Genomic DNA, 144179 nt, shown 5'->3' with positions numbered 1-144179 from the left:
GCCCGTTGTCCGTAGTTTTGGATTCGCGATCCGATCGAGCCCGTCGTTTGCGCCGAAGGTTGTCAAATACCACCGCCGCGTTCGCCTTGCCCATTGGATGGTGAGTTGACCTCTAACTCCTGGTTAGGACGCTAATTACATTCGGAGTTAGTTTAATTAGATTATTACGGTGTTTAGGTAGATTAATTAGGGCCAAGTTAGGTTAGAGACTTGGTTTAGGTTAAATGACCCTAGTTAGTTAGGTTAGTTCGACTATGGCTAGTTGGGGCTAGATCGATCGATTGATTGATTGGAGGATTCTGTTCAATCGTGAGCGAGCAATAGGTTAGGAACGAGCGTACGATCGAGTGGAAATGTGGATTTAATTATGTGCAATTGAATTGATTATTTGTCGCCGGGTTATTATTTGTGCTTGGTTTATGGTTTATATAGATTATTTGATTAATTACCTTGATGGATGACTGATTAAATTGATTGATTGGTTGACCACCCTAGTTATAGGTGCAGAGTCCGGTGGATAATATGCATGTTTGGGTGACTACATGTGGGCATGTGTCGCATGGATTGCATAAAAGAGGTTGTGGCTCGATCTTGAGTACGTTTGTATGACATTTGGCTAAACGCAAGATAAAATGAATTGATTGTTGATTGTGCTTGAATGGTTACACAAAAGAATTTTCTTGACAATGTCACGTTGTGTCTATCGAAATTCCACGACTTGTCAGATGCACGTCTTTCCGTGTCGTCGGATTGAGCAGATGCCGGTTGTAGCTTGTCATAGACCGAAGCCCTTACTGGGATTCCCGGTAGATCCGTGCTATGTCGATTGGAACTATACAGACTATCAGATGTTGTCGCCGGAAGTAAGGGACGAAGTCTAGTTCGCCCGATAAACACCGTCGGTTATAGTGTAAAGTCACACCAAGAGTGTGCAATTGGGCCAGAAGGCCGTTAATAATTGGACCATGTATAGTGTTACGTATATGTGATTGATGCGATGGCCATTGATTGTTATGTTTGGTATATTGAGTCGAGTATTGCATACCGTGCGATTTCAACAGGTGAGCTGCATGTGATTGGAATATTTATATTTTAATATATGATTGATTGATAGGATCCTCTGGACGAATCAACGCCCTAGTTGGGCTTAGGCGTTGACTCACGAAGATTTTTATCTCACCCCATGTTAACCATTTCGGGTCCACAGTGATGTAGCTACCCGTCAAGTTTGGGGTCCCGATCGACTAGTGCTACAATATCATGTATCGTCTGGAACCGGGTACGAATAGGACTTGGGAACTTCACATCACCACGGTGCGGGTGGACGAAGGCTTACCACATCGAGTGGCACATGTCTTCAAAGCCTGGTTCTTGGATGATGAGGTGCAAACTTGGGGCCCACTCCGTGGACTCGAGGGGCAACCCGATCTTGTTCCACCTATTCCGTCATGGGTTCCGATGGAACTCGATATGCCGGATGATAAAACCCCGAGCATGACTCCGACCCCGACCACGACCCGATTGAGGAAAATATCGTTGAGCCATCATCAGAGCATTCGTTGGCTTCCGACTATGACCCTTCACCATGACTTCGAGGGTTCATAGTTTTTTTTATAGATACCGACATGGATCTTTTTGGAGTAGATGGGAACTTAACCCTACCCGACCTTTTCACCCTTTTGTTGGTCTTAGAGAGCCGCCCCGAAGAATGGGACCGTATTTGAAGGTAGCCCTATAGGATTAATAATCATATGCTTTTGATACTGTATTGACAGTTGTTCTTGTATATGAATAACGTTGTTGATCTTATTTCTACCCCTACTATTTTCCTTGATTTGGGAAAATCTGCGTTTCCGCATGCGCACTATAGTATCATTGGTCGATAGCATACTTGGGACGTTACCTTTTATGACCCGAGGCATTTTGGTAGGGATGCCGCGTACTCAAGAGTCGGGGCATGACAATGGTTGAGGAACAATTGAGCGACAATTAACTATGTACTATTCGGATTCATAGTGAACTTCTTGACGATTGGCTCTTCCCACAAAGTAAGTAATGACATTTAGACCGAACTACTTTAATTTTTTGGTAGTTTTTATCATTCCTCATTGATTTCTCTAGTGATTTCATTCGCATTAGACTTAAATTGCAAGATCCATTGTCTTCCTTTTCATTTTCATAATAATTTGCATCAAAGTCAATGGTTGATTGGTGATGCACTCCTAAGGTGTATCGGTATTTGCTCTTTATCATTCCTCACTAATTTCTCTAGTAATTTCATTCGCATTAGATTTAAATTGCAAGATCCGTTAACTTCCGTGTCATTTTATTAATACTTTGGATCAAAGTCGATTCTTGATTGGTGATGCACTCCTAACTCCTATGGTGTATCGGTGTTTGGTGAATATTTCAAAAGAGGAATCTTACACTGACATGGTTTCGGGCATGCTTCATGGTTTGATCTGGTGAAAGAGCCCTAGGGTGAAGGTGAACATTATGGTGTAACAATGAGGTCATGATGGTTGCCTTCACGATTCGGTCTCAAAAGGAGACCGGGGATGCGGGTGGAGCCATTGGTCTTGTCCTCACATGCAATAAAATGGATATTCAAGTTGAGACATATTGATATATAAGGGTACTTGAATGAAGGGGGAGCAGCTCTACTATTGAGCTCACATATTAGAGAAAGATTGTTGAAATGCACTGTTCTTTGTGCTTGAAAGTATTAAATATGATAATTGGTGTAGCGTGGAGTAGTAATATATTATAGTTAGCTCATAATTCATTAGCTTGAAATCTTGGGTGAAAATGGGTAGGGCAAATGCGGGTAGATTACAAAGGCACCGCGAATGGAAGCTCTTTGCTGAGAGAAATGGGCGTGCCATAGAAAATGAAACATTCGTTATCGTGAAATTGCTGAAAGTGTCGGGATGAAATCAATGCCTTCATTTACACTTTATATAAATGAAAGTGGTCCTACTTTGCTCGTAATTACTTTCTTCTTCCTGAAAATTTACTAGATTGTTAATCAACAAAGACCTAAATCAATAATTCTATTTCATCTCTCATGTAATTCTATTTGAGTTTTTTCTATCTTACAAGTTATTCTACTAAAATAATTTTCAAATCTTGAAATAATTGTATCTTTAGTGTTTCATTTTCATACTATGTCAATAATTTTTTTTGTTTATTCTAGTATTTTTCTTTTTGGGTTAATACCCAAACTGGTACCATTTTGACAAATTTACCCAAATCTAATTTTTTACTATAAAAAATCTCAAATTGGTACACTTGTGATAAATCTACTCCCCGTTGATTTCCGTTGAATTTTATCATCAAATTGCCGAGTTACATAACAGGTGGGAGTTGACAGGTATACTAGTTTGTGATTTTTACACTTCGTTTGTCGTAAGTGTACTAGTTTGTGGTATTAACCCAATTTAATAGAAATATACAGATAGTAAATTTTTTGCAAGTGTATTAATTTGAGATTATTAACCCCATTCTGGCTGGCGAAATCGCGCCTTTCTAATTGTCGGCCATCGAAAAAAATTGGTGGCGACAAATGGGTCGGGTTAGGTCCGTCGATCCCATATTTGTCTGGACCAGATTGATCCATTTTCCTTTTTTTTTGTCCTCATTGGCTCATACTCAGCCTACCCCACCAAACCATATTCAAATCTACTGAAATGAGCTTTAGATCTGAACGGTATTTATTCTTATATGCGTAGCCGAAGCAGACAAGGCCCACTTAGTTGGGTTTAATCTATTTGGAGGTTTGGGGGGAATAGTTTAACTGCACATTTATTCAAGTCATACTAGGAATTGGTATCCAACACATTATTCCTGATGGCCCAATTTCATGTATGACCTAAGAAGTTGTAAACCCATTTAGATTGTTTCGTAATGTATACCAATATGTCATGGGTGAAACAAAGTGCAAAATATTAAAGATAAGATCAACTTTTCTGGGAAATGAGTGAAATTATTAGAAAAAAAATTGTGCAATTTCAAGCAAAACTGTGAGAAACTCGCAATATATTGATTATACATGGGGGATAAGAATATCACAAGTGCCATAACTTTCGTATGACGTTCTTTTTGAGTGCCATAATTTTTTTTCTTCGACCACTTGTGTGCCATAATTTTTTTCTTCAATCACTTGAATGTCATAATCTTTCTTTTCCGTTATATAGCATTTCAATCAATCACTTGAGTGATATGACGTTTTAAGAATGTTCACCACAAGTATTATGCTACGTTTTATTTTCGGCACATGAGTGAACATTTTTAACAAAATTTGCCACTTAAGTGATTGACTAAAAATTATGACACTCGAGATAACGTTCTTTAGAAGTTATGAAACTCGTGAATGGCTGGTCAAGCACCCATGGAGGTCTAGGTAGCAATGGGCAATGAAACAAGAGCGCTGGAGATTTTTAGCCAAGTGATTGAAGATGATGAATGCAATGAATAGTTCTTCATGAAGTACTGAAGAAGACAATAAACAGTGGAATTGTTTTCTTTGTCAATATGGCATTTGCCTGGCGCCACATTAGAGCCAATTATCGTCCAAAGTGCCACGTTGGATGCATGTTAGTTTTTTCAACAGTGATTGTGGATGAAATTGTAACGAAAGATAAATGTATTACAATGAATATAGTTTGGAGTTTTTAGTGTTAACAAAAGAAAAATTACAGTAAATGTGAGCATAATTAACGTTTTTTAATTGTTTTTTTTCCCTTTACTGACCACCGAGTTCATAATACTTGGGAGCTTCGTTCCAAGTCTTTATTTCATTTAGCCGGCCACGGGTCGCGTCACAGCATGAACAAGTCAAAGTCAAGCAATGCAACCCAAAAGACACGCTTGACTCGGGAAGCTTCCCTCTTATTTCGTTTGCTTTCTAGGGGTCCACCTCGTCGTCCTTCACGCATTTTGGGTGGGCTTTCTCCTCGACAAGTGATGTGAAGCTACAAAACAGACACAGACAGAGACATGTGATCCATGAAGCACGGACACTCCTTCGAAGAGATTTTTATGCGTGTTGGACACGTCACCGTGTCCAACACGCTCCGGACACGACCGGACACACGGTCAACGCATGTCCGAGCGTGGACACCTGATCAACGTAACCAACACGTGAGGGACGGGGATAAGATAGGATAGATTTTAGTGACATATCAAAGAAAAATCCAAATCTGACCTAATTTTCTCGAATTGTTGCTTGTATTTTATCTTACTACAAGCATTTTTTAAGCCCCCCAAAGCAGTGAGGGTAGGAATTCCCATATGTTTCCGTTATGCGCTCTGCATCTTATGATCCAACATATATTAAGAACTCAATGTTGAACATATTTTTTCAAGTTCTTTTTGAAATTTTGAAGTTTAGCAATTGTGGATTGCTGGAGCAGCGTGATTTTGCTAGGAACAAAATTTGGACAGTAGATGACAATCCTCCACCCCTGTGATGCTTTCTTCTTCTTCTTCTTCTTCTTCTTCTTCTTCTTCTTCTTCTAGTTTCTGACTAACATTTTTCATCAACATTTTTCTGGAATATGTTGTGATCTTATGAGTTTGAAGCTACTATCCGGGATCACCGAGTAGTTTTATAGCAAAGCAACTGACTGTCAAATATGAAATAGCTATGACATTTAGACATATTGTGATGTTTTTTTTTTTTTTTTAACCAAGGTTTCCCACGTGCAATAGACTATTCCTCGGGGTGATGGAAGTATGCCAATGCCACCGGGTAAGTCCCTAAAACGTGGTCGCTGGGAGTTGAACATGAAACCTCATCGGTTTAACGTATTGTGAGGTTTTGGAGTTGATAAAAATGATAATTTATTATGTATATATAAAAATATACATTTAATATATAATGTGTCCCACGTGTCGGAATTCTCTATTTTTTTAGAAATAACGTGTCGGCGTATCGTATCGTGTCCCATGTCACGCGTCGTGTCGGTGCTACATAGCATGTGATTCGACTAGATCGACCGAATCACGACTAGGAAATGATAAAAGATGAACCGCAAATTCCACACACAAAGTACAAACATCACGTGATGGATAAAGAATCCAAGGAAGACAAATGAAAAATATATATAATTTAAAATTTATTATAGTAGTGTTAATTCAATCCTTAATTATTACATTCACGCTAACTCGGTTCTTTCGATCAACTTTGATCGGCCAGCGCCGACATGGATAATTTTTAATAAATGAATGCGGCATCAACCAACGATGAGCAAGCATTTCAGATACTTATTACATCAACTAACCTCGGTTGCGCCATCCTCTCTCTCTCTCTCTCTCTCTCTCTCTATATATATATATATATATATATATATATATATATATATCGGGCTATGGTCCTTAATTTGGCCATTGACATTGTGAGACACGGAATGAAACATAAAGTTGTGGAAATTATAGGAATTGGTTTACAGAGGTAATAATTGGGCTTTTTTCAAAAATGGGTCAAAATTTTTTTTACCAAATTAGATCAATTTTTTTTTATTTACCGATTTAGGTCCCAGGGCGGCGTTTGGCTTCCGCACGAGGCCCTTGCGGCAACCCAAGTGCTGCACGGGCCCGAGCCTAAACCCGTGCGGCAGTATTTTTTTTTTTAAATTTCATTTTTTTAATTAATTAATTCAATTAATTCATAAATAATTTAGTATTTAATGGCGGAATGAATATAATGATTCCGCGTCCTCTGTATCGCTACTATAATCAAATGGAAATGGAAGATTTCGCGTAATCAATTGGCAAGCTCGCTGCAAATGGAAGATTTCGCTACTGTAATCAACCGAAAGGTTTCATTTTTTTAATTTCATTTTTTTTAATTTCCTTCACTGGAAAGTTCGCTGCAAATGGAAGATTACGTTTTTTTTTAATTTATTAATAAAAATTTCAATTAATTATTGATAATTATGTTATCAATACAAATGTTATAAATACAAAATACGAAATTAAAAATTGTGAAATAAAAACAAAATAATGCCACATGGGCTCCCGGGCCTGTACGGCGGTGTGACTACCGCATGGAGCCCGTCCGACGCAAAAACCGCCTGCTGAGGCACAAATAAGTAAGTAAAAAAAATTGACATAATTTGATAAAAAAATTTTTGCCTATTTTTGAAAAAAAGCCCGTAATAATTTGACCAAAAATGAAGGGATCAACATTTGTTTTTATCCAACAAACACACTCTAGTATCCAGAAGATGCCATCGTTGGTCTTTTCCTTCTTCTTTTTTTGGCTATTTTATGAATATTAGGCACTACGGATATTCGGGAAAAGTTTTAGAAAAATCTTAAATCACTTGCATTGGTGTCAATTTATTCCTAAATTTTTAACTGTGCTAACTTAGTCTTGTGAGTTGCTACTCTAATAGTCTGATAGTATTGTCAATTATTTCTGATAGCATATGATTTTTCAATGAACGAGAGCTTTATGCAAAATATGCGGTGATGATATGTGGATCTACGGTTGATGATACTGTTAGAGAAGTATTTTCTTTTAATCCTAAACCTATCGAGAAGATGCTGTGGTCGGTCTTTACATTTTTCGCAATGTGTTGAATATTAGGGCGCCACAGATACTTGGTATTCGCATCGCAACAACGAGGCTCGTCCCAACAAAATCACCACCATTCCAGCTGTACCGAAATTTCCGGGAAAAATCCTATTTTTACCCGCGAAAAAGAGAAACAGGAAAAGGGACAAAAAGTAAGTAAAGCAAAAGGGAAGTGAGACGGCATCCACCAGATGGCCCACGTGATTCCAGAAAGTCTTAATTCCAAGAGCAAATAAATACGTACAAAAACTAGATGATTCGATTGCTCTCATCCACACCTTTAAAAGATTCGATTGTTGAATGATAACGCTGTTAAGAACCGAGTCAACATTTACTCCCTGTTCGTGATTCGATCGATCTAATCGAATCAAGTGTTTGTGCCTATGTAGTTTCGCATCACTTGTCGATGAGAGAGCCGACCTCAAAACGCGTGAAGGATGAGGTTGATCCATGGGAGTAAATGAACAAAGAGGGAAAGATTCTCGAGTCATGCGTGTCATTTGCATTGCGTTGCTCGACCCCAAAACCCATGGTCATTTGAATGAAAAAAGATTTCGAACATAACTCCCAAATATCATTAACTCATTGGAGATTTTAGTGTAAAATAATAATAATAAGGGTAAATATGTGGACATAGCTCCTAAATATCATTATCATTAATAATAACCTTTTATGGTTTTTTTTCCTTTACTGTATCATCAATGAGTTAATGATATTTGGGAGCTAATGTTCGGTGTCTTTAATTTATTTAAATGAACAAGTCAAAGTCAAGCACGGCAACGCAAATGGCATGCATTGCAACGCAAATGGCACGCATTGGCTCAGGAAGCTCCCCTCTATGTTCACTTACTTCCGGGGATCCACCAAATCCTTCACGCGTTTTGAGGTCGGTTCTTGACAGTGTTAATCATTGAAAAATCGAGCTCTTAAAGTATGGATGAGATCAATCGAATCGTTTAGTATTTTGACATTAGATGAGTTAAAACCTTCATCGTCTTTTGCTTTCGCGAGCTATCTGCTGCTCCGCAATTGTCGGTAGACCCCACATAAAAGTGGGAGAGGGCCCCAAATGATGGAAGAACGGACCCACGTATGTTCATTAGGTTTTGGAATCAGTTGGAGTCCGCCGTACGAAATGATAAAAAGGTGAATCACAAATTCCACAAACGAGTACAGACATCACGTGGTTGGTGAAGAATTTTAAGACAGTATATGATGCGAAAATTATATATATATAAAAGAAGTCATAAGCTTATCATAATTATGCTAATTTAATCTTAAATATTTTTTTTCTTCCATATTCAATCTTAAACATTTTTCGTTTGTGTCAATTTAGTCTTTTTCGTCTGGCCGACCCGTGCTAACGTGGACAATTTCTAATAAAATTTTGACCAACCAATTCCTATTTTTTCGAAGGAAGGAGGAGAAGAAACAAAAAGAGAAAAAAAGAAAGAAATAAAAATAATTCGAAAATATATTAGAATATCATTAAGAATTGGCTAGAGTTGATCGGAAGGACCGAATTGATACAATTGCAAAAGATTTATGACTGAATTGGAAAACAAAAGTTTAAGATTGAATGGACACAATTTTAGTTTTAGGACTGTTTTTTTAAATTTTCTCGATAAATGAATGCAGCGTCAAATAGCGATGAGCAAGTATTTCCGAATCTATTACATAAACTAATCTCAATTGGCCGTCGGATCTTATTAGCCGGATCCACATTGAACCCATTAGTTTTTAGTACCCAAATTCAATTTAGCAGCAGTAATCCACGATCCAAAGGATGCTAGAAAAACTACATATAATTTTATCATGATATTCGATCCAAGTATGTTCATAACATGCATATCTATGTAGTGTCGATTGTTGGCCATTATAAATCATATGGAATCTTCTTCCCATGCAAAGGGGGTTGCGCTGCTGTGGTCCTTATTTGTCCACTAACATTATGAGACATGGGATGAAATATGAAGTTGCTCAAGTTACAGGAATTGATTTACTTAGGTATTAATTTTACCAATAACAAAGGAATCAACACTTGTTTTTATCCAACAAATACCGGAAAATATTATTGTTTTCTTGGAAAATGACTTTCCGAAAAACATTTTCCGTAAACGTCATATTTTTTCGTAAAACAAATGGAGCCTGCCTCTCCACTTTTCTCACGATTGGATAAAAGGTAAGCCCATAGTTCCTCCATTTTCTTAGATTGGTTGGAGAGGAAGTAGGATTAGGGCGAAGATCTTGCTGGAAAATGACTTGCTGCTGTCGAAATTGCACCTTTCCAATCTAACCCGATCGAACTATCATTATCTCGATAGACTAAAAATTGCAAAATATTCGATCCCCGTACAACTCTATCATTATCTTGATAAGTCCTATGGGGCTATTATATCGTCCACCGACAGTGAACTTCAAACTCAAACAATTTCAAATAAGGGTTTTAAAGTGTAAGGGCTTAAAGTTAATTTTATTTCAATTAAAGGATGAAGTGCCGCCACTTTCTCAAAATGAGGGCTTAAAGCAAATAATGTTTCAATGACCATACTGCACATTGGATTAAAGTTATATTGATTAAATTAAAAGTTCATGGACTACATTACATATTGAGTCAAAATTTAGGCATCATTTGTGTCATTTTGCCATTTTCTATCTACTTCCTTTCCTCTCGTGCATATGGGTTGGAGAGAGAGAGAGAGCAAGTTTGAGTAAGGACGACCAAAACGAAGAACCAAAAAGCTCACTTATAGGTGGGAAAATATTCAATGCGTATTGATACTTGTGGTTGAAATAATTAATTCATCAAGGGAGATGGGTGGATGAATTTATCCGGTTGACCTAATGTGAAGAAAGGGAAGGTTTCAGCTTGTTTTTTATTTTGGTCGAAAAGGTTCCAGCTTGTTAAAAGCGGATTTTCGTGTTAATTGCATCCACTTGCATTTGCGTCCTTGCCGATTGAGACTTGCCCATACGTGAAGGAGGGGGAGTGAGCAGGCGTTCCCACATGTGATGTTCTGGCACACTTGAGTAACGAAAAATTAGATTTAACTTTTTAAGAATGTTAACTACAAGTGCTATATCACGTCTGATTTTCAGCACGTGAGTCAATGTTTTTTAAAAAATTTGGCACTTAAATAATCGATTGAAAGTTATGACACTCAAGTGAACAGTTTTTAGAAGTTTTGAAACTCGTGAATGGTTGGGCAAGTACCGACGGAGGTCAGGTAGTAGTGGGTAATAAAGCAAGAGCATTAGAGAAGTTTAGCCAAGCGATTGAAGACGATGAATGCGACGAACAGTTCTTCAAGAAGTACTAGAGAAGACAATAAACAATGTAACTGTTTTCTTTTTTCATTTTCTTTTGCAATGTGGCGCTCGCGTGGTGCCACATTAGAGCCACTTGTGGTCAAAAGTACCACGTTGGATCCAAGTCAACATTTTTATGGCGATTTTCGATGGAATTGTAACGGAGCGTAAATATGTCATAATAGGTATAATTTGATGTCTTAGTGTTGCAAAAAAAAAGTTTGAAGCGAACGTACCGTAGCGGGCATAATTAACCTCTTTCATTTAACTGGCCATGGGTGCATGAACAAGTCAAAGTCCCCTCTCCGTTCATTTGCTTCTAGGGGTCCACCTTGTCCTTCACGAGTTTAAGGGTCGGCTCTTTCCACGACGAGTGATGCGAAGCTACTACGCAATTTACAAAAGTGGAAGAGGTGCACAAATAATGGAGGAATGGGAAAAGTTGGGAGTCCGCTGGGTATGAAATGACAAAAGATGGAGCGCAAATTCCACAGAGGCGTACAAACATCACGTGATCGATAAAGAATCCAAGGACGATAAATGAAAGAAAAATTATCTGAAAAAAAAATCTTAAATTTATTGAAATTATTATGCTAATTCAATTTTGAAATTATTGGATTTGTATTAATTCAGTCCTTTCGATCAACTTTGATCGTCCAACATTGACATGGATAATTTTTAATAGATGAATGTAACATTTGACCAATGGCGAGCAGTAATCCATGAGTGAGTGGATGCTAGAAATACTCCATATAATTTTAGTGTTGATTATTAGCCATTTGAAATCATATGGAATGTTCTTCTTGTGTGAGGGGGGTCGGGCTGCTGGGGTCCTTCATTTGGCCGTTGACATTGCGAGACACGGAATGAAATATGAAGTTGCGGAAATTATAGGAATTGGTTTACTGAGGTAATAATTTTACCAATAACGAAAGGATCAACACTTGTTTTTATCCAACACACACACACACACACTATAGTATCCATAAGATGCTAACGTTGGTCTTTTTCTTTTTTGCAATTTTATAATTATTAGGCGCTATAGATATTCATAAAGCGTTAGAAAAGTCATAAAGAGTATTGGTATCATTTTAGTTCTAAACTTTTTAATTACGTCAATTTAGTCCTGTGAGCTACTACCCTAACCGTTTAACAATACCGTCATTTATTTTTAACCACACGATTTTTCAATCAATGAGTGCTTTATTCCAAACATGCAATTAAGATGTGTGGATTTACAGTTGAGATTGTGCAGTCTCTAATGGTACTGTTAGAGAAATATTTTCTTTTAGTGCTAAACCTACCGAGAAGATGATATCGTCGGTCTTTACCCTTTTTTGCAATGTTTTGAATATTATGGCGCCACAGATACTTGGTATTCGCTTCGCAACAAAACTCATCCCAACGAAATCACCACCATTCCATCTATACCGAAATTTCCAGGAAAAATCCGATTTCACCCGCGAAAGAGAGAAACAGCAAAAGGGCCAAAAAGTAATTAAAGCAAAAGGGACGTGAGCTGGCATCCACCAAATGGCCCACGTGATTCCAGAAAGTCTTTAAGTCCAAGAACAAATAAATACGTACATGAGAGCTAGAGTTGGGAACCCCGATCAGATAGTAAACATTCTGTGGAAGCACATCAACCGTTAGCTCTTTTGATGGCTTCTTCTTCTTCTCCTTCTTCAAATCTGAAAAAGTATTACCATGTGTTCCTGAGCTTCAGAGGCCCCGATGTCCGTGACAGCTTTCTCAGTCATTTCTATGCCGGTCTCGATCAAAGAGGAATACACACTTTTGTGGACAGTGAGGAGCTCAGGAAAGGAGAACAAATATCCCCGGCACTTATGAAAGTGATCGAGGAATCGCGCATTGCGGTCATCGTTTTCACCAAGAACTACGCTTCCTCGCCATGGTGCTTGGAAGAGTTAGCCAAAATTATGGAGTGCAAGGAGCAAAGAGATCTTAAGGTCTTTCCCCTGTTTTATAAAGTGGAACCCAGAGAAGTGAGAACACCAAGAAAGAGTTATAGAAAAGCCATGGCTACGCATGAGTCCAAGTCTGGCAAGGATTCGGGGAAAGTGAAGAGATGGAAGAAGGCTCTCCTCGATGCAGGTAGCTTGTCTGGGTGGGAATTCCATAAGGGGTAAGCCTGTTTTTTTTCCTTTTGATGAACTCAATATATTCCTTTTAACTGGTCTCATTCTCATGCCTTCTTTTTATTTCATTTTTTTTTTTGTCGTCTCCGGCCTTATCTGGCTGGGTACGAGGCCAGTAGCCATTACGGGCAGTGGTTGGCAATCTGGCCTGGTCTAGAGACCAGGCACCTCTAATCCCGCCCCGAATGCCTTGAAATGTCCAACTGATCCTCCGGGTTCCAAACTTTTCACAAACCTATTTGCACATAAATGTTGATTTTAGAAACTAATTACAGATGCTATAATTAACTTAATTGCCCGAGAATAGAAAAGACACGGATATTGCCAAACCGGTCTCTTGATTGAAGACACGAAGCGGAGACACACTTCACAGTAGACACAAAAATCGAATAACCAAAACTTCAAGCCAGCAGATTCTTCGAATTCGATTCTTGTTGTCGCAGATAATGAGAAATTTTGTCTTAGACAAGGAAGTGTGGTTCATGGTACTAGAGTTATCATTGTCTTGAGGCGTGGGTTCTTCGTAATTTTCCTTGAACAGATCTTGGCGCAGGTTCACCCAAATGTGGCATTTCTTTTCATCTCATTATTAGCTTATCCTCTTGTAATATTTTCCTTATGACGTTAGAGGTCGATTCCTGCCATTGCTTTGACATGCTAAAACATATTTCTCTTTCTTTTGAGTGCTTATCAGAAATGAAGCGGAGCTCATACAACGCATCGTAAAGGAACTATCAATTCATCTACAGCGTGCACCCTTACATGTCGCTAAGTATCCGGTCGGAATAGATTCCCGAGTTCGGGAAGTGATATCATTGTCAGAAAAAGAGACGGGTGATGATGATGTTCGCATGGTAGGTCTATGGGGACCTGGAGGCATAGGGAAGACCACAATTGCTAAAGCCCTATATAATTATATTGAGAAAGATTTTCAGGGTACCTGTTTTTTGGAGCAAGTAAGAGAAACTTCGAACAAAAGCAATGGTCTAGTTTCTTTGCAACAAACACTTCATCACGAGATATTTCCTCATGGAAACTTAACGGTATATAGTGTGGACGGAGGAATTCCTTTGATACGGGAAAGACTTTGTTGCAAGAAGGTTCTTCTGGTTCTTGATGATGTAGACCGGTTGGATCAACTGAGTGCGTTAGCTGGAGAAGGCCATTGGTTTGGCCAAGGAAGTAGAATTGTTGTTACATCAAGAGACAAACATTTGCTGACTTCTCATGGCATAAATTGTGTTTATGAAGTTAAAACTTTATATGATGATGAAGAACAGGACCTTTTTGGTCGGTTTGCCTTCAAAAATAGCAAGAAAGTTGAGATAAGAAGGGATCTCATAGATAGAGCAGTGCATTACGCGAAAGGCCTTCCGTTAGCCCTCGAAGTGTTCGGCTCATTCTTATGTGGAAGACAGGAACCTGCATGGGAAAGTGCACTGCGCGAGTTCGCCAAAAGTCCCCACCAGGACATCAATGGAGTTCTCAAGATAAGTGTCGATGGATTGGACGACAATGCAAAGGAGATTTTCCTCGATATTGCTTGCTTCTTTAAGGGGAAAAGAATAGAATACATCAAGGAAGTCCTTGACAGCTGCGGTTTTGAATCAACTATACGAATAGAAATTCTCATCGAGCGCTCCTTGATAAAAAATGAGAATGGGTACCTGCAAATGCATGATTTAATTCGGTTGATGGGTAAGGATATTGTTATTCAGGAATGCCGCAGTGATCCTAGGAAGCGCAGTAGATTATGGCTTTTCGAAGATGTTTCGGACATTCTAAGAGATGAAACGGTAAATTTTACTTATGCCACTGTTTCTACGAGTCAGTTTTTTGTTTTACTCTAATTTGAACGGTTATGGAAGTTTTTTGTGACCGCTCAATTTGCTTTCTTATGGATAGGAAACAAATGAAGTAAAGGCCATAGTATTGGACTCGCCCGATCCGGAAGAGATAATTATTAGCCCTCTTGCTTTTACGAACATGAAAAGGTTGAGAATGCTCATTTTGCTTGAAGTTCCTATCTCTTCACATGACCCTATACATCTCCCTTACGAGCTAAGATGCCTTGAATGGCACAATGCCCCGGATCTGGATTTTGGCTCTTGTCCAAAACTTGTTAGACTTGATTTGCGGAAAAATCGTTTCAAACAAGTTGGATGCAAAATTATGGTAAGCGCTTGTGATGATTGGCTTTCCCTTTTATATCTATAACTACATGCAGAACTTAATGACTACACTGGTATGTTTGTGCAGAAGTTTAAAAAGTTGACGTCCATAAATTTCGGGGGATGTAAGTCCCTGGCTAGTGTTCCGGACCTATCATCGGTTCCAAATCTGCAGAGCTTGAATCTTGATGGGTGCAAAAGCTTGGTGGAGGTTCACCAATCTGTCGGGTATCTTCACAAGTTAAAATTTTTGTCGCTAAAGAGTTGCTCTAATCTTAGAATCCTTCCAAACAAACTCGAGACAAAATCTCTTCAAACCTTTAGTCTCAAGGATTGCTCTAAACTTGAGGAGTTCCCCGATTTTCTTGGAAAGATGGAACATCTAGAAGGACTTTATCCGCAATCGACGGCTATTAGAGAACTCCCGACATCAATTGAAAATCTTGTCTCTATGAAGTGCATGCTTTTATGCGAATGTAAAAACCTTGAGAGGCTTCCGTCGAGTATTTATAAGTTGCACAAGCTCGAGCGTCTAAGTCTTATGTGCTGCTCGAATTTCGTCATGTTCCCAAAGAACTTGGAGGATTCAACCGACCCCGATGGCCATTTAGGATTTCCAAATCTAGAGACGCTAGACCTCGGTGGCTGCAATCTATCAGAGGTAGACTTCCTTGAGAGCTCTTCCAGTTTTCCCAAATTGCGGTCCCTATGTCTTTCACAAAACAAGCAACTACAAGAGATTCCTCGGCTTCCATCAAATATGCGTATCCTAAGAGCAAATGGTTGCAAATCCCAACAAAAGCTCCCGGATATGTCGAGACTCTCGTCCGACTACCTTGATTTCGACCCGTCGAGACTCTCGTCCGACTACCTTGATTTCGACCTGTCTTCATGTGGTGAATTATTCCGCAAGGGGCTCAAGATGGCTGATGTATCATTACTCGAGGTCAGACTCTCTCTCTCTCTCTCTCTCTCTCTCTCTCTCTCTCTCTCTCTCTCTCTCTCTCTCTCTCTCTCTCTCTCTCTCTCTCTCACTTTAAATGCTTGACATGATAGGGCCTCCCGAAGAAGAGTAGTGTCAAAATGTTCCTAACTGGAGGAGAGATTCCAGAATATAGTTCAAGCGAAACAGATGCAGAGGAAAGCATATCAACTTTGACAAAGAAGAGAAGATTGTCTCAACTATGGCGAGAGTATGGGATCCACTCGCACCGACCTATTATGTGTGTTGGCTTGCCAAACATTCCTTTCGAATCGGTCACAACTTGCTGAGGAAGTGATTCTAGAAGAAGCGAACGTGGTGATTTCGATTTCAATGCCGTTTGCTTTTCCCCATTTTCCATCTCTACCAGAAATTTTCAAATGTCTGCACCTTCAATTGAAATTCAGAAGTACTTTCGAAAACAGGTTTCTCATCATGTTACTGACATGGTTGAGTAACTTTTCCTTCTCCTCTCCTTCCTTTTGATTTGTGATGCAGAGTGCGTTAATCCAAAATGATGTGGATTCTTGTTGAACGGCCATGGTCTTCCAAGTTGCTCTGTGAAATTTAATGATGCCACTGCTTCCTACCCTAAAATTTTTAGAAAGTAAGTTCTGCTGCATCTAATATAATCTATATCCTTAGGGTAGTATTAATCTAATTGTCTCAAAGATCAAAGGTCTATGCGGGGAAGATGACTTAATGTCTCTGCTGTTGCCATTCAGATTGCATCGGGTGGGTACAAAGTCTCGTGTCATAACTGGTGGCTTCTTTAATCGTAATGTTTTGAGCTTGCAGCAGGTTGCTCACCCGTTTTTGTGCCATTAACAGAATTTATAGGGGATGTCGACAACTAAATTTTTTGCCCCAAAGGACTCATTCGAGGGCTGGATTTAGATGGATAAACCGTACGGTACATGGAAATAGCGATTGTATTTAATGTTGCGCGAAACGGGGATCTGTCCTCAAGCTCAACAACGAGGCATTATATTAATATTGTCCAATATGGATAAGGTTTTTGCACATTTGCTTCAACTATGTACAGAACAAGAAAAATAAATCGAACAGCAGATGTACGTAGTTCGGTCATAGAGACCTACGTCCACGGCGAGAGCAGCAACGAATTCCATTGCGGATCAAGCGATACTTTGATATTATAAACCACACTCGAGTCACTCAAACACACAAGAATTTAATCAGCTTCGACACTTGAACCTTTGATGTAATATCATGAACAAAATCCACAGAGATAACCCTCCCAAGCACTCAAAGACGAGACGGCGCTTCAAGATCTCTTCATGCAGTTGAGTGAAACTCCAAAACTCACGAATGAGTTTATTCTGTATATCAACTTCGCATCTGCGCAAATCAACAACCCATGAGAATATATATACAAGTCCATGTGAAGCCCCTTTCCGAATCTAAGTGAAGATTTGATATCTTTCAGTTTCCTTTTCGATATCTCTTGGACCGACTAACAAGAATTTATTTCCTTTTATCGTTTCTGACCCAAAGTCAGACTTGAAGGAAAGATCCCAAGTTCAACATGGCATATTCAAATATGCTAGAAAATATGAGTCAGATATCGATGTTGGACTTTCGTTCTTTTCTTTAATAGCTTGGACATTCCTGCAATATATATCTCGAGTCGGGTTTCGTTCAAGACATAGTTTAACAGTTTGCACACACTTATTCCTGGCCATATTTGCATGTTTAGTAATAAATATCGGAAAAGATTGCATGAACTTAGTGTTTACTAAAAGAAAAAAGGTACTAATTTATGGGCGTTAGTTTAATGAAATGTAACCAACTCCATGTATCCAATACTCTGGATAGCTGAGGTAAAGTGAGCTCTAATGCTTACTTAGGCTCCTAACTGGCCTAGTAAAAGATTAGTGCAATTCTAGTATCATTCATTCAAATTATAAATGAAAATTCTAAGTTGTTGTCCATAGGGCTGGGAAGAGTTCTCGCAAAATGTGAGTGCCACCTCCCGAGTGCACTATTTGCACCCGCCTAACAATCCGCTAGCTCTCTCTAGTTTCACGCCGAGAGGGTAGCCACAAGGGAAAGAGAAAAAATGAAGCAGCATTATAACAAAGCCCCATTCCCTCCCAGTTAACATCAATCGGACACGTTAAATAGCTATTGCAGTGAAGCGTCGGATCATGTCCGCATTAATTCTCAAGTTTTAGAAACTGTTTTAAGTTGCTCCCTGCTGAGGAGTACTCCATACTTTCATGGCTTCATATCGCTTGAACGACAAGTTACCAGGATTAAAATTTCTATTCCCGATTCAGACCAGGAGGAGGGGGAGAGGTTGACTACCTATCTAGATCCTACTGCATGTCAATGGCAAGAAGGAGAGAGGTAGGGCTTTATCACTGCATACTTCCAGTGATAGTGGTGAGGGGTGCCAATGGGTAGGGTAGGGGTTTTTGTTGCCCGCCCCAACACTGACCCGAGCCGAAAAAGAACTAAACAAAACAAAACGGGTAGGGTCAGGTTGGTTCGGTTCGGGTCGGGTCCATTTTTTTTTTTTTTTAAAGGTCAGGCAATAAATTTGATAAATAATAAGAGAACTTTTCAAAGAAAAGTTAGTAATTTAAAAGAACAAACTTTGGTGGCTAATTCAAATAAGAGTTAGCAATGCGAAATTAGTTGGTGACTTATTGTACATAAATAGTGGGGAATTTAGGTTAGATAATACGAGCTTGATTACACCGGATGCATCAATCACTCCCTGTTTTCAAGCACAATCAAACAGATAATGCACTTTAAATTAATACCAGACAAAGGAGACATTTGGCACCGCGGAATATATATCATAAACACTCTTAAATGAATTCAGCGAAGGCTCAATTCACAATTTGCAATGACTCTTAATACAATAACTAAACGAGATAGCTCTACTCCAATCACACATGAGAATAAGGTGCTCCACAGATTCAGATTTGTCACACAATGCACATCAAGTGGATGAACGGATCCTTCTTCGGTATACATTTACAGAACAGAGTTGTCAAAGGAAATGTTACATTGTTGGGGGACAATCAATCTCCCACTAACATGAAAATTCTCATCTACGAAAATTCCAGCAGCCACAATTGAATCCGCCATGCTGTTCAACTTGGACTTGCTCAATGACTGATTTACCATCAACCATCTCAAATTCAATATACCTTTTGACTTGCAATCTCTTAGTCCCAAATTCTTCATAAAGATAAACTAGCCTCAGCCGTTCCCCTAGATCTTTTGCACTGTGACTTTTCTGTGGGTACTTGCAGAAGAAATCATTTGACAAAGAACTCAATATGTTGCGATTGCAAATGTATTCCGTCATTCATCCATCTCTGTTCAGCATTTTTTACACGAGCATCTTTTTTTAATAGCTTCCTCTATTGTAGGGAGACCACACCTCAAAGCTGACCACTGGTCTTTTGTTAAGCTAATTCCTAGAATGCATTAGAACAGGCATAAATATTTGCATAAACACGCTTGATGGCAAGAAAAGGAAAACTACAGATCCAGCAAAAGCATGGACAAAAAAGCTTATAAAATTCAGGGAAAAAAAAAATTCTAGTGTGACAAAAAAAAAGTGAGCCGTCAATGTCAGCAATAACATTTATGACTAGGCAGTAGAACAAAGAAGCAAAAACCGTTCTTGCACCTAAAGATAAGCTACAGTAATCTTCTCGGATGTGTCATCCTTCCATATAGGCTTGAAACAGAGGAAATGGACATTGGAGGAGCAGAGAGAGAGAGACCCATCCGTGTAACAGTGCTCTAATGCTTGCAGGATTTGCACTAATTGGAATATAAAAAGACTACACTGTCGAGCGAAGTGTGTATGGCAGCACCACATTCTTCCATGAAGAAACTAAAACAGTAAGAAAGCAATTATCGTATTCAGAGCACCCAAGAAGGACAGATCAAAGCACCAGACCGCATTGCGCCAAGGAATAGATAAAACAAACACCAAAGACATCATGTTAGACAGCAATTTGGAGTAACACGAATTGGATTGTTAGTACCTAAGATCACACCATCAACAAAGTCATATGGACTCGGTTTCCTTTAAAAGACAGGCACATGCAAAGCCAAGGTCAAACCATTCCCTAATTTCAGGCAGGAAGGACAAGCATCAGGACGCGAAAGCAGATAGCATCACTACTAGGCATACAATTTGGCCAGTCAGCCTGCAAAGATTCAAGGCCCATGTCAGATTCATAAGACTTTAATTGAAGCACTGCATCAGATCACAAGCTTCAACTTAAACAGCTACTAGATTATCTCAACTTCAAATTAAAGAACATGTACGGACAATTTTTTATGTGAAATTCTATCGCCCAATGCACAACTCCTTAATTGAAACCACCTTATCTTTCGGAAAAGGAGCAAAATGAGTTCATCGCGGACAGAAGGAATCAAAATTTCAAACACTTACGCCGCCCACGCGTTCACACACAAACACAGAGGAAACAGAGAGGAGAGAGATGCGAGCAGGAAAACAAGTGAATGGTCTCACGAGAAAAGAATAAACCAAGATTTTGTGAATCAGAACTGAGTTGGACAATCAACATCCCTTTTCGTCGTTTTCTCATCACAAGCCAAAAGAACCCGAACAATAACGACATCAAATTCGCCAAGTTGCGCTTACCACATAAACTTGGCGTCGACTCCACCCTAGCACGTGAGAACACAGCAGTCCCAAAGCCCGAGTCGCGACCTCACCAGCCAATGCCGATCCGACCCTGGAATCCGACAGAAGGACGATCAGGTCGATGATTTGGCAAGCCATCGGCTCGTCCTCGGAGGCCGAGAGTGTATGGAAGGCGAGGAGAGACCGCAGATTAAGGCGCTAGGTGATTGAGGGATCGGGTATCGATGGTGAGGCCACATCTGTGATTTAGGTGAGGAAAGGCCAGTTAGCCGTGCTTAGTGGCTCCACTTTTTCTCACAATTGGATCAAAGGTAATCCATTTTCTTAGATTGGTAGGAACCCATAACATTATTTCTGATGGTCCAGTTTCATGTACGATCTAAGAAATTGCAAACCCATTTAGATTGTTTCATAACGTAGATTAATGTGTCAGCGGGTGCAACAAAATACAGAATATTAAAAATAAGATTAACTTTTATTAAATGAGTGAAATTATTTAAAAATTTATGCAATTTAAGGAAAAATTGTCATACACTCTAAATATATTATTTATACATGAGGGATAAAAATACCACAAGTACCATAACATTCGACGGCGCTCTCTTGAATGTCATAATTTTTTTTTCAATCACTAGAGTGACATAATTTTTGTTCTACACTTACTTGAGTATCATAACTTTTTTTTTCCGTTCAATTAAGTGTCATATAATATTCTAATCGATCACTTGAGTGGTATAACTTTTAAAAAATGTTCACCACAAATCGTATGCCATGTCAAATTTTTGGCACTTGAGTGCACGTTCTTAAAAAAATTTTGCACCTAAGTGATCGATTGAAAATTATGGCACTTAAGTAAACGTTTGCTAAAAATAATGAAACTCGTGGATGATGGGAAAGAACCGATGGAGGTCTAGGTAGGAATGGGCAACAAAGCAAGAGCATTAGAGGAGTTTAGCCAAGCGATTGAAGACGATCAATGCAATGAGCAGTTCTTCACGAAGTATTGAAGAAGATGATGAACAGTGCAATTGTTTTCTTTTTTCGGTTTTTTTTTTTGGAGATGGCGCTCGCATTGCGCCACATTAGAGCCACTTGTCCTCAAAAGTGCCCTGTTGGATCCGCGTAATCTTTTTAACGATGAATTCGGATGGAATTGTAATGAATGGTAAATATGTCACAATGGGTATAGTTTGGAGTTTTTAGTGTAAAAAGAAATAAGGGAAAATGTGCTGAAGTTGGACATAATTAACCTTTTTCATGATGGCGCTCGCGTTGCGCCACATTAGAGCCACTTGTCCTCAAAAAGGCCACGTTGGATCCGCGTCATCTTTTTAACGATGAATTTGGATGGAATTGTAATGAATGGTAAATATGTCACAATGGGTATAGTTTGGAGTTTTTAGTGTAAAAAGAAATAAGGGAAAATGTGCTGAAGTTGGACATATTTAACCTTTTTCATGGTTTTTTTTTTTTGCCTTTACTGTATCACCAATGAGTTAATGATATTTGGGAGCTAATGTTCGGAGTCTTTATTTCACTTAAATGAACAAGTCAAAGTCAAGCGCTGCAACGCAAATGGCACGCATTGACTCAGGAAGCTCCCCTCTCTGTTCACTTATTGCCGGGGATCCACCAAATCCTTCATGCGTTTTGGGGTCGGTTCTTGACAGTGTTAATCATTGAAAAATCGAGCTCTTAAAGTATCGATAAGATCAATCGAATCGTTTAGTGTTTGAACATTTGATCCTTTAGCGTCTTGCTTTCATGAGCTATCTGCTGCTCCGCAATTGTCGGTAGCCCCCAAATAAAAGTGGAAGAGGTCTACAAATGATGGAGGAATGGACTTACGTATGTTCATTAGGTTTTGGAATCAGTTAGAGTCCCCCGGGTACGAAATGATAAAAAGATGAATCAGAAATTCCACAAATGAATACAAACATCACATGATTGATGAAGAATTTCAACGACGATATATGATGCGAAAATTGTCAAAAAAAGAAGAAGTCATAAGCTTATCATAATTGTGCTACTTTAGTCATAAATCTTTCTTCATTGCAAATTCAGTCCTAAGCCTTTTTTATTTGTGCTAATTCAATCCTTCTAGTATTTGGTCGGCCGGCACCGACATGGACAATTTGTAATAAAATTTTGAACAACCAATTTCTATATTTTCGACCTCGCCAGCTGAAGGAAGGTGGGGAAGAACCAAAAAATGAAAAAAGAAATAAATAAAAACAATTTGAAAATATATTAGAATATCATTATGAATTGGCCAGAGTTAATCAGAAGGACTAAACCGACACAATGAAAAGGATTTAAGACTGAATGGCAAGACAAAGAAGGTTTAAGATTGAATTGACATAATTGTAATTTTAGAACTACTTTGTTAATTTTCCCGATAATTGAATGCAGCATCGACTAGCGACAAGCAAGTATTTCGAGATCTATTACATCAACTAATCTCAATTGCTCCGCCAAATCTTATTAGCTAGATCCACATTGCACCTATTAGTTTTTAGTACCCAAATTCAGTTTAGCAGCGAGTAATCCACGAGCCGAAGGTGCTAGAAAAACTACATATAATTTTATCATGATATTCGATCCAAGTATGTTCGTGTCATGCATATCTATGTAGTGTCGATTGTTGACCATTAGAAATAATATGGAATCTTCTTCCCATGCGAAGGGGGTTGTGCTGCTGTGGTCCTTGATTTGCCCACTGACATTATGAGATACGGGATGAAATATGAAGTTGCTCAAGTTACATGAATTGATTTACTTAGGTAGTAATTTTACCAATAAATAAGGAATCAACACTTGTTTTTATCCAACAAACACCGGAAAATATCATTGGTTTCTTGAAAAATGACTTTCCGAAAAACATTTTCCGTAAACGTCATATTTTTTTTGTGAAACAAACGGGGCCTGTCTCTCCACTTTTTCTCGCGATTGGATCAAAGTTAAGCCCATAGTTCCTCCATTTTCTTAGATTGGTTGGAGAGGAAGTAGGTTAGGGCGAAGATGTTGCTGGAAAATGACTTGCTGCTGTTGAAATTGCTTTCCAATCTCTCCCGATCGAACTATATCTAAATCTACTGAAATGAGCTTTGCTTTGAATATAATAGAGTAATGAAAAATTAGATTTGACTTTTTAAGAATGTTAACTACAAGTGTTATGCCACGTTTGATTTTCGGCACTTGAGTCAATATTTTTTAAAAAAAATTGACACTTAAGTGATCGATTGAAAGTTATGACACTCAAGTGGCACCGACGGAGGTCTAAGTAGTAGTGGGCAATGAAGCAAGAGCGTTGGAGAAGTTTAGCCAAGCGATAGAAGACGATGAATGCGACGAACAGTTCTTCACGAAGTACTAGAGAAGACAATAAACAGTGTAACTGTTTTCTTTTTCTTTTGCAATGTGGCGCTCGCGTGGCGCCACATTGGAGCCACTTGTGGTCAAACGTGCCACGTTGGATACAAGACAACATTTTTATAGCGATTTTGGATGGAATTGTAACGGAATGTAAATATGTCACAATGAGTATAATTTGAAGTCTTAGTGTTACAAAAAAAAGTTCGGAGCGAATGTACTGTAACGGGGCATAATTAACCTCTTTCATTTAACCGGCCATGGGTGCATGAACAAGTCAAAGTCCCCTCTTCGTTCATTTGCTTCTAGGGGTCCGCCTCCTCCTTCACGCGTTTTAGGGTCGGCTCTTTCCTCGACGAGTGATGCGAAGCTACCACGCAATTGACAGAAGTGGAAGAGGTGCACAAATAATGGAGGAATGGGCCCACGGATGTTCATTAGGTTTTTGGGAAAAGTTGGGAGTCCGCTGGGTACGAAATGACAAAAGATGGAACGCAAATTCCACATACGCGTACAAACATCACCTGATCGATAAAGAATCCAAGGACGATAAATGAAAGAAAAATTATCTGAAAAAAAAAATCTTAAATTTATTGAAATTATGCTAATTCAATTTTGAATTTACCGGATCCGTATTAATTCGGTCCTTTCGATCAACTTTGATTGTCCAGTACTCACGTGGATAGTTTTTAATAGATGAATGCAGCATTTGATCAATGGTGAGCAGTAATCCATGAGCGAGTGGATGCTAGGAAAACTCCATATAATTTTAGTGTTGATTATTAGCCATTAGAAATCATATGGAATCTTCTTCTTGTGTGAGGGGGGTTGGGCTGCTGGGGTCCTTAATTTGGCCGTTGACATTGCGAGACATGGAATGAAATATGAAGTTGTGGAAATTAGAGGAATTGGTTTACTGAGATAATAATTTTACCAATAATAACAGGATCAACAATTGCAAAAGATGCTATCGTTGGTATTTTCCTTTTTTTTTTTTTGCAATTTTATAGATATTAGGCGCTATAGATATCCATAAAAAGTGTGAGAAAAGTTTTAAATCACTTGCAACGGTGCCAATTTAGTCCTAAACATTTTAGTTGTGCCAATTTAATCACGTGAGTTGTTATTCCGATAGTCTGATAATACTGTCGGTTATTTCTGACAATACAATTGTTTAATTAATAAGTGCTTTATGCGAAACATATAGTGATGATGTGTGGACATACGATTGAGAGAAAAATATTTCCCTTTAATCTTAAACCTATCGAGAAGATGCTATCGTCAGTCTTTGCCTTTTTTTCGCAATGTTTTGACTATTAGGGCGCCACAGATACTTGGTATTCGCATCGCAACAAAACTCATCCCAACGAAATCACCACCATTCCAGCTATACCGAAATTTCCGGGAAAAATCCAAGTTTACCCGCGAAAGAGAGAAACATGAAAAGGGCCAAAAAGTAATTAAAGCAAAAGGGACGTGAGCTGGCATCCACCAAATGGTCCATGTGATTCCAGAAAGTCTTTAAGTCCGAGAACAAATAAATACGCACATGAAAGCTTGGGGTTGGCAACCCATTCATTCAGATGGGAAACATCCTGTGGAAGCAAGCACATCAACCATAAGCTCTTTCGATGGCTTCTTCTTCTTCTTCTTCTTCTTCTTCAAATCTGAAAAGGTATTACCATGTGTTCCTGAGCTTCAGAGGCATGGATGTCCGTGACACCTTTCTCGGTCATCTCTGTGCGGGTCTCGATCAAAGCGGAATACACACTTTCATGGACAACAGGGAGCTCAGGAAAGGAGAGCAAATATCCCCGGTTCTTATGAAAGCGATTGAGGAATCGCGCATCGCGGTTATCGTTTTCACCAAGAACTACGCTTCCTCACCATGGTGCTTGGAAGAGTTAGCCAAAATTATGGAGTGCAAGGAGCAAAGAGACCTTGAGGTCTTTCCCGTGTTTTACAAAGTGGAACCCAGAGAAGTGAGAACACCAAGAAAGAGTTATAGAAAAGCCATGGCTACGCATGAGTCCAAGTCTGGCAAGGATTCGGGGAAAGTGAAGAGATGGAAGAAGGCTCTCCTCGATGCTGGTAGCTTGTCTGGGTGGGAATTCCATAAGGGGTAAGCATGTTTTTTCCTTTTGATGAACTCAATATATCCCTTTTAACTGGTCTCATTCTCATGCCTTCTTTTTATTTCATTTTTTTTTTATCGTCTCCGGCCTTGTCTGGCTGGGTACAAGGCCAGTAGCCATTACAGGTCAGTGGTTGGCAATCTGGCATGGTCTAGAGACCAGGCACCTCTAATCCCGTCACGAAAGCATTGTAATTGTAATGTCCAACTGATCCTCCGGGTTCCAAACTTTTCACAAACCTATTTGCACTTATTTGCTCTTGCCAAAAATTCGAGACATCAACATCTTTCATGCCCCTAAATGTTGATTTTAGAAACTAATTACAGATGCTATAATTAACTTAATTGCCCGAGAATAGAAAAGACACGGATATTGCCAAACCAGTCTCTTGATTGAAGACGCGAAGAGGAGACACACTTGGCAGTAGACACAAAAATCGAATAACCAAAACTCAAGCCAACAGATTCTTTGAATTCGATTCTTGCTATCTCGCTGTCGTAGATAATGGAAAATTTTGTCTTAGATAAAAAGTGTGGTTCATAGTACTCGAGTTATCATTGTCTTGAGGCGCAGGCTCTTCGCAATTTTCCTTTTACAGATCTGGGCGCAGGTTCACCCAAATGTGGCATTTCTTTTCATCTCATTATTAGCTTATCCTCTTGTAATATTGTCGTTATGACGTTAGAGGTTGATGTCCTGCCATGGCTTTGACATGCTAAAACATATTTCTCTTTCTTTTGAGTGCTTATCGGAGGTGAAGCGGAGCTCATACAACGCATCGTAGAGGAACTATCAATTCATCTCCAGCGTGCACCCTTACAAGTCGCTCCGTATCCGGTCGGAATAGATTCCCAAGTCCAGCAAGTGATATCATTGTCAGAAAATGAGACGGGTGATGATGATGTTCGCATGGTAGGTCTATGGGGACCTGGAGGCATAGGGAAGACCACAATTGCTAAAGCCCTATATAATTATATTGAGAAAGATTTTCAGGGTACCTGTTTTTTGGAGCAAGTAAGAGAAACTTCGAACAAAAGCAATGGTCTAGTTTCTTTGCAACAAAAACTTCTATCACAGATCTTTCCTCGTGGAAACTGGATGGTAGATATTGTGGACGGAGGAATTCCTTTGATACGGGAAAGACTTTGTTGCAAGAAGGTTCTTCTGGTTCTTGATGATGTGGACCAGTTGGATCAACCGAATGCGTTAGCTGGAGAAGGCCGTTGGTTTGGCAAAGGAAGTAGAATTATTGTTACATCAAGAGATAAACATGTGTTGACTTCTCATGGCATAAATTGTGTTTATGAAGTTAAAACTTTATATGATGATGACGCACAGGACCTTTTTGGTCGGTATGCCTTCAAAAATAGCAAGAAAGTTGAGATAAGAAGGGATCTCATAGATAGAGCAGTGCATTATGCGAAAGGTCTTCCGTTAGCCCTCCGAGTGTTCGGCTCATTCTTATGTGGAAGAGAGGAACCTGCATGGGAAAGTGCACTGCACAACCTCTCCAAAAGTCCCGACCAGACAATCAATCAAGTTCTCAAGATAAGCTTTGATGGATTGGACCACAATACGAAGGAGATTTTCCTCGATATTGCTTGCTTCTTTAAGGGGAAAGGTATAGAATACATCAAGGAAGTCCTTGACGGCTGCGGTTTTGAATCAACTATAGGAATAGAAGTTCTCATTGAGCGGTCCTTGATAACAAATAAGCATGGGACCCCGCAAATGCATGATTTAATTCAGTTGATGGGTAAGGATATTGTTAATCAAGAATGCCCCGATGATCCTGGGAAACGCAGTAGATTATGGATTTTTGAAGATGTCGTGGAAATTCTATGTGAAGACACGGTAAATTTTGTTTATGTAAAGTTTGCTATATCACACATTTTGGATTACTCTGATTTGAACAATCAATGTCAATCTCATTGAAATTTTACGTGACCACCGCATTTCCTCCTATATGAATAGGGAACGAGAGCAGTAAAGGCCATAGTATTGGACTCACCCGAAAAAAAGGAGATAACTATTAGTCCTCGTGCTTTTGCAAACTTGAAAAGGTTGAGAATGGTTATTTTGTCCAGAGTGCATATCTCTTCACAAGGTCCTGTTCGTCTCCCTAACGAGCTAAGATGGCTTAAATGGCCCAATGCACCGGATCTAGAATTTGGCTGTGGTCCAAAGAAACTTGTTGTAATTGATGTCCCGCGAAGTCATATCAAACAATTAGGAGGCAAAATTATGGTAAGCCCTTGTGATGATTGGCTTTCCCATTTATATCTATAACTACATGCGAAACTTAATGACTACACTGGTATGTTTTTGCAGAATTCTAAAAATTTGACGTCCATGAATTTCGGTGGATGTGAGTCCCTGGCTAGTGTTCCGGACCTATCATCGGTTCCAAATCTGGAGAGCTTGAATCTTAACGGGTGCAAAAGCTTGGTGGAGGTTCACCAATCCGTCGGGTATCTTGACAAGTTAAAATTTTTGTTGCTAAAGAGGTGCTCTAATCTTAGAATCTTTCCCAACAAACTCAAGACAAAATCTCTTCAAACCTTTAGTCTCTCTGGTTGCTCTAAACTTGAGGAGTTCCCCGATATTCTAGGAAAGATGGAACATCTAGAAAATCTTCAAGCGCAAGGGACGGCTATTAGAGAACTCCCGACATCAATTGAAAATCTTGTCTCTGTGAAGTGGATGAAGTTAGGCAATTGCAAAAACCTTGCGAGGCTTCCGTCGAGTATTTATAAGTTGCCGAATCTCGAGTGTTTATGGCTTGGAGGCTGCTCGAATTTGGTCACGTTCCCAAAGAACTTGGAGGATTCAACCGACCACGATGGCCATTTAGGATTTCCAAATCTAGAGATACTAGGACTCGATGGCTGCAATCTATCAGAAGTAGACTTCCTTGAGAGCTCTTCCGGTTTTCCCAAATTGCATACCCTAGAACTTCCAAAAAACAAGTTTACTCATCTACCAACATCCATAAAAAAATACCTTGCTTTAGATTGGTTGGATGTGGGGGAATGCCAGCACCTACAAGAGATTCCTCAGCTTCCATCAACTATGCATGTCCTAAGAGCAGATGGTTGCAAATCCCTACAAAAACTCCCAGATTTGTCGAGTCTCTCGTCCGACTTCCTTGAGGTCGACCTGTCTTCATGTGGTGAATTATTCCGCAAGGGGGTCAAGATGGCTGATGTATCATTACTCGAGGTCGGACTCTCTCTCTCTCTCTCTCTCTCTCTCTCTCTCTCTCTCTCTCTCTCTCTCTCTCTCTCTCTCTCTCTCTCTCTCTCTCTCTCTCTCTCTCTCTCTCACTAACTATAAATGCTTGATATGATAGGGCCTCCCGAAGAAGAGTAGTCTCAAAATGTTCCTAACTGGAGGAGAGATTCCAGAATGTTTTCTGCACGGTAAAGGTGGGTCCATGCGTTTCTGGGTTCCCAAGGACTTGTATGACAAGTTTTTAGGACTAGCACTCTGTTTTGCTCCAGGACCGGAGGTCGGTGCGGCATTTGAGATCCAACTGTTTGTTAATGGCGAAAAGGTGACTGTGGAAACGTGTGTCTTTGGGAAACCGCATGGCTTTGAGGATAGATATCACTTTGCTCCACTGGAATCCGATCATGTGTGGCTTCAATATTTCCCACGCGGTCGGCTGCGAAGAATAGAGAATCTTCTGCGAGATGAATGGAGCCAATTCCAAGTTTGCGTCAGAAATAAGGGAGGAAGCGTTAAAAAGTGTGGATTCCGTCTAATATGCGAGAAACAGGAGGATGATCGCGGGGTTGTGCTCCAACACCATCACCCGATTGAAACAAATTGGATTCCCGAGGAAACAGACCCAGACGAAGGCCACTCAATAGACACCATGGATGAATGTAGTTCAACCGAAGCGGATGCAGAGGAAAGCGGATCAACTTTGACAAAGAAGAGAAGATTGTCTTAACTATGGCGAGACTATGAGATCCACTCGCACCAACCTATTATGTGTGTTGGCTTGCCAAACATTCCTTTCGAATCGGTCACAACTTGCTGAGGAAGTGATTCTAGAAGAAGCGAACTTGGTGATTTCGATTCCAATGCCTTTTGCTTTTCCACTTTTTCCGTCTCAAACTAGATATTTCCAAATGCCTGCACCTTCAATTGAAATTCAGAATCACTTTCGAAAACAGGTTTCTCATCATGCTACCGACATGGTTGAGTAACTTTTCCTTCTCCTCTCCTTCCTTTTGACTTGTGATGCAGAGTGCGTTAATCCAAAATTACGTGCATTCTTGTTGAATGGCCATGGTCTTCCAAGTTGCTCTGTGAAATTTATGATGCCGATGCTTCATACTCTAAAATTTTGAGAAAGTAAGTTTTGCTGAATCTAATATAATCTATATCCTTAGGGTAGTATTAATCTAATTGTCTCAAAGATCAAAAGGTCTATGCGGGGAAGATGACCTAATGTCTCTGCTGTTGCTATCTACATCACTGGTGGCTTCTTTGAACTGTAATGTTTTGAGCTTGCAGCAAGTTGCTCACCGGTTTTTGTGACATTAACAAAATTTATAGGGGGATGTCGACAACTAAATTTTTTGCCCCGAAGGACTCATTCGAGGGCTTGATTTAGATGGATAAATCGTACGATTCACGGAAATAGGGATTGTATTTAAGATTGTGCGAAACAAGGATCTGTCCTTGAGCGTAACAACAAGGCATTATATTAATGTTGTCCAATATGGATTAGGTTTTTGCACATTTGCTTCAACTATGTACAGAATAAGAAAAATAAATTGAACACCCGATCGAACACCCGATGTACGTAGTTCGGTCGTAGAGACATATATCCACGGGGAGAGCGAGAACGAATTCTATTATAGATCAAGCGATACTTAGATATTACAAACCATACTCGAGTCACTCAAACACACAAGAATTTAATCGGTTTCAACACTTGAACCTTTGATGTAATATCACGAACAAAATCCACAGAGATAACCCTCCCAAGCACTCGAAGACGAGACAGCGCTTCAATATCTCTTCATGCAGTTGAGTGAAACCCCAAAACTCACGAATGAGTTTATTCTATATCTCAACTTCGCATCTTTGCAAATCAACAACCCATGAAAATATATATACAAGTCCATGTGAAGCCCCTTTCCGAATCCAAGTGAAGATTTGATATCTTTCAATTTCCTTTTTGATATCTCTTGGACCGACTAACAAGAATTTATTTCCTTTTATCGTTTTTGACCCAAAGTCAGACTTGAAGGAAAGATCCCAAGTTCAACATGGAATATTCAAATATGCTAGAAAATATGAGTCAGATATCGATGTTGGACTTTCGTTCTTTTCTTTAATAATCTGGACATTCTTGCAATATATATCTCGAGTCGGGTTTCGTTCAAGACATATTTTAACAATTTGCACACACTTATTCTTGACCACATGGATTTGCATGTTTAGTAATAAATATGGGAAAAGATTGCATGAACTTAGCGTTTACTAAAAGAAAAAAGGTACTAATTTACGGGCGTTAGTTTAATGAAATGTAACCAAGTCCATGTATCCAATGCTCTGGATAGCTGAGGTAAAGTGAGCTCTAATGCTTACTTAGGCTCCTAACTGACCTAGTAAAAGATTAGTGCAATTCTAGTCTCATTCAATCAAATTATAAATGAAAATTCTAAGTTGTTATCCATAGGGCTGGGAAGAGTCCTCGCGAAATGTGAATGCCACCTCCCGAGTGCACTATTTGCACCCGCCTAACAATCCGTTAGCTCTCTTTAGTTTCACGTCGAGAGGGTAGCCACAAGGGGAAAGAAAAAAAATGAAGCAGCATTATAACAAAGCCCCATTCCCTCCCAGTTAACATCAATCGGACACGTTACATAGTTTTTGCAGTGAAGTATCGAAACATGTTCGCGTTAATTCTCAAGTTTTAGAAACTGTTTTAAGTTGCTCCCTACTAAGAAGTACTCCACACTTTCATGGCTTCATATCGCTTGAACGACAAAGTTATCAGGATTAAAATTTCTGTTCCCGATTCAGACCAGGAGGAGGAGAATACGTTGACCACCGGTCCAGATCTTACTACATATCAGTGGCAAGAAGGGGAGAGGCAGGGCTCTATCACCCCATACTTTTCGGTGATAGTAGTGAGGGGTGTCAATGGGTAGGGAAGGGTAGGGGTGTTTGTTGCCCGCCCCGACACAAACCCAAACCGAAAATGAATTAAACAAAACAAACGGGTCGGTTCGCTTTGGTTGGGGTCGGGTCTTTTTTTTTTTAATTTTTTTTAAAGGGTCAGGCAATAAATTTGATAAATAATAAGAGAACTTTTCTAAGAAAGTCAGTGATTTAAAAGAACAAACTTTGGTGGCTAATTCAAATAAGAGTTAGGAATGTGAAATTAGTTGGTGACTTATTGTACATAAACAGTTGGGAATTTAGGTTAGATAATACGAGCTTGATTACACCGGATGCATCAATCACTCCCTGTTTTCAAGCACGATCAAACAGATCTTGCACTTTAAATTAATACCGCACAAAGGAGACGTTTGGCATCGGGGAATAGATATCATAAACACTCTTAAATGAATTCAGAGAAGGCTCAATTCACAATTTGCAATGACACTCAATACAATAACTAAACGAGACAGCTCTACTTCAATCACACATGAGAATAAGGTGCTCCACAGATTTAGATTTGTCACACAATGCACATCAAGTGGATGAACGGATCCTTCTTTGGTATACATTTACAGAACAGAGTTGTCAAAGGAAATGTTACATTGTTGGGGGACAATCAATCTCCCACCGACATGGAAATTCTCATCTACGGAAATTCCAGCAGCCACAATTGAATCCGCCATGCTGTTCAACTTGGACTTGCTCAATGACTGATTTACCATCAACCATCTCAAATTCAATATACCTTTTGACTTACAATCTCTTAGTCCCAAATTCTTCATAAAGATAAACTAGCCTCAGCCGTTCCCCCAGATCTTTTGCACTGTGACTTTTCTGTGGGTACTTGCAGAAGAGATCATCTGACAGAGAACTCAATATGTTGCGACTGCAAATGTATTCCGTCATTCATCCATCTCTGTTCAGCATTTTTTACACGAGCATCTTTTTTTAATAGCTTCCTCTATTGTAGGGAGACCACACCTCAAAGCTGACCACTGGTCTTTTGTTAAGCTAATTCCTAGAATGCATTAGAACAGGCATAAATATTTGCATAAACACGCTTGATGGCAAGAAAGGGAAAACTACAGATCCAGCAAAAGCATGGACAAAAATGCTTATAAAATTCAGGAAAAAAAAAATCCTAGTGTGACAAAAGAAAAGCGAGCCATCAATGTCAGCATTAACATTTATGACTAGGCAGTAGAACAAAGAAGCAAAAACCGTTCTTGCACCTAAAGATAAGTTACAGTAATCTTCTCAGATTGTTCTCAGATTTGTCATCCTTCCATATAGGCTTGAAACAGAGGAAATGGACGTTGGAGGAGCAGAGAGAGAGAGAGACCCATCCGTGTAATAGTGCTCTAATGCTTGCAGGATCTGCACTAATTGGAATATAAAAAGACCACACTGTCGAGCGAAGTGTGTATGGCAGCACCACATTCTTCCAGGAAGATACTAGAACAGTAAGAAAGCAATTATCGTATTCAGAGCACCCAAGAAAGATAGATCAAAACACCAGACCGCATTGCACCAATGAATAGATAAATAAACACCAAAGACATCATGTCAGACAGCAATTTGGAGTAACACGAATTGGACTGTTAGTACCTAAAATCACACCATCAACAAAGTCATATGGACTCGGTTTCCTTTAAAAGACAGGCACATGCAAAGCCAAGGTCAAACCATTCCCTAATTTCAGGCAGGAAGGACAAGCATCAGGACGCGAAAGCAGATAGCATAACTACTAGGCATACAATTTGGCCAGTCAGCATGCAAAGTTTCAAGACCCATGTCAGATTCATAAGACTTTAATTGAAGCACTGCATCAGATCACAAGCTTCAACTTAAACAGCTACTAGATTATCTCAACTTCAAATTAAAGAACATGTACGGACAATTTTTATGTGAAATTCTTTTGCCCAATGCACAACTCCTTAATTGAAACCACCTTATTTCGGAAAAGGAGCAAAATGAGTTCATCGCGGACAGAAGGAATCAAAATTTCAAACACTTACGCCGCCCACGTGTTCACAGACAAACACAGAGGAAACGGAGAGGAGAGAGATGCGAGTAGGAAAACAAGTGAGTGGTCTCACGAGAAAAGAACAAACCAAAATTTTGTGAATCAGAACTGAGTTGGACAATCAACAGAGAATGAACTGCACCCAAGCAAAGTTCAGCAGCGACAATGGCAACGGCCCGATACTCAGTCTCAATGGAAGAGTGAGCCATCAGTCGTTTTATGCCGGAATGCCAGGATATCAAGAGTACCACCGATGTCGATTAAGTAGTTGCAGAGGTGAAATCATCCATGTAACCCATGATATAAAGTGCCTTATAGCGAAGAAGCCGTTTGGTGGCTATCCATTGTCGACGGTGAAGGTGATACGGGGGAGAGTCATGGAGAGATGTTGAAAAGGGCCAATAATTTGTGAACTGGAAACGCCTCCTCGTAAGTAAATACAATTCGAGCCGGATGGAGGAAGATCAGATGTGTCCCATGCAGGAATCGAGAATGTTTGCTTCTATCGTCGAGTAGGGGGTCGTAAGAAGGGTAAGTGTCCCGAGTTCTCTCGCCGGAAGACACGGCGAATCACCGTGGTGGAGCACAAGGAAGTCTCGACGGTTTGCTGGCAACGGAGAGAAGAGCTTGGATTTGGTCGAGTGAAATGGGGGAATGAGGCGGCGGTGAGGCCCAGGAAGCAAAGATGTTGATGGGTTTCACATGATGGTTGGGCCGAACAGTAAATCCTAGACCTAAATCTGAGAAGGATGAAGATGGAGCTCTTCCTAAGAGCATCGTCTTTACAAATGATCTCCTTTTGATCTTTTCAATGTGCATCCCGGCATTCTTTCTTTCCAAAAGGACATTATTTTCAGAAGAATATTAAACTTAATTGAAAAGCCCATAAATTGTTAGCTGGAATTACTGTGTTAAATATTAACATTTGTATAAATTGCATAGCGGATATGGAATTTCAATATAAAGATTTGATTGGATAATCTTGAATTCAAACTGATTCTATCGTTCAACACAACATTTCAAAGGGATTCCATCATTAAAGTCATTATTAGCAACTTATTCTGCATGGTCCAATGAGTTTTCAATAATGCAGTGAAAGCCCATTCGAGGTAACTTTTAAAAAGTTGTTCATGATTTTCTTGCCAATACAAAAATGTTATTTTGAAATCCTTAAAAAGCAAAAAAAAAAAAAAATACAATTTTTTTTTTAATTTGATGCTCTTAGAATTTTAACCATTTATTCATGCTTCATATTAAGGAAAAATACATCAAAAATCCTAAATTATGCCCATCGTAACATATTTATCCAAAATCTTTTTTTTTTTTTTGGTAAGGTAAGTATGTATTGATCTTTCAAAAAGCTAGATACAAAAATTACCGGACACAAAATCCATGAACTCAAAATGGCACACAGGGTGACACGGAGAGTTCAACGATGAACCGGTCGTAAAAACCACCCAAGACGAGGGCTAGTAATAGAGAGGTCAACAAGGTACTAAAAAGGCCAAACAAACGGCCAGACTAGTATGACTAACGCCTAGCCAAAATCAAAGCTGGTCCCGCCAGGAAGGAACAGCATCTGTGCAGGCAACTGGAATGGAGGACCTCCCGTTCCATGGCAGCAGCAGTCTGAAGTCATCTCTTTTTGCTGGCCTTCTTCTTAGGCTTCCGGGAGTTAGCTTTCGAAGAAGTTGGGATAACATCTCCACCGCGAGTGGTATCGTTACAATGTAGGTCCGGCGGAAGGACCTCATCCAATGCTTCGGCCATTGAGGTAACTTGGTGAGTTTTTGGAAGACCAATGACCGTCGAACGAGATCTAGTGTGTGGTGGGGATATAACAGGAAAGTCCTCCTCAATATCACTAGCAATGATGTTCTCAGAACCCTCCTCTTTGTCTGAGCTAGAGGAGTAAGCTGAGGTGGTTCGAGAAGAAGAGGCTGGTATGCAGAGGTTCTGTTCCGTAACTAGGGCACTAGCAGGCAAGATGGTCTGGGGAGTCCCGGGCCGAGAGGAGTGCAAGGCAGTCATAGGAGGGGTTGTTGAGTCACTATCGATTAGTACCTTCACCAGGTTACTCTGTGACTGAGAAGATGCTGCCACAACGGCTTGAAGGAACTTCAAAGTGGCCGGATGGTTAGTCTGGGAGAGCAATGCCCAAGCAGCATCCATAGCAGAGGGTTGAGCAGTAGATGTATCAGTGTGATCAGCAGCCCATGGAGATTGAGCTTTCACTGCATTTTGTAGGGTAGGTGAGGTGAAACACTGCTGTAGGTTGAAGGAGGAGGTCTCCCTAGGTAAACCTGCTGCAGAAGGGGAACACTGAATCAGTGGGGGTGAGTCCATGCCAGCAGGAGGACTGTGGTTGGGATTAACCAAGGGGGTGTCTAGTGGCACAGCAGCTACACTGGAGGATCCCTGGTTCAGGGGAACAGAATCTTCAATGGGAGGGGCGGGGTTAGAAGGTTGAGGAGCCGAGGGTTTGATCACAGCAGGGATGGGATTCTGTTGAGGAGCAGACAGCACCAGTGGCTCGACCACAACAGCACCACTAGAATGAGGCGGCAAGTCCTTTTCAGAGGTTCCCGTAAGGTGAAGTGGCAAGGTGGGTGTGTCTATATCTGGTTGGATATTAGTGCTAGAGGGTTCAGCATGCTGTTCAGAGGTTGAAGAAGGTGGACGTCTGTTTCGCCCTTTCACCTGTTTCCAACCGCTATCGAGCTGGGGGTTTACAGAGGTGACCCCAGGCTTTAGAGCGAAAGGCTGAGAAAGTTGTGCACATGGGAAGCCAGAGGCACCAACTTTGTGTCCAAAATTGCCGCATGTGTCGCAAGAAAGCGGTCTCCATTCATATTCCACCCCAACGCTGAGGAGTTCACCTTTCCACCTCACTTTGACAATCTCAGGGAGAGGGTGACCAGCTTTAATTTCCACACAAACACGGGCATAGGAGATTCTCCTCATAGTGTCTGTCTGTTCATCAACATATAGCGCCTTCCCTACAGCACTCGCAATATAGCCTAGACCAGAAGGAGACCACAGGGAGAATGGTATGCTGCGCAATTTTACCCAGATAGGAAAGGTTTGGTGAATATCTTTAGTGAGTTTTATATCCGCGTGCCATTGTTGCAGCACCATTGTACTGTTGAAGATAGAGATGGGGCCTCTTTCCAGCACGTTTCTTCTAAACGAATCATCAGGGATGTGAAAAAAATAGAATCCATCCTCATGAAGGCGCACATCAACAAGCTATGTACCCCAGGCTTTCTTGACAGCTTCTTCAGTGGCTTTAAAATGTATCTTTTTGCCCAAATAATACCCAACAATGCAGCTTTTCCACATTGGATGTTGTTCCTCCTCAACCTCTGGAGGAATGTCTACGATCATCTCCCCATCCACCTCTACCGGCGGTAAATGTTTGAGTTTGTAACCCGTGTTGACAACCTTGGCTACATTAGCCCACGACCTAAGCCTTTGATTTGCGGAAGGCGTGACCTTGAGTCGGCTCTTGCTTCTACTGGTGTTGAGGCGAGGAGGCTTAGGATTCTGAGTGACTAAGTCCCCTGCAGCCCGAGAGGTACCAGCATCCTTCTGGATAGGGGGCCTGGAAAGGCTATTGGAGGTCCTCCCTCTATTGCAGGATCTACCTCTACTACGACTTCTCCTGGGATCACGCAAGCGCGAAGGCCGAAGAACCTCTTCTCCCACATCAGAGGCGTTATCAACATCAGAAGCTACAATAGCAGCTTTACCCTTATTGGTGATAGCCTCATTGGCCTGAATCACTACAAGGTTTGGCTGCGGTTGGTGTTCAGGGAATATGGAGGGTATGTTTTCTTCCAAGGATAAATGTTCAGGTGCGTCAGTGTGGGGAATAATCGGATCACTTCCCAAAGAATGCATATCAGCAGAAATAACAGCCATGACTTACTACCAGCAGGTACAGCACAGCCACATCATATAGTGAGGAATGATATAAACACTACTTCACATGGCAGCAAGCAGAGACAATTGATAGGGGATGTAGGGGATTTTGCAGCAATTATGTAGATCTACTCCACCGATGTAATCCCTCAATGACCAGACGAATCGTTCATAGGGGATGTAGGGGAAAGATATACGACCTTCAAGGTGAAAGATGAGCAGAAGGCGCCGGCTAGAAAAGCCAGAAACCACCTGAGGCACCGAAGCAAACTGTAGCAGGCACAGCAGAAAAATCGAAGCTTGCAGAGGCAATACAGGCAACAATACTCCACGTCTGGTCACCAAATTTTGGGGGTGTGTAGAGGAGAGGAAGAGGAACTCTGTCTCCAAAAATCAGCCCCAATGACCACCGGAGTGGCTGGAAATCGCACACGACCAGCAAGCTATCCGGAAAGGAACAGCACCAGAACCAGCCACAAGTTGCGGGGGCTCTACAGACCTGGTTACTCCACGAAAGTTCACCAAATTTGGAGGGATGATAGAGGAGATGAAGATCGGCTCGCCCTCCAAAAATCAGCCCCAACGGCCACCGGAGCTGGTCGGAATCAAAAGAAATCCGACGGGTGAACAGTACCCGCGAGGAAACCCGCCTGGAGCATTGCTTTCCCTCCTCCAAATGGTGCCCGGCGACATATTTACTCTAAATTTTTTTATTAAGACAAAAAACTCTAAACTCATATATTTATCTTAAAATTTTGGGTCAATGTATCACATGCCTACACGTTTGGGATTTTTGGTGTCATAAGAAAATAAAATGAGGTTAAATGTGTCACATGGGTATAAGTTTGAGGTTTTTAGTGTTGCGAGAAAAAAATTCGGGGTGAATGTGTCATGCGTATACAAGCTCGAGGCTTTTCACGTCACAAAAATAGTTTAGGATAAACGTGACATGATGGATATAGTTTAGGATTTTTGGTGATTAAAGTAAAAGTTCAAAGACTGAAAATTTCATGATAAGAGAAAATATCTTTTTAGTTTTTATGAAAATCATTTTCAAGGAAGATGCTTAGTTATCATTCTTTTGGTAATTTACTTATGTAACCGAAGTTACAATGCCAAAGGATGCCATTACATCAATAGGCACATTTTCCGAATTAATTCCAATTTCACGTACGAAATTTCGGGACTTACTCTCCTCCTATTTCGCGAGTGATCCGGCTCGCCACTCCGCAAGCACGCTCGATGTCGCTCCACCGTTCAGAGCTTTCCGTCCCTCGTCGGACCGGGTCGTTTCGTCCTCGGAGAAGCAATTATTGACAATGTTAATCATTGAAAAATCGAGCTCTTAAAATATAGATGAGATCAATCGAATCGTTTAGCATTTTTTTATTTGATGAGTTAAATCCTTCAACGTCTTGCTTTCGCGAGCCACCTGCTGCTCTGCAATTGTCGGTAGCCCCCACATAAAAGTGGAAGAGGCCCCCAAATGATGGAGGAATGGACCCACGGATGTACCCTGATGGCCAGTCATGGGAAAGTGAAGCGAATCAGCCCGCTTATCTACAGGGAGGCGCGGGTTACTGAAGAACTTCCTCGAAAACGTGATCCGCGATGCCGTGACATACATGGAGCACGCTCGGCGGAAGACAGTGACCACCATGGGCATGGTTTTAGGAGGGTCTTCATGTGTAGTTGGTGATGCAGTTGTAACTTATTCTGGGTTTTCTGTTTCAAAAAAGTGAATTTGTGAAATTTTTTGTTCATCGTACGATGGGATCTATTTTTGGTGAATAGAATCAGTTCTAAGTTCTTCGATTTCATTCTCTGCTTGTGTTTTGGGATGCTTCATAATGCCTGGATTCAAACAAGGTCGGATGCAGAGAGCGTATCTGTGAACTCGAACTCAGAACCGGAAGCAAAAGGTTGAGTTAATAAAACTCAGTTTAGAGGAAAGCAAAAATGGAGAGGGGTTGAAGGAGGAAGAAGGAAGAGCGTGAGGAGAGAGAGAGAGAGAGTGAAGGAAGAGAGAGAGAACGGAAAAGATAAGGGAGCATTTAAATTTTCTGAAAAGTGGGCCCTCCCTAACGGAGAAATGGGGAGAGAGTAACGGACCACAATGCGTTTAAAAAAATTCTGAAAAGTGGGTCCTACTGTACACGTGTCAAATTTTGTATGGGCATAATTAACCTCTTTCATTTAACCGGCCATGGGTGCATGAACGAGTCAAAGTCCCCTCTTAGTTCATTTGCTTCTAGGGGGGCCCGCCTCGTCCTTCACGCGTTTTAGGGTCTGCTCTTTCCTGGACGAGGGATGCGAAGCCACCACGCAATTGACAGAAGTGGAAGAGGGGCACAAATAACGGAGGAGTGGGCCCACGGATGTTCATTAGGTTTTTGGGAAAAGTTGGGAGTCCGCTGGGTGCGAAATGATAAAAGAAGGAACGCAAATTCCACATACGCGTACAAACAGCACGTGATCGATAAAGAATCCAAGGACGATAAATGAAAGAAAAATTATCTGAAAAAAAAAATCTTAAATTTATTGAAATTATGCTAATTCAATTTTGAATTTATTGGATTCGTATTAATTCAGTCCTTTCGATCAACTTTGATTGTCCAGCACTGAGGTGGATAATTTTTAATAGATGAATGCAGCATTTGACCAATGGGGAGCAGTAATCCATGAGCGAGTAACTGCTAGAAAAACTCCATATAATTTTAGTGTTGATTATGAGCCATTAGAAATCATATGGAATGTTCTTCTTGTGTGAGGGGGTCGGGGCTGCTGGGGTCCTTAATTTGGCCATTGACATTGCGCGACACGAAATGAAATATGAAGTTGCGGAAATTATAGGAATTGGTTTACTGAGGTAATAATTTTACCAATAACGAAAGGATCAACACTTGTTTTTATCCAACAAACACACTATAGTATCTAGAAGATGCTATCGTTGGTCTTTTTTTTTTTTTGCAATTTTATAAATATTAGGCGCTATAGATATTCAGAAAGCGTTAGAAAAGTCATAAATAGTATTGGTACCAATTTAGTTCTAAACTTTTTAATTGTATCAATTTAGTCGCGTGAGCAGCTTCCCTAACCGTCCGACAGCACCATCGCTTATTTCTGACCACACGATTTTTCAATCAATGAGTGCTTTATCCCAAACATATAATTACGATGTGTGGATTTACGGTTGATATTGTGTAGTCTCAAATGGTACTGTCAGAGAAATATTTCCTTTTAGTCCTAAACTTATCGAGAAAATGTTATCGTCGGTCTTTACCTTTTTAGCAATGTTTTGACTATTAGGGCGCCACAGATACTTGGTATTCGCATCGCAACAAAACTCATCCCAACGAAATCACCACCATTCCAGCTATACCGAAATTTCCAGGAAAAATCCAATTTCACCCGCTAAAGAGAGAAACAGCAAAAGGGCCAAAAAGTAATTAAAGCAAAAGGGGCGTGAGCTGGCATCCACCAAATGGCCCACGTGATTCCAGAAAGTCTTTAAGTCCAAGAACAAACAAATACGTACATGAGAGCTGGAGTCGGGAAACCATTCGTTCAGATGGGAAACATCCCGCGGAAGCAAGCACATCAACCATCAGCGCTTTCGGTGGCTTCTTCTTCTTCTTCTTCAAATCTGAAAAGGTATTACCATGTGTTCCTGAGCTTCAGAGGCACGGATGTCCGTGACGGCATTCTCAGTCATCTCTATGCGGGTCTCGATCAAAGAGGAATACATACTTTCATGGACAACGAGGAGCTCAGGAAAGGAGAGCAAATATCACCGGCGCTTATGAAAGCGATTGAGGAATCGCGCATCGCGGTTATCATTTTCACCGAGAACTACGCTTCCTCGCCATGGTGCTTGGAAGAGTTAGCCAAAATTATGGAGTGCAAGGAGCAAAGAGACCTTAAGGTCTTTCCCCTGTTTTACAAAGTGGAACCCAGAGAAGTGAGAACACCAAGAAAGAGTTATAGAAAAGCCATGGCTACGCATGAGTCCAAGTTTGGGAAGGGTTCGGAGAAAGTGAAGAGATGGAAGAAGGCTCTCTTCGATGCTGGTAGCTTGTCTGGGTGGGAATTCCATAAGGGGTAAGCATGTTTTTTTCCTTTTGATGAACTCAATATATTCCTTTTAACTGGTCTCATTCTCATGCCTTCTTTTTATTTCGTTTTTTTTTTTTTTGTCGTCTCCGGCCTTATCTGGCTGGGTACGAGGCCAGTAGCCATTACGGGCCAGTGATTGGCAATCTGGCCTGGTCTAGAGTCCAGGCACCTCTAATCCCGCCCCGAAAGCCTTGTACTGTCCAACTAATCCTCCGGGTTCCAAACTTTTCACAAACCTATTTGCACATAAATGTTGATTTTAGAAACTAATTACAGATGCTATAATTAACTTAATTGCCCGAGAATAGAAAAGACACGGATATTGCCAAACCGGTCTCTTGATTGAAGACACGAAGCGGAGACACACTTGACAGTAGACACAAAAATCGAATAACCAAAACTTCAGGCTAGCAGATTCTTCGAATTCGATTCTTGCTGTCGCAGATAATGAGAAATTTTGTCTTAGACAAGGAAGTGTGGTTCATGGTACTAGAGTTATCATTGTCTTCGTAATTTTCCTTGTACAGATCTTGGCGCAGGTTCACCCAAATGTGGCATTTCTTTTCATCTCATTATTAGCTTATCCTCTTGTAATATTTTCCTTATGACGTTAGAGGTCGAATTCCTGCCATTGCTTTGACATGCTAAAACTTGTTTTTCTTTTGAGTGCTTATCGGAGATGAATCTAAGTTCGTACAATGCATCGCAAAGGAAATATCAATTCATCTAGAGCGTACACCCTTATCCGTGGCTAAGCATCCGGTCGGAATAGATTCCCGAGTTCGGCAAGTGATATCATTGTCGAAAAATGAGACAGCCGATGATGGTGTTCGCATGGTAGGTCTATGGGGACCTGGAGGCATAGGGAAGACCACAATTGCTAAAGCCCTATATAATTATTATATTGAGAAAGATTTTCAGGGTACCTGTTTTTTGGAGCAAGTAAGAGAAACTTCGAACAAAAGCAATGGTCTAGTTTCTTTGCAACAAAAACTTCTATCACAGATCTTTCCTCGTGGAAACTGGACGGTATATAGTGTGGACGGAGGAATTCCTTTGATACAGGAAAGACTTTGTTGCAAGAAGGTTCTTCCGGTTCTTGATGATGTGGACAAGTTGGATCAACCGAATGCGTTAGCCGGAGAAGGCCGTTGGTTTGGCAAAGGAAGTAGAATCATTGTTACATCAAGAGACAAACATTTGCTGACTTCTCATGGCATAAATTGTGTTTATGAAGTTAAAACTTTATATGATGATGAAGCACAGGACCTTTTTGGTCAGTATGCCTTCAAAAATAGCAAGAAAGTTGAGATAAGAAGGGATCTCATAGATAGAGCAGTGCATTACGCGAAAGGCCTTCCGTTAGCCCTCGAAGTGTTTGGCTCATTCTTATGTGGAAGATAGGAACCTGCATGGGAAAGTGCACTGCGCGAGTTTGCCAAAAGTCCCCACCAGGACATCAATGGAGTTCTCAAGATAAGTGTCAATGGATTGAACCACGATGCAAAGAAGATTTTCCTCGATATTGCTTGCTTCTTTAAGGGGAAAAGAATAGAATACATCAAGGAAGTCCTTGACAACCGTGGTTTTGAATCAACTATAGGAATAGATGTTCTCATCAAGCGGTCCTTGATAAAAAATGAGAATGGGCACACGCAAATGCATGATTTAATTCGGTTGATGGGTAAGGATATTGTTATTCAGGAATGCCCCGATGATCCACGGAAGCGCAGCAGATTATGGCTTTTCGAAGATGTTTCGGACATTCTAAGAGATGAAACGGTAAATTTTACTTATGCCACTGTTCTACGACTCGGTTTTTGTTTTACTCTAATTTGAACGGTTATGGAAGTTTTTTGTGACCACTCAATTTGCTTTCTTATGGATAGGAAACAAATGAAGTAAAGGCCATAGTATTGGACTCGCTTAGAACCGAAGAGATAATTATTAGCCCTCTTGCTTTTACGAACATGAAAAGGTTGAGAATGCTCATTTTGCTTGTAGTTCGTATCTCTTCACATGACCCTATACATCTCCCTTACGAACTAAGATGCCTTGAATGGGCCAATGCCCCGAATCTGGATTTTGGCTCTTGTCCAAAACTTGTTAGACTTGATTTGCGGAAAAATCGTTTCAAACAAGTTGGATGCAAAATTATGGTAAGCTCTTGTGATGATTGGCTTTCCATTTTATATCTATAACTACATGCAGACTTAATGACTACACTGGTATGTTTTTGCGAAATTCTAAAAATTTGACGTCCATAAATTTCGGTGGATGTGAGTCCCTGGCTAGTGTACCGGACCTATCATCGGTTCCAAATCCGGAGAGCTTGAATCTTGATGGGTGCAAAAGCTTGGTGGAGGTTCACCAATCCGTCGGGTATCTTGGCAAGTTAAATTTTTTGTCGCTAAAGAGGTGCTCTAATCTTAGAATCTTACCAAACAAACTCAAGACAAAATCTCTTCAAACCTTTAGTCTCGAGGGTTGCTCTAAACTTGAGGAGTTCCCAGATATTCTTGGAAAGATGGAACATCTAGAAGGACTTAATCCGCAATCGACGGCTATTAGAGAACTCCCGACATCAATTGAAAATCTTGTCTCTGTGAAGTGGATGTTTTTATGCCAATGCAAAAACCTTGCGAGGCTTCCGTCGAGTATTTATAAGTTGCACAAGCTCAAGGATCTAAGTCTTATGGGCTGCTCGAATTTCATCATGTTCCCAAAGAACTTGGAGGATTCAACCGACCCCGATGGCCATTTAGGATTTCCAAATCTAGAGACGCTAGACCTCGGTGGTCGCAATCTATCAGAAGTAGACTTCCTTGAGAGCTCTTCCAGTTTTCCCAAATTGCGGGACCTATGTCTTTCACAAAACAAGCAACTACAAGAGATTCCTCGACTTCCATCAACTATTAGTGACCTATCAGCAAACGATTGCAAATCCCTACAAAAACGCCCAGATTTGTCGAAACTCTCGTCCAACCACCTTTACGTCGAACCGATTTCATGTGGTGAATTATTCCCCAAGGGGGTCGAGATGGTCGATTTATCATTACTCGAGGTCAGACTCTCTCTCTCTCTCTCTCTCTCTCTCTCTCTCTCTCTCTCACTAACTTTAAATGCTTGATATGATAGGGCCTCCCGAAGAAGAGTAGTGTCACAATGTACCTAACTGGAGGAGAGATTCCAGAATGGTTTATGCACAGTGAAGATGGTTCCATGTGTTTCTCGGTTCCCAAGTACTTGTATGACAAGTTTTTAGGACTAGCACTCTGTATTGTTCTAAGCCGGGAGGAAGGAAAAGATGGGTCCATGCGTTTACGTCACATAGTTTTACGTGACATCCAAATGTTTGTTAATGGCGAAGAGGTGATTAAGCAAACCTTTACCTATGGGGAATCGTCTAATTATGCGTGGCTTAAATATTTCCCACGCGATCACCTGCCAAGAATACAGGAGCTTCTGCGAGATGAATGGAGCCAATTCCAAGTTTGCGTCGGACATTGGGGAGGAAGCGTTAAAAAGTGTGGATTCCGTCTAATATGCGAGAAACAGGAGGATGATCGCAGGGTTGTGCTCCAACACCATCAGCCGATTGAAACAAATTGGCTTTCCAAAGGAATAGACTCAGACGGAGGCCACTCAATAGACACCGTGGATGAATATAGTCCAAGCGAAGCAGATGCAGAGGAAAGCAGCAGATCGACTTTGACAAAGAAGAGAAGATTGTCTTAACTATGGCGAGAGTATGGGATCCACTCGCACCGACCTATTATGTGTGTTGGCTTGCCAAACATTCCTTTCGAGTTGGTCACGACTTGCTGAGGAAGTGATTCTAGAAGAAGCGCTCGTGGTGATTTCGATTTCAATGCCGTTTGCTTTTCCCCATTTTCCATCTCTACTAGAAATTTTCAAATGTCTGCACCGTCAATTGAAATTCGGAACCACTTTCGAAAACAGGTTTCTCATCATGTTACCGACATGGTTGAGTAACTTTTCCTTCTCCTCTCCTTCCTTTTGATTTGTGATGCAGAGTGCGTTAATCCAAAATGATGTGGATTCTTGTTGAATGGCCATGGGTCTTCCAAGTTGCTCTGTGAAATTTATCAGATAGGCCTCTGTTACCGCTCTTCGGGTAGTATTAATCTAATTGTCTCAAAGATCAAAAGGTCTATGCGGGGAAGATGACTTAATGTCTCACTTGTTGCTATTCGGATTGCATCGGGTGGGTACAAAGTCTTGTGTCATAACCGGCGGCTTCTTCAATCAGAATCGTTGCTCACCCGTTTTTGTGTGCCATTAACAAAATTTATAGGGGGATGTCGACAACTAAATTTTTTGCCTCGAAGGACTCATTCGAGGCTTGATTTAGATGGATAAACCGCACGGTACATGGAAATAGCGATCGTATTTAATGTTGCACGAAACAGGGATCTGTCCTCAAGCGCAACAACAAGGAATTATATTAATATTGTCCAATATGGATAAGGTTTTTGCACATTTGCTTCAACTATGTACGAAACAAGAAAAATAAATCGAACACCGGATGTATATAGTTTGGTCATAGAGACCTACGTCCACGGGGAAAATGACAACAATTGCACTGCTGATCAAGCAATATTTGGAGATTACAAACTACACTCGAGTCACTCAAACACACAAGAACTTAGTCAGCTTCGGCACTTGAACCTTTGATGTAATATCACGAACAAAATCCACAGAGACAACTCTCCCAAGCACTCGAAGACGAAACCGCGCTTCAACATCTCTTCATGCAGTTGAGTGAAACCCCAAAACTCACGTATGAGTTTATTCTGTATATCAACTTCGCATCTGGGCAAATCAACAACCCATGAGAATATACATATACAAGTCCATGTGAAGCCCCTTTCCGAATCCAAGTGAAGATTTGATATCTTTAAGTTTCCTTTCCGATATCTCTTGGACCGACTAACAAGAATTTATTTCCTTTTATCGTTTCTGACCCAAAGTCAGACTTGAAGGAAAGATCCCAAGTTCAACGTGACATATTCAAATATGCTAGAAAATATGAGTCAGATATCGATGTTGGACTTTCGTTCTTTTCTTTAATAATCTGGACATTCTTGCAATATATATTGCAAGAATCTCGAGTCGGGTTTCGTTCAAGACATATTTTAACAGTTTGCACACACTTATTGCTGGCCATATGGATTTGCATGTTTAATAAAAATATCGGAAAAGGTTGCATGAATTTAGCGTTTACTAAAAGGAAAAAGGTACTAATTTACGGGCGTCGGTTTAATGAAATGTAACCAAGTCCATGTATCCAATGCTCTGGATAGCTGAGGTAAAGTGAGCTCTAACGCTTACTTAGGCTCCTAACTAGTCTAGTAAAAGATTAGTGCAATTCTAGTCTCATTCAATCAAATTATAAATGAAAATTCTAAGTTGTTGTCCATAGGGCTGAGAAGAGTCCTCGCGAAATGTGAGTGCCACCTCCCGAGTGCACTATTTGCACCCGCCTAACAATCCGTTAGCTCTCTCTAGCTTCACGTCGAGAGGGTAGCCACAAGGGAAAGAGAAAAAATGAAGCAGCATTATAACAAAGCCCCATTCCCTCCCAGTTAATATCAATCGGACACGTTACATAGTTTTCGCAGTGAAGTATCGAAACATGTCCGCGTTAATTCTCAAGTTTTAGAAACTGTTTTAAGTTGCTCCCTACTAAGAAGTACTCCACACTTTGATGGCTTCATATCGCTTGAACGACAAAGTTACCAGGATTAAAATTTCTGTTCCCGATTCAGACCAGGAGGAGTAGAATAGGTTGACCACCGGTCCAGATCTTACTGCATATCAGTGGCAAGAAGGGGAGAGGGAGGGCTCTATCACCGCATACTTTCCGGTGATAGTGGTGAGGGGTGTCAATGGGTAGGGAAGGGTAGGGGTGTTGTTGCCCGCCCCTACACTAACCCGAACCGAAAATGAATTAAACAAAACAAACGGGTCGGTTCGGTTCGGCTGGGGTCGGGTCTTTTTTTAAAATTTTTTTTAAAGGGTCAAGCAATAAATTTGATAAATAATAAGAGCACTTTTCTAAGAAAAGTTAGTGATTTAAAAGAACAAACTTTGGTGGTTAATTTAAATAAGAGTTAGGAATGTGAAATTAGTTGGTGACTTATTGTACATAAACAGTGGGGAATTTAGGTTAGATAATATGAGCCTGATTACACCGGATGCATCAATCACTCCCTGTTTTCAAGCACAATCAAACAGATAATGCACTTTAAATTAATACCACACCAAGGAGACATTTGGCATCAGGGAATATATATCATAAACACTCTTAAATGAATTCAGAGAAGGCTCAATTCACAATTTGCAATGACTCTCAATACAATAACTAAACGAGACAGCTCTACTTCAATCACACATGAGAATAATGTGCTCCACAGATTCAGATTTGTCACACAACGCACATCAAGTGGATGAACGGATCCTTCTTCGGTATACATTTACAGAAACGAGTTGTCAAAGGAAATGTTACATTGTTGGGGGACAATCAATCTCCCACCGACATGGAAATTCTCATCTACGGAAATTCCCGCAGCCACAATTGAATCCGCCATGCTGTTCAACTTGGACTTGCTCAATGACTGATTTACCATCAACCATCTCAAATTCAATATACCTTTTGACTTGCAATCTCTTAGTCCCAAATTCTTCATAAAGATAAACTAACCTCAGCTGTTCCCCCAGATCTTTTGCACTGTGACTTTTCTGTGGGTACTTGCAGAAGAGATCATCCGACAGAGAACTCAATATGTTGCGACCGCAAATGTATTCCGTCATTTATCCATCTTTGTTCAGCATTTTTTACACGAGCATCTTTTTTTAATAGCTTCCTCTATTGTAGGGAGACCACACCTCAAAGCTGACCACTGGTCTTTTGTTAAGCTAATTCCTAGAATGCATTAGAACAGGCATAAATATTTGCATAAACACGCTTGATGGCAAGAAAGGGAAAACTATAGATCCAGCAAAAGCATGGACAAAAAAGCTTATAAAATTCAGGAAAAAAGAAATTCTAGTGTGACAAAAGAAAAGTGAGCCATCAATGTCAGCAATAACATTTATGACTAGGCAGTAGAACAAAGAAGCAAAAACCATTCTTGCATATAGGCTTGAAACAGAGGAAATGGACCTTGGAGGAGCAGAGAGAGAGAGAGACCCATCTGTGTAACAGTGCTCTAATGCTTGCAGGATCTGCACTAATTGGAATATAAAAAGACCACACTGTTGAGCGAAGTGTGTATGGCAGCACCACATTCTTCCATGAAGATACTAGAACAGTAAGAAAGCAATTATCGTATTCAGCGCCCAAGAAAGACAGATCAAAGCACCAGACCGCATTGCGCCAAGGAATAGATAGAATAAACACCAAAGACATCATGTCAGACAGCAATTTGGAGTAACACAAATTGGATTGTTAGTACCTAAAATCACAACATCAACAAAGTCATATGGACTCGGTTTCCTTTAAAAGACGGGCACATGCAAAGCCAAGGTCAAACCATTCCCTAATTTCAGGCAGGAAGGACAAGCATCAAGACGCGAAAGCAGATAGCATAACTACTAGGCATACAATTTGGCCGGTCAGCATGCAAAGTTTCAAGGCCCATGTCAGATTCATAAGACTTTAATTGAAGCACTGCATCAGATCACAAGCTTCAACTTAAACAGCTACTAGATTATCTCAACTTCAAATTAAAGAACATGTACGGACAAATTTTTTATGTGAAATTCTATTGCCCAATGCACAACTCCTTAATTGAAACCACCTTATCTTTCGGAAAAGGAGTAAAATGAGTTCATCGCGGACAGAAGGAATCGAAATTTCAAACACTTACGCCATGCAAGCGTTCACACACAAACACAGAGGAAACGGAGAGGAGAGAGATGCGAGCAGGACAACAAGTGAATGGTCTCACGAGAAAAGAACAAACCAAAATTTTGTGAATTAGAACCGAGTTGGACAATCAATATCCCTTTCCGTCGTTTTCTCATCACAAGCCAAAAGAACCCGAATAGTAATGACATCAAATTCGCCAAGTCGCGCTTACCACATAAACCTGGCATCGACTCCACCCCATAGCGCGAGAACATAGCGATCCCGAAGCCCTAGCCGCGAACTCACCAGCCAATGCCGATCCGACCCCGGAATCCGACGGAAGGACGATCGGGTCGATGATCCGGCAAGCAATCGGCTCGTCATCAAAGGCCGAGAGTGCATGGATGAGAGGTGAGACGAGAAGGTGGCCCATCGCTTGGGCCTGGGCCAAGGCTAGGTGATTGAGGACAAAATCTTAGTATCTTTCCCAAACTCAGGACAAAATCTCTTCAAACCCTTGATTTCTCTGATTGCTCTAAACTCGAGAAGTTCCCCGATATTCTAGGAAAGATGGAACATCTAGAAAAACTTGAACTGAAAAGGACGTCTATTAAAGAATTCCCTGCATTAATTGAAAATCTTGTCTCTTTGAAGGTGATACGTGTAGAAAATTGCGAAAACCTCGCATGGCTTCCATCAAGCGCTTATAAGTTGCACAATCTCGAGTCTATGAGCATTGAATGTTGCTCGAATTTCGTCATGTTTCCAAAGAACTTGGATGATTCAATTGACCCTGATGGCCATTTAGGATTCCCAAATCTATACAGTCTAGAACTTAAGGCCTGCAATCTATCAGAAATAGACTTCCTCGAGGGTACTTCTAGTTTTCCCAAATTGCAGTCCCTATGTCTTTCAGGAAACAAGTTCACTCATTTACCAACATGCATCAACGCATACGATAATTTAGATTCGTTGTTTGTGGAGAACTGCCAGCAACTACAAGAGATTCCTCAGCTTCCACCAAATATGACTACCCTAAGAGCAACTGGCTGCAAATCTCTGCAAAAACTCCCATATTTGTTGAGTCTCTGCTCCCACCACCTTAAAGTTGACTTGACTTCATATCCTGCATTATTCGACGAGGGGGTCAATATGGCTGATGGGCCATCACTTGAGGTCAGACTCTGTCTCTCTGTCTCTCTGTCTCTCTCTTTCGCACTAGCTTCGAATGCTTCATTTCCCTACTATCTGTGTGACAGGGACTCCGGAAGATGAGTTCAGTCAACATTCTCCTAAATGGAACAGAGTTGCCAGAGTGGTTTCTCCACTCTGAAGGGGTTCCCATATCTTTCAAGGTTCCCCAGGACTTGTATGACAAGTTCTTAGGACTAGCACTCTGTGTTGTTCTTGGCCCGGAAGAAGGAAAAGGGTTTAATGCTTTATGTGATGTCCTCATACGTATAAATGGCCAAAAAGTGTTTAATCAAATGACAAACTTGTATGCATTGGAATCCGATCACGTGTGGCTTAAGTATCTTGAGCGCGATATGCTGGGGGAAGTAGGCAAGCTTCTGGTCAACGATTGGAGCCATTTCGAAGTTATCATCAGAGTAGAGGGAGGACGCTTAAAGAAGTGTGGATTCCGTCTAATATGTGAGCAACAGGAGGATGACCTGAGGGTCGTGCTCCAACCCCATGTGCCGATATATTGGATTTTTTGAGGAAAGAGACTCAGAAGACACCGAGGAAGAAGATAGTCCAAGTGAAACAGAAGTAGAGGAAAGCTTACCAACTATAACAAAGAAGAGAAGATGGTCTTAACTGTGGCGAGACTATGGGATTCACTCATACCTACCTATTATGAGTGTTGGTTTGCGAAACATGCCTGTCGAATTGGTCACAACTTGCTGAGGAAGTGATTCTGGGAGAAGCGAACGGGGTGATTTCGATTCCAATGCCTTTTGCTTTTCCCCAATTTCCGTCTCTACTTGAAATTTTCAAGTGTCTGCACCTTCAATTGAAATTCAGAATCACTATTGAAAACAGGTTTCTCATCGTGCTACTGACTTGGTTGAGGAACTTTTCTTTCTCCTCTCCTTCCTTTTGATTTGTGATGCAGAGTGCATTAGTCCAAAATTCTGTGGATTCTTGTTGAATGGCCATGGTATTCCGAGTTGCTGTGTGAATTTATCAGATAGACCTCTGTTACCTCTCTTAATCCAACTAATAACGCCAATGCTTCACATTCTAAGATTTTGAGATAGTAAGTTCTGCCGAAAATCTGACATAATCTATATCCCTTAGGAAGTGTTGTTCTCATTGTCTCAAAGATCAAAAGGTCTTTTACAGGGAAGATGACTTAATGTCTCTGCTGTTGCAGTGCAGATTGCATTGGGTGGGTACAAAGTCTTGTGTCATAACTGGTGGCTTCTTTGAACTGTAATGTTTTGAGGTTGTAGCAGGTTGCGCACTGGTTTTTGTGCCATTTACACAGTTTATAGACGTACATTGATACCTAAATTTTTTGTCCCAAGGGAATCATCCGAGAGCTTGATTCGGATTTTTGCACATTTGCTTTTACCATATGTTTATTATTATGAAGTGATATATAGTTTGCAGTTATGCCTGGCCATATGGATTTGCAGGTTTAGGAATAAAGATCGGAAAAGATAGCATGAAATTAGCTTTTACTAAAGGAAAAAAAGTACCGATTTGTGGGCGTTAGCTTAATGTAATGTAACCAAATCTTCATATCCAATGCTGGGGACTGCAGAGGTAAAGTGAGCTCTCACGCTTTCCTAGTTGCCTAAATGGCTTAGTAAAAGATTAATGGCAACTCTAGACTCATTCAATCGATAACTGACGAAAATCTAAGTTGTTGTCGGTTCGTCAGTAAGGCTTGGAAAAGTGCATACAAAGTGCAAGTGCCACTACGCAAGAGTATTATTTGCACCCGCCTGGCAATCCATTAGCTTTCAAAAATTTCACGTAGAAAGGGTGCCCACATGGCAAAGAAAATAAATAAAAGTAGATACATTGGAATTTACCAATGAACGGTGTCGTGACGTAAAAAATTGAAAAATTTCTTAGGTTAATTGTTTGACTAACCTAATACGGACTCTCACAAGCCCTAATAATTCGCAACTTTGGATTTGTTGTTCAAGTGGCTTTGAATTTGGAGCCCCCACTAATTATTTTTGGTAAGTTGATTAGAACCTATATAAAATAGCGGGAAAACTGTTTTATTTTCTACGAACCAGAGATTGTAAGTTCGAGGACTCGGTTACATTAATTAGAAATTAATGCCCTTTTGTTTCCCCAATTTTTATGAAAATCCTAAGTTTGACTACTCAAGTTGAATTGATTTGATGTTCAAGAAGGAGTGATCATTTTTTAAGATTTTTTCTTATGAATATGCGAACACAATGACAACGACATGAAAAACTATACTAAATGATATGATTAATGTAAATATGCAAATATGCAACTCAAAACATGCAAGGTATGCGAAATTACCCTATATGCAAAATTTAACTACTCAATTAAAACATGCAAGATGACACAATACTAGGCTCGCGCTTTTTTACTCCCCTTATGACTTTGACACTTCTTTTAAGTTTTATGTGTGTTTTGACCATTCCATCTTTTGTGTAGCCCATCACGTTTGGTACAATTTTATATGGTTCTTGTTTTTATTTGGTCAACTCTTTTATTTTGTTTCTTCTTTTTTCCTTATGAGTCCCACTTTCCTCCTCCTTCTTCCTTTCCACGCCTCAAAATCATCTCTTTGTTTTCTCTCGAGCATGCAATTCTCTATACGGCCCCGGTCACACCACACCTTAAGGCTTGCTACTCGTTTTCTACTTCAATCTTTTGTTACTTAGAGGAATTGGTGCATGTGTAAGACTTAATTAGAAAAATCAAATAGTGCGGCCATACATAACAAGTGCATGATAAAAACTCTAAAACATCAACTCGGCGACACGCCTATAAAGAGGATATGACCTTTATGGGTTTTACTAACCAGATCATACACATCAATCACAAATCACAGACTCATAAGGCCTATATGGTAACCATTCCGGTTCTCCGATTCCGTTTTTCAAAATAAAAAAAGATGAGAATCTTGTTTGGAAATGTAACCGATTTTGATTCTCTTCTCAGAAAATGTTTTGGAGCAAAAACAAGAACTAAAAAAAGTTGATTCTAAAAAAAAAAAAAAAAGAATCACTATTAAGAATCATAAAACAGATTGAAGTCTCACTTCTATTACTTTTCCCTTTCGGTTCTCTCGTCACTTTTCCCTCGACCTAAAACAGAACAAGATCTCATTTTCAAAGAAAAATATACAAGATAATAAATTTAAAAAAAATTAGAAAAATTCTAAAAATTCAAAAATTCAAAAATTTTCTAAAAATAGAAGAAGCTTAGACTAGGCTAGTTTGACCTCATTTTCATAAATTTGGGCTTAGATTTTCTAGATTTCCTAGATTATGTTCTTTTTTAGGAAAATTATAAATATCTTTGAAATTAAACTCGAACCGCATTTCTTAGAGCCTTTAGGGCTTCGTTAGGGTTTTATGATGTTATTTATCAATGTCATGATTCATTGATTATGCACTTCATTTTATTGATTGTGATTTGCCAAGATTTATGTACTTTAGAAGTAGTCTAGTCTTAGAAAATTTTGAAAAAAGGCAAAAATAACCAACGTGAACACTTAGCAAGCTCTCATTCTTAAGTTTTGGATGAATTAGGACTGAGATTTGATTTCCTAAAACCAAAAACGTACACCAATACAGGGTAGTGCAGTGCATTTTCCTAGAACAAAAAACGCATACCGAGAGTTGGATGAAACCCCACAATAAATGGCGAAAATGACTCGTAATGATTCTTAATATTTATTTTTATATTTCAATATGTAATATGTTATATAAGAGAATAAATATAAATTAATTTTCGGTTAATTCGAAATGTAGGAAGATATTTCATAGAGTAACTACGTAATTATTTGACTTAAATGACAAATTTGGGAAGAACAATTGTTTTCGGGAATAGAAATTATGTATAGTTACCAAACACGTTTTGATTCTCTAAAACTCATATAGAGAACAGAATCATAAAAAGTTATTTTAATCGGGATCGCTTTTTCGGGTCATAATGGTTGTCATATAGGCCCATAAAGTACTGAATTTATGTATATATACGGGAAAAGTGCACTAAATGTGCCATAACTTGTGTACAGTATTCACTTGAGTGCCATAACTTTCAAAACGTTCACTTAAGTGCCATAACTTTCAAAAATCGTGCACTTGAGTGCTACATTGGAGCAAAATCGTTCACTTGAGTGCTACAATAACTTTTCCGGCATGCCACGTCGCCTTTCCGACTGCCACGTTAGCTTTTCCGGCGTCCACATCAACATGGCACTCAAGTGAATGATTTTTGAAAGTTATGGCACTCAAGTGAACGCCATAAAAAGTTATAACACTTCTAGTGTACTTTTCCCTATACATACATGCATCTTTTAATCGGTTCTTTACAAAAGTTCGAAGACTCTGATAGCATTACAAGTTACGATATCTACTCCGAGCTAACGTCATCCTCAGCGGGCTTCATCTTCACCACCAACATCCATGGGTTACTCCATGCCGCCAAAATCACAGCTTAGCTACTCTAATCTGAAAAATAGTTATCCCATGAGAGGTGAGCTTGACCGCTCCGCGAATGAATGTGTAACCCAATAGAATGCAAGCATTGAAATTAGAACATAGCATCAACAATTCATGAGTCCAAATGCACAAATAAGAAACGATTCGTGTATGAGATTCTTTTTGTAAATTCATGAATTTCGTATGCAATGCACTCCGGCTCCTCGTAGATAAACCGCACGCGGCATCTCACTCCGCAGGCTTCTCAAGCTCACAAGGGCGGAGGCATCTCCGATTAAACAACCATCGAAGACATCCCAAATTTCATCCGAGTCCAAGGGGCATCGTAGCAACACGACAAGATAATCTTTTGTTTCACCATGAAATGCCATGCAATTCCCATACAATGCAATCTTACTCTTGTCGGCATTCAGAAGATTCAATGCAAATGAATAAATCACATCATTCTCATGATCATGCCTTTTTTTAGAAATTTAGTGCAGAAATCATGTATACATGCGAGATTTCAAGAATACAATCAAGATTTCAAACCATTGATGTACAATTCTAACATCAATCCAAACAAACTATAAAAGTTATAAATCCAGTCGCCTCTTTTGAGGATAATCGCTTTGACCTCAAGCGATTTGGTGACAACGGGCTAGTGGCAATAGGATGAGGGCATGGATAGCTAGGGCATGAATGGCGGCGGAGTAATATCGTATTCTAATGATCGTATGCCGAAATGAACTGATGTGAGAAGTTTATATAGGGGAAGTAGAGTGAAGCCAATCCGCTTCGGACGAGTCAACAGCCGAAGAACCATGCCTTAACATGTGTCCCTACGAATTGACACATGTCACTGCCTTCCCACATTGTGACACGTGTCAACAATTGTCGATACTCTCCTATACGATCTAACACGTTTCCTACACGTTTTGACACGTTGATACGTGTCCGCTTAATTGCCACGTATATGTTCTCTTGTCCTAGTCCGGTCCAAATTTCTCATGTTTTTGACTCGATAGGACCCTAATTAAATACATATTGTCCCTAAAAATATTATCGGACTAATAATAACTCCAATAATCTGAACTTGCTAATACTAATTCACCTTTTACTCAAGCAGGTGAAAGTCCGGGTCATCACATTCTCTCTCCACGCCTCTTGCTCTTTCTTCTTCTAGAAACCCCGTCAAAAAGTATAATCATGCAATGCACACTACTGGTGTGCTTCTTGCGTGTTCGATTTTGGCTCCCGAGTGAGAATGATAGGCGGACTCATCAAACAAGTAGCGATCAAGGAAATCAAGTGGGAGCAATTGCCTAAAAATGAAAACTAGGTATTATGACTTCCGAGCAGCTTCCTAAGAAATCGTGGCTAGCTCGCGCATCTACTTTGAAAGCATACGTTTTGAAACGACATCAATAGCCTCAAAAGCGAGCCAGATAAAGTAGCTTCCTCAAATCGGGGGAAAAGTATATTAGAAATGCCATAACTTTTGTACGACGTTCACTTGAGTGCCATAACTTTCAAAACGTTCACTTACGTGCCATAACTTTTAAAAATCGTTCACTTGAGTGCCATGTTGACGTGGCAGTAGGAAAAGTTGATGTGGCAACCGGAAAAGTCACCGTAAACGTCGGGAAAGTTACTGTAGCACGCCGGAAAAGTTACCGTAGACGCCAGAAATCTGACGTGGCACGCCGAAAGGCTGACGTGGCACGCCGGAAAAGTTACTGCAGCACTCAAGTAAACAATTTTGCTCCGACGTAGCACTCAAGTGAACGATTTTTAAAAGTTATGGCACTTAAGTGAACGTTTTGAAAGTTGTGGCACTCAAGTGAACTCCGTACACAAGTTATGACACTTCTAGTGTACTTTTCCCTCAAATCGGATACCAAACAATGCCATCGCGACGGTGTTGTAGCAATGAGACGTATGTCAATAACAATTTTTTTTTTAATGTTTATGAGGAATTACTTGCAATTAGAACCCGCACTAGAGGAAGTTTTTTGTGCCAAGCTCCACTCCAAACTCTTTCGGCACAACTTGGGTCACTTGTAAAGTTGCTCCAAACCCTAGCTCAAGCTTTAGGGTGTCGAATAGCCTCGCCACTTTACCATGTTCCCCTAAAATAGGATAAAGGAAATGGGCAAACGTAGACAATAACATGTCTTTGACTAATTTGCTCCCGAGTCATGAGAAGTTGTAACCGTTTTACACATTGGGCCGACACTGTAATTTCCTTCCTTGTTGTCCTGGCAGTGGACTCAAAGCCTTTTTCTTTTGTAATTGAAGAATGAAAAGGAAAAAAGGGGGAAGAAGGTGAAACAGAGAACGTTGGTGGGTCTTGGAAGAAGGAGTGGGAGGCGAAGAGGGAGAATGCCATGCAAGAGAGAGAATATAGAAACGAATGGGAGGCATGGGAAGGAAGAAGAAGAAAAGGAGGAAAGTGGAACTCATAAAGGAAAAAAGAAGAAACAAAATAAAAACTTAGACATAAAAAAGATCATATCAAATTGCACGAGAAATGGTGGGCCACACAAAAGATAGGATGGTCAAAACACACTAAAAAAAAGAATGTTAAGCCATGAGGGGAGTTAAAATAGCATGAGCATTCAATCCATCCGGCAAATTTTGACAAGAAATCGATGACGTGGCGTTGCCAACGCTGACTAGCAATTTTAAATGATATTTTAATATGTTTTGAAATTTTTTATTTTTTTATTTTTATCTTTTCTTTTATCTTTTCGCTTCCCTATCTTCTTGTTCCTCCAAATGGTTGCCGAGGAATATCAACTAGCCAGAGGTGAGGGCCTATGACTCGCCGGTCTCGGGTAAAAGTCGCCTTCGCCGGATCTAGGTGAGACCAACCTCGCAGTCACTGGGTGAGGTCGACCCTCACCATGGTTGGGTGGTCAACAACAGCGAGGTCGCGCCTTGCTTGGGGCAGGCTAGACTCACCCTCGCCAATGGTCGATGACTCGGAAATCTTGCTTTTAGCCGGTTCTTGGACCTTGTCGTTGGACCTTAGCAACCAACTAATGGAAGAAGAAGATAGGAAGAAAAAGAAAAACAAAAGGCAAAGAAATGGAAAAGTAAAACAAATAATTAATAATGAATACAAATTCAAAAAATAAATTAAAATATTATTAAAAATTACCACGTCAGCTCCATGTTAGCAATTTTCGGCCAAAATTGGTTGATAAACTGAATTAGTACAAATACAAAAGGTTTAGGAATGAATTGATAAAAAACGTTTGGGACTGAATGTGACATCCTAGGGTGTCTTCAACACTAACAAGCTCTATTTTAATCTCATATTAAGTATATAATATAGAGGGCGCATGCGGAAGACTAAACAATAAAACAGTCAAGCGACCATACATAACATACAAGTGCATGACAAATGGGTAGGCATGACGCCTAGAGAGGATGGCCTTTCATAGGGTTTTGCTAACCTGTACGTATCATATATTCACAAAATCCACACACGAGAATCTTTGATTTTGTATATGTATAGCTATCATTTAATTACATCCCCATTTCATAAAATGAAACCACAAATTACATTAGGAGGATTTCAAAGGTAATGTCTACTCCATAGTACTATCTGCAATCATTGACGGCGTGCTCCAACACCACTATCCATGTCCACTACTTCTCAAATGGCTAGGTCATCTAAAAAAGGGTAGAATCTGCAGGGGTAAGCCGAAGCTTAGCAAATAGAACTTCTAGCCGAACAACTAGGCAATCCATTCAATCATGCAAGTCTTGACAAGCAACCAAACAACTGAATACCTAACAGAAGGCAACACAAAATATAAGCACAAAAGGTTCACAAGATACAAAAGGAACGTAAAGAGCTGCTTGAATCTATTTAACCTCCATTGCATTTCTCAAGGCCCAACACTCCTGGGATTCTGATTCCATTCCGTATCAAACCAGCGACTTACCGGGCGATCCCGCTCTAATTCCAACTTACCATAGCCGGATAGTAACCATATAACCAACGAACTTGCCTTGCTCGAATACCAAACCTCACGAATCCTTTTCCCAAACCATATAGCCGAACTTTCCTCTATATGGTCCCATATCAATTCATCAAAAACCACCGACAACCAAGATGATCAGCTGAAATATTCCACTTACCCAAGACCCAAAGATGTCAATTTAAGAAATGGATCGCACATGCAACCCCACGACAAACCTTATAGCCGAACCTAGCTTATGCGATCCTACTTCAATTCATCATAAATCAGTGACAATCCGGACGATCAACTTATATATTCAGCTTACCCAGGACCCAAAGATATCAACTCAAGCAATGGATTAGAAATTCATTACCTTCTACCTCTCTATGCAAGCCGGATTACTCATCGGCTTACCCATTTCTAAACATCGAGGATTTGTGCTAAAACCAATGACAAATGAACAATCTAGTAGCAAGGATAGATATCTATTTTTCTTAGGACAACACTCAAAGAAACGGAAGTTGAATCGCTGTCCGGATAGGCTCAAACCGTCATTTTCTTTTTGGTGGGTCACGCACGAGGAAGAACTGGTGGAGCGGATGAACGAGCAACTTCAAGGAGTTGAGCAAGGCTAGGGGATCTCATGGACAGCCGCTGTCGAGCTAGGGAGTCGTCGGCGTGAGCATGGGAGCAAGAGGAGCCTCTCGGGGGTGCGCGCCAAGAGAGAACAAGAAGAGAGTGGAGAGGCGTTCTTGGGGTTCTCAAAATGAGAAGAGAGAGAAAGATGGGGGCCTTTTATAGAGGGTTAAGGAGCGGTGGCTTGGCTGAGGCGGTTGGGGGCTTCGCGGGTTCAAATCGCAAGCCAATTTTACTCCGGATCAATATTACTTCAACTAACACAATCAAACAAACAAGCATGAACAATCCAATATAAACACGCCCACAACGCCACTAAGCTCAAATATAAAATCCCCCAAATCATAATCTCGGCTAATTCAAGCTTAACATTTAACATTCTGCTCATAAATCTAATGGAGCAAAAAAATTAGGGCGTCACACTAAATAGGCATAATTGCAATATGTTTGAGACTTCCCATATACGGTGCATAAGAAGTTCACGTCGAAAAAGCTAGTCCTCTTTTCAACATTAATAATTTTGAGCCATATTACATTCATATAGGATGCTTTTGGGGTTTACCATTACTAACTAGGGGGAGCAAGATGGACGGACTAAACTGGGAAATGCCCGGATCAGATCAAGCTAATCTTTGGTCGGGATCCGGGTTCCTAAATGTGAAACCGGTGTCCGAGCGGTTTGTTTCTTGGTTCCAAGGGGGAACTGGACCATCCGATCGGACAAATTATTATTATTATTATTATTATTATTATTATTATTATCTAAACCTAGCACTTAGTATTGTGTTGTGTCTTTTTCTTTACATTATTTAACTATTTATAAATAATCAGTAGTCACTTCCATTTGCCTTTTCACTTTTTTATTTTTATTTCTTAGTGACGCATACTTCTTTGTGCAACATCTTTTGCATATTTTTCATGTTGACAACTTCTTTTTATAGTGTATTCTCTATAATGCAGGAAAAGAATGTTTAAATCCTCTATTTTTCAAGTGTTGTAGATTGTAATAGTTACAGAAGACTAGTGTAATGCAATATCTCGTTTCAAGGATTAAGTAGAATATAAATACTTGATTAAGTCAACATGATTAAATTACGTTTTGTGGAGGAGCTTTAAAAGAAAAGAGAAAAAAGGAAAAATATACATGGGTCAATAGAAAAATGAGACATGGTGCTATTGTGAGGCATTTTTGCTTAGTTACCAATTACTTTATCAACCATTTGACATGTGCCCAATTCATTCCTCAAATCACCAGTTCCATTGGACCATCCGGGACCTGGACTAGACTAGTCTATGTGGTCCGGTCCGATTCCCTATCCTAAACATATCTATAAACTTTCAAATGTCGGACTAATTCAATGGAGGTGTTAGTAAGTCCCTTATGATGTTTTTACTTACTACATTTGTAAAATGCGAAAGAAGTTGCTTACTTACTAAGTTATTGAAATGTTTAAGTTACTTCGTTATGGGGTTGGTATTTTACTAACCACACGTGTAGAATTTAGAAGAAAATGATAATTTGTGAACTGGTCTCATGGCATTGTTAGAGTATGTTGTTTTCGAACACTATCATCTAGAAGGGTGAATAGGTGATTTTGACCAATTCTGACAAATTAAAGCGGAATTAAAACATTCAAGATAAATATCTCGTGAAGTCAAAGTCTGAAGAAAAATAGTGCTATCATCAGATTCACTTGTGTTCAATATACTATCAAAGATAATAATAAGAAATTAAGGGATACAAAAATTTGCACACAGAAGTCATAGTGGTTCGGCTTATTGCAAGTCTTCATCCACTCGCCACACACATAGCCTATGGATGAATTTCAGTTGTGAATCAATAAAAGATTACAATGAGTGATACTTCTTGATAGATCTCATTATCTCACGCAATCACTCTTTTCAAAATATCTCAAAGATTACAACTTTGAAGCACACAAAGACAAGTATATAAGGTAAAATCTCTCTTAGACTTTGGAATTTCACATTCACGACATTCTTTGCTTCAGCACCGGAATCTCCTTTTATACTCATTCACTTCCACTCTACCCATTGGACAGTGTTCAGGGGATCATTCTCCAATCAAACCCGTTGGAAACAAATGCTTAAAGAAGATTAAGTAGCCATTTCTGAATGAAATCAGAATCCCTTTGATTAAGTCACCCATACAACTAAAAGCTGGGTTTTCCATAAGTAGAATTCTTCGTTTGGAAAGAATATCTTACCTTCGGAAGTTATCTTCAATCAAAGATGTTTTGCGTGATGAATTGTATTGCGAAAATAGTCTTCGAGATTGAAGATCAATAGCTTTTATATGTGAAATCCAAGTCAGATCACTAGCTATTGTGATATTTAGATTCGCTGTATACTCAGTTTGAATAAATTTAATCAGATGATAGTGTCCGAGTCTGAATCTGAAGAGACTTCTCCTAGAGTCTAAACACATACAAACTGTAATGATATTTCCATATTACTCCATTGATATCCAAATCATATACGATATCCATGAACTAAATATCTAGAGCTTCAGATGCAAAATCAGAACTTCACATGCAATATCCATAAGATAATAATCAGATTTGGATATGATTCCTTCGTGAATACTATCTAAAAATATGTTCATTAGACTTAATAGAAACTATAGAGGGTTTTGTCAATCATCAAAACATATTCGAAAATTTCGTAAATAGAATATGTGTGCATCGTATCTTTCATTTTATTATGTCAAGTTTACAAATTGATAAAAACATTTTATGGGACCTTATTCTACGCATTTGAAATAATATTGAATAAGGCAAAGATCGATATAAGGGCTATCAGGGCCCTCTGAATTAGTACTGCAAGAAATTGCTATTAGAGGGACGAGATCCAGGGGCAGATCCTGGTAACCATTAGGAGGGATCTACCAAGGATTGGTGTTGCCACTGCTGGCATGTCTAGTCTCTTGAATTTCGTGTATTATCTAAAAGGTTCCATAAGAAGTGGTTTAAATATTTTCTTTTCTTCGTCGCATTTAAGTAATTTATTATTGTGAAAATGACATGAAATTAATAGATCTTGCAATTTAAGTCTAATGCGAAATGAAGAAATTATCAGAAAACACAACGAGAAACAATAAGTAACTTCGAAAATTTATGTTGTTCTGTTCAAATGTCAGTACCTACTACATGGAAAGAGCCAATTGCCAAGAAATTCACTATGAATTTGGAGAGTACATAGCTCACAATCGCTGAATTGTTCAAATGTTTCCCAACTCTAAATTATACCCAAAGCAAAACTCATAATGTTATTTCACAATCTCTCATAGAGAACATATTTAGAGATAATCCTAACACTCTTCTTGTTTGCTCTTGTGTATTATATAGGGTTGAGAAACGATTAAGCGATTGTAAACATGGTACTGTCCGGATTCATAGTGTGTTTGGCGACTGGCTCTTCCATAGTGTAAATGCTGACACTCAGACTGATCCACGTGAATTTCTGGTGCTTTTTATCATTTCACATCGATTTCTTTGGTATTTTCATCTTTTCGCATTGGATTTAAATTGCAAGATCCATTAGCTTTCATGTTATTTTTCACAACAATTTGCATGAAAGCCAATGGTGAATTGGTGGCATACTCCTAAATTGTATCCATGTTTGATGAATATTTCGAAAAAGGAATCTCGTCACCAACATGGTTTTCGAGAAGGCTTCATAGTTCGGTCTGGCAAAAGATACATGAGATAAAGATGGGGGTTATGGTGTAGCAACATGGTCACGTAAATATCTTTCACGATTCGATCTGAAAAGAGATCAGAGATGAAGATGGGAGTTTATGGTTGTTGCGGTTCTCACAGGCAACAAAGCGGAGATTAAAGTTGAGACATTGATGAAGAATAATACTTGAATGAAGGGGGAGCAAGCCTACTACCAAGCTTACATGTTAGAGAAAGATTATTGAAATGCACTATGAGTTGTGCTATAAAGTCTTACATAGGAGAATTGATTTCGCGTGGAGAAGTTAATATATCCAAATTAACCATGATTCATTAGCATAATTTTTAGAGTAAATATGAATTCTACTATATATGTTAACGGACTTGGACTTAGTAAGATTGCTAGCCCTTCGCTTAGGCTTGTACGGCTCTAGTGTGTATTTATATATCTCTAACACGAGATGCCTTTGTTTGCATTGTTTATATTTGTAATTTACTAAAATCCTTTTTTGTTCCACTTCTGCAGAATCTTAACAAGATCGACGGCTACCAGAAGTTTTACACAAGAAGTACTGGAGACTTGGGTTGATGAGCAAGTACAGCAGAACCAAATAAGTGAAATATGCTTAATCATCTTTTTATCATATAGTGGACATAATTTTATTGTACTACGTCATTTTAATAAAGTGTGCGGAAAACTTCGACACTAGAGTACCAAGGTGAGTCATCACAACTAGATGGGGAAAATTATCAAGAAAGTCCTAAATCAGGGAAAAGTACACTTTAATGTCAAAAGTTATGTACGGAGACCACTTTAGTGCCAAAAGTTTCATTCATTTAAGTGCCAAGTTTTTGAAAAAAAATCATTTTAGTGCCTAGTCCGATTTGGTCCGCCAGAAATCCGATGTGGCATTATTTTATTAATATTGCATGCTGACATGGCTTTAGCAAGGTCTACTCAGCAATTAAAAAAGGTAAAATTAAAAAAATATTCAAAATAAAAATACAAGCTTAATTAGTTTACAAAAATAAATAAAAATTTAAAATTTGGAAAAAAAATCAAAAAATACAAATTTTATTTAAAATAAACTGAAAATTTTGGTTAAAAAATTAACAAAATAAAGTAAAAAACTAAAAAAAAATAAAAATAAAAGAAGTTGCAGACAGGCGTGAAGGCTACAAGCCCTTGCCGTCGCCATCCCACCTTCGCCGACAATGGCAAGCGAGTGTGGGCCACGTCCAATGGGGTTCGCCGAGCCCTTGGGTAAGGGCCGGCAACCCTCGCCTGATCTGGGTGAGGGCCTGCAGGCCCTCACCTGCCACCGGTGGGGGTCGCCGGCCACCGGCCAGGGCTCGGCGACCCCGCTGGCGATGCCCCACCACCGCCGGCCACCGTCGGCAATGGTAGGGGCTGGGGTAGCGGTGAGGGCTTGTGAAAGCCCTCACCGCCCGATATGGTTTCCGCTTTTTTTTTAAAGGTTTTTTTGTTAAATTTTAAACTTATTTTTAATTTTATTTTATATACAATTTATATTTTAAATGAATATATTTTTAGATAATTTTCAAATTTGATTTGATTTATTTTAATTTATTTTAAAGTGTAAAAGTCCACGTGGCAGCCCACGTGGACTTATTATTATTTTCAATTGTCATTTGATATTTAAAAATTAATTATTAATGACACGTGGCAATTTTGGCTGAAAAATTTCGCCGGAGGCACCAAATTGATTCTTTTGTCTCTGACTTGATATTAAAGTGATCCGATTGAAATTTTTGACACCAAAGTGATCTCCGTACACAACTTTTAGTACTAAAAGTGTAGTTTTCCTGTCCTAAATCCATTGTACGAAGGTCGATTCAATCCTAAACCTTTCAATTATGGAAATTGAATCACAAACCTTTGATGATTTGTCAATTTAGTCTTAAATCTTTTAATTATGTCAATTTAGTCCTAAACCTTTTAAAGATTTGCCAATTTCGTCCTAAACATTTTGACTATTTGCTAGTGGAGTCCTTCGGGCCAATTATCTAAATAATAGGTTTAGAAAAAAATTGACAAATCTTCAAAAGATTTAGCACAAATTGTCACAAAAAAAGTTTAGGGTCAAATTAGCAATCCGTCAAAAGGTTTAGAATTAAATTGACACAATTGTGAGATTTATAATTGAATTGGCTAACGTACAATAGATTTAAGAGTTTTTGGATATTTATCTTCAATTAGTGTGTGCAACCAAGCTAATTCAATCTAGGATTTCAACTGGGCTAACCCATCCTCCATATAACGGCTTAAGCTTTTGAATGAAAATAGGTCCAATTGAATTTATTGATGGCCTCAAACTTAGACTCCCCCGTACCGATCTCTCTCTAAATGAAAGTATTAGATCTTTGTAACACTGTTCCGACAAATGTTGGGTCACCAATAAACCTAGGACTTGGGCTCCTCCTTGCCAATCTCTCCCCGAATGAAGGTATTGGATTTATACCGCACTCTTCAATAAACGTTGGGTCATCAATCAATTATCGGCTCTGATACAATTTGCTAGAAGAGTGCAGCAGAAATTTAATACCTTAAATTATGACAATTTCAAGTATTTGCTGTCAAAAACATTGCAAATGCCACAAAACAAAACCAGATGAGCTTTCGTTTCATGCATTACTCCTGTTTATTTGGTTTGAAATCCTCCTAATTAAGAACTTTTGTTAAAACAATGCATATGATAGGGAAATTAAATAAGACATGAAATACATAACCAGAAAAGATGATAGATCGATTCTTGGGTTAACCTGATCGGTTCTCAATTCCATATTCTAGAACAGGCTTTGACAGAGTAGGTTTTAAGTGCTTAGTCTGGAATTTATCCACCTTGAAATTGATTATTCCTAATCACAACCTATTCAAGATGAGGAGATCATGGAGGTTGTTCCGAGCTCTAAGTCCAAATGTTGTCTCTATGGAGATGATCCAGTGTTAAACCGCGGAAGAATTCTAGAGCTGGCAATTTTGGTACATGTCAGGGGCAAGTTGGCCTCCCACCAAGTGAGAAAGTGTTAGTGGAAGAGCTTGATAGTACCAAGGAGTAGGTTATTGATACATTGCTGATGGTGGAATGAATGAAGGAGGAGATGTCCTTTTTGCTTAATATCGGGAAGGAGCATCTATGTGTGGATGTACCTATTTCTTTGGAGCTTAAGCAAACCTGTCAAATGAGTCATAGATTCGTTTCTTTTTCTTATTTGATGGGTTGATACATTATATCAGAAAGAAGCACTACCTCCAGTGGCAAAGCTAAGTTACATTTTCAGTGGGTGAAATGAAGTGAGGACGTTCCATACATTATAAAGGTGATTAAGTAATTGTTTAGTTCCCCATAAGACATGGAACAATTGAATACATAACCAAAATACATTACAGTATCTTAATACAATTTTATTCAGGCAGCAATTATGAATATGATGATTGGCAGCGATAAGTTTTTCCCTGTCAGCATTAGTGCATGGGTGTTTCTTTCTTCCTACCATAGGTTATTGATGCAAAATGTATTAGTAGTGTGTCAGGATTGATTGGACATGCAGAAATCCAATCGGAAGGCGAAATGATGATGTGCCAAGAACCGGCGAACCGGGTCGATGACATCGGATCGAGCTCAAATTCGGTTGGCTAAAGCGAAACGGCGTTCTGATTAATATTCACCTCCTCTGGCAATGACTAACGATAGATTTTGGCGATTCGGGATCATCTAGATGGGTTTTCCTATTTGTCTTAGTATTTTCGAGATTTATTTTGCTATTAATGGTAGTTTTGTAATTTTGAATTTTGATATTTAGAATCCTACTAGGGTTAGGTTTAGGGTTAACATCCTATAAAATGTGTTATTATAACGTTTTTGAGAATGATTTATTGATTATTAAGTTTTGAGATTTGTCCCTTAGCAAGATTTGCTAGAATTCACGCACTAAGCACCGTGTCGGGTGGTACCAGAGCCAATGGTGTCTGGCGGTGGTCTTCGTGACGAAGTTCAAGAGACCGGAGCCCCAATCCTTTGGGACGACGCGCTACAACGTTTGGAGCAATGTTTAATGGAACGCATGGATCAACGATTTGATCAAAGCCTTCGTCATTTCGAAGAGTGATTTGACGAGATAGCAGATCGATTCGAAGGTCCCGGCGTTGATGTGAACCGGAATCGGTGGCATGGCAGAAGGCCGGGTGCAGATTTTGCTCGCGGTGACCCTATCGATAGGCCTGTTCCTATCTACAGGCAGAATAACCCTCTATATTCAGAGAGTTCGAAAGAAGAGGAGAACGAATTCTCGGATGAAGGAGGTGTTGATTATGCAAATATAAATCACTACGAAGGAATTCGAAGGGACTGTTGACACTTAAATTTTGACTAAACTTTTCAATCATTTTTGCATAGAAAATTAGAGCTAATCTTTTAGTTCTAGACAAAAATAATTAAGTCATTTTTCATTCATGCATTGCATCGGCATTTATCCGGATCAACGGTGCGAGATCGAGCTTAATTTGTCGGGCGATTTGGACTTAAATTGATGGGCACATTTTTTAGCAATTCATGGACATATGTGCCGAAAATTTAAAACTATTTTGGAGCTTATATTTTAGAAAAAAGGCTTTATCTAAAATGCTAATTATTTGGAAAAAGCCTAATTAATCTCACAATTGACATGAAAAATTCGACTAGCCCATCTATAGGGCTAGGCCAAAATTTTCAGCTCATTCAAGGATCAATTTGTGCAATTACACCCTTCGGGACTTAATTCAAGTTATATTTTGAGCCGGGGTTTATTTTACAAAAATTAAGAAACTTTAGGCACTTGATTTGGAACACTTTTATCAATAAATACAAGTGTCATGCCTAGGGTTGAGGGGGGAAGCATTGAGAGTTCTACGAGCAAGAGCAGGAGGTGGCAGAGCTTCCACAGCACGCCTGTTCTTGAGTTTCAACACTTGCAGTCTCGACAATCTGCAACAATCTTGGCTGCCTCTTCAACCTCAATTTTGCTTTGATTGTTCTTGGGACTCAGCCACATCTAATTAATTCCTTGCAGATTTTTCCAGATTTTCTTTGGCCATATCCAATCACCGACGAGTTGTAGTTGTTCATCACCGAGAATACCATCAAGCCACGATGGGCTTCAAGCATATTGCATCTCCACCATGTACAGTCCAATCGGCCAAAAGGAGAAGATAGGCCATCATGAACATCTATCAAAGAGACACAAAGAAGAATTGAGACACGCAAGAGGAAAGGAAGTCCCTATCCCGTCCTTGTCGTTTTCTTTACTGCAGGCTCGTTTTCTTCTATTTTTTTGGCAGGTCTGCACCTTCCAGACAATTACAGGAAATTCAGCCGCGAAGGTAAATCGTGGCTATCTGTGGCCACGTAAAACACATCTGAGTCTATTTTACTAAAAGCCATCGCGAGACACCATGTCGTCAACATTACCATGCGCCTGATCGCCATCCAGCATCTCATTGCAACAGAGCCGGGTTATTGTTTTTCTTTTCCTCCTATTAAACTATTTCGTTTTATATTTATGGTTCTACTTCGTCCCTATGTTGTGGTCGTGGTCAAATTAATGTTGACTAAGCAAAACTGAAGACACTTTGAAGCCTTTTCCATGTGCAAACTCACGCATATGTTCTTGCATTTTTCACGCATGATATATAGCTAAAGACGAAAAGGAAGCTCCACAATTTGGTGAGGAAACGACAGCCAAAGATAGAAGAAAAGAATGAAATAAGGGATCGTTCATTACATCAATACAATTTCCCTATTATTTTGTTCTCCATTCTTATTCTCTTTGGCAGGTGCCTCGTAGTCCCATCAACACGTCCATGAGTCCCCTGGTCAGCGTTAGAATGGTCAAAACGGTCCAACAATTCCTGAATTAAACCGGTGCACTTTTAATCTTTTTGCAGGTTTCGCCAAGGTCCAGCTAGAAAATTCAACGAGGTCAACAGTTAGTGGTGCCCAATTTTACCGGCCGCATAAATCTGCGGACTACTGAAGGTCGCCCAAGCTGTTGCCCTTGCCGTCGGGCCTCACCGAAAAGAAGAGGAGGACGTGCACAGAATCTGGGTTGTTCGACACTAAGCCATTGACATGAATCCGCGCCAAGAGCCATTGTGAACACTCTTTTGTTCGCAAAAGTGGTCGTCCACCATATCCGCAAGCTTCTCGACGATCCAAGTTCGAATTTTGGAAAGCCAATCTCAAGATAAGTTAAAGTTCTAATTTTTTATATCAAGATTATCTTGTTTGAATTGCTCGATTATCTACAAGGATTCCTCTTGTCTAAACTTGAGCTAATTAAAATTTTGAGCAAATCTTGTGGATAAAGTATATATCTTTGAATGCGACTTTTAGATATATTTGTTGGATTTTAGATATATCTCATGACTTGGTTTTCGAGTAAATCTAAATCCCGAACGTTATCTTGAAAAGATTGCATATGGCTTTTGGAATATTCGGATTATCTTATATCCGAATTTGAAATCTTTCGGAAATCCCGAGCATGTCATAACTCTTGCGGACAAGATTGCCTTGAACTGGAATTATCTCTTTCTAACTTAGGAATTATCTGAAATACTTTCAAAATCTCAAAAGATAAATTTCTCAAAATCAAAATTCGATCAATTTTAGAGGAGGAAAGGTGGTTCCCCAATCTCATAATTTCGGTCACCCCTCGAAATTTTTGAAATTTCAAACTCAATTGACTCATTTTTATTTTATTTTTGTCGTGCTATTTGTTTTTGATTTGTTATAAAATTTGCACAATTTTAAACAAACATGCCCATAATATATGCTCCCCTTTATGCCTAGACCCATCGGAAAAATAAATCACACGCCTTAGCCATGATCTCGTGGAATGAGATGGTGATTTAATATAGAAATTCGTGTTCTGCCTTTTGGCAAAAGGGAGGTTGTTTTTCTATACACATATCCGCATACTGGTTTGAATCCTCAAGGATGTAGCGGATAAAATCTCGCTCTAACCCGGATCTTTGGGAATGAGAGGATTTTCGAAAAATCGAAAACTAAAAGGTATATTATGGGCATTTTTGTTTATTTTTGTTCAGATTTTTTATTGCTTTTATTACCAAAAATACCAACAAAAAAAAAATCATCCTGTGGGCGCTTAATATATGGTCTTCATGTCACATTTTTTCAATTAATCATCGAATTCACATCGATCAATCGGAAAGGCTTTTTCATGAAATTGGTACCGAAAGGGCGTTAATTTTTCAATTAGCGTAACCAAGTCCCCAGACTCATTATTTCTAGTTCGTAGAGATAAAATAGTTCTCCCGCTATTTTATATAGGTTTCTAATCAACCTACCGTAAATGATTAGTGGCGGCTCCGATTAAATATTTTCTCATGAATAAACCTAAGTTGTGATTCGGTAGGACTTGAGAGGGTTCGAATTAGGTTAGTTTATTTAATTAACCTAATAATACGTTAGCCTGATTTTTAGGTCGCGACAGGGACGTTCCGACGAACGTGATAGAAGATATGGCAGACGACACTACGATGATCGTGAAGGTAATGACTTTAAACTAAAAGTCGATACACCTTATTTTAATGGAGGTTTAGGAATAGAAAATTTTTTGGATTGGATTGTAGATATTGATAAATTCTTCGATTATATGGAAACCCCTAGTGAGAAATGAGTGCGATTAGTAGCCCGTAGATTGAAGGGGGGGTGCATTTGCATGGTGGGAGAGATTGTCGGATAGGAGAGAGCGAGAAGGAAAGGAAAGGGTTCAAACTTGTCAGAGGATGAGGAGGCTGCTGAAGCAGGAGTTCCTTCCTCCTAATTATGAGCATATAATGTTCCAGCAATACCAACATTGCTAGCAAGGCAATCGGACTGTACATGAGTATACGGCAGAATTTATGAGATTGGCGGAGCGGAATAAGCTATCAGAGACGGAAGGACAATAGGTGGCCAAATATCTCAATGGGTTGAAGCCCTTCATTCGAGATAAAATTGGAGTGCAGTTTTTGCAAAATCTTTCCGAAGCGAAGAACATGGCGATGAATGCGGAATTGATGCAGCAAGAATATGGTAAAAGAGGCTATGAGAATTATAGAGGTAGCAGTTCGAGCAGTTCTATAGAGAAGAGCAGCTTCAACAATCGATATAACGCAGGGCGAAGTCATGATGATAAGGCGGTAGAAAAGCGCCCTATGAATGAGGCAAGGGACAAGGGAACGCAAGCATAGAAAACTACAAACCCAAATCCTTACGCTAAATCAGTAGCGATAAAGTGCTACAGGTGTAATCAGCCGGGGCACCAATCTAATGAATGCCCCCAGAGGAAGTCGATTACGTAGCAGTGGGAGAAGAGGAGGAAGATGGATATTGTTGTGAACTAGATGGTGAGGAAGAAGGTTTTGAAGATGAGAAAGAAGATGAAATAAACCGTGTGGTACGCAGGATGATGTTAGCCGCAAAACAGGAAGATGATTCGCAGCATCGTCGGTTATTCCGAACCCGATACACCATTCCGGGTAAGATATTTGCTGTGGTCATTGATAGTGGAAGCATGGAGAATATCATCGGGAAGAAAGCAGTAAAGAAGTTGGGAATACCTGTGGAGAAATATCGTAATCCCTATACGTTAGAATGGATTAAATCCGGAGCAGAGAGTATTCGAGTGACCTAGCATTGCAAAATCCCATTCTCCATCGGTAAGTATCATGATGAGTTGTATTGTGATGTGGTGGACATGAATGTATGTCACGTGTTGTTTGGAAGGCCGTAGCAATATGATGTAGATGCACAGCATTCTAGATGGAGCAATCGGTATAATTTGGCGAAAGATGGAGTAAAGTATACGTTCTTGCCTTTGAAGAACAAAAGAAAACAGATTGCTGGAAATAATTTCCTTACCCTTACAAGGAAATTTGGGTCCGAAATTAAGGTAACCAGACAAATTCATATTTTGATAGTGAAGCAGGCAATTGAGACAGAGGCTGAATTACAAGTGGTGGAGGAGCAGCCTAAAATAGTTAGGCTTTTATTGAAGGAATTTAGCGAGCTGATGCCCGAAGAGATTCCAAATGGGTTGTCTCCTATGCGCGATATTCAACACCATATAGACTTAATTCCTAGTACTAGTCTGCCTAATCTACCGCACTACATGATAAGTCCGAAGGAAAGCAAGATTCTCAAGGAGAATGTGCAGAAGTTGCTACGAAAAGGGCATATTCAGAATAGTATGAGCCCATGTTATGTTCCCGCTTTGTTAACTCATAAGAAAAATGGGAGTTGGATGATGTGTGTAGGCAGCCGAGCCATCAATAGAATAACCGTGGGTTACAAGTTTCCAATTCCTAGATTGGATGACATGCTAAATAGACTACATGAGGCTAAGTGATTTTCGAAATTGGATTTGAAGAATAGGCATCATCAGATTCGTATTCGACCTGGAGATGAGTGAAATATAGCTTCAAGACAAAGGAGGGGCTGTACGAGTGGTTGGTGATGCCGTTCGGACTTTCTAATGCTCCAAGCACCTTCATGAGGTTTATGAATCAGGTTCTGGAATCTTTTTTTGGCAAATTCGTCATAGTTTATTTTGATGATATCCCGATTTATAGTAAAATTGAGGAGGATCATTTGATGCACTTGAGGGAGGTGTTGACAGCATTGCAAGCTAATAAGCTGTAGATAAATCATAAAAGTCCAGTTTCCTAACTAATAAGTTACTTTTCTTGGGGTTTATTATTACTGCTGAAGGAATAGAGGTGAATGAGGCAAAGGTAAAGGCAATTAGAGAGTGGCCTACTCCTAAAACAGTTTCTGAAGTTAGGAGCTTTTACAGATTGGCTACCTTTTACGGGCGATTTATTAAAAATTTTAGTATTATCGCAGCCCCAATTACAAAATGTATGAAGAAAGGCAATTTTTTGTGAGGAGAGGAAGCCGAGAATAGTTTTGCTATTTTGAAGGAGAAGTTGTGTATCGCACCTGTTACGGTTTTACCTATTTTTGATAAGTTGTTTGAAGTAGATTACGATGCTAGTGGAATGGGTATATGTGCTGTTTTATCTCAGGAGTGCAAGCCAATTTGCTATTTTAGTGAGAAACTTAGCGAGTTGAGACAGAAGTGGAGCACTTATGACAAAGAATTTTATTACGTCGTAACGGCCTTGAAAACATGGGAGCATTATCTGATTGGGAAAAAATTCGTGCTATATTCTGATCATGAAGCTTGGAAGTATCTGAATAGTCAAAAGAGGATTAGCAAAAATTTGCATGCGTGATGGTGTCAATTTTTATAAAAGTTTCCTTTCAGATTATAGAACAAGTGAGGTGTGTAGAATATAGTGGCGGATACACTAAGCGGGAGAGTTGGCTTGTTGGTTACATTAAGCCAAGATATTCTGGGATTCGAGTAGCTGAAAGACTATTATGCAGGCAATGATGACTTTGGGCAAATTTGGGAGGCATGTGTTGCTGGTCAACCCGTGCGGGAGTTCTATATCATGGATGGTTATCCGATGCGAGGTAATCAGCTTTGCCTTTCTCGGATCTCATTACGAAAGAAGGTAATTCGTGATTTACATGAAGGTGGATTAACTACACATTTGGGTCTTGATAAAACTATTGATGCAATCCGAGAGCTATTTTACCGGCCCTAATTGCGTAGAGATGTCGATAAATATGTGCAGAAGTGTTATGTTTGCCCGGTTGCTAAGGGGCGGTCTAAAAATACCGATCTGTATATGCCTTCACCCGTCCCCGAAAAATATATGGGAAGATTTGTCCATAGATTTCATGCTTGGTTTGCCACGGACCCAAAGAAGCATCGATTCTGTTTTTGTGTTGACAGGTTTTTCAAGATGGCGCACTTCATTCCTTGTAGGAAGACTTCTGATGCGGTAAGTGTGGCTCGATTATTCTTTAAAGAAGTGGTTCATTTGCATGGCGTCCCTCGGCCTATTACCTCGGATCGGGACAGCAAATTTCTAGGGCATTTCTAGCAGACTTTGTGGAAGCTATTTGATTCGTCTTTGAACTTCAAGAGCACAACTCACCCTCAAACCGATAATTAGATAGAGGTGGTCAATAGGACTTTAGGAAACTTGATTCGAAGCATTTGTGGAGGTAGGCCGAAACAGTGGGATGTCGCTTTATCGCAGGCAGAGTTTGCTTATAATAATGCAGTCCATAGATCTATCGGCGGGTCGGCTTTTTCTATTGTTTATACAAAGGCGCCTCAGCATACTCTGGATTTGATACAATTACCCAAGCAAGCGGATAAGAGTGTAGCAGCAGATCATATGGCTAAGCAAATTGTTGAGGTGCATCAAGAAGTTAAACAGAGGTTGGAAGAGGCTAATAAAAAGTACAAAGCTGCAGCAGAAAAACACAGGCGAAAGCATGTATTCGTAGTTGGTGATCAAGTTATGGTATTTCTTCGTAAAGAGCGGTTACCAGCCGGCTCTTACAACAAATTGCAGCAAAAGAAGTACGAACCTTATACTATCGGTAGAAAGATCAACAATAATGCTCATATTATAGACCTTTCATGTAGCATGGGCATATCCAACACTTTCAATGTTGCTAACTTGTCGCCGTTTCATGAGTCCATTGACCCGTTGTATCCAGATCCTATTTCTAACTCAAGGACGAGTTTTTCTCAAGTGGGGGAGAATGATGCAGAATGTATTAGTAGTGCGTGAGGATCGATTGAACAGACAAAAATCCAATCGGAAGGCGAAACGGTGATGTGCTAAGAATCGGCGGGCCGGGTCGACGACATCGAATCGCGCTCAAATGCGGTCGGCTGAAGCGAAACGGCGTCCCGATCAATATCCACCGCCTTTGACTATGACTAATGATGACTTTTGGAGATTCGGGATCGTCTAGATGGGTTTTCCTATTTTTCTTAGTATTTTCAGGATTTATTTTGCTATTAATGGCAGTTTTGTAATTTTTGATTTTGATATTTAGAATCCTACTAGGGTTAAGTTTAGGGTTAATATCCTATAAAATGTGTTATTATAACGTTTTTGAGGATGATTTATTGATTATTAAGTTTTGAGATTTCTCCCTTAGCAAGATTTGCTAGAATTCACGTGCTAAGTGTTGTGTCGGTTATCCTATCTCAAGATAATAAGAGTCAAAGTAGAAAATTCTCTTTCATTGAACTGAATGAGTTGTATTAACTGGACTTGCTTAAAGTTTAACTAAAGAAAGTAATCGGGAAGTTTAGACACTGAATAATTTTGTACATGTGATTCTTCATGCCTTTTAATTTTGAGATTTACACTTTGTAAGTTGAGCAAGAAGGTCATTTAAGCTCCATTTGTTTCGTGCGAAACACATAATTTGAGAAATATTTTCTTACAAATGATCGTTCCTTATAAAAATGAATAAATGAACAATATCATTGTTGGCAAAAATATTTAGACATAAATTATTGTCGATTCAACGACTAGTTATTTCGAACGATGAAAACAATCAGTTTTAGGGAAACGTTTCTCAAATCCGTCATTTTTTATGAAACAAACGGATCCTTCGTTGCTTTTGAAAAATTTTAGGGTATATAAACATACAAACTAAAGAAAAAAAGAGTCAATGGGGTCAGTCCACTCCACTGAGTCGGCTATGGCACTTCCCTGATTACCTTATCAACCGGTGAAACTGAATATTTCATCAACAGCTCATAAATTGAACGTGTTCTTTCATGGTTCTTTTAGCTGATAAGCTTAGTCTGGTGTTAACTTAGTCGAATCATTGTTCGACAATGGTAATACAGGAGTTTTATTTTGTAATTGATGATACGCTAAGTATTGTAATTAAGTTTCAGAACGATGTAGCATATGACTGCTTATCCAAAAGAAATGTAACCTTTGATTGAATTCCGACTTGACTAACCTGTACCTTTCATGAATGTATTCTATAGTAGCACTTTATTAATGAAAGAAAAAAAAACTAGTTAAACTCCGTGACATAATTAAGCCGTCTTCTTTGGCCGAAAACCAACATACTCAGGAGTCAGGACCATCTTAAAACTTGGCAGCGATGATAAATTGTACTAATTTACACGGCTTTACACAATGATATGGGAAGACAAAAAGTTCGCTAAATAACAAGAGTGGGCAGATCTCCAAGTCGAAAGATGTGAAGATTCTTTTGTCAAAATCGCAATAGTAATGAAGACAACTATTTTCACAGGCATGGAGTTTATCAATCTACGTGATTGCATTTATAAAAGATAACGGAAGAACTATCTTCTTGTACATGTATAGAAAAGGAAATATCTACTAGTTTTGCTTCCTTGGTGTCAATCCAATGACTCAAGTACGTATAACGCACATTATTGGAAAAAAAAAAAAAGAAGATGAACAAATGCATGATAGTTTTTGCATAATCTAAGTCCAATAATAACCCTAAAACCTGATACACATTATTCATACGAAATAAGCATTGCTGTTTATAGCGCCATAGTTTTCCCTGTCTTATTATGATTGAGAAATAAAACCTCATAAAACTGTAGGTTTATAGCCACTGCTATAGCGTAAGCCAAAATCTTGCGATATGCCCTCACATAGGAGCACCGAAGCTGAATCCCAAGAGGATGCCGATTGCGCGTTGTACTCATCATCATGCCACAAAGCCTGCAATGTGTCTCTGGAATTACTGTCCATATCCTTGAAACAATCAAATTCATCTACCTGATTCTGCTGTGACATAGATCCATCAGATTTCTTGTAGTTGAGAGAATCGTCCGGCACAGTTTGGATTAGGGGATCTGGGAGAAACTGTCCCCTATTTAGTTGATCAATGGAATCAACTCCGATGTCAGGTAACGGGGCATAGCAGTCTGAAGACGAAACGCAATTAGTCATGGAATTTACCAACTCATTGAAATCAGCGTCGCTGAAGCTGAGATTGGCAAAATCACTAGGAGTGGAACGAGAGGCAGCAGGTGAGGACTCGTATGTGGTGGCCTTTTGGTCATTTTTGGGTGATGAACTATTAGAGAGGGTAGGTTGCATCAGCAGATGAGGACTTTCATTCAAGAATTTAAGGGTCTGGGTCATCTTTTCATTCAATAGAGGAGGCACTTTGGGCCAAAGGGCAGGGTTGTTGTAGAAAGAGAAAGGGCCTTGAAGGTTCTGAAGCTGCATGTGAAGCTGCAGCCTCTCTAGGGCAGAACTGCTCAAGGCCTGTGAACTTGTAGCATCATTGGAACTGTTTGCATTTCCCGTGGTCGAAGAACGGTTGAGCAGAGACTGCCTTCGCCTACCCAGAAGTTTTTTCTTCAATTTGGTGTTCCAGTAGTTCTTGATGTCGTTATCGGTTCTTCCGGGCAATTGTGCTGCGATTATGGACCACCTGAAAAGTTGAAACAATTTTCAGCTGAACAGAACGATCATCTACCAAGATGAAAGAACAGAAATAGGAATATTGTTTTTCCTCCAAACCCTAGAGGTATCCTGAAATATATAAATCGAACTGCTGATTGATATCAGGCGATAGCCTCGTGGATGAGCGAAAGGACCAAAGAGATGTGGGCAAAAACAAACATGATGCTCAGTGTTTTAGAATCCCAAACAGCAAGATCCGCAATCGTGTTGAGAAATCAAGAAGAAACATTATTCCAGAAAACCTAAAGCAAAGCATCTCATTTCAACAACTCCAGATTAAACTGACATCATTGGAGAAGTAAAATAGGACAAACAGTTGAAGACTGAGAGAAAGGGTTAAGGCTCAAAACTCCAAAAAGCACATGCAAGCATGAGAACGAGGGAGAGAGAGAAAGACCTGCTTCCAATACTAATGTAAAGGCTGCAGATTAGGTTGTCTTCTTCCTCAGAGAACCCACCATGCTTGATGTTGGGCCTCAAGTAATTCAACCATCTCAACCTGCAACTCTTCCCGCATCTGTTAAGGCCTACATGATAAAGATCTTTCATTTAACTTGTTGCTTCCATACAACCTTATACCCTAGCAAATGAAACAGATCAACTTTTAACATTCTTTTACCGATTTTCTGAGGAAGAGCAATCCAGTTTCCTCCGGTGCCATTCTTCTCGATATAATCCTTGAGCTTCGCATCCTCTTCGGCAGACCACGGTCCCCTCTTCACGCTGGCCTTGTCACAACACGGAGCTCGACCCATATCTGCCCGGAGATTCCTTCCTCTCTTCTTGTTCAATCGATTTGTTCTCGGAGACAAGGACGACTTGTTGATGAAAATCAATACAGATCAAAAACTTCTTCTTTGGATTGTTCTAAGGAAGTGGAGGAGATGTAACAAGATATATAAGAAGGAAAGAGCGGTTGAATGGGATGTTCGTCAGGGCAAAAAGTCTTTCCGTCACTGTTTAACGCTGTTTCTCTTCTAGGGTTTGTTGTACACTCTCTCTATCTCTCTCTCTCTCTCTCTCTCTCTCTACCTTTTCTTGGAGTGGTTTTGAACTTTCCCATCAGGTTTATTTAATTCAATTATGCTGTGTGATTAAGCTGTTGCATGCAACTAGAGAGGAAAAGCAAATCACGGATTTCTTCATTGTGGGATTATTTTATTGCCCTACTTTATATATTGGTCAATCAAGTTTTTATGTAATGCCAAATGCACCGGTACTTCATGCTAAGAATCCTCCAATATTCTTTTGGTTTGTCGTCATCCTCCTCGAAATGTTCCGTTACCAAAAGTGCTGTACAACTTCAATAAGAAAAAAGAACGGAGATCAATAACATCAGTTTATGAAATATAGCAAAAAAACATAAATGGTCCATGAACTTTAGTATAAGTGCAATGTGATATCTGAACTTTTAATTTATTTAATATTGTCCTCGGACATTAGACTAAAATTTGTTCGGTATAGTCGTTCAACTTTTGGTACACCTTCAATTTAGTCCATGAAAATCAATAATGTCGTTCTTAATCTTAAGTAGTAGAAAGATTACAATGAACATTCATATAGTTAAGGGATTACATTTGGACATGTACCACGAAAATACATGGATCACGTTGAACAAAATAAAATTTTGGGGACTACATTAAACAAATTAAAAGTTCATGAATCATATTGCACATTGAGTCAAAATTCAAAGACCGTTTATGTCATTATCCCTAAAATTTAACTGTTTAAAGTAATGTGATAGACCTATATTTCATTTTGTATATCGAGTTACACTTTATCGCATCACGCGGTAAGCATTATTGTAAACCGGACTACTGCGACCGGTATTAATCTCTTTTAATTAATTGATTTTCAGCAAAGATTTTCAACTAGAGAATGCCGTCATTTTTGTGTCATTACCGTCGCCTCCTTTACGCGAACATTGGCCTATCAATTCTTACATTCAAACATGAAACCCTAGGCTTTGCATTCAGAGCACGTTAACTATTCTAAATCCTGCCAAGTCGTAAAAACCCGATTACGTAAGGTCTGGAGGAAAAAATTTGCTTTATACACGCGTTTAGTTGGATTTTTCTTGTTATTGTATCCTGTAATCAGATTCATGCTAATTGGCGCTTTGGAAAGTGGGAAAAACAAATCGTACATGGCCTTAGTGATTTCTATGAACTTCCCGAGGCATTAATAAGTTGAATAAGCTCCCACGAACATCTTCAACGATCTTGGCGAGGCGATTAATCGGAATTAACTTTTTATGAGCACGCCATATTCTACGCACTGTGTTATAATACATTATCTACAACGGATTTCTAATTCGGTTAATTTCACAGACCTGATGCATGCAAATTGTACCGTCCACGTACTATTGTTTGTGAATAGACAAGCAAAGCGGATGGAACAGTTGGCATCAGCACTTGGATTTTACATCGAGCAAGAAATCGTAGCCAAAGTTAGCGTTGGGTCGAAGAAAATTTTCTTGTCATAACGAAAATATCATAAGAATAAAGTGAAAACTGGAGGATTCTTCGAAATTTCCTGAGGCCTTGACGCATGGAGCTTTTGCTATGGGGCACGTGTGCAATCCCTCCAACTAAAAGACTTCACATAAAATCAAATCATGAGCAATATATATATATACACACACACATATACATATACATGTACATATATATTTATATGTACATGTATATGTATATGTATGTAGACACGAATTACCACAGTTAAAATCTATTTGGAAATCACACATGCAAGAAAAAAGAGAGACTCACTTAAGAAATAATAAATCAAATAAGAATATTGGGCACCACGGTGTCCAATAATTCTATATTTTGGTAAGCTTAAGCAAGTTTGTGATTGAAAGATTAACTAATTAGTTAAGAAAGTATTCAAACAGGAAAACAATAAAAATGAGAAACTTTCCGAAGAAAGAAATGAATGACAGAAAAAAGTGGGTACTATGTTGGCTAACAAATGTGTAATTTTAAAAGCACAAGCATACTTGCAATTTGTAAGATTAATTACTTAAGACATTACGGTGGTGGGGTCAAAGCCCGCCTTCTGATGCGTTCTTTCTTCCTAAAACGATTGCTAGCATGACAATCCGATAATTTTGTTAGTTATTTTTTATTACATGATTTCTCAATCAATAAGTGTTTCTTGCAAAACACGCGGTGATGGTGTGCAGATCTATAATTAAGATTTTATTGTCTCTAAAAGTAATGTTAAGGAAGTATTTTCCAAAAAATATGCACTATAAAAAAAAAATTCCCCAATTCACATGGGCCATTTGATCATATGGGTCTCTCTTGAATCCATCTCATCCAACGAGCAGGACTCACAAGAAGTAAATTCATTTAAAATATTTTTCCCATTTGAGGGGGGAAGTGTTAAGCCGAGCTTATTTTCGTTCGACAATGCGCTACGTTTACAACCAAATGTGTGAGGTTATCAATGCAAATGTGTGAGCGGATATGACTAAACGATCAAATAATGGTCAAACGACATGGTGGATATAAGCCATGTTTGGACTGAAGATCGTGGAGGTAAGCTTAGTAAGATTAGTGCTAGCTTGGAGCGTACGAGGAAGAGCACCATGGTCAAATTGCAGTAACTTAGCTCATCCATGCCAAACCACACTCTGTTATCTTTTGATTGGCTAGTAAAAATAGATTGGTTGTTTCTAGTTAAAAGAAATTGCACTTTCCAATATTTTTTTAAACCAAAAAAAAAAAAAAAAACACTAGATAGTTTTCACCCAAGCATTGCTACTTGTTAAAAAGTAAAAAAAAAAAAGGCTTACAAAAACCATTTTACTAAAATTGACGAGTCAATCTCTTATTGGATATTTTAAGATTGACAATCAATCAATCCATGAGTCCCACTTGTTTCAATACCCACAACGGGCAATTCCCTTACATAATTTAAAATATATATATATATATATATTTGTGGTAAACCCTGCCTTCGGCATGAAAAGAATACTAATACGTATAACTATTTCAACTTAAATTTTCTAACATAGATGAAGTTGTATCATGAATCATCTTATCCAATAACCAGTTGTTCATGGAAAAACCACGGAGCTTGCACCTTATGTAAAAGTTGAGTTAAGTGGGAATATTCACAATTACACAAATACAATTATCGTGATCCTATATACTCATTCTATGTAGAGGTGAGGGTGTATGTTGAAGTAGGAGGTAAAGATGAGAGTAGCACTTCAATGCTACTCTCCTCATGCGCGATCAAGTTTGCCAACCTATCAACTTCAATGTGTTAACATAAACTTCGTACGTGTAGCAAAAGGAAGGAAAGAACACACAAAAAAGAGGGATTTGGATATTTGATGAGGGACCTCCCTGGTTCCTATGGTTCACCTGCATTGACTGAGAGAACCAACTGTAGGATTTATTCAAAGTCAGAACGTAAATTTGTGGTAACACGACACGAAAAAACTAATGACGAAATGACTCGTCATATTGTCGCGAACATCGTCACTTGTAGCTGTACATAATAGGATCATTCGGAAAAATGTTTTGCGAATTACGACGTCGTAAATGGCTTGCTTTGAGGCTAAGCAGCCTTTGAAAAGTTGGTATTCCCAAATGGCCTCAGTTTTGCTGTCGTAAGTGCACACCTTATGGATAATAATAAACTATTCGAATTTTTGCCATGAAAGACAGAATAGCTGAGCCTAAAACAATCAAAAAAGTGCGTCTCCTTCCCCTTACCCACGACAAAGGTCAATGCCGCCCCAACAAACCCATCAGACTCGGCAACCAGCGGAATTGACTTGGTTCTTATCCCCACCTTCCATGCATATGAAATTAGATCATGATCATGCATGTGAGGATCAACATGCAATGATGGACCCAGTGTTGTGACGTGTGGCAAAAGCCCAATACTTTCGTCTTGGAAGATCATCAAGAGAATCCACGTCCATTTAAAAATTTATGCCAATAAGTTAAGAGCCAATTAAAAGATATTAATTGCTAACGTGGAATTTCTTTCCTCTAACAGCCTCACAAGTACATCTTAACAAATCCACCTCCCACGTGTGAGCCACCTACATTATGCCAGCTCCTCGTTAATCTAAATATCCTTTTGCACTAGCATTATTCCAACTATAAAATTTCCACCCTGGTCCGGCCAAGTTTGGCAAATGTTGGTGGGAACAAAATCTACCCGTGAGACTCCACCTCAATCGCCTTGATTTGAGATTTTCCTTTCTTGAGATACTCATTAGACATCGGCTATAAAATTACTTGTTGGGTGGACACAGCACAAGTCCGATACATTCCCTTGAAGAAATTTTCAAGAGAGAGCCCAAATTTAAGCCAATCAATATGTCTTATTGTATGCATACAAACTTAAGAGTTTAAATCAATGAGCTATGAGCCATTGATGATATATTAAGTGCTGCATGTTACATCTCTATGTGAGATTTCTTTTACCTAACATCCTCACATGTGCACCTTAACGTATAGAAACTTAGATTGAGAGAGCGATAATAAAGAATTTTTGCAAAACCCTAGCTCAGTGGGGGAGACGAAAATTCGCATGAAATTTTCGTAGATCATGTCATTTTAACTCGCTAACAAAACGAGCCAAGCATAGGGAGGTAGAGGGGGCAACGACCCTGCCAGCCCCTAACCCGTCATTAACTATGCAGAAGATCAAAAATCAAATTTGAATTAGTATGCAGAGTTATATTTTTTTTTTCCAAGCGCATAGAAATTATTAAAAATGCTTCGTTTCCTTCAGAATTGTCAGCCATGCATTGGCTAAGCAAAGCTTTTTTCCATGCCTGGAGCGACCTGCTCGCGAGATGCGAGCCGTTGACTTGGGACAAAAAGTCTGTCTCGTGTTTTAGGTTGCAAAAAGGACGACCAAAGAGAGAGTCGTCGATTGATAGCATCACAAAGTTTGACCTCGGGATCTTGATTAACGTACCGGAGTTGGTCGTGACGGTTCTTGTTCTCGTAACGATGTTCTTCTTTTTTTCCTGTTTGGTCAGAAGAACCAAAGGTTTAATTAGTGGCAAAAACTATCGAATCTGCTGGTGCTCAAGCTCTACATTCACGTAGGTACATGAACGTAGCGACAGAGTACCAAGAACAATCTGAGAATAACGTCGATTGGGACTTTGAGAGTTCACTTAGGAAGTCAACAATCAGGGACAATGCCCCACATCGACCAATTTGGATTTTTCGTACTCTTGATTGAGCAGTTAGCGGTAGTTGAGTGAGTCCTTATGGAGAGTTGTCTCATGGGTTAATCGTTTCGATGGGGAAGCAATTTGATGCTCAACTTACTTCAATAGAAGCAGGTAAATTTTTCGACGGTACCGTGTTTATCCTTTTCGTTAAACGAGTGGGTTCGAACCATCACACTAGCAACATTGGTTTTGGGATCACCTTGGAGCATAGACATAGTTGTTTTCGGTGATTTCCCAATGTGTGTGGAACGAGGAAACTGTCACACCTAGTGAGAATTAGTCGGGGTGCTCAGAGAAGGCGCAAGCAAACTGTTCCGTCGATAAAAGGAAAATTGGAGGATGTAGGTTAGTGAGATTGCATTTCGACTTAGAGTGCATATAATGTGTAAATAAAAATTCGAGCAACTACATTCTTTCAAATATGGGATTTTCAAGCGCATTACACTTGCATTTTGGGAAAAGTACCAAAAAAGCCCTCAACCTATTGCATTTGTATCATTTTAGTGCTAAATCTTTCAATTGGAACAATTTAGTTCTAAACCTTTTTGTTTTGGTGCTGATTCAATCCATCTAATTAATTTTGGCCGGAAATCAATAACATGGACACCGATCGTCTAATGTGGCATACCTAGTGCTGACGTGGATATTTTTAATGATATTTACTTTTAAAAAATTATTTTTTAATTATTTTTTCCTTTTTTTATTGGCAGTGGCTGCCTGGCCCTTGCCCGGTGGCCGGTGAGGGTTGCCGATGACCCTCACCGACCAAAGCCAAAGTGCAAAAAAAAGAGAAAAAAGTAATTAAGAATAATCTTTTAGAGAAAATTTATTGTAATGTCTACCTCAGCGCCAGTCACGCAACGTCACGTATGCTCAACCCTAAGTATAAATTCAATTGATATATTAAATCTGCGTATGTATATTATATTGAAATAAAAATGTTGCCCGAGGCTTCCTCAGGCGCGTTCGCTGTCTCCATGTCATCGATTTAATTTGATTTTTCTTTGCAATTGTAATATGGAAAAATTAAAACAATCTTTCTTGCATTAAAACAAATAATCAGTTGTTTTTGGGTGACAAACGAAGGAAATATTTAAAACAGAAAAGGGGCTAAAATAGGCCCAAGCACGTGACAGCCAGAGGGGAGGCACGCAGGCCGGCTTGGCCCGGGCCACGCCCAGCCTGACATACGCGGCTCATGGGCTGTGCCTGGGTTGCTCAGGCTGGCCCATTAGCCAAGCCTACTAAAGCCCAAGTGAAATTGCAGGTCAGAGGACCAAGAAGATGGCAATGATCAGTCGAAAACGATGTTGCAGCAAACAATGTTCGTCACCGGCAAATCAACCAACTCCATGACCATGTGTTGTACTTTCCGAAGTCAGACACGAGTTAGACTATGGTTGGAAGAAATTTCATTGCTGGGAAATCTTGTCGTGTTTTCTATTGTTCTTCTCGGACTCGGAAAGCTCGAAAGAAGATCAAGTACCTTATTACAGATGGCTATACATAATGCCATGGAAATGAGATATCTATGCAGAAACAAAGACAACACCATGTTCGAATTCCATGAACTGCTCTTCACCTTATTTTCTTGTCAAGGAAGTGACAACTTGATCTTGTTGAGCTTAACCACGACAGCTCCCATGTCCATTCTTTCCTCAGGCAAGTCCTTTGAACATTCCAGTCCCAACTCTAGGATCGATAAGACTATGCTCTCGAGTTCCAAAAGCGTCAGATCTTCATGTTCCGTGCTAAGGAGTTCGCGATCCGCGATGTCAAGCACTCTGCCTGGAATCGCTGCACCTACCCATCGCCTCAAGCTCATATCCGCATCGAACATTTCATCGGTTGGCTTCTTCTTAGTAATCACTTCCAATAGCAATATTCCGAAGCTGTAAACATCTCCTTTTGTCGAGACTTTTCCTTCCGGACCATACTCTGTAAGCATCATGGAGTTTGAAATAAGAAGATCGGCAATTGATATTTTTCTTTTCGGGACATAAGTAATAAGATCGAAAGACATACGATTGTTAATATATTTCTTTCATATTATGCCATTATATCAGCAATCGCAGGCTTGAATTAGTTAAAATTCGACAAATGTACCTGGAGCAAGGTAACCAATCGTGCCGAGAGTTCGGTCTCGTGTTTCAAGCTTGTTCTCAGCCAAAATCTTCGCGATTCCAAAGTCGCGAGACTTGGGCGACCAGTCCTCGTTTAGAAGAACATTGCTAGGCTTTAGATCACGATGCACAATGGGTTGCGGTTGGCCATGGTGGAGATATTCGATCCCCACTGCGACGTCGACCATTATCTTCACTCGCTGATGGAGACCCAAGTTATAGTTGTTGGAGTAAAGCCACCTCTCCAAGCTCCCGTGGGGCACATATTGCAGCACCCGAGCTCTCAAATCGGGGTTCGTGCGAGTGCTGATCACCTTGACGAGATTCCGGTGCGCGACCTTGCGAAAGACCTCACATTCCGCGTCGAAACTTTTCACAGCACCTTCGATATCGAGATTCAGTACTTTGACCGCAATGTCCGCCCCATTGGCCAGAGTCCCTTTGTATACATAGCTAAAGCTTCCTGCTCCGAGCAAATTGCTTTCGCTGAAGTTGTTAGTAGCAGAGCAAAGCTCCCGATATGATATCATCGGGTGGTCAATTCCGGGCGCATTTTCCATGGAAACCGGAACTTCTTTCCTAGTGTTCCGACGCTTTCTAAGCAAGCAAATAACAAGGACTAAAAGTATAGCTGATACAATTGGCACCATGATGTAGAGTAACCGGAGCCGCTCTTCCTTTGATGACTTCTTTCCCTTTATTTTGCAAGGTGGGACATGAAAAATCGCATTTCCACAAAGTGCTTGATTCCCGATGAAGGAGAGAGCCGAAAATTTTCTAAACGGTCCACTGTTAGGAATCTCTCCCGATAGATTATTAAAGGACACATTCAAGTTTTGCAGAAATTTTAGTCCTTCCATGGACTCGGGTATCGTGCCGGATAACTCATTGTAGGAGAGATCGAGGAAATCCAATCCTTTAAGGTCGCCAATTGATTGTGGTATTGATCCTCGAAACGAGTTCCTTGACAAGTTGAGACAGGCGAGGCTCTTCAACTCCTGGATGGAATTCGGTATGGCGCCAGTAAGCCGGTTCCAAGAAAGATCGATGCTCTCTATAGCTGTCATTTTTCCCATTTCAAGTGGTAGTCCTCCATTGAAAGAATTGACTGACAGATTGAGGAAGATAAGTTCTTGAAGACTCCAAAGGCTAACCGGAATAACCGATGTCATGTTATTCGAACTTACGAGAAACTTTTGAAGGCTGCTCAGGTTTCCAATGCAATTTGGAATGGATCCCGATATCCTATTCTGCCGGAGCATTAACTCTCCTAAACTTGTCAAGTTGCATATCTCATCGAGGATCGGTCCTTCAAGATGGTTGTTATCAAGATATAGCCTCTGCAAGCGTTCTAGTCCTCCGATTGACGATGGGAGGTTGCCATCCAGATCGTTATCGCTCAAGTCTAGGTAAGTCAAGCTCTTCAAGAAACCCATTTCCTTGGGAATGCAACCTCTTATTTGGCAATTGGGAGCGAGCATAATACGTAGGGAACTGGAGAAGTTTTTGATAGATGCTGGTATGGAGCCACCAAGCGGGTTTCCTGCCAGAACCAATGTTTGCAGCGATTGGCAATCAGATAAAGCAGAGAGAAAACCAAGCTCCGCACCATAAGTCTCTCCTGTTAGCTGATTTGAGTCAACCGCGAAGAATGTGAGATTCTTCAAGTTGCCCAAGCTCAAGGGTAGTGGACCACTGAGCTGATTGAACCCGGCATCGAAACGGATTAGGTTCGAAAGATTCGAGAAATACTCCGGTATGTTGCCACCAAAGCAATTATTGGCTAGATAGAGTTCTTCCAAATTCGGAAGGCTGAGATCGCTACCCGAGGGAAGGCTTCCAGAGAGTGAATTGTCTGTCAAAGCAAGCATTTGGAGCGAAGAGATATTAAAAACCTCTTGAGGAACTTCGTCTGTTAGCATAATAAACTGAAGGTTCATTACTTTCAGATTGACCAAATTGCCTATCTCACGCGGAATGTCACCTCCGATGGGGGTAAAACCTAAGTTCAAGATATGCAAGCTTGACATGTTACCAATGGTTCGAGGAATTGTGCCGGTCAAGTTGTTAGTGCCGAGATAGAGCGCCTGCAGCTTTTGCAAGCTGTCTATGTCTCGAGGAACGCTTCCCTGGAAACGATTGATGGACAACGACAACACGAGAAGCTCTTTGCATTGGGTTAGCGTCTCTGGTAGCAGGCCACCATATTGGTTGTCAGACAGCAAAAGCCTCTGAATGTTAGGCCAGCGGTTGCAAAGATCGGAGGGAAGACTTCCCGAGAGATCATTAGACGTGAAGTCGACAATAGTGAGCGATCCATTGAAAAGTGTTGGAGGAATCGAACCTGTGAGATTAGCCACAGCCAGAGCAATGACCTGCAATGTGGATATGTTGCCCAGGAAGCTCGGAATTTGACCCCGTAAGGGGTTGAGGCTAAGAAACAGTTGTTGCAACTTAGGGAAGGTGCCGAATTCTCTCGGTATGCCACCCGTTAGCCTGTTAGCCGCAACTGTTATCACTTCGAGATTTCGGCACTGGGCTAAGTTAGGAGGAATGTTTCCTTCGAACTGGTTTAATTGGAGTATGAGTTTTCTCAGGCAGCGTAAACGACCGATTTCTGTCGGAATCGTGCCGTAGAAACTGTTGTTGCGAAGATCAAGAGAAACCATGAAAGAGAGATTGCCCAGGTAAGGAGACAGTCTTCCCTGGAGACCCATGCCACGGAGGTCTAAAGCCGTGACTCTCTGCCTGCGCTTGCTGCAGACGACCCCGATCCATTCGCAGAAATTTGCTTCGGCAGTCCAATTGCCGCGTTTGATTGTGTTCGTCGGGTCGACTTCGATCGCTGATTTGAAGTGGAGGAGAGCATCTTGATCAGTGAAGTTGCTGGAACAAATGGCGGGCTGAAACATCAATAGGAAAGCTAAGAGAAGATCAAGAAATGCTAGCTTCTCCATGATGAACAGAGTCACTCTTGATTGCATCAATAGACACTTCGCTAGCTAGGATCTGTTCTTAGTATTCAATACCAAAGCGAAATTCCTCGTCGGGTACGTTCTGACCCGCACGAAATAGTGGCTCTTTGGAAAAACAGTAGGTTGCTTTTCATTGTGAGGGACATGACAAACGACATGATCCACTAATCAGAAATATTATCGGTTGAAATTTTGTTTGGAGCGTCAAAGTCACTCATGCGATAATGCCAACTCATTTTCTTTTTAATAGTTAAAAGAATACTATTCACAATAACTCCCATATTAACCCAAACCATAATCATGTGTTGAGACCATCAGTCATTGAGGGGAGGTTGGAGAACCCGTCTTGCACGTCTGATTCAGTAATTGGCCCGTTCTTGACCTTTGCCCGTACACACTTATTTTGAACAATGTGAGGGCACAAGCGACACGAATGTGAAAAGGCTTTGTCATAACTTTCGCGTTAATCCCGCAAGAGCGACCCGTGGGAAGTTGACTGACTGGAAGTGTCTATTGCCAAAAGAGATAATGATACTAGTAGTCTGTCAAATTTAATCTTTGCGTCATATCATATTTGAACTTTCAGTCTGTCCAATTAAATCACTTTTGCATGATGTGAAATGTCGTCTTGCAATTTTCAATTGATTTATTTACATCCCCAATTTATTTGATCTTTTATTGTCGTCCTTTCGTTAATTGATATAAGTGAATTATGTCATGGACCCCGATTTGATAAAGCTGACGTTTTGATGGAAAAAAATCATAGTGAAAAATCCTCCCTCATTCTCCATTTGATCTGCTTCGATTGACAGCTTAAGGAAGAAGAAGACGACATTACTTTTTATAAAGTAAAGTAAAGGGTTTTGTCCTGGTTTGCAAGCTTTCCTAAAACACTAGTAGAATTCCCCGTGCGTGTGCTGCACGGGTTCCAACCTTTTTTTCTTTTAAAGACAAATTACTATGAAGTATTAATTTGAAACCTAGTGTTGATTTTGGTCCTCTCACTTTGAACTAATAATTTATGGAACTATCATATTCATCTAATGCTTTTAAATACTTTAACACCTTGATTTTTCCGTTAAATAATTTCTATTGAACTTGTCTCAGTACTATGCTACAATAATGCTAGTTTAACATTGGATTATCATACATCAATGGGACTTGTGCAAAATTGTTAACTGAATTAACCCGGAATGACTGTCAATCTACTCGAACTTGTACTTGCTGAGTTAGATTTTGACTAAATATATATTCTTTTAATCGAATGGTGAAATTGGACGTGCACTCCAACATAGTAAGCTTAATTTACATTGGAACTCATCGATGGAAGTGGAAGCATCAGCTATCCGTCGCATCGGGAAAAGTGTCAAAAAATTCTTACACCTATTGTATTGATGTCAATTAAGTTCTAAACTTTTTGTATTGATGTCAATTCTTTCATAAACCTTTTATTTGTATCAATTTAGTCCTAAACCTTTTATATTAGGGCCAATTTAGTCCCAAACCTTTGAAATTTCTTTTAATTGAGTCAATTCAACTAATTTTGACCTAAAGTTTGCCGACATGGACGTCGGTTGTCCTATGTAGCACGATTGACACTCACGTAGATATTTTTTTAATATTTTTAGATAATTGTACTAATTTTTTTAATGATTGAGAAAAGAAAAGGAAGAAAAACCAACATATTAATTTTTAAAAAATTATTTAAAATATAAAAAAAATAAAAAAATCCATTTCGGTGCTAACAATATCACGTACGACAACCGATGTCCACGTCGGTAAATGTCCGGCCAAAATTGGCCGGATTGACTAAATTAATAGAAACACAAAGTTTAGAACCGAACTAGCACTAATGGAAAAGTTTTAGAACTGAATTGGCACCAATAAAAGGTTTAGGACTGAATTAGCATCAAAACAAAAGATTAATGACTGAATTGGCACCAATACAATAAATTTAGGACTTTTTTTAACATTTTCCCCCTTCTCACCCTGCAATAATGCTCAATCTCTTGGCATCCAAAAAACGATTTTTGAAAGCAATTGCAAGGTTTAATGCCATCCAATAAAAAATAGCTTTCCTTCTTACTCTGCAATAATGCTCGGTCCCTCGGGATTCGAAAAGCTATTTTTGAAAGCAATTGCATCGTTTTAATGCAACCCGATAGAAAGGGTCTTTGCCCTTAGAGTATTCAACAGTTCATAGTAGATTCTTGCTTCCTACTTCAATACAATCTAAGTTGGAGTTTGGCCTGGACCCCTAGACTCGGGAATGGACCTGCTCATGTGCTTGAAAATTTGGCTTTTAATCAAATAGAAACCACATCCTTTTTTGTTGTCCACCATCTTCCATCTAGAGTTTAAAATAGCGCATTAGTACAGTCTTCTTCTATCTATTGTTGTAATGTGGGTATCACATCCAAATTCAAATGTTTTCATTGAAATAAAAAGTACATTTCTGGCAAAAAGAAAGGGCTTAATTCATTGAAGAAAATGAGGTTGCACAATGCCACCGAAGTAAATTCAATGAGTTTGTAATGCAAATGTTAAACTTAATCCAACAATAGTTTTGCGCTTATTCACATAAAGTGTTCGGATTTAATAGGTTGTTATAGCAGGTTAACCCTTTCTTAAGGAATAATGCAATGTTTTGGCATGCAATGTTTTTTCAAATGCCATAGTCATGTGTGGGGGGAAATTGTACCATTAGTCTTCATCTTATGTGCAAACTGTAATCAAGTGTCAAACCTTTCAATTGTTGTAATAAGTTCCTATCAAAACGGAAAAAGTATAATTGGTTTCTTAAACCATTATGCGGGTGTAATCAAGTCACAAAGTCCGAAAGCTATATTAAGAAATGAAATTAAAGGTTGCCACAAAGACTTCGAGTGCTATACGGGCAAGTTTTGGCATTCTCCAAGGAAAGGACTTGATTTTACTTATCGGCAAGGTTGATGACCGGGTAGGCGCTCATTAAATAATTAGGACTCAATTGCATTCTGTGCAAAGATTTAATATTTCTGGTGCACTTTTGTTGTTATGGTGGTGTAGATGGATTTCTTCTAAGCGGTGATTTATTTTTAAAGTACCGCATTTGAAATGCCTTAAGATTTATGTACAGATTGGCTCGAAAAACGAGGAGGGGATGATTTTACCAAACAAGTTAATTTTGGATATGGGTCATTGCGGTTGAAATATAAATAAGTAAAGGAGATTTTTTAGGCTTATATTGTCATTCAACTGAATCTTTCCGGGAAATTAAACGCGTCTATCTTTCAAGTTTTTCCTTTCTTTTAAATGTTGCAAGAGTGAGAATTGGACAAGAAGAAAGGGCCTCATTCCCTAAAAAAATCCCGACCTTAGGTTCAGTCCCAAATTTATCCCGAAACGTTTTTTGTCTTAGAAAAAACCCTCAATTTTAGGTCCAGTCCCAAATCTGCTCCGAATTTTGTTTTGTCTAAAAAAATATCAAAATTTCAATATATTTCCAAATCTACCCAATAATCCGGTCCCAACTTGACATAGCATTTCCACATCGATAAAAACACCCACATTAGCAAAGTAATGAGCCATAGGTATAGACCATCGTGGCATTCTTACTTGTATATTAAATCCACCCAATATAGAAATTCTCCAAAATGAAACCATTCTAGGATCCGAAAATTATGGATGACTAACGACTGTATCAGACAGAGGGCTAATGGAGCAAATTTGAGATTATGGTAAAAATTGATGATTTTTTCTTACGAAAAATGAGTTTATGATAGATTTGAAACTGAAACTAAAGTTTAGGGATTTTTCTGAGATAAAAAAAAAAATTGAGCCATATTTGAGATTGAATCTAAAGTTTGAGCATTCTTTTGTGACAAAAAAAAAGTTGGGAGTAAGTTTGAGACTTGATTTAAAGTTGGAAGCTTTTTTAGCGAATTTGGTCAAGTAGAAAGCCACTAACCATATTTTCTTTCTTCCGACGTTTCTTTTGCGAGCAACTTTTACCTTTTCTTTTTCCACACAGACTGACAAAGAATGGTCAATGCATTCACACTTGGGATTTCACAAAATTCCTTCATCCATGTTTGGAAATGAAAGCTTGCTAATTGCCCCACCGATGGCTTTAATGGGGAGCCACTCTCGTTGTGCTAGAGTATGATGTCTTCTTTGATATGCGTGACCCGGGGCAAGTACAGCGCATCGTGGGAAGCTTTCCCACATCCCAGTGTGTGAAACCTTATAGAGAGAGAGAGAGAGAGAGAGAGAGAGAGAGAGAATGTCATGTACAGGTGCATCGTGTGTGAAACCTTTCAATGAAAATTGCAGGTAGCCAAAAAGTTAACTATTTTAGAAATCAATCAACTAACAAAATGAGCGGTGACAAATGACTTGTGTAGTCAAAAAGTTATATAGCTACCTACGGACTACGTAAATTTGATTACACAAGTGAACGCAGATTCTGTACACACTTGTCAACACTTATCAACAGCTATTTTCTTTGGGACTAAAGGTGACAAAATAGTTATAGAATTCATATTTTAACGCATATATAATAATATGGGCCATAATGATTTTCCTTAAGTTTTAAAAACAAACTTAAATGATTAATAAATGAGTTAGTTAATAAGTTAATGTGTTTTAAATTGGTCATAAATTGGTTAGTTATCTAATAAGCTCAAGTGAGTATAAAAGCAGTCATTTCTATAATTTTTTAATCTTTTGAATTTTCATAACTTTTTTTTATTTTTTCTTTCCTTTAATTTTTTTCTATAAATTCAGCAAGGGTAGCCGATCGCGGGTCTCCGACCGTTGTCTTGAGTCATCGGTGGTTGGCCGCCGGTTGCCGCCCGATGTTGGTCACCAATCGCTACACGATGTCGGTCGCTAAAAGTAGAAGAAAAAAAAGAGAAAAAATCAGATTTTTTTTTTAAATTATGAAAATTGTCCACGATGTTTGAACGATATATATTCTTTTAAATATTTATAAGAAACAATTCTTTACGAACTAGATTTAATATTAAAGTATTTTGACAATATAGGTCGGGTCGGGTATGTCGATTTCTACAGTATGAAAATTGGTTAAAATGGGTTAAATGAGTCAATATGGGTCGGACCGCTTTCGGCTGATCCAACCCACCCATTGACAGCTCTAGCTCAAGGTCAAGAGCGGTTCATTGAATTTAAATATAGTATTATGTCATTTTGTAAATAGTAATCTCATTCAAATTACATTGGAGACAAGTGTAAAAAAAGTTTTAAATTTATTGCATTGATGCCAATGTAGTCATAAACCTTTTGATAGTACCAATCTAGTCCAAAACCTTTTGACCTAGAGTTAATTTAGTCATTTCGAGTAATTTTGAACGGATATTGTAAAGTGGACAGCGGACGGCCCGTACACACTGAAGTGGACATGTTCAATAATAATTTAATAATATTTGATGTTTTTCATTTCTTTTTTTCCCATCATTTTTTTTTCTGTCTTTTTTTCCCCTTTCCTCTAGTGGTCAATGAGGTTAGCCCTTGTCTCGCGAGGTTGGCATCGCCTGTCGGCCTCGTCAAATCGGGCAAGAGCGTCCTCGCCGGCAGTCGCCTACGTCGGCCAACGGCGGAAAGGGGGAAAATAGATAAAAACAAAAAACAAAAAAAACATTAAAATACTATCAAAAATATCTGCGTCAACCCTATCTATACCATGTAAACCATATGGTGTCTAGATTTGGGACTTTTCTGACGCTTTTCTCAATGGCATTGTGTCTAGACATTTGCAACAAAGTTTGTAATCTTCTTTTGCGCTTCTGAATTGGAGGAAAACAAATGAAAACACGACGAAACTTTGCAGCGATTGAATTTCATCCAACAAGAGTCTAACTAATGTCCGACTTTAAAAGGTGTTACACCTGCTCTTTTCGTAAAAAAATTTGTGTCCATTTCAATATCTTCCGAGTTAAAAAGTTCTAATATATCAGCTGATGTCTTCAAGGGCCCCAATGATAATCTTACAATCTATGCTTCAGTGTGACTCTTGATGATTTAAAGTGTAAGTTTCTACATTGAGAAATGTAAATCGTAATAACTCCGACAAAAAATGAATCATGATACATTTATCTTGGCGAAAATTAATAATCTGGAAAACATTTTGCTAGAATTATTGTTATTTTCACTTAGAGAAACTTGTGGATGATTGACTTATTCAATACTAGAAATAATCACAGGAAATCTTTTGAGAACAAGGCTGAATCCCATGAAACAATTTCATAGAAGTTCATTGATATCTTCTTTTTATAAAGTAAATCAACTTCAATTCTTGAATAATCCACATCACTTATACCTATTACTCTTTGAGGTCTATCTAGTAGGGTATTCAAATTGGAATAGTAATTGATTTCTAGGTTTCGTCATAAACCTAAACGGTTACTTGATTTTTTAATCATAAAAAATCTCAAATTGATATAGCTATCATAATTTGTCCATCGTAAACGTGAACATATGAACATTGTACCATATGTTCAAGGGTTAATAGCACGTCCATTTGACATTCATGGACTGAGATAGCCTTAAGGAATGCCCAATCACACCAGATGAAAAAAGGTTTTGGATCACAAAACTGGTTAGACTAAGCTCTTTTTATTTCATGAAAAATAAATTATTCAAGAAAATATTTTTATAGAAATAATTCCTTATATCACTTACAAAAATGAATAAGTACCATTGATGCATTAGTTTTTCTTGGAGACTGAAAAGGATGAACTGTATCATAATTTGGTGCTTGAGTATGTGCCGGATACTATGGATCGTATCATTAAGCACGGTAACAAGTTAAACCAACGGATGCCCATAGCAATTGTGAAGCTTTACATGTCAGGTAGTGAACCTAATTTCTTCTTTTAGTTTTATTTACAAATACCTAGGAGAATGTTTCTTCCCTTTGCAAGTGCCTGAAGTGAATTGAGCTTCCCCTTCCTTCTGCTACTGCTACATGTTAATGAAGAATATACATCAGCCTATTCGTAGGCTTATTAGATGACTATTCTAAGATAATATCTCAATCAAGGAGCAATCTATTTGCAATCTTGAGAGATACGGATAATCAACATGAATATTCTATTTATGCTAATCTTAATCCTCATATTAATTATAAAGTATCTCAAACCCGCTAGATAGATTGAGGTTTAAGCACATTCGTTTTACCGGACTGAGCTTGAAAGCTCGGTTTCCAACAAGCTCTCGGATTCCAAAGAGGCCTCGGTTTTTGAGGAGGCGGACAAGTAGGAGGTTAGTAATTTTTTTTTTGTCTCTTTGAATTTGGCAAAAAAAACACCTAGAGTACCAATATTTGTGTACGGCGCTCACTTTAGTATCAATTTTTTTCGCTGACCCACTTAAATACCAAATCGGAGGAAAAATGATCACTTAAGTGCCAAAGACGAGAAATTTTGGCGACCTCACCCGACTTAACACTTAAATGATCGTTTTTTTTTAAAAAAAATTGACATTTAAGTGATCCAAAAAACAATCACTTTAGTACTAAATCGGAGAGAAAATGATTAATTAAGTGCCAATTCCGGCGACCTCACGGGAATTGGCACTTAAATAATTACTTTTCAAAAAAATTGGCACTTAAGTGATCCAAAAAAAAAAATGCACTAAAGGGAGCGCCGTACACAAATATTGGCATTTCTAGTGTTCTTCTGCCCTTTGAATTTCAATAATGATATTTTTAGGAGTAGAGACAGGATGAGGATGAGGATGAGGATGAGGATGAAGAAGAAGAATAAGGTGCTGGAGAAGGTGGATATTTTTAGCTATGTAATTTGTAATTTGCAGCCAAGTAATGTTACAATGCCATTTCATAGCAGAATGAAACCATTTCAAGACCTAAAATGGAGCATGATACTGGTGAATTAACTACGAACTGAAATTATGAATGGAAGATTTCGATTTTTTGGATCGGTCCCTTCTTGGAAGATTGAGAACCGAATTTCTTTACCATTTATCATACTTGCCTCGAGCACGAAAGAAAATCTTTTCTATACTTTAGCATCAACATCTACATGCAGTCTTACATATACACATCCATTTACATAATGCAAATATTCGAGTGTGCATGTGGGTGTGCCTATGTATACAATTGGTGTGTGTAAATGTATCTATTGAGATACATTTACGCAAAGGTTACGCTCGGATTTATATGGGTGTCCGCTTGGGGTGGACCGAGCTATGCACCAAGTGCACTTAGGTTTCTTTAGGAACCATGGTCTAGGAAGTACGGACATTCTCCGCAAGCCTTCGTGTCGCTGTCGGACACCGACACCTGTCCAACACTCGACCGACATGTGGTTAACAAGTGTCAAACATGGTCAACGTTCTGGAAATGCCAGCGGCATGCAAGTCCAACATCCCGACACGTTATCTTGACATGCATGGTGTCAATTTTAAACATTTTCAATAAATTAGGGGTCCAAATGTAAATTTACTATTTGTGGATTTGAGTCAAATTAATTTAATTGACATAATCGTAATGATAATTTGTTGTGTACATATAAAAATATTCATTTAACGTATAACATGTTGAAATTCTCTATCTTTTTAGAAATAACATATCAGCGTGTCATGTCGTGTCGTGTCACATGTCACATAATAGTGTTGGTACTACTTAGTACGTGGCTCTGGTACCTAGTTAAAAAATAATAATTTGGAAGAGAGAAAATATGGAATTTGTGTACATTTCAATGTACATTATTATTCTACTTGTGCTAATCTTAATTCTCAGATTAATTATAAAAGTATCTCAAAACCTCTAGGTTGAGGTTTAAGCTTTGTCATTTTACCGGATTGGGCTCAAACCGCAATTTCCAATGAGCTCTCGGTTTCCAAAGAGGCCTCGGTTTCCGACGACGTCGCCAACCGATCGGCGACCAGCTAGGCGGTTATTAATATTTTCATAGTTTAATTCTTTACATTTAGTTAAATGATTTTTTTAGGAATAGACACGGGATGAGGATGGGGATGAAGATGAAGAAGAAGGTGCTGGGGAACGTGGATACTTGCAGCTATGTAATTTGTAATTTGTAATTTGTAACAATTGAATGATGCAGGGCCATTTCATAGTAGAATAGAATCATGTCAAGACCTTAATTGTAGTATCCCAGTTCTGCTACTTTAGGAATGCTTGCTAACCTCTCTTATCTCATTAATCTTTCATTACTCAGAGTACAATGGCGCATGCAGAAACTTTAAATAGAAAATCAGACAATTCAGTCCTAAACCTTTTGTATTTGTGCCATTTAAGTTATAAACCTTTTATTAGTACCAATTCAGTCCTAAACCTTTTATAATAGTGCCAATTTAATCCTAAAAATTTTGTATTAATGCCAATTGAGTCAATTTGGCCAATTTTGATTGGAAATCACTAGCATGGACGTCAATTATTCTACGTGGCACGGTTGGCGCTAACGTGGATATTTTTTTTATATTTTAAATAATTTTTAAAAATAATTTTGAAAAAAAAAACAAAAACATTTTTAAAAAGTTATTTAAAATACTAAAAAAATATTAAAAAAATATCCAAGTTAGCGCTAGCCGTACCATGTACGACAATCTATATCCATGTCGGCGATTTTCTGTCAAAATTGATCGGATTAACTCAATTGATATAAATATAAAAGATTTAGGACTGAATTTGCAACAATACAGAAGATTTAGGACTAAATTAACACCAATAAAAGGTTTAGGACTTAATTGGCGCAATTGCAAAAGGTTTAGGGCTTAATTGGCACCATTACAAAAGGTTTAGGACTGAATTGACAAAAAAAAAAAGGTTTAGAACTGAATTGGCACTAATACAATAGGTTTATGACTTTTTTGACACTTCTCCCTTAGAGAAGGCGCAAACTCTTCCATTGATAAAAGTAAAAATAAAGGATGTAGGTTAGTGAGATTGCATTTTGACTTAGAGTGCATATAATTTGTAAATAAAAATTTGAGCAACTACATTCTTTCAAAGATGGGATTTTCAAGCGCATACACTCGTATTTTGGGAAAAGTACCAAAAAAGTCTTCAACCTATTGCTAAATCTTTCAATTGGAACAATTTAGTTTTAAACCATTTTACATTGATACCAATTTAATCCATCTGATTAAATTTGACCGAAAATCAGTAACATGGACACGAATCGTCTAATGTAGCATGTCCGGTGCTAACGTGGATATTTTTAATGATATTTAATTTCAAAAAAATATTTTTTTAATTATGTTTTCTTTTTTTATCCTCGCCGACCAAAGCCAAAGTGTAAAAAAAAAGTAATTAAAAATAATTTTTTAGAGAAATTTTATTGTAATGTTTGCCTCAGCGCTGGTCACGCAACGTCACGTATGCTCATCCCTAAGTGTAAATTCAATTGATATATTAAATATGTGCATGTATGTTATATTGAAATAAAAATGTTGCTCGAGGCTTCCTCGGGCGCGTTTGCTATCTCCATGTCATCGATTTAATTAGATTTTTCTTAGCAATTGTAATATGGAAAAATTAAAACAATCTTTCTTGGATTAAAATAAATAATCAGTTGTTTTTGGGTAAAAACCAACGGAAATATTTAAAACAGAAAAGGGGTTAAAATAGGCCCAAGCACGTGACAGCCAGGGGAAGGCATGCAGGCCGGCTTGGCCTGGGCCATGCCCAGCCTGACATGCACGGCTCATGGGCTGTGCCTGGCCTAACACGAAAACGATACTGCGGCAGACAACGTTCGGCACTGGCAAATCAACCAGCTCCAGGACCGACATGTTGTTCTTCCCGAAGTCAGGCACGAGTTACGCTATGGTCGGGAGAAATTTCACTGCTGGAAAACCTCGTCGTGTTTACAATAGTGCTCCTCCGACTCGGAAAGCTCGAAAGAAGATCAAGCACTCTATTACAGATGGCTATACATAATGCCATCGAAATGAGATATCTATGCAGAAACAAAGACAACACCATGTTCAAATTCTATGAACTGCTCCTCACCTTATTTTCTTGTCAAGGAAGTGATAACTTGATCTTGTTGAGCTTAACCACGACAGCTCTCATGTCCATTCTTTCCTCAGGCAAGTCCTTTGAACATTCCAATCCCAACTCTAGGATCGATAAGATTATGCTCTCGAGTTCCAAAAGCGTCGGATCTTCATGTTCCGTGCTAAGGAGTTCGCGATCCACGATGTCAAACACTATGCCTGGAATCGCTGCACCTACCCATCGCCTCAAGCTCATGTCCGCATCGAACATTTCATCGGTTGGCTTCTTCTTAGTAATCACTTCCAACAGCAATATTCCGAAGCTATAAACATCGCCTTTTGTCGAGACTTTTCCTTCCAGACCATACTCTGCAAGCATCATGGAGTGCGAAATAAGAATATCGGCAATTGATATTTTTCTTTTCGGGACATAAGTAATAAGATCGGAAGGCATACGATTGTTAATATATTTTTGTTATATTATACCATTATATCGGCAATCGCAGGCTTGAATTAGTTAAAATTCGACAAATGTACACGGAGCAAGGTAACCAATCGTGCCGAGAGTTCGGGTCCGTGTTTCAAGCTTGTTCTCAGCCAAAATCTTCGCAATTCCAAAGTCGCAGACTTGGGCGACCAGGTCCTCGTTTAGAAGAACATTGCTAGGCTTTAGATCACAGTGCACAATGGGTTCCGGTTGGCCATGGTGGAGATATTCGATCCCCATTGCGACGTTGGCCATTATCTTCACTCGCTGATGGAGATCCAAGTTATAGTTGTTGGAGTAAAGCCACCTCTCCAAGCTCCCGTGGGGCACATATTGCAGCACCAGAGCTCTCAAATCGGGGTTCGTGCAGGTGCTGATCACCTTGACGAGATTCCGCGTCGAAACTTTTCACAGCGCCTTCGATATGGAGATTCGATACTTTGACCGCGATGTCTGTCCCATTGGCCAGAGTCCCTTTGTATACAGAGCTAAAGCTTCCTGCTCCGAGCAAATTGCTTTCGCTGAAGTTGTTAGTAGCAGAGCAAAGCTCCCGATATGATATCATTGGGTGGTCAATTCCGGGCGCATTTTCCACGGAAACCGGAACTTCTTTCCTAGTGTTCCGACGCTTTCTAAGCAAGCAAATAACAAGGACTAATAGTATAGCTGACACAATTGGCACCATGATGTAGAGTAACCGGAGCCGCTCTTCCTTTGATGACTTCTTTCCCTTTATTTTGCAAGGTGGGACATGAAAAATCGCATTTCCACAAAGTGCTTGATTCCCGATGAAGGAGAGAGCCGAAAATTTTCTAAACGGTCCACCGTTAGGAATCTCTCCCGATAGATTATTAAAGGACACATTCAAGTTTTGCAGAAATTTTAGTCCTTCCGTGGACTCAGGTATTGTGCCGGATAACTCATTGTAGGAGAGATCGAGGAAATTCAATCCTTTAAGGTCGCCAATTGATTGCGGTATTGATCCTCGAAACGAGTTCCTTGACAAGTTGAGACAGGCGAGGCTCTTCAACTCCTGGATGGAATTCGGTATGGCGCCAGTAAGCCGGTTCCAAGAAAGATCGATGCTCTCTATAGCTGTCATTTTTCCCATTTCAAGTGGTAGTCCTCCATTGAAAGAATTGAGTGACAGATTGAGGAAGATAAGTTCTTGAAGGCTCCAAAGGCTAACCGGAATAACCGATGTCATGTTATTCGAACTTACGAGAAACTGTTGAAGGCTGCTCAGGTTTCCAATGCAATTTGGAATGGATCCCAAAATCCTATTCTGCCGGAGCGTTAACTCTCCTAAACTTGTCAAGTTGCATATCTCATCGAGGATCTGTCCTTCAAGACGGTTGTTATCAAGATACAGCCTCTGCAAGCGTTCTAGTCCTCCGATTGACGATGGGAGTTTGCCATCCAGATCGTTATCGCTCAAGTCTAGGTAAGTCAAGCTCTTCAAGAAACCCATTTCCGTGGGAATGCAACCTCTTATTTGACAATTGGGAGCGAACATCATACGTAGGGAACTTGACAAGTTTTTGATAGATGCTGGTATGGAGCCACCAAGCGGGTTTCCTTCCAGAGCCAAGGTTTGCAGCGATTGGCAATTAGATAAAGCAGAGAGAAAACCGAGCTCCGCACCATAAGTCTCTCCTGTTAGCTGATTTGAGTCAACCGCGAAGAATGTGAGATTCTTCAAGTTGCCCAAGCTCAAGGGTAGTGGACCACTGAGTTGATTGAACCCGGCATCGAAAAAGATTAGGTTCGAAAGATTCGAGAAAGACTGCGGTATGTTGCCACCAAAGCTATTATTGGCTAGATAGAGTTCTTCCAAATTTGGAAGGCGATCACTATCTGAGGGAAGGCTTCCAGAGAGTGAATTGAACGTCAAATCAAGCACTTGGAACGAAGAGATATTAAAAACCTCTCGAGGAACTTCGCCTGTTAGCATATTAAACTGAAGGCTCATTTCTTTCAGATTGACCAAATTGCCTATCTCCCGCCGAATGTCACCTCCGATGTGGGTACGACCTAAGTACAAGATATGCATGCTTGACATGTTACCGATGGTTCGAGGAATTGTGCCGGTCAAGTTGTTAGTGCCGAGATAGAGCTCCTGCAGCTTTTGCAAGCTGTCTATGTCTCGAGGAACGCTTCCCTGGAAACGATTGATTGACAACGATAACACGAGAAGCTCTTTGCATTGGGTGAGCGTCTCTGGTAGCAGGCCGCTGAATTTGTTGTCAGACCGCAAAAGCCTCTGAATGTTAGGCCAGCGGTTGCAAAGATCGGAGGGAAGACTTCCCGAGAGATCATTAGACATGAAGTCGACAATAGTGAGCGATCCATTGAAAAGTGTTGGAGGAATCGAACCTGTGAGATTAGCCTCGGCCAGAGCAATGACCTGCAATGTGGATATGTTGCCCAGGAAGCTCGGAATTTGAACCCGTAAGGGGTTGAGGCTAAGAATCAGTTGTTGCAACTTAGGGAAGGCGCCAAATTCTCTCGGTATGCCACCCGTTAGCCTGTTATCCACAACTGACATCACTTCGAGATTTTGGCACTGGGCTAAGTTAGGAGGAATGTTTCCTTCGAACTGGTTTGATTGGAGTATGAGTTCTTTCAGGCGGCGTAAACGACCGATTTCTGTCGGAATCGTGCCGTAGAAACTGTTGTTGCGAAGATCAAGAGAAACCATGAAAGAGAGATTGCCCAGGTAAGGAGAGAATCTTCCGTGGAGACCCATGTAGGAGAGGTCTAAAGCCACGACTCTCTGCCTGCGCTTGCTGCAGACGATGCCGATCCATTCGCAGAAATTTGCTTCGGCAGTCCAATTGCCGCGTTTGATCGGGTTCGTCGGGTCGACTTCGATCGCTGATTTGAAGTGGAGGAGAGCATCTTGATCAGTGAAGTTCCTGGAACAAACGGCGGGCTGAAACATCAATAGGAAAGCTAACAGAAGATCAAGAAATGCTAGCTTCTCCATGATGAACAGAGTCACTCTTGATTGCATCAATAGACACTTCGCTAGCTAGGATCTGTTCTTAGTATTCAATACCAAAGCGAAATTCCTCGTCGGGTGCGTTCCGACCCGCACGAAGTAGTGGCTCTTTGGAAAAACGGTAGGTTGCTTTTCATTGTGAGGGACATGACAAACGACATGATCCACTAATCAGAAATATTATCGGTTGAAATTTTGTTTCGAGCGTCAAAGTTACTCGTACGATAATGCCAACTCATTTTCTTTTTAATAGTTAAAAGAATTCTATTCACAATAACTCCCATATTAACCCAAACCATAATCATGTGTTGAGACCGTCAGTCATTGAGGGGAGGTTGGAGAACCCGTCTTGCACGTCTGATTCAGTAATTGGCCCGTTCTTTACCTTTGCCCGTACACACTTATTTTGAACAATGTGAGGGCACAAGCGACTCGAATGTGAAAAGGCTTTGTCATAACTTCGCGATAATTCCGCAAAAGCGGTATGAAGTGTCCCGTGGGAAGTTGACTGACTGGAAGTGTCCATTGTCAAAAGAGATAATGATACTAGTAGTCTGTCAAATTTTATCTATGTTTTCATGTCATATTTGAACTTTCAGTCAGTCCAATTAAAATCCTCCCTCATTCTCCATCTGATTTGCTTGGATTGACAGCCTGAGGAAGAAGACGACGACGTTACTTTTTATAAAGTAAAGTAAAGGGTTTTGTCCTGGTTTGCAAGCTTTCCTAAAACACTAGTAGAATTCCCCGTGTGTGTGCTGCACGGGTTCCAACCTTTTTTTTTTCTTTTCATGACAAATTACTATGAAGTATTAATTTGAAACCAAGTGTTGATTTTGGTCCTCTCACTTTGAACTAATAATTTATGGAACTATCATATTCACCTAATGCTTTTAAATACTTTAACACCTTGATTTTTCCGTTAAATAATTTCTATTGAACTTGTCTCAGTACTATGCTACAATAATGCCAGTTTAACATTGGATTATCATACATCAATGGGACATGTGCAAAATTGTTAACTGAATTAATCCAAAATGACTTTCAATCTACTCGAACTTGTACTAGCTGAGTTAGATTTTGACTAAATATATATTCTTTTAATCGAATGGTGAAATTTGACGTGCACTCCAACATAGTAAGCTTAATTTACATTGGAACTCATCGATGGAAGTGGAAGCATCAGCTATCCTTCTCATCGGGAAAAGCGTCAAAAAATTCTTACACCTATTGTATTGATGTCAATTTAGTTCTAAACATTTTGCATTGATGTCAATTTATCCATAAACCTTTTATTTGTGTAAATTTAGTCCTACACCTTTTATATTATGACCAATTTAGTCCCAAACCTTTGAAATTTCTATTAATTGAGTCAATTCAACTAATTTTGACCTGAAGTTTGCCAACATGGACGTCGGTTGTCCTATGTAGCACAACTGGCACTCACGTAGATATTTTTTAATATTATTTCAATATTTTTAGATAATTGTACTAATTTTTTTTAATGATTGAGAAAAGAAAAGGAAGAAAAACCAACATATTTATTTAAAAAATTATTTAAAATATTTAAAAATATATTAAAAAAATATCCATGTCGGTGCCAACAATATCGAGTACGACTACCGACGTCCATGTCGGTAAATTTCCAGCCAAAATAGGCCGGATTGACTAAATTAATAGAAATGCAAAAGGTTTAGAACTGAATTAGCACTAATGCAAAAATTTTAGAACCGAATTGGCACCAATAAAAGATTTAGGACTGAATTGACATCAAAACAAAAGATTAATGACTAAATTGGCATCAATACAATAAATTTAAGACTTTTTTCAACACTTTTCCCCCTTCTCACCCCGCAATAATGCTCGGTCTCTCCGCATCCGAAAAGCAATTTTTGAAAGCAATTGCAAGGTTTAATGCCATCCAATAAAAAATAGCTTTCCTTCTCATTCCGCAATAATGCTCAGTCCCTCGGGATTCGAAAAGCTATTTTTGAAAGCAAATGCATCGTTTTAATGCAACCCGATAGAAAGGGTCTTTGCCCTTAGAGTATTCAACATGTCATAGTAGATTCTTGCTTCCTACTTCAATACAATCTAAGTTGGAGTTTGGCCTGGACCCCTAGACTCGGGAATGGACCTGCTCATGCGCTTGAAAATTGGGCTTTTAATCAAATAGAAACCACATCCTTTTTGGTTGTCCACCATCTTCCATCTAGAGTTTAAAATAGCGCATTAGTACAGTCTTCTTCTATCTATTGTTCTAATGTGGGTATCACATCCAAATTCAAATGTTTTCATTGAAATAAAAAGTAAATTTCTGGCAAAAAGAAAGGGCTTAATTCATTGAGGAAAATGAGGTTGCACAATGCCACCGAAGTAAATTCAATGAGTTTGTAATGCAAATGTTAAACTTAATCCAACAACAGTTTTGGGCTTATTCACATAAAGTGTTCGGATTTAATAGGTTGTTATAGCAGGTTAACCCTTTCTTAAGGAATAATGCAATGTTTTGGCATGCAATGTTTTTTCAAATGCCATAGTCATGACTGCTCCCCATAATGCAAGGTTGATGTCCGGGTCGGCGCTCATTAAATAATTAGGACTCAATTGCATTACGTACAAAGATTTAATATTTACGGTGCACTTTTGTTGTTATGGTGGTGTAGATGGATTTCTTCTAAGCGGTGATTTATTTTTGAAGTACCGCATTTGAAATGCCTTAAGATTTATGTACAGATTGGCTCGAAAAACGAGGAGGGGATGATTTTACCAAACAAGTTAATTTTGGATATGGGTCATTGCGGTTGAAATATAAATAAGTAAAGAAGATTTTTTAGGCTTATATTGTCATTCAACTGAATCTTTCCGGGAAATTAAACGCGTCTATCTTTCAAGTTTTTCCTTTCTTTTAAATGTTGCAAGAGTGAGAATTGGACAAGAAGAAAGGGCCTCATTCCCTAAAAAAATCCCGACTTTAGGTTCAGTCCCAAATTTATCCCGAAACGTTTTTTGTCTTAGAAAAAACCCTCAATTTTAGGTCCAGTCCCAAATCTGCTTTGAATTTTGTTTTGTCTAAAAAAATATCAAAATTTCAATATATTTCCAAATCTACCCAATAATACAGTCCCAACTTGACATAGCATTTCCACATCGATAAAAACACCCCCATTAGCAAAGTAATGAGCCATAGGTATAGACCATCGTGGCATTCTTACTTGTATATTAAATCCACCCAATATAGAAATTCTCCAAAATGAAACCATTCTAGGATCCGAAAATTATGGATGACTAACGACTGTATTAGACAGAGGGCTAATGGAGCAAATTTGAGATTATGGTAAAAATTGATGATTTTTTCTTACGAAAAATGAGTTTATGATAGATTTGAAACTGAAACTAAAGTTTAGGGATTTTTCTGAGATAAAAAAAAAATTGAGCCATATTTGAGATTGAATCTAAAGTTTGAGGATTCTTTTGTGACAAAAAAAAAAAGTTCGGAGTAAGTTTGAGACTTGATTTAAAGTTGGAAGCTTTTTTTGCGAATTTGGTCAAGAAGAAAGCCACTAACCATATTTTCTTTCTTCCGACGTTTCTTTTGCGAGCAACTTTTACCTTTTCTTTTTCCACACAGACTGACAAAGAATGGTCAATGCATTCACACTTGGGATTTCACAAAATTCCTTCATCCTTGTTTGGAAATGAAAGCTTGCTAATTGCCCCACCGATGGCTTTAATGGGGAGCCACTCTCGTTGTGCTAGAGTATGATGTCTTCTTTGATATGCGTGACCCGGGGCAAGTACAGCGCATCGTGGGAAGCTTTCCCAGTGTGTGAAACCTTATAGAGAGAGAGAGAGAGAGAGAGAGAGAGAGAGAGAATGTCATGTGCAGGTGCATCGTGTGTGAAACCTTTCAATGAAAATTGCAGGTAGCCAAAAAGTTAACTATTTTAGAAATCAATCAACTAACAAAATGAGCGGTGACAAATGACTTGTGGAGTCAAAAAGTTATATAGCTACCCACGGACTACGTAAATTTGATTACACAAGTGAACGCAGTTAATGTACACACTTGTTAACACTTATCAACGGCTATTTTCTTTGTAACTAAAGGTGACAATATGATTATAGAATCCATATTTTAACGCATATATAATAATATGGGCCATAATGATTTGTCTTAAGTTTTAAAAACAAGCTTAAATGATTAATAAATGAGTTAGTTAATAAGTTAATGTGTTTTAAATGGGCCATAAATTGGTTAGTTATCTAATAAGCTCAAGTGAGTATAAAAGCAATCATTTCTAAAGAAATTTAATCTTTTGAATTTTCATAATTTTTTTATTTTTTTCTTTCCTTTAATTTTTTTTCTATTAAATTCGACAAGGGTAGCCGTTCGCGGGTCTCCGACCGTTGTCGTCGGTCACCGGTGGTTGGCCGCCGATCGCCGCCTAATATTGGTCGCCAATCGCTGCCCGATGTCGATCGCTGAACGTAGAAGGAAAAAAAAAGAAAAGAAAAAATCAGATTTTTTTTAAATTATGAAAATTGTCCACGATGTTTGAAAGATATATATTCTTTTAAATATTTATAAGAAACAATAATTTCCGAACTGGATTTAATATTGAAGTGTTTTAGCAATATAGGTCAGGTCGGGTATGTCGATTTCTATAGTATGAAAATTGGTTAAAATGGGTTAAATAGGTTAATATGGGTCGGACCACTTTCAACCGATCCAACCCACCCATTGACAGCTCTAGCTCAAGGTCGAGAGCAGTTCATTGAATTTAAATATAGTATTATCTCATTTTGTAAATAGTAATCTCGTTCAAATTGCATTGGAGATAAGTGTCAAAAAAGTCTTAAATTTATTGCATTGGTGCCAATTTAGTACTAAACCTTTTGATAGTACCAATCTAGTCCAAAACCTTTGGACCTGGAGTTAATTCAGTCCTTTCGGGTAATTTTGGCGGGATATTGTAGAATGGACAGCGGATGGCCAGTGCACATTGAAGTGGACATGTTCAAAAATAAGTTAATAATATTTTATGTTTTTCATTTCTTTTTTTCCCATCTTTTTTTTTTCCCCTTTCCTCTAGTGGCCAATGAGATTAGCCCTTGTCTTGCCAGGTTGGCGTCGCCTATCGGCCTCATCAAATTTGGCAAGGGCGTCCTCGCCAGCATTCGCCCACGTCGGCCAGTGGCGGAAAGGGGAAAAAAAGAAAAAAAATAAAAACAATTAAAATACTATCAAAAATATCTACGTAAGCCCTATCCATACCATGTAAACCCTATGGCGTCAAGATTTGGGACTTTTCCGACGGTTTTCTCAATGGCATTGTGTCTAGACATTTTCAACAAAGTTCGTAATCTTCTTTTGCGCTTCTGAATTGGAGGAAAAGCATTCAAAACACGACGAAACTTTCCAGCGATTGAATTTCACCCAACAAGAGTCTAACTAATGTCCGACTTTAAAAGGTGTTACACCTGCTCTTTTTGTAAAAAAATTTGTGTCTGTTTCAATATCTTCCGAGTTAAAAAGTTCTAATATATCAGCTGATGTCTTCAAGGGCCCCAATGATAATCTTACAATCATATTGATCACGTGATTGTATTAGATGTAAGGGATCTCTATGCTTCAGTGTGGCTCTTGATGATTTAAAGTGCAAGTTTCTACATTGAGAAATGTAAATCGTAATAACTCTGACAAAAAATGAATCATGATACATTTATCTTGGCGAAAATTAATAATCTGGAAAACGTTTTGCTAGAATTATTGTTATTTTCGCTTAGAGAAACTTGTGGATGATTGACTCATTCCATGCTAGAAATAATCACAGGAAATGTTTTGATAACAAGGCCGAATCCCGTGAAACCATTTCATAGAAGTTCATTGATATCTTCTTTTTATAAAGTAAATCAACTTCAATTCTTGAATAATCCACATCACTTATACCTGTTACTCTTTAGTTTTCTGTTGAGGTCTATCTAGTAGGGTATTCAAATTGGAATAGTAATTGATTTCTAGGTTTCGTCGTAAACCTAATGGTTACTTGATTTTTTAATCATAAAAAATCTCAAATTGATATAGCTATCGTAATTTATCCATCATAAACGTGAACATATGAACACTCTACCATATGTTCAAGGGTTAATAGCACGTCCATTTGACATTCATGGACTGAGATAGCCTAAAGGAATGCCCAATCACACCAGATGAAAAAAGGTTTTGGACCATAAAATTGGTTAGACTAAGCTCTTTTTGTTTCATGAAAAATAAATTATTTAAGAAAATATTTTTAAAGAAATAATCCCTTATATCACTTACAAAAATGAATAAGTACCATTGATGCATTACTTTTTCTTGGAGACTGAAAAGGATGAACTGTATCATAATTTGGTGCTTGAGTATGTGCCGGATACCATGGATCGTCTCATTAAGCACGGTAACAAGTTAAACCAACGGATGCCCATAGCAATTGTGAAGCTTTACATGTCAGGTAGTGAACCTAATTTCTTCTTTTAGTTTTATTTACAATTCCCTAGGAGAATGTTTCTTCCCTTTGCAAGTGCCTCAAGTGAATTGAGCTTCCCCTTCCTTCTGCTACTGCTACATGTTAGTGAAGAATACATCAGCCTATTCGTTGGCTTATTAGATGACTATTCTAAGATAATATCTCTATCAAGGAGCAATCTACTTGCAACCTTGAGAGATACAGATAATCAACATGAATATTCTACTTGTGCTAATCTTAATCCTCATATTAATTATAAAGTATCTCAAACCAGCTAGATTGAGGTTTAAGCACATTCGTTTTACCGGACTGAGCTTGAAAGCTCGGTTTCCAACAAGCTCTCGGATTCCAATGAGGCCTCGGTTTTCGAGGAGGCGGACAAGTAGGAGGTTAGTAATTTTTTTTTTGTCTCTTTGAATTTGGCAAAAAAACACTTGGAGTGCCAATATTTGTGTACGGCGCTCACTTTAGTATCAATTTTTTTCGCTGACTCACTTAAGTGCCAAATCGGAGAAAAAATGATCACTTAAGTGCCAAAGACGAGAAATTCCGGCGACCTCCTTGGACTTAGCACTTAAATGATAGTTTTTTTTTTAAAAAAAATTGACATTTAAGTAATCCAAAAAACGATCACTTTAGTGCCAAATCGGAGAGAAAACGATCAATTAAGTGCCAATTCCGGCGATCTCACCGGAGTTGACACTTAAATAATCGTTTTTTTAAAAAAAATTGGCATTTAAGTGATAAAAAAAATATTGGTACTAAAGTGAGCGTCGTACACAAATATTATCATTTCTAGTGTTCTTCTGCCCTTTGAATTTCAATAATGATATTTTTAGGAGTAGAGACAGGATGAGGATGAGGATGAGGATGAAGAAGAAGAATAATAAGGTGCTGGAGAAGGTGGATATTTTTAGCTATGTAATTTGTAATTTGCAGCCATGTAATGTTACAATACCATTTCATAGCAGAATGAAACCATTTCAAGACCTAAAATGGAGCATGGTACTGGTGAATTAACTACGAACTGAAATTATGAATGGAAGATTTCGATTTTTTGGATCGGTCCCTTCTTGGAAGATTGAGAACCGAATTTCTTTACCATACCTTACCAAAAAAAAAAAAAAATTCTTTACCATTTATCATACTTGCCTCGAGCACGAAAGAAAATCTTTTCTATACTTTAGCATCAACATCTACTTGCAGTCTCACATATACACATCCATTTACATAATGCAAATATTCGAGTGTGAATGTGGGTGTGCCTACTCGACCGACATGTGGTTAACAAGTGTCAGACATGGTCAACGTTCTGGATATGCCAGCGGCATGTAAGTTCAAATCCCGACGCATTATTCCGACATGCACGGTGTCAATTTTAAACATTTTCAATAATTTAGGGGTCCAAATGTAAATTTACTATTTGTGGATTTGAGTCAAATTAATTTAATTGACATAGTCATAATGATAATTTGTTGTGTATATATAAAAATATTCATTTAATGTATAACGTGTCGAAATTCTCTACTTTTTTAGAAATAACATATCAGCGTGTAATGTCGTGTCGTGTCACGTGTCACGTATCGGTGTCGGTACTACTTAGTACGTGGCTCTGGTACCTAGATAAAAAATAATAATTTGGAAGAGAGAAAATATGGAATTTGGGTACATTTCAATGTACATTATTATTCTACTTGTGCTAATCTTAATTCTCATATTAATTATAAAAGTATCTCAAACCCTCTAGGTTGAGGTTTATGCAATGCCATTTTACCGGATTGGGCTTAAACCGCAATTTCCAATGAACTCTCAGATTCCAAAGAGGCCTCGGTTTCCGACGATGTCGCCAACCAGGCGGCGACCAGCTAGGCGGTTATTAATATTTTCATAGTTTAATTCTTTACATTTAGTTAAATGATTTTTTTAGGAATAGACACGGGATGAGGATGAGGATGGAGATGAAGAAGAAGAAGGTGCTGGGGAAAGTGGATACTTGCAACTATGTAATTTGTAATTTGTAATTTGCAACCATTGAATGATGCGGGGCCATTTCATAGTAGAATAGAATCATGTCAAGACCTTAATTGTAGCGTCCCAGTTACGCTACTTTAGGAATGCTTGCTAACCTCTCTTATCTCATTAATCTTTCATTACTCAGACTATAATGGCGCATGCGGAAACTTGAAATAGAAAATCAGACAATTCAGTCCTAAACTTTTTGTATTGGTGCCATTTAAGTCCTAAACCTTTTATTAATACCAATGCAGTCCTAAACCTTTTACAATAGTGCCAATTTAATCCTAAAAATTTTGTATTTATGCCAATTGAGTCAATTTGGCCAATTTTGATTGAAAATCACTAGCATGGATGTCAATTATTCTACATGGCACGGTTGGCTCTAACATGGATATTTTTTTTTATATTTTAAATAATTTTTAAAAATAATTTTGAAAAAAACCAAAAAATTTTTTAAAAATTATTTAAAATACTAAAAAAATATTAAAAAAAATATCCAAGTTAGCGCTAGCCGTACCATGTAGGACAATCTATATCCATGTCGGCGATTTTCTGTCAAACTTGATCGGATTAACTCAATTGATATAAATATAAAAGATTTAGGACTGAATTTGCAACAATACATAAGATTTAGGACTAAATTAACACCAATAAAAGGTTTAGGACTTAATTGGCACAATTGCAAAAGGTTTAGGGCTTAATTGGCACAATTACAAAAGGTTTAGGACTAAATTGGCACAAAAAAAAGGTTTAGAACTGAATTGGCACTAATACAATAGGTTTATGACTTTTTTGACACTTCTCTCTTAGAGAAGGCACAAACTCTTCCATTGATAAAAGTAAAAATAAAGGATGTAGGTTAGTGAGATTGCATTTTGACTTAGAGTGCATATAATTTGTAAATAAAAATTTGAGCAACTACATTCTTTCAAAGATGGGATTTTCAAGTGCATACACTCGCATTTTGGGAAAAGTACCAAAAAGTCTTCAACCTATTGCTAAATCTTTTAATTGGAACAATTTAGTTTTAAACCTTTTTACATTGGTACCAATTTAATCCATCTGATTAAATTTGGCCGAAAATCAATAACATGGACACCAATTGTCTAATGTGGCATGTCCGGTGCTGACATGGATATTTTTAATGATATTTAATTTTAAAAAAATATTTTTAATTATTATTATTTTTTATCCTCGCCGACCAAAGCCAAAGTGTAAAAAAAAAAGTAATTAAAAATAATTTTTTAGAGAAATTTTATAGTAATGTTTGCCTCAGCGCTGGTCACGCAACGTCACGTATGCTCAGCCCTAAGTGTAAATTCAATTGATATATTAAATATGTGTATGTATGTTATATTGAAATAAAAATGTTGCTCGAGGCTTCCTCGGACGCGTTCGCTGTCTCCATGTCATCGATTTAATTAGATTTTTCTTTGCAATTGTAATATGGAAAAATTAAAACAATCTTTCTTGGATTAAAACAAATAATCAGTTGTTTTTGGGTAAAAACCAACGGAAATATTTAAAACAGAAAAGGGGTTAAATTAGGCCCAAGCACGTGACAGCCAGGGAGAGGCATGCAGGCCGGGTTGGCCTGGGCCATGCCCTGCCTGACATACACGGCTCATGGGCTGTGCCTGGCCTAACACGAAAACGATATTGCGGCAGACAACGTTCGGCACTGGCAAATCAACCAGCTCCAGGACGACGTGTTGTTCTTCCCGAAGTCAGGCACGAGTTACGCCATGGTCGGGAGAAATTTCACAGCTGGAAAACCTCGTCGTGTTTACAATAGTGCTCCTCCGACTCGGAAAGCTCGAAAGAAGATCAAGCACTCTATTACAGATGGCTATACATAATGCCATCGAAATGAGATATCTATGCAGAAACAAAGACAACACCATGTTCGAATTCCATGAACTGCTCTTCACCTTATTTTCTTGTCAAGGACGTGACAACTTGATCTTGTTGAGCTTAACCACGACAGCTCCCATGTCCATTCTTTCCTCAGGCAAGTCCTTTGAACATTCCAATCCCAACTCTAGGATCGATAAGACTATGCTCTCGAGTTCCAAAAGCGTCGGATCTTCATGTTCCTTGCTAAGGAGTTCGCGATCCGCGATGTCAAGCACTCTGCCTGGAATCGCTGCACCTACCCATCGCCTCAAGCTCATATCCGCATCGAACATTTCATCGGTTGGCTTCTTCTTAGTAATCACTGCCAACAGCAATATTCCGAAGGTGTAAACATCTCCTTTCGTCGAGACTTTTCCTTCCAGACCATACTCTGCAAGCATCATGGAGTATGAAATAAGAATATCGGCAATTGATATTTTTCGTTTCAAGACATAAGTAATAAGATCGAAAGGCATACGATTGTTAATATATTTCTATTATACTATACCATTATATCGGCAATCGCAAGCTTGAATTAGTTAAAATTCGACAAATGTACCTGGAGCAAGGTAACCAATCGTGCCGAGAGTTCGGGTCTGTGTTTCAAGCTTGTTCTCAGCCAAAATCTTCGCGATTCCAAAGTCGCAGACTTGGGCGACCAGGTCCTCGTTTAGAAGAACATTGCTAGGCTTTAGATCACAGTGCACAATGGGTTCCGGTTGGCCATGGTGGAGATATTCGATCCCCATTGCAACGTCGACCATTATCTTCACTCGCTGATGGAGATCCAAGTCATAGTTGTTGGAGTAAAGCCACCTCTCCAAGCTCCCGTGGGGCACATATTGCAGCACCGGAGCTCTCAAATCGGGGTTCGTGCAGGTGCTAATCACCTTGACGAGATTCCGGTGCCTGACCTTGCGAAAGACCTCACATTCCGTGTCGAAACTTTTCGCAGCCCCTTCGATATGGAGATTCAGTACTTTGACCGCGATGTCTGTCCCATTGGCCAGAGTCCCTTTGTATACAGAGCTAAAGCTTCCTGCTCCGAGCAAATTGCTTTCACTGAAGTTGTTAGTAGCAGAGCAAAGCTCCCGATATGATATCATCGGGTGGTCAATTCCGGGCACATTTTCTACTGAAACAGGAACTTCTTTCCTAGTGTTCCGACGCTTTCTAAGCAAGCAAATAACAAGGACTAAAAGTATAGCTGATACAATTGGCACCATGATGTAGAGTAACCGGAGCCGCTCTTCCTTTGATGACTTCTTTCCCTTTACTTTGCAAGGTGGGACATGAAAGATCGCATTTCCACAAAGTGCTTGATTCCCGATGAAGGAGAGAGCCGAAAATTTTCTAAACGGTCCACCGGTAGGAATCTCTCCCGATAGATTATTAAAGGACACATTCAAGTTTTGCAGAAATTTTAGTCCTTCCGTGGACTCAGGTATCGTGCCGGATAACTCATTGTAGGAGAGATCGAGGAAATCCAATCCTTTAAGGTCGCCAATGGATTGCGGTATTGATCCTCGAAACGAGTTCCTTGACAAGTTGAGACAGGCGAGGCTCTTCAACTCCTGGATGGAATTCGGTATGGCACCAGTAAGCCGGTTCCAAGAAAGATCGATGCTCTCTATAGCTGTCATTTTTCCCATTTCAAGTGGTAGTCCTCCATGGAAAGAATTGAGTGACAGATTGAGGAAGATAAGTTCTTGAAGGCTCCAAAGGCTAACCGGTATAACCGATGTCATGTTATTCGAACTTACGAGAAACTTTTGAAGGCTGCTCAGGTTTCCAATGCAATTTGGAATGGATCCCGATATCCTATTCTGCCGGAGCGTTAACTCTCCTAAACTTGTCAAGTTGCATATCTCATCGAGGATCGGTCCTTCAAGACGGTTGTTATCAAGATACAGCCTCTGCAAGCGTTCTAGTCCTCCGATTGACGATGGGAGGTTGCCATCCAGATCGTTATCGCTCAAGTCTAGGTAAGTCAAGCTCTTCAAGAAACCCATTTCCTTGGGAATGCAACCTCTTATTTGACAATTGGGAGCGGACATCATACGTAGGGAACTGGAGAAGTTTTTGATAGATGCTGGTATGGAGCCACCAAGCGGGTTTCGTGCCAGAACCAACATTTGCAGCGATTGGCAATTAGATAAAGCAGAGAGAAAACCGAGCTCCGCACCATAAGTCTCTCCTGTTAGCCGATTTGAGTCAACCATGAAGTATCTGAGATTCTTCAACTTGCCCAAACTCAAGGGTAGTGGACCGCTGAGTTGATTGAACCCGACATCGAAAATGATTAGGTTCGAAAGATTCGAGAAAGACTGCGGTATGTTGCCACCAAAGCTATTTTGGCCTTGATAGAGTTCTTCCAAATTCGGAAGGCGATCACTATCTGAGGGAAGGCTTCCAGAGAGTGAATTGTCCGTCAAAGCGAGCACTTGGAGCGAAGAGATATTAACAACCTCTCGAGGTACTTCGCCTGTTAGCATATTAACCTGAAGGTCCATTACTTTCAGATTGACCAAATTGCCTATCTCACGTGGAATGTCACCTCCGATGGGGGTAAAACCTAAGTACAAGATATGCAAGCTTGACATGTTACCGATGGTTCGAGGAATTGTGCCGGTCAAGTTGTTAGCGCTGAGATAGAGCTCCTGCAGCTTTTGCAAGCTGTCTATGTCTCGAGGAACGCTTCCCTGGAAACGATTGACTGACAACGCTAACACTCGAAGCTCTTTGCATTGGGTGAGCGTCTCTGGTAGCAGGCCGCTGAATTTGTTACCAGACAGCAAAAGCCTCCGAATGTTAGGCCAGCGGTTGCAAAGATCGGAGGGAAGACTTCCCGAGAGATCATTAGACATGAAGTCGACAATAGTGAGCGATCCATTGAAAAGTGTCGGAGGAATCGAACCTGTGAGATTAGCCTTGGCCAGACCAATGCCCTGCAATGTGGATATGTTGCCCAGGAAGCTCGGAATTTGACCCCGTAAGGGGTTGAGGCTAAGAATCAGTTGTTGCAACTTAGGGAAGGCGCCAAATTCTCTCGGTATGCCACCCGTTAGCCTGTTATCCACAACTGACATCACTTCGAGATTTCGGCACTGGGCTAAGTTAGGAGGAATGTTTCCTTCGAACTGGTTTGATTGGAGTATGAGTTCTTTCAGGCGGCGTAAACGACCGATTTCTGTCGGAATCGTGCCGTAGAAACTGTTGTTGCGAAGATCAAGAGAAACCATGAAAGAGAGATTGCCCAGGTAAGGAGAGAATCTTCCGTGGAGACCCATGTAGGAGAGGTCTAAAGCCACGACTCTCTGCCTGCGCTTGCTGCAGACGATGCCGATCCATTCGCAGAAATTTGCTTCGGCAGTCCAATTGCCACGTTTGATCGTGTTCGTCGGGTCGACTTCGATCGCTGATTTGAAGTGGAGGAGAGCATCTTGATCAGTGAAGTTGCTGGAACAAACGGCGGGCTGAAACATCAATAGGAAAGCTAACAGAAGATCAAGAAATGCTAGCTTCTCCATGATGAACAGAGTCACTCTTGATTGCATCAATAGACACTTCGCTAGCTAGGATCTGTTCTTAGTATTCAATACCAAAGCGAAATTCCTCGTCGGGTACGTTCCAACCCGCACGAAATAGTGGTTCTTTGGAAAAACAGTAGGTTGCTTTTCATTGTGAGGGACATGACAAACGACATGATCCACTAATCAGAAATATTATCGGTTGAAATTTTGTTTCGAGCGTCAAAGTTACTCGTACGATAATGCCAACTCATTTTCTTTTTAATAGTTAAAAGAATGCTATTCACAATAACTCCCATATTAACCCAAACCATAATCATGTGTTGAGACCGTCAGTCATTGAGGGGAGGTTGGAGAACCCGTCTTGCACGTCTGATTCAGTAATTGGCCCGTTCTTTACCTTTACCCGTACACACTTATTTTGAACAATGTGAGGGCACAAGCGACTCGAATGTGAAAAGGCTTTGTCATAACTTCGCGATAATTCCGCAAAAGCGATATGAAGTGTCCCGTGGGAAGTTGACTGACTGGAAGTGTCCATTGCCAAAAGAGATAATGATACTAGTAGTCTGTCAAATTTTATCTATGTTTTCATGTCATATTTGAACTTTCAGTCAGTCCAATTAAAATCCTCCCTCATTCTCCATCTGATCTGCTTCGATCGACAGCCTGAGGAAGAAGAAGACGACGTTACTTTTTATAAAGTAAAGTAAAGGGTTTTGTCCTGGTTTGCAAGCTTTCCTAAAACACTAGTAGAATTCCCCGTGTGTGCTGCACGGGTTCCAACCTTTTTTTTTTCTTTTTATGACAAATTACTATGAAGTATTAATTTGAAACCAAGTGTTGATTTTGGTCCTCTCACTTTGAACTAATAATTTATGGAACTATCATATTCATCTAATGCTTTTAAATACTTTAACACCTTGATTTTTCCGTTAAATAATTTCTATTGAACTTGTCTCAGTACTATGCTACAATAATGCTAGTTTAACATTGGATTATCATACATCAATGGGACTTGTGCAAAATTGTTAACTGAATTAATCCAGAATGACTGTCAATCTACTCGAACCTGTACTTGCTGAGTTAGATTTTGACTAAATATATATTCTTTTAATCGAATGGTGAAATTGGATGTGCACTCCAACATAGTAAGCTTAATTTACATTGGAACTCATCGATGGAAGTGGAAGCATCAGCTATCCATCGCATCGGGAAAAGTGTCATAAAATTCTTACACCTATTGTATTGATGTCAATTAAGTTCTAAACTTTTTGTATTGATGTCAATTCTTTCATAAACCTTTTATTTGTATCAATTTAGTCCTAAACCTTTTATATTATGGCCAATTTAGTCCCAAACCTTTGAAATTTCTTTTAATTGAGTCAATTCAACTAATTTTGACCTAAAGTTTGCCGACATGGACGTCGGTTGTCCTATGTAGCACAGTTGACACTCACGTAGATATTTTTTAAATATTTTTAGATAATTGTACTAATTTTTTTAATGATTGAGAAAAGAAAAGGAAGAAAAACCAACATATTTATTTTTAAAAAATTATTTAAAATATAAAAAAATAAAAAAATCCATGTCGGTGCTAACAATATCACGTACGACAACCGATGTCCACGTCAGTAAATTTCCGGCCAAAATTGGCCGGATTGACTAAATTAATAGAAACACAAAAAGTTTAGAGCCGAACTAGCACTAATGGAAAAGTTTTAGAACCGAATTGGCAGCAATAAAAGGTTTAGGACTGAATTGGCATCAAAACAAAATATTAATGACTGAATTGGCACCAATACAATAAATTTAGGACTTTTTTTAACATTTTCCCCCTTCTCACTCTGCAATAATGTTCAATCTCTTGGCATCCAAAAAACGATTTTTGAAAGCAATTGCAAGGTTTAATGCCATCCAATAAAAAATAGCTTTCCTTCTCACTCTGCAATAATGCTCAGTCCCTCACGATTCGAAAAACTATTTTTGAAAGCAATTGCATCGTTTTAATGCAACCCGATAGAAAGGGTCTTTGCCCTTAGAGTATTCAACAGTTCATAGTAGATTCTTGCTTCCTACTTCAATACAATCTAAGTTGGAGTTTGGCCTGGACCCCTAGACTCAGGAATGGACCTTCTCATGTGCTTGAAAATTTGGCTTTTAATCAAATAGAAACCACATCCTTTTTTGTTGTCCACCATCTTCCATCTAGAGTTTAAAATAGCGCATTAGTACAGTCTTCTTCTATCTATTGTTCTAATGTGGGTATCACATCCAAATTCAAATGTTTTCATTGAAATAAAAAGTACATTTCTGGCAAAAAGAAAGGGCTTAATTCATTGAAGAAAATGAGGTTGCACAATGCCACCGAAGTAAATTCAATGAGTTTGTAATGCAAATGTTAAACTTAATCCAACAATAGTTTTGCGCTTATTCACATAAAGTGTTCGGATTTAATAGGTTGTTATAGCAGGTTAACCCTTTCTTAAGGAATAATGCAATGTTTTGGCATGCAATGTTTTTTCAAATGCCATAGTCATGTGTGGGGGGAAATTGTACCATTAGTCTTCATCTTATGTGCAAACTGTAATCAAGTGTCAAACCTTTCAATTGTTGTAATAAGTTCCTATCAAAACGGAAAAAGTATAATTGGTTTCTTAAACCATTATGCGGGTGTAATCAAGTCACAAAGTCCGAAAGCTATATTAAGAAATGAAATTAAAGGTTGCCACAAAGACTTCGAGTGCTATACGGGCAAGTTTTGGCATTCTCCAAGGAAAGGACTTGATTTTACTTATCGGCAAGGTTGATGACTGGACTGGCGCTCATTAAATAATTAGGACTCAATTGCATTCCGTGCAAAGATTTAATATTTCCGGTGCACTTTTGTTGTTATGGTGGTGTAGATGGATTTCTTCTAAGCGGTGATTTATTTTTAAAGTACCGCATTTGAAATGCCTTAAGATTTATGTACAGATTGGCTCGAAAAACGAGGAGGGGATGATTTTACCAAACAAGTTAATTTTGGATATGGGTCATTGCGGTTGAAATATAAATAAGTAAAGGAGATTTTTTGGGCTTATATTGTCATTCAAATGAATCTTTCCGGGAAATTAAACGCGTCTATCTTTCAAGTTTTTCCTTTCTTTTAAATGTTGCAAGAGTGAGAATTGGACAAGAAGAAAGGGCCTCATTCCCTAAAAAAATCCCAACTTTAGGTTCAGTCCCAAATTTATCCCGAAACATTTTTTGTCTTAGAAAAAACCCTCAATTTTAGGTCCAGTCCCAAATTTGCTCCAAATTTTGTTTTGTCTAAAAAAATATCAAAATCTCAATATATTTCCAAATCTACCCAATAATCCAGTCCCAACTTGACATAGCATTTCCACATCGATAAAAACACCCACATTAGCAAAGTAATGAGCCATAGGTATAGACCATCGTGGCATTCTTACTTGTATATTAAATCCACCCAATATAGAAATTCTCCAAAATGAAACCATTCTAGGATCCGAAAATTATGGATGACTAACGATTGTATCAGACAGAGGGCTAATGGAGCAAATTTGAGATTATGGTAAAAATTGATGATTTTTTCTTATGCAAAATGAGTTTATGATAGATTTGAAACCGAAACTAAAGTTTAGGGATTTTTCTGAGATAAAAAAAAATTGAGCCATATTTGAGATTGAATCTAAAGTTTGAGCATTCTTTTGTGACAAAAAAAAAGTTCGGAGTAAGTTTGAGATTTGATTTAAAGTTGGAAGCTTTTTTAGTGAATTTGGTCAAGAAGAAAGCCACTAACCATATTTTCTTTCTTCCGACGTTTCTTTTACGAGCAACTTTTACCTTTTCTTTTTCCACACAGACTGACAAAGAATGGTCAATGCATTCACACTTGGGATTTCACAAAATTCCTTCATCCTTGTTTGGAAATGAAAGCTTGCTAATTGCCCCACCGATGGCTTTAATGGGGAGCCACTCTCGTTGTGCTAGAGTATGATGTCTTCTTTGATATGCGTGACCCGGGGCAAGTACAGCGCATCGTGGGAAGCTTTCCCAGTGTGTGAAACCTTATAAAGAGAGAGAGAGAGAGAGAGAGAGAGAGAGAGAGAGAATGTCATGGGCAGGTGCATCGTGTGTGAAACCTTTCAATGAAAATTGCAGGTAGCCAAAAAGTTAACTATTTTGGAAATCTATCAACTAACAAAATGAGCGGTGACAAATGACTTGTGTAGTCAAAAAGTTATATAGCTCTTGCTCAGCGACGGGGGGGTCAAATCCCATGATGCGAAAAAGTCAATGGATATGATCAAGGAACAATTTTAATAACATGTTCATCTCATCATGGACGGATGAATTGGCTTTAAATAACGGGATGAACCCGAATTGGGGGTTGTCAGTCTTTTTTGTCTCGAAGCGTGGCGTGAGATATGATGTAAGCACGCCCCGCACCTGATTAGTCTCTCCAACTAATTATGGTTGCCTAGCCGTCCCATTGATTTCGCTTTAGAAACACGAAACGACAGCGCCTTCGGCTTCATTAAAAAGAATTACGCGTTGGTTGGCGATATTATTGTTATTATTGCATTGAAAGAAGAGAGAGAGAAAGAAAGGAAAAAAAAAAAAAGATGGAACTAGTCCCCCCCTCTTTTTTTTTTTGTGGGGGTGTGTGTAGTGTGGGGTGTGCCCACACGAGTCATTTAAAGGTTTCACACACGATGGAGAAAGTGTCGACAAAATAGTTATAGAATTCATATTTTAACGCATATATAATAATATGGGCCATAATGATTTTCCTTAAGTTTTAAAAACAAACTTAAATGATTAATAAATGAGTTAGTTAATAAGTTAATGTGTTTTAAATTGGTCATAAATTGGTTAGTTATCTAATAAGCTCAAGTGAGTATAAAAGCAGCCATTTCTATAATTTTTTAATCTTTTGAATTTTCATAATTTTTTTATTTTTTCTTTCCTTTAATTTTTTTCTATAAATTCAGCAAGGGTAGCCGGTCGCAGGTCTCCGACCGTTGTCTTCGGTCACCGGTGGTTGGCCGCCGGTCGCCGCCCGATGTTGGTCACTAATCGCTACCCGATGTCGATCGCTGAAAGTAGAAGAAAAAAAAAGAAAAGAAAAAATCAGATTTTTTTTTAAATTATGAAAATTGTCCACGATGTTTGAACGATATATGTTCTTTTAAATATTTATGAGAAACAATTCTTTCTGAACTAGATTTAATATTAAAGTATTTTGACAATATAGGTCAGGTCGGGTATGTCGATTTCTACAAGATGAAAATTGGTTAAAATGGGTTAAATGAGTCAATATGAGTCGGACCACTTTCGATCGAACCAACCCACCCATTGACAGCTCTAGCTTAAGGTCAAGAGCGGTTCATTGAATTTAAATATAGTATTATCTCATTTTGTAAATAGTAATCTCGTTCAAATTACATTGGAGACAAGTGTAAAAAAAGTTTTAAATTTATTGCATTGATGCCAATTTAGTCCTAAACCTTTTGATAGTACCAATCTAGTCCAAAACCTTTTGACCTAGAGTTAATTTAGTCATTTCGAGTAATTTTGGATGGATATTGTAAAGTGGACAGCGGACGGCTGGCACACACTGAAGTGGACATGTTCAATAATAATTTAATAATATTTTATGTTTTTCATTTCTTTTTTTCCCATCATTTTTTTCCTGTCTTTTTTTCCCCTTTCCTCTAGTGGTCAATGAGGTTAGCCCTTGTCTCGTGAGGTTGGCATCGCCTGTCGGCCTCGTCAAATCTGGCAAGGGCGTCCTCGCCAGCATTCGCCTACGTCGGCCAACGGCGGAAAGGGGGAAAATAGATAAAAATAAATAAATAAATAAATAAAAACATTAAAATACTATCAAAAATATCTTCGTCAACCCTGTCTATACCATGTAAACCATATGGCGTCTAGATTTGGGACTTTTCTGACGCTTTTCACAGTGGCATTGTGTCTAGACATTTGCAACAAAGTTTGTAATCTTCTTTTGCGCTTCTGAATTGGAGGAAAACAAATCAAAACACGACGAAACTTTGCAGCAATTGAATTTCACCCAACAAGAGTCTAACTAATGTCCGACTTTAAAAGGTGTTACACCTGCTCTTTTTGTAAAAAAATTTGTGTCTGTTTCAATATCTTCCAAGTTAAAAAGTTCTAATATATCAGCTGATGTCTTCAAGGGCCCCAATGACAATCTTACAATCTATGCTTCAGTGTGACTCTTGATGATTTAAAGTGTAAGTTTCTACATTGAGAAATGTAAATCGTAATAACTCCGACAAAAAATGAATCATGATACATTTATCTTGGCGAAAATTAATAATCTGGAAAACGTTTTGCTAGAATTATTGTTATTTTCACTTAGAGAAACTTGTGGATCATTGACTTATTCCATACTAGAAATAATCACAGGAAATCTTTTGAGAACAAGGTTGAATCCCATGAAACAATTTCATAGAAGTTCATTGATATCTTCTTTTTATAAAGTAAATCAACTTCAATTCTTGAATAATCCACATCACTTATACCTGTTACTCTTTGAGGTCTATCTAGTGGGGTATTCAAATTGGAATAGTAATTGATTTATAGGTTTCGTCGTAAACCTAAACGGTTACTTGATTTTTTAATCATAAAAAATCTCAAATTGATATAGCTATCGTAATTTGTCCATCGTAAACGTGAACATATGAACATTGTACCATATGTTCAAGGGTTAATAGCACGTCCATTTGACATTCATGGACTGAGATAGCCTTAAGGAATGCCCAATCACACCAGATGAAAAAAGGTTTTGGACCACAAAACTGGTTAGACTAAGCTCTTTTTATTTCATGAAAAATAAATTATTCAAGAAAATATTTTATAGAAATAATCCCTTATTCACTTACAAAATTGAATCGTAATTTGGTGCTTGAGTATGTGCCGGATACTATGGATCGTCTCATTAAGCACGGTAACAAGTTAAACCAACGGGTGCCCATAGCAATTGTGAAGCTTTACATGTCAGGTAGTGAACTTAATTTCTTCTTTTAGTTTTATTTACAAATCCCTAGGAGAATGTTTCTTCCCTTTGCAAGTGCCTGAAGTGAATTGAGCTTCCCCTTCCTTCTGCTACTGCTACATGTTAATGAAGAATATACATCAGCCTATTCGTAGGCTTATTAGATGACTATTCTAAGATAATATCTCAATCAAGGAGCAATCTATTTGCAATCTTGAGAGATACGGATAATCAATATGAATATTCTATTTATGCTAATCTTAATCCTCATATTAATTATAAAGTATCTCAAACCCGCTAGATAGATTGAGGTTTAAGCACATTCGTTTTACCGGACTGAGCTTGAAAGCTCGATTTCCAACAAGCTCTCGGATTCCAAAGAGGCCTCAGTTTTTGAGGAGGCGGACAAGTAGGAGGTTAGTAATTTTTTTTTTGTCTCTTTGAATTTGGCAAAAAAACACCTAGAGTATCAATATTTGTGTACGGCACTCACTTTAGTACCAATTTTTTTCACCGATCCACTTAAATACCAAATCGGAGGAAAAATAATCACTTAAGTGCCAAAGACGAGAAATTTTGGCGACCTCACCCGACTTAGCACTTAAATGATCGTTTTTTTTTTAAATTGACATTTAAGTGATCCAAAAAATAATCACTTTAGTGCTAAATCAGAGAGAAAACGATCAATTAAGTGCCAATTCCGGCGACCTCACAGGAATTGGCACCTAAATAATTATTTTTCAAAAAAATTGGCACTTAAGTGATAAAAAAAAATTGCACTAAAGTGAGCGCCGTACACAAATATTGGCATTTCTAGTGTTCTTCTGCCCTTTGAATTTCAATAATGATATTTTTAGGAGTAGAGACAGGATGAGGATGAGGATGAGGATGAAGAAGAAGAATAAGGCGCTGGAGAAGGTGGATATTTTTAGCTATGTAATTTGTAATTTGTAATTTGCAGCCATGTAATGTTGCAATACCATTTCATAGCAGAATGAAACCATTTCAAGACCTAAAATGGAGCATGATACTGGTGAATTAACTACGAACTGAAATTATGAATGGAAGATTTCGATTTTTTGGATCGGTCCCTTCTTGGAAGATTGAGAACCGAATTTCTTTACCATTTATCATACTTGCCTCGAGCACGGAAGAAAATCTTTTCTATACTTTAGCATCAACATCTACATGCAGTCTTACATATACACATCCATTTACATAATGCAATATTCGAGTGTGAATGTGGGTGTGCCTATGTATACAATTGGTGTGTGTAAATGTATCTATTGAGATACATTTATGCAAACGTTACGCTCGGATTTATATGGGTGTCCGCTTGGGGTGCACCGAGCTATGCACCAAGTGCACTTAGGTTTCTTTAGGAACCATGGTCTAGGAAGTACGGACATTCTCCGCAGGCCTTCGTGTCGCTGTCGGACACCGACACCTGTCCAACACTCGACCGACATGTGGTTAACAAGTGTTAGACATGGTCAACGTTCTGAAAATGCCAGCGGCATGCAAGTCCAACATCCCGACACGTTATTCCGACATGCATGATGTCAATTTTAAACATTTTCAATAAATTAGGGGTCCAAATGTAAATTTACTATTTGTGGATTTGAGTCAAATTAATTTAATTGACATAATCATAATGATAATTTGTTATGTATATATAAAAATATTCATTTAATGTATGACGTGTCGAAATTCTCTATTTTTTTTTAAAAATAACATATCGGCGTGTCGTGTCGCGTGTCACGTATCGGTGTTGGTACTACTTAGTCCGTGGCTCTGGTACCTAGATAAAAAATAATAATTTGGAAGAGAGAAAATATGGAATTTGTGTACATTTCAATGTACATTCTTATTCTACTTGTGCTAATCTTAATTCTCATATTAATTATAAAAGTATCTTAAACCCTCTAGGTTGAGGTTTAAGCTATGTCATTTTACCGGATTGGGCTTAAACCGCAATTTCCAATGAGCTCTTAGTTTCCAAAGAGGCCTCGGTTTCCGACGACGTCGCCAACCGGGCGGCGACCAGCTAGGCGGTTATTAATATTTTCATAGTTTAATTCTTTACATTTAGTTAAATGATATTTTTAGGAATAGACACGGGATGAGGATGAGGGTGAAGATGAAGAAGAAGAAGGTGCTGGGGAACGTGGATACTTGCAGCTATGTAATTTGTAATTTGTAATTTGCAACAATTGAATGATGCGGGGCCATTTCATAGTAGAATAGAATCATGTCAAGACCTTAATTGTAGTATCCCAGTTCTGCTACTTTAGGAATGCTTGCTAACCTCTCTTATCTCATTAATCTTTCATTACTCGGAGAACAATGGCGGATGCGGAAACTTTAAATAGAAAATCAGACAATTCAATCCTAAACCTTTTGGATTGGTGTCATTTAAGTCCTAAACCTTTTATTAGTACCAATTCAGTCCTAAACCTTTTACAATAGTGCCAATTTAATCCTAAAAATTTTGCATTTATGCCAATTGAGTCAATTCGGCCAATTTTGATTGAAAATCACTAGCATAGATGTCAATTATTCTACATGGCATGGTTGGAGCTAACGTCGATACTTTTTTAATATATATTTTTTTACATTTTAAATCATTTTTAAAAATAATTTTGAAAAAAACAAAAAAAATTCTTAAAAATTATTTAAAATACTAAAAAAATATTAAAAAATGTCCAAGTTAGCGCTAGCCGTGCCATGTGGGACAATCGATGTCCATGATAGCAATTTTGATCAAAATTGACCGGATTAACTCAATTGATATAAATATAAAAGATTTAGGACTGAATTTGCAACAATACAGAAGATTTAATACTAAATTAACACCAATAAAAGGTTTAGGACTTAATTGGAACCATTGCTGAAGGTTTAGGACTGAATTGGCGATAAAAAAAGGTTTAGGACTAAATTGGCACTAATGCAATAGGTTTAGGACTTTTTTGACACTTCTCCGTGAGAGAAGGCGCAAACTCTTCCATTGATAAAAGGAAAAATAAAGGATGTAGGTTAGTGAGATTGCATTTCCACTTAGAGTGCATATAATGTGTAAATAAAAATTTGAGCAACTACGTTCTTTCAAAGATGGGATTTTCAAGCGCATACACTCGCATTTTGGGAAAAGTACCAAAAAAGTCCTCAACCTATTGCTAAATCTTTCAAATGGAACAATTTAGTTCTAAACCTTTTTGTATTGGTACCAATTCAATCCATCTAATTAAATTTGGCCGAAAATCAGTAACATGGACACAGATTGTTTAATGTGGCATGTCCGGTACTGACGTGGATATTTTTAATGATATTTAATTTTTAAAATTTATTTTTTAATTATTTTTTCCTTTTTTTTCCTCGTCGACCAAAGCCAAAGTGCAAAAAAAGAAAATTTATTAAAAATAATTTTTTAGAGAAATTTTATTGTAATTTTTACCTCAGCGCTGGTCACGCAACGTCATCTATGCTCAGCCCTAAGTATAAATTCAATTGATATGTTAAATCTGTGTATGTATATTATATTGAAATAAAAATGTTGCTCGAGGCTTCCTCGGGCGTGTTCACTGTCTCCATGTCATCGATTTAATTTGATTTTTCTTTGCAATTGTAATATGGAAAAATTAAAACAATCTTTCTTGGATTAAAACAAATAATCAGTTGTTTTTGGGTAAGAAAACAACGGAAATATTTAAAACAGAAAAGGGGTTAAAATAGGCCCAAGCACGTGACAGCCAGGGGGAGGCATGCAGGCCGGCTTGACCCGGGCCACGCCCAGCCCGACATACGCGGCTCATGGGCTGTGCCTGGCTTGCTCAGGCTGGCCCATTAGCCAAGCCTACTAAAGCCTAAGTGAAATTGCTGGTCAGAGGACCAAGAAGATGGCAATGATCAATCGAAAACGATGTTGCAGCAAACAATGTCCGTCACCGGCAAATCAACGAACTCCATGACCATGTGTTGTACTTTCCGAAGTCAGACACGAGTTAGACTATGGTTGGAAGAAATTTCATTGCTGGGAAATCTTGTCGTGTTTTCTATTGTTCTTCTCGGACTCGGAAAGCTCGAAAGAAGATCAAGTACTCTATTACAGATGGCCATACATAATGGCATCGAAATGAGATATCTATGCAGAAACAAAGACAACACCATGTTTGAATTCTATGAGCTGCTCTTCACCTTATTTTCTTGTCAAGGAAGTGACAACTTGATCTTGTTGAGCTTAACCACGACAGCTCCCATGTCCATTCTTTCCTCAGGCAAGTCCTTTGAACATTCCAGTCCCAACTCTAGGATCGATAAGACTATGCTCTCGAGTTCCAAAAGCGTCAGATCTTCATGTTCCGTGCTAAGGAGTTCGCGATCCACGATGTCAAGCACTCTGTCTGGAATCGCTGCACCTACCCATCGCCTCAAGCTCATATCCGCATCGAACATTTCATCTGTTGGCTTCTTCTTAGTAATCACTTCCAACAGCAATATTCCGAAGCTGTAAACATCTCCTTTTGTCGAGACTTTTCCTTCCAGACCATACTCTGTAAGCATCATGGAGTTTGAAATAAGAAGATCGGCAATTGATATTTTTCTTTTCGGGACATAAGTAATAAGATCGAAAGACATACGATTGTTAATATATTTCTTTCAAATTATGCCATTATATCGGCAATCGCAGCCTTGAATTAGTTAAAATTCGACAAATGTACCTGGAGCAAGGTAACCAATCGTGCCGAGAGTTCGGGTCTGTGTTTCAAGCTTGTTCTCGGCCAAAATCTTCGCGATTCCAAAGTCGCAGACTTGGGCGACCAGGTCCTCGTTTAGAAGAACATTGCTAGGCTTTAGATCACAGTGCACAATGGGTTCCGGTTGGCCATGGTGGAGATATTCGATCCCCACTGCGACGTCGACCATTATCTTCACTCGCTGATGGCGACCCAAGTTATAGTTGTTGGAGTAAAGCCACCTCTCCAAGCTCCCGTGGGGCACATATTGCAGCACCAGAGCTCTCAAATCGGGGTTCGTGCAGGTGTTGATCACCTTGGCGAGATTCCGGTGCCCGACCTTGCGAAAGACCTCACATTCCGCATCGAAACTTTTCACAGCGCCTTCGATATGGAGATTTAGTACTTTGACCGCGATGTCTGTCCCATTGGCCGGAGTCCCTTTGTATACAGAGCTAAAGCTTCCTGCTCCGAGCAAATTGCTTTCACTGAAGTTGTTAGTAGCAGAGCAAAGCTCCCGATATGATATCATCGGGTGGTCAATTCCGGGCACATTTTCCACTGAAACCGGAACTTCTTTCCTAGTGTTCCGACGCTTTCTAAGCAAGCAAACAACAAGGACTAATAGTATAGCTGACACAATTGGCACCATGATGTAGAGTAACCGGAGCCGCTCTTCCTTTGATGACTTCTTTCCCTTTACTTTGCAAGGTGGGACATGAAAAATCGCATTTCCACAAAGTGCTTGATTCCCGATGAAGGAGAGAGCCGAAAATTTTCTAAACGGTCCACCGTTAGGAATCTCTCCCGATAGATTATTAAAGGACACATTCAAGTTTTGCAGAAATTTTAGTCCTTCCATGGACTCAGGTATCGTGCCGGATAACTCATTGTAGGAGAGATCGAGGAAATCCAATCCTTTAAGGTCGCCAATTGATTGCGGTATTGATCCTCGAAACGAGTTCCTTGACAAGTTGAGGGAGGCGAGGCTCTTCAACTCCTGGATGCAATTCGGTATGGCGCCAGTAAGCCGGTTCCAAGAAAGATCGATGCTCTCTATAGCTGTCATTTTTCCCATTTCAAGTGGTAGTCCTCCATTGAAAGAATTGAGTGACAGATTGAGGAAGATAAGTTCTTGAAGGCTCCAAAGGCTAACCGGTATAACCGATGTCATGTTATTTGAACTTACGAGAAACTTTTGAAGGCTGCTCAGGTTTCCAATGCAATTTGGAATGGATCGCGATATCCTATTCTGCCGGAGCTTGAACTCTCCTAAACTTGTCAAGTTGCATATATCATCGAGGATCGGTCCTTCAAGACGGTTGTTATCAAGATACAGCCTTTGCAAGCATTCTAGTCCTCCGATTGGTGATGGGAGGTTGCCATCCAGATCGTTATCGCTCAAGTCTAGGAAAGTCAAGCTCTTCAAGAAACCCATTTCCTTGGGAATGCGACCTCTTATTTGACAATTGGCAGCGGACAGAATACGTAGGGAACTTGACAAGTTTTTAATAGATGCTGGTATGGAGCTGCCAAGCGGGTTATCATGCAGAACCAATCTTTGCAGCGATTGGCAATTAGATAAAGCAGAGAGAAAACCGAGCTCCGCACCATAAGTCTCTCCTGTTAGCTGATTTGACTGAAGTCCGAGGTGAATGAGGTGCTTCAAGTTGGCCAAACCCGTGGGTATGGGTCCACTGAGCTGATTGAACCCGGCATCGAAAAGGATTAGGTTCGAAAGATTCGAGAAATACTCCGGTATGCCGCCATCAAAGATATTGTTTGCTAGAACGAGTTTTTCCAAATTCGGAAGGCTGAGATCGCTACCCGAGGGAAGGCTTCCAGAGAGTGAATTGCCTGTCAAAGCCAGCGTTTGGAGCGAAGAGATATTAAAAACCTCTTGAGGAACTTCGCCTGTTAGCATATTCAACTGAAGCTTGATTACTTTCAGATTGACCAACTTGCCGATATCGCTTGGGATGTTACCTCCGATGCTGTTAAATTCTGTGTACAGCATGTGTAAGCTCGACATGTTACCGATGGCCCGAGGAATCGTGCCGGTCAAGTTGTTAGAACCGAGATAGAGCTCCCGCAGCTTTTGCAAGCTGTCCATATCTCGAGGAATGCTTCCCTGAAAACGGTTGAATGACAACGACAACACTCGAAGCTCTTTGCATTGGGTTAGCGTCTCCGGTAGCAGGCCACTGAATTTGTTACCAGACAGCGAAAGCTTCTGAATGTTAGGCCAGCGGTAGCAAATATCAGAGGGAAGACTTCCCGAGAGATCATTAAACATAAAGTCGACAGTAGTGAGCGATCCATTGAAAAGTGTCGGAGGAATCGGACCTGTGAGATTGGTCTTGGCCAAAGCAATGACCTGCAACGTGGATATGTTGCCCAGGAAGCTCGGAATTTGACCTGGTAACGCGTTCAAGCTAAGAAACAGTTGTTGCAACTTAGGGAAGGTGCCGAATTCTCTCGGTATGCCACCCGTTAGCTTGTTATCCAAGAGTGACATCAGTTCAAGGTTTTGGCACTGGGCTAAGTTAGGAGGAATGTTTCCTTCAAACTGGTTATATTGGAGTATTGAGTTTTTTCAGGCGGCGTAAACGACCGATTTCTATCGGAATCGTCCCATAGAAACTGTTGTTGCGAAGATCAAGAAAAGCCAGAAAAGAGAGATTGCCCAGATAAGGAGACAGTCTTCCGTGGAGGCCCATGTAGGAGAGGTCTAAAGCCACGACTCTCTGCCTGCGCTTGCTGCAGACGACGCCGATCCATTCGCAGAAATTTGCTTCGGCAGTCCAATTGCCGCCTCTGATCATGTTCGTCGGGTCGACTTCGATGGCGGATTTGAAGTGGAGGAGAGTATCTTGATCAGTGAAGTTGCTGGAACAAATGGCGGGCTGAGACATCAATAGGAAAGCTAACAGAAGATCAAGAAATGCTAAAAACATGAACTTCTCCATGATGAACAGAGTCACTCTTGATTGCATCAATAGACACTTCGCTAGTTAGGATCTGCTCTTAGTATTCAATACCAAAGCGAAATTCCTCGTTCCGACCCGCACGAAATAGTGTCGCTTTGGAAAAATAGTAGGTTGCTTTTCATTGTGAGGGACATGACAAACTACATGATCCACTAATCAGGAATATTATCGGTCGAAATTTTGTTTTGAGCGTCAAAGTTCTTATTCAATAATCCCAACTCATTCTCTTTTTAATAGTTAAAAAGAATATTAAACCAAACCATAATCATGTGTTGAGACCATCCGTTAATTGGCCCGACACACTTATTTTCCCCCTCATGCACATCCGATTCAGTTAATTGGCCTGGCCCGACACACTTATTTTGAACATACTAAGCACATCTGATTCAGTTAATTGGCCCGACCGACACACTTCTTTTGAAGATACTAAACGTGAAAATATTTTATTGAGGAGGCAAATAGGGGTCTTGAAAGATTTGAACTCGGGACCTCCTGCTCCGATACCATGAAAGATTTGATAAGACCACAGCCAACTGTTCTAAAAGCTTAAGCTCTTAGATGAAAGCGTGGTTTAATATTTAATTACTCTAACACAAGCGACACAAATGTGAAAAGGTTCTGTGATAACCATCGCCATAGTCCCGCAAAAGCCATATGAAATGTCTCATGGGAAATTGACCGAAAGAAAGTGTCTAATGCCCAAAGAGATAATGATACTAGAAGTCTGTCAACTTTTATCCGTGCATCATATCATATTTGAACTTTTCATCAGTTCAATTAAATCACTTTCGATTAATGTGAAACGTCGTCCCGCAATTTTCAATTGATCTATTTAGATCCCCCAATTTATTTGATATGTTTATTGTCGTCCTTTTGTTAATTGATATAAATGAAATATGTCATGGACCCCAATTTGATAAAGCTGACGTTTTGATGGAAAAAATCATAGCGAAAAATCCTCCCTCATTCTCCATTTCATATGATTTGGACTGACACCTTAAGGAAGAAGAAGACCACATTACTACAACACTAGAAGAATTCCGCGTGCATGTGCTGCACGGGTTCCAACCCTTTTATTATTATTATTATTATTATTATTATTATTAACAAATTACTATGAAGTATTCATTTGAAACCTAGTGTTGATTTTGGTCCTCTCACTTTGAACTAATAATTTATGGAACTGTCATATTCATCTAATGCTCTTAAATACTCTATGTCACGCCCCGACTCTCGAGCTCGCGACATCCCTACCTTACTCGCCTCGGGTCATGAAGGATAGCGTCCCAGGTAAGCTATCGACCTATAAAATAACGGCGCATGCGGAACGTGCAAATCTCCCGGACAATAAAAAACAATGGGATAGTATAGCAGGAAAAATTTAACACAATCATTTCACAAACAACTTCGTTCAACAGCCAGAGTAGATAAAACTTAACCCTATTGAGCTACAGAAAATACACAACCCCATACTTCGGGGCGGCTCACTAGGACCTCACAAAGACACGGGATCGGGTAAGGTTAAACCTTTATCTACTTCAAAAGACTAATCCAGCGATCAAATCTTGACACCCATGGGGTTCCATCACTCGGGACACGAAAATGTTAGCCCACGACGGGGTCGGAGAAATAAATCTCGGTGAGTCAACGCCTAAGCCCGGTTAGGACGTTGATTCGCTCAGAGACCCTAAACATTAACACATCAGCATAAAGCAAATATTTCAACCACAGGCAAACTTACCCTCCGGGCCACACGTAATGCAATGCGCACTCGACTCAACAATCACCCAATCAAATCAATTCACCACCGCAAAGCATCACAAAGACTTGCATGCACAGGACACCACACGTAGTCCATTTATTATCGAGTCCGACCCGTAGGTCCCGCACACTAGTCGGTTGGTGCTAGCACACTAGTCGGTTGGTGCTCTTACGGCGGACCGGGCATCGTCCCTTACTTCCGGCGACGGCGTCTGATAGTCCATGTGACTCCGCTCGACCAACCAGAAGACAATGATTGTCGACACGGGAGGGAGCTAACAGGAATCCCGAAAAGGCTTCGGCCCTTCACAAGCTGCGACCGGCAAACGTACAGCCCGAAGACAATGATCGACGCGCATCCGGCAACCAGAAGACAATGATTGCCGGGACCGAACGACCAGAAGACAATGATCGTCGGAATTATCCCATTATGTGACCACACGGGCACTTCGACAACCAGCCAGTTCTTATCTTGGATTTAGGTCGAATGCTCATACTCGCATGTTCAAATACTTGGCCCAAGGCCGTTTTCGTGCAAAAACATGCAATTTTATCTCATACGTGGTCACATGAATGCGCAATTTAAATTGACCGACACCTCAAGCAATTTGGGGCGATTAACCTCTAATCGGACCCCCACGGCAATCAACATCCCAACCGGCACTCACGGCCAACAATTCAATAGTTCAATTAATCAATTGCAGCCAGTCAATTATTAATCCCAATTTCAATTCCAATTGCGCACTCGTCTCCGACCTATCGCTCGCTCGCGATCAAACAGTTCAAACAATCAGATCAACCAATCAATCTAATCTAATTAGGTATAAAATTCTTACTAATTAGACTAGCTTAACCAATTAGGGCCATTGAACCTAAACCAAATTTCTAAACTAAACCGGCCCTAATCGAGCTACCTAAATACCTAATAATCTAATTAAACTACTCCGAACGCAATTAGCGTCCTAACCAAGAGTTAGGGGTTAACTCACAAATTTTAACTAGCTCGGGCGGTCTCAACTCGAGCGGCGGCAACGTGAGCTCGGCCCGGCCCAACGACGATCGGTGACTCTTGAAAATTCCTCAGCACGAACTTTGAGACCGGTGTCGAAAATACTGTTCACTGCCGGAATTACTGTTCACCGATTACTGTTCACCGCCGGAGTTACTGTTCCCGACGAATTACTGTTCACCGCCCGGAGTTACTGTTCACGGTCGCTGGAAGCACTATTCACACCGTACTGTTCACTAGCACTGTACATCCATACTGTTCACCGAACACTATTCACCGGTTACTGTTCACCAGTTACTGTTCACGGACGGAAAATTTCGACTCCACGCTCTCGGGACGACGGCGAGGCTGCGATTCCGGTGGCGGAACACCCAGATCTAGTGGGTCTCGGGCGAGGAACAAAGGAGGCCAAGGTGAGGGGGCTCGGGTCGGCATCGGGTGAGATCTCGGGACACGGGGGTTCGGCTCGGACTCGGCTCCGGGATGCAGGTGGGTCGCGAGGCTAACGGAGTGGCTCGGTGGTTCACGGCGGAGGAGGCTCGGGGAGTGACGAACGACGGAGGTGGCTCGGCGGGGCGGCGACGGCGGTGGCTCACGGATCGGGGTTGGGTTGGCAACGGCGGCGACGCAAGGCGGAGCTGCGGTGGTGGCTAGTGGGTGACGAAGTGGCGCGGCGATGGAGTTGGCCGGGCGAAGCAGCTGCAGCTTCGGTTCTTGGTGGGGGGCGTCGCACAAAAACCAGAGGAGGAAGATGGAGGGGGGCTGTCGTCCGAATGAGGGAGGAGGAAGATAGAGGGAGAGAAAAAGAGAAAAGGGAGGGAGTGAGTGGAGAGTTAGGTGAGGGGAAAAGGGAAGTGGAGGAAAAAGAAAAGAAAAGAGAGAGAGGGAAAGAGAAAAGGAGGGGAATCGGCAGAGAGAGAGAGAGAGAGAGAGAGAGAAAAAGGGGAAAAGAGAGCATGTGGGAGGGGGAAGGAAAAAGAATCGGCGGGAGAGAGGAAGGGGAGGAGAGAGATCACGTGGGTGTCACAACTTTCCCCACCTTAGAAAATTTCGTCCCCGAAATTACAGTACGATCACGATTCTTCAAAAAGATACGGGTAGCTACTCTTCATAACTTCCTCATTCTCCCATATAGCTCCTTCGGTTCCATGATGTTGCCAAACCACTTTGACTAGCGAAATCGTCTTGCTCCGGAGCACTTGTTCTTTCCTATCCACGATCCCGATCGGCTGTTCCACGTACGCGGCTCGCTCATCTAGCTTGGTTTCTTCATAACTCAGCACATGAGCGGGGTCCGGCTCGTACTTTCTTAACATTGACACGTGGAATACATTATGCACTTGAGCCGGTCTTGGCGGCAACGCAAGACGATAAGCCAAATTTCCAATCCGCTCTAAAATCTCAAAAGGTCCAACATATCTAGGGCTCAACTTTCCCTTTTTGCCAAAACGAGATGTTCCCCTCATAGGCGACACATTCAGAAAAACATGATCGCCCACTTGGAATTCAAGAGGCCTGCGCCTCCGATCTGCATAGCTCTTCTGACGACTCCGAGCAGTCCTCGCTCCGTCTCTGATAATCTTGACAGCTTCTATAGATTGTTGTACCAACTCGGGACCAGTGATTTTTCTTTCGCCTACTTCATCCCAACAAACCGGCGTCCCGCACGCTCCGCCATACAATGCCTCGAATGGCGCCATCTTGATACTCTGCTGAAAACCGTTATTGTAGGCGAATTCAACTAAATGCAACTGTTCTTCCCAACCGCCTTTGAAATCCAAGACACATGCTCTCGGCATATCCTCTAGTGTCTGAATTGTCCTTTCGGCCTGACCATCTGCATGCGGGTGATAGGCAGTACTAAACTGCAGCTTTGTTCCTAAAGCGGTCTACAGACTTTTCCAAAATGTGGCGGTGAACTTGGGATCACGATCCGAGGTGATTGTCACTGGCACTCCATGCGATCTCACGATGTGCCTCACATACGATTCTGCATATCCGTCCAAGGCGAAGTCTTTTCTTCTTGGAATGAAGTGCGCCGACTTCGTTAATCTGTCTACCACCACCCAAATTGAATCATGCCCTCTTTGACTTCTTGGCAATCCCATCACGAAGTCCATCGTGATATGCTCCCACTTCCACTCTGGAATCTCCAAAGGCTACAACAATCCTCCCGGTTTACAAAGTTGCGCCTTGACTTGCTGACAAGTCAAACATTTAGCCACATGCTTGGCTATATCTGCCTTCATTCCATTCCACCAGTAGTGTTGCTTCAAATTCTGATACATCTTCGTACTTCCAGGATGGATACTATAACTGCTACGATGTGCCTCTGATAGGATATCTTCCCTTAGACCTTCATCGACTGGCACAACTAAACGTCCCCTAAACTTCGGTATCCCATCCTCGGCCACTTGAAAATCAACCCTTCGTTTAGCTGCGTCTTCTTGAAGGATCTTCTGAACAGTAGGGTCCGTCGATTGCAGGGTCCTTATTCTAGTCCGCACTTCCGGCTCAATTCTCAATGTAGCCACCGGACTCGACAGACGACTTATCTCCAACTTGAAGTCTGAGTCTCTCACTTGCTCAAGCAGACGCCATTCACTAACACATAATTGAGCAATCGCTGATTTTCTACTCGGGGCATCCGCAACCTTATTCGCCTTACCCGGATGATACAATATCTCGCAATCATAATCCTTGAGCAGCTCCATCCATCGACGCCGCCTCATGTTCAGCTCTTTACGAGAGAATAGGTACTTCGGGCTCTGATGATCGGTATATACTTGAAAACTTTCCCCGGTTAGATAATGCCTCCAAATCTTCGTGGCGAATACAACCGCAGCCAACTCTAGGTCGTGCGTCGGATAGTTCAATTCGTGGGGTCTCAACTGGCGAGATGCATATGCTACTACCCTTCCATGTTGCATTAGCACGCAACCTAGACCTCCGAGAGACGCGTCACTGTAGATCTCGAATCCTCCCGGACCGGACGGAATCGTCAACACGGGAGCCGTAGTCGCCTTATGCTTAAGCTCTTGAAAACTACGCTCGCACCGGGCTGTCCATTCATACTTCACATCCTTCTTCAACAGCTTAGTCATAGGCGAGGCTATAGCTGAAAACTTCTCCACGAATCGTCTATAGTAGCCTGCCAATCCCAAGAAGCTTCTAATCTCGGTCGTTGTCGTCGGTCTTGGCCGGTTTATAACCGCCTCAATTTTAGATGGATCCACAGCGATTCCTTCACCGGAGACTACGTGGCCTAAGAACGCCACACGAGCTAACCAAAACTCACATTTACCGAGCTTGGCAAAAAGTTGATGCAATCTCGTAGTCTCCAACACTATCCTCGGGTGTTGTTCATGGTCCTCAGAACTCTTCGAGTACACCAGGATATCGTCTATAAACACAATTACGAAGTGATCCAAGAATTCCTTAAGAACCCTGTTCATCGGGTCCATAAAAGCAGCGGGAGCATTCGTCGGACCAAACGGCATCACCGTGAACTCATAGTGTCCATAACGTGTCCCGAATGCCGTCTTCGGTATATCTTCCTTCCTAATCCTCAATTGATGGTATCCCGTCCGTAGATCAATTTTAGAAAACACCGATGCTCCCCGCAACCGATCAAATAGATCATCAATTCTAGGCGGTGGGTACTTGTTCTTGATCGTCACTTGATTCAACCGCCTGTAATCTATACACAACCTCATAGACCCGTCCTTCTTCTTGACGAACAACACAAAGGCTCCCCATGGCGACGCACTGGGGCGGATAAATCCTTTATCCAACAAATCTTGCATCTGCACCTTGAGTTCCTTCGGTTCTGACAACGCCATCCTATATGGTGCCTTAGAGATCGGCTCTGTTCCTGGAGCTAACTCTATCACGAACTCTATTTCTCTTTCCGGCGGCAATCCAGGCAATTCTTCGGGAAAAACATCTGGAAACTCACATGCTACAGCAATATCCTCCAACTTGGTTTCCCCAACAGACGTATCCACTACCGCAGCCAAATAACCTTGGCAACCACTCTCCAACAAACGAGTCGCCTCTAATGATGAAATTACTACGATCAAGGTTCCTCCTCGATTTCCCACAAATTCAAAACCGGCCCCATTCAACGGCTTAAATTGAATCGTCTTATGATAGCAATCCATCGTAGCCCTTTGTTTTGTTAACCAATCCATTCCCACGATCAGATCAAAATCGTACATTTCCAGTACAACCGGATCTATCTCGCTTTCGTGACCATCCACGACTAGCCTACAACCGGGACAAATTACGGCGGCTATTATGCCATCCTTTAAAGGTGTAGACACCTTAACCACCACATCTAAAGGTACCACAATCAACCCGGATAGTCTAACAAATTGACCCGCAACAAAAGAATGCGTAGCACCAGGGTCAAATAATGCATAGGCTACGCTATTCTCTAGAAGGACCGTACCAGTGACGGTCGGCGAGTCCTTCGCCTCATCTCGGGTGATCGCGAACACTCGTCCTTGCGCCCGAGGTCGGTTCGGGTGATTCGGTGGCGCGATCCTTCCAACTTGGCCTCCCAGTGGCACGGCTTGTTGCCTCTGCGGGCGATCTCTCACCGAATGACCCTGCTGGCCACATCCAAAACAGATTCCATGCATCGAACACGGAGCAGATCCATGCCTTTGGTTGCACGGACGGCAGACATCGTCTCGGTGAGGCACCGGTTTACTAATCGCTCCTCGACGATTAGGCGGAACATTGAATCGGTTACCTTGCATCGGCCTCTTCCCTTGCCAAATATCTCTTCTGTTCGAAGGCGCGAACCGCGATCCAGAAGCGGCGGCCCTTTCGGTCAGATCTCGCTCAACTATCTGAGCTCTCTCATAGAGGTCGTTGTAATCCTTCGGGTTGAATGGTATCAGCACACTCCCGATCTCGGGCTTCAGCCCATCTCCGAACCTTCTAGCCCTATCTACGGGATCTTCAATCATTCTCGGAGCATACTTAGACAATTCAGCAAATTTGGCTTCATACAGATCAACTGTCATCCGGTTCTGGCGTAGGCGAAAGAACTCTGCCATCTTCTGTTCTCTCGCGGTGTCAGAAAAGTACTTTCCATAAAAAGCCTCCACGAAGGCATCCCACGTCGGGACCGTACCCTCGGGAAAGACTCTGTCCTTTGAAGCTCTCCACCATGTACTTGCATTCCCTTGCAATTGGTACACGGCTAGGGTGACCTTGTCTTCACCGGTACACCTCGGCAGGTCAAAAGCTTTTCCCAGTCCCTCGATCCACGAAGTGGCGGCCTCGGGATCTCCGCTCCCAGAGAACTTGGGCGGTTTTAGCTTGAGGAATTGCTCTACCGGTCTCTGAGCCAGGTGCCCATCATTCACGGTTCCAGTGGGCTGATTCACAGGTGGGGCTTCAGCAGCGGCGGCGGCAGCAGCATTCTGATTCCTCACTTGCTGTCCCATCGGATCTCCAATAGCTCCCAGAGCTTGCAAAATTCCAGCCATAGTCGGCTCTTGCCCAACCGGCTCAAGAACGCGCGGCGCTCTTTCTTCTTCCAGAATCTCACCTATCGACCCGACAGGCCTAGTCCGAGGTCCTCGGGGTGCTCTTCTACCACGTTCGCTCATCTCGCAGGCAAATTACGGAGTCCCGCATACCCCATGGCAAAGCGCGGTCAGAAGGCGGCCCCACAACTTAAATCTAGGAATCAACAATCACATGCACAACGATTATTAACCCACTAACTATCCCAATTTCAATCGCTCCTTATCACTCCCGGCCAATGACCGGATGGATCAGCCTGACCTTGCTCTGATACCACCTTGGGCGGGGATGTCACGCCCCGACTCTCGAGCTCGCGACATCCCTACCTTACTCGCCTCGGGTCATGAAGGATAGCGTCCCGGGTAAGCTATCGACCTATAAAATAACGGCGCATGCGGAACGTGCAAATCTCCCGGACAATAAAAAACAATGGGATAGTATAGCGGGAAAAATTTACCATAATCATTTCACAAACAACTTCGTTCAACAGCCGGAGTAGATAAAACTTAACCCTATTGAGCTACAGAAAATACACAACCCCATACTTCGGGGCGGCTCACTAGGACCTCACAAAGACACGGGATCGGGTAAGGTTAAACCTTTATCTACTTCAAAAGACTAATCCAGCTGTCAAATCTTGACACCCATGGGGTTCCATCACTCGGGACCCGAAAATGTTAGCCCACGACGGGGTCAGAGAAATAAATCTCGGTGAGTCAACGCCTAAGCCCGGTTAGGACGTTGATTCGCTCAGAGACCCTAAACATTAACACATCAGCATAAAGCAAATATTTCAACCACAGGCAAACTTACCCTCCGGTCCACACGTAATGCAATGCGGACTCGACTCAACAGTCACCCAATCAAATCAATTCACCACCGCAAAGCATCACAGCACTTGCATGCACAGGACACCACACGTAGTCCATTTATTATCGAGTCCGACCCGTAGGTCCCGCACACTAGTCGGTTGGTGCTAGCACACTAGTCGGTTGGTGCTCTTCCGGCGGACCAGGCATCGTCCCTTACTTCCGGCGACGGCGTCTGATAGTCCATGTGACTCCGCTCGACCAACCAGAAGACAATGATTGTCGACACGGGACGGAGCTAACGGGAATCCCGAAAAGGCTTCGGCCCTTCACAAGCTGCGACCGGCAAACGTACAGCCAGAAGACAATGATCGACGCGCATCCAAGAACCAGAAGACAATGATTGCCGGGACCGAACGACCAGAAGACAATGATCGTCGGAATTATCCCATTATGTGACCACACGTGCACTTCGACAACCAGCCAGTTCTTATCTTGGATTTAGGTCGAATGCTCATACTCGCATGTTCAAATACTTGGCCCAAGGCCGTTTTCGTGCAAAAACATGCAATTTTATCTCATACGTGGTCACATGAATGCGCAATTTAAATTGACCGACACCTCAAGCAATTTGGGGCGATTAACCTCTAATCGGACCCCTACGGCAATCAACGACCAAACCGGCACTCACGGCCAACAATTCAATAGTTCAATTAATCAATTGCAGCCAGTCAATTATTAATCCCAATTTCAATTCCAATTGCGCACTCGTCTCTGACCTATCGCTCGCTCGCGATCAAACAGTTCAAACAATCAGATCAACCAATCAATCTAATCTAATTAGGTATAAAATTCTTACTAATTAGACTAGCTTAACCAATTAGGGCCATTGAACCTGTTCACCGATTACTGTTCACCGATTCATGTTCACGGACGGAAAATTTCGACTCCACGCTCTCGGACGACGGCGAGGCTGCGATTCCGGTGGCGGAACACCCGGATCTAGTAGGTCTCGGGCGAGGAACAAAGGAGGCCAAGGTGAGGGGGCTCGGGTCGGCGTCGGGTGAGATCTCGGGACACGGGGGTTCGGCTCGGACTCGGCTCCGGGATGCAGGTGGGTCGCGAGGCTAACGGAGTGGCTCGGCGGTTCGCGGCGGAGGAGGCTCGGGGAGTGACGAACGACGGAGGTGGCTCGGCGGGGCGGCGACGGCGGTGGCTCACGGATCGGGGTTGGGTTGGCAACGGCGGCGACGCAAAGCGGAGCTGCGGTGGTGGCTAGTGGGTGACGAAGTGGCGCGGCGATGGAGTTGGCCGGGCGAAGCATCTGCAGCTTCGGTTCTTGGTGGGGGGCGTCGCACAAAAACCAGAGGAGGAAGATGGAGGGGGGCTGTCGTCCGAATGAGGGAGGAGGAAGATAGAGGGAGAGAAAAAGAGAAAAGGGAGGGAGTGAGTGGAGAGTTAGGTGAGGGGAAAAGGGAAGTGGAGGAAAAAGAAAAGAAAAGAGAGAGAGGGAAAGAGAAAAGGAGGGGAATCGGGAGAGAGAGAGAGAGAGAGAGAGAGAGAGAGAGAGAGAGAGAGAGAGAGAGAGAGAGAGAGAGAGAGAGAGAGAGAGAAAAGGGGAAAAGAGAGCATGTGGGAGGGGGAAGGAAAAAGAATCGGCGGGAGAGAGGAAGGG

The 144179-nt window shown here is 39.9% G+C and overlaps 8 protein-coding genes and 3 long non-coding RNA genes across 11 annotated transcripts; 6 read left to right on the top strand and 5 right to left on the bottom strand.

Moving 5' to 3' along the window:
• The first annotated feature begins 12552 nt into the window (after nt 1-12552).
• Nucleotides 12553-16737, top strand: LOC125314672 (disease resistance protein RUN1-like). The gene is made up of 5 exons (XM_048277529.1): nt 12553-13037; nt 13745-14846; nt 14956-15225; nt 15310-16167; nt 16702-16737. The coding sequence occupies exons 1-5, from the start codon at nt 12553-12555 to the stop codon at nt 16735-16737; spliced, it is 2751 nt and encodes a 916-aa protein (XP_048133486.1).
• Nucleotides 16738-25869: 9132 nt separating this feature from the next.
• On the top strand, nt 25870-52225 carry LOC125314671 (TMV resistance protein N-like). Its single transcript, XM_048277528.1, has 5 exons — nt 25870-26329; nt 27116-28227; nt 28348-28641; nt 28705-29595; nt 51764-52225. The coding sequence occupies exons 1-5, from the start codon at nt 25870-25872 to the stop codon at nt 52223-52225; spliced, it is 3219 nt and encodes a 1072-aa protein (XP_048133485.1).
• On the top strand, nt 30315-34277 carry LOC125314527. The gene is made up of 3 exons (XR_007197988.1): nt 30315-30449; nt 32316-32320; nt 34265-34277. It is a non-coding gene; the product is annotated as an uncharacterized LOC125314527 (long non-coding RNA).
• LOC115734096 (TMV resistance protein N-like) lies at nt 42097-42694 on the top strand. Its single transcript, XM_030664681.2, has one exon. The coding sequence runs from the start codon at nt 42267-42269 to the stop codon at nt 42615-42617; it is 351 nt and encodes a 116-aa protein (XP_030520541.2). The 5' UTR covers nt 42097-42266; the 3' UTR covers nt 42618-42694.
• Nucleotides 43922-47367, bottom strand: LOC125314535. Its single transcript, XR_007197996.1, has 3 exons — nt 47357-47367; nt 44834-44840; nt 43922-44053 (listed from the first exon to the last, which is right to left on the bottom strand). It is a non-coding gene; the product is annotated as an uncharacterized LOC125314535 (long non-coding RNA).
• Nucleotides 52226-52346: 121 nt separating the features above from the next.
• On the top strand, nt 52347-67377 carry LOC115727573. Its single transcript, XR_004013698.2, has 3 exons — nt 52347-52443; nt 52809-52997; nt 67367-67377. It is a non-coding gene; the product is annotated as an uncharacterized LOC115727573 (long non-coding RNA).
• A 7968-nt stretch (nt 67378-75345) lies between these two features.
• LOC125314669 lies at nt 75346-76188 on the top strand. The gene is made up of 2 exons (XM_048277527.1): nt 75346-75384; nt 75646-76188. Exons 1-2 carry the CDS (start codon nt 75346-75348, stop codon nt 76186-76188), a joined length of 582 nt encoding a protein of 193 aa, XP_048133484.1.
• Nucleotides 76189-77813: 1625 nt separating this feature from the next.
• Nucleotides 77814-79782, bottom strand: LOC115727575 (transcription factor MYB36-like). Its single transcript, XM_030657809.2, has 3 exons — nt 79502-79782; nt 79280-79409; nt 77814-78850 (listed from the first exon to the last, which is right to left on the bottom strand). Exons 1-3 carry the CDS (start codon nt 79635-79637, stop codon nt 77995-77997), a joined length of 1122 nt encoding a protein of 373 aa, XP_030513669.1. The 5' UTR covers nt 79638-79782; the 3' UTR covers nt 77814-77994.
• Nucleotides 79783-86637: 6855 nt separating this feature from the next.
• Nucleotides 86638-90179, bottom strand: LOC115733914 (putative receptor-like protein kinase At3g47110). Its single transcript, XM_048277526.1, has 2 exons — nt 87206-90179; nt 86638-87037 (listed from the first exon to the last, which is right to left on the bottom strand). Exons 1-2 carry the CDS (start codon nt 90177-90179, stop codon nt 86694-86696), a joined length of 3318 nt encoding a protein of 1105 aa, XP_048133483.1. The 3' UTR covers nt 86638-86693.
• An 11026-nt stretch (nt 90180-101205) lies between these two features.
• On the bottom strand, nt 101206-118625 carry LOC125314667 (receptor kinase-like protein Xa21). The gene is made up of 3 exons (XM_048277522.1): nt 115986-118625; nt 101733-102048; nt 101206-101549 (listed from the first exon to the last, which is right to left on the bottom strand). The coding sequence occupies exons 1-3, from the start codon at nt 118623-118625 to the stop codon at nt 101206-101208; spliced, it is 3300 nt and encodes a 1099-aa protein (XP_048133479.1).
• Nucleotides 118626-129836: 11211 nt separating this feature from the next.
• On the bottom strand, nt 129837-133360 carry LOC125314666 (receptor kinase-like protein Xa21). The gene is made up of 3 exons (XM_048277521.1): nt 133006-133360; nt 130377-132809; nt 129837-130208 (listed from the first exon to the last, which is right to left on the bottom strand). The coding sequence occupies exons 1-3, from the start codon at nt 133358-133360 to the stop codon at nt 129865-129867; spliced, it is 3132 nt and encodes a 1043-aa protein (XP_048133478.1). The 3' UTR covers nt 129837-129864.
• Between the last annotated feature and the right edge of the window lie 10819 nt (nt 133361-144179).

This window comes from Rhodamnia argentea, chromosome 4 (assembly GCF_020921035.1).
Source record: "Rhodamnia argentea isolate NSW1041297 chromosome 4, ASM2092103v1, whole genome shotgun sequence".
Taxonomy (NCBI): domain Eukaryota; kingdom Viridiplantae; phylum Streptophyta; class Magnoliopsida; order Myrtales; family Myrtaceae; genus Rhodamnia; species Rhodamnia argentea.
This window is presented reverse-complemented; position numbering and strand designations above follow the sequence as displayed.

What these genes read in the sequence shown, in the direction of transcription:
- LOC115734096 (XM_030664681.2), top strand. Translation starts at nt 42,267, where the DNA reads ATGGACAACGAGGAGCTCAGGAAAGGAGAGCAAATATCACCGGCGCTT.
- LOC125314671 (XM_048277528.1), top strand. Translation starts at nt 25,870, where the DNA reads ATGGCTTCTTCTTCTTCTTCTTCTTCTTCTTCAAATCTGAAAAGGTAT. An exon ending in GAAGGCTCTCCTCGATGCTG is followed by an intron (nt 26,330 to 27,115) that starts GTAGCTTGTCTG and finishes CTTTCTTTTGAG; the next exon opens with TGCTTATCGGAGGTGAAGCG. An exon ending in AAATTCTATGTGAAGACACG is followed by an intron (nt 28,228 to 28,347) that starts GTAAATTTTGTT and finishes CTATATGAATAG; the next exon opens with GGAACGAGAGCAGTAAAGGC.
- LOC125314666 (XM_048277521.1), bottom strand. Translation starts at nt 133,360, where the DNA reads ATGGAGAAGTTCATGTTTTTAGCATTTCTTGATCTTCTGTTAGCTTTC. An exon ending in GACGATTCCGATAGAAATCG is followed by an intron (nt 132,810 to 133,005) that starts GTCGTTTACGCC and finishes ACGCGTTACCAG; the next exon opens with GTCAAATTCCGAGCTTCCTG. An exon ending in GATTGGTTACCTTGCTCCAG is followed by an intron (nt 130,209 to 130,376) that starts GTACATTTGTCG and finishes TGATGCTTACAG; the next exon opens with AGTATGGTCTGGAAGGAAAA.
- LOC115733914 (XM_048277526.1), bottom strand. Translation starts at nt 90,179, where the DNA reads ATGGAGAAGCTAGCATTTCTTGATCTTCTCTTAGCTTTCCTATTGATG. An exon ending in GATTGGTTACCTTGCTCCAG is followed by an intron (nt 87,038 to 87,205) that starts GTACATTTGTCG and finishes TGATGCTTACAG; the next exon opens with AGTATGGTCCGGAAGGAAAA.
- LOC125314672 (XM_048277529.1), top strand. Translation starts at nt 12,553, where the DNA reads ATGGCTTCTTCTTCTTCTCCTTCTTCAAATCTGAAAAAGTATTACCAT. An exon ending in GGGTGGGAATTCCATAAGGG is followed by an intron (nt 13,038 to 13,744) that starts GTAAGCCTGTTT and finishes AGTGCTTATCAG; the next exon opens with AAATGAAGCGGAGCTCATAC. An exon ending in ACATTCTAAGAGATGAAACG is followed by an intron (nt 14,847 to 14,955) that starts GTAAATTTTACT and finishes TCTTATGGATAG; the next exon opens with GAAACAAATGAAGTAAAGGC.
- LOC125314667 (XM_048277522.1), bottom strand. Translation starts at nt 118,625, where the DNA reads ATGGAGAAGCTAGCATTTCTTGATCTTCTGTTAGCTTTCCTATTGATG. An exon ending in GGCACCGGAATCTCGTCAAG is followed by an intron (nt 102,049 to 115,985) that starts GTGATTAGCACC and finishes AATCTCGTCAAG; the next exon opens with GTGATCAGCACCTGCACGAA. An exon ending in CCGAACTCTCGGCACGATTG is followed by an intron (nt 101,550 to 101,732) that starts GTTACCTTGCTC and finishes TGATGCTTGCAG; the next exon opens with AGTATGGTCTGGAAGGAAAA.
- LOC125314669 (XM_048277527.1), top strand. Translation starts at nt 75,346, where the DNA reads ATGGCGCACTTCATTCCTTGTAGGAAGACTTCTGATGCG. An exon ending in GTAGGAAGACTTCTGATGCG is followed by an intron (nt 75,385 to 75,645) that starts GTAAGTGTGGCT and finishes GCTTTATCGCAG; the next exon opens with GCAGAGTTTGCTTATAATAA.
- LOC115727575 (XM_030657809.2), bottom strand. Translation starts at nt 79,637, where the DNA reads ATGGGTCGAGCTCCGTGTTGTGACAAGGCCAGCGTGAAGAGGGGACCG. An exon ending in TGCTCTTCCTCAGAAAATCG is followed by an intron (nt 79,410 to 79,501) that starts GTAAAAGAATGT and finishes TTTATCATGTAG; the next exon opens with GCCTTAACAGATGCGGGAAG. An exon ending in TACATTAGTATTGGAAGCAG is followed by an intron (nt 78,851 to 79,279) that starts GTCTTTCTCTCT and finishes TCAACTTTTCAG; the next exon opens with GTGGTCCATAATCGCAGCAC.